Genomic DNA, 144179 nt, shown 5'->3' on the forward strand with positions numbered 1-144179 from the left:
TACACTAGAAGAGCAGCGGAGGAAGGCACAAAATGTTGGGACCCTGCACTCATGCATGTGACCTGGAGTAAGCTCCTGGCTCCTGGCTTCAAATCAGTTCATCTCTAGCCATTGTAGCCAATTGGGTAGTAAACCAGAGGATGGAAAATCTTTCTCTTTATCTCTCCTCCTTTCTGTAAAATATGTCTTCCTAATAAAAATAAATAAGTCTTAAAAATGATGTATGCACTTATTTCATAGAAAAACTAGCTGAGAGTAACAGAGAAATTATTTCTTTACTCCTCAAATGGACACAGTATCCTCATCAAGGTCAACCAGAACCAAAAGCCAGGAACTCCTTCTGGTTTGCCACATGGTTTCAGGGGCTCAGATGATTGGGCCATCTTGTATTTCCTGCCCAAGCACTTGGCAAGAAGCTGGACTGCCAACACAATAGCCTCACTGGAAGTTATAACAGAAAAGCAGTATCATGTAGAAATAGCTTCCACCATTATTAATTCATAAGGAGAGTTTAGAATTACCATGAGACTCATAATTAATCATAAGACTCTAACTTGCAAAATATACTAATGTGAGCAACCTGACTTCTGTGCTGTTGTATGGCAATTCTAAGTTGACATTTTTTTCCAGATAATCCTAGATTGAAATCGTTTTAGAATTGATTATGACATGACATTTTCCCAAAATTTTATTTTTGAATAATATCATTATAAAGCCCTAAGGTAAAAAAAAAAAAAAACTCAAATCCACCCAAATCTAACTTTGCCAAAAGTATCCAGAAGATTAGAGTCATATAAATAGCATTCTGAAATAAATTTGAGATTTTAAGAAAGCATGTTTTGCCTGGAAAAGTTTACAAAGAGCAACTGTTCATATTGTGATATCATCCCTCTCTCACTGCACTGTTGCAAGGCATAACGCCTTGGACAAGGCAAAGCATCCATATAATGTGCAGAGAGCCACATGCAGTGTGCACTTGGTGGGAATCTCAGGGCAGGTGGTCCTGTGACTAGAAGGCATGTTATACTCATCATATGTGGAAAACATCCTAGATAATTAAAGCATTTCAACACTATTTGTCATTACAGTAAAACAGCAATATGTTTAATGCTGATCTGAACAATTTTGTGTGTGGTAGAGTGGTTTCAAATGCAGTCAGATGAACAGACTTGAAAACGTCCAGTTTGTGGGCAGTGAGAATCAGAAGGACATGAGGAGTGGAAGGGTTTCTGGGTTGAGAAGCAAAAGAAGCAGGGGTTTGTGATCCTGTAGAGAGTGTTAGAGGCTTCTTGCTGTATCAGCGGCACTGCAGTGCTACGATCTGCATGAAGTCACGGTGAGGTTAACAGAACTGAATCAGTGAATGAGATTCCGTTAGCTGGAAATGATAGAAGTTATCTGTGTAGTCACATTAACCAGTTTTTCTCTATCCTGTTGGTTACTGGAAGAACCTCTCTGAACTGTCTTCCTCCACATTAGAAAAATATTGGCTTTCCTCACCCCCATATTACTTTTCAAGCTTCCTCTCTCCAGTGTTGAAAGACATCGTTTTTAAATCCTGTGACACAGTCACAATTTCTTCTACATTAAAAAAAAAGTTAAAAATAAAAAAAAAAAAATAAATAAATAAATCTTTAAAAAAAAAAAGATTAAAAAAAAAAAAAGTTGTGAAAGAAGATAATTATTCCCACCCAGGATGATTGATTTTTCAAAAGAAATAAGGCAAAATAAATCAGAATAGATGGAAATTTCTAGTGCTGCAGACTGCGGAGATGGAAACCTGCCACCCTAGGGTTTTGTCCACAAAGAAATTACACTTTGAAAATGTTGCCAAACAAATAAGGATTTCATTGAAAAATATGAACGTAATATCAACTGGCATCAGAAAGAACCCAGTTAGGAACGTGAGCCTGTGAGAGGCAGAGCTCATGCTGCAGACGGTGGGTCGAAGAGCAAAGATAACTAAATCCTAACATCATGTAACAGTAGGAATGATGCCTGGGGTGCCGAGAAACAATCGTTAAAACAAAATTATGGAAACCTTAGCCAAATCATGAACTACAACCTGACATAACGGTGGGAGAAGAGACTCACTGAAGGATCCAAGACCCCTTGCTTTCTAGAACGTAGAAAGACTAGCATATAAGCTACAATAAATCTTTCAGTGTTAGCACAGAAGTTACATCTCAAGTTACAGCAAGAGCCATCCACATGCAGTTGGGCCTTAAGTGACAAGAGGGCGAAGAGTGCCAATCCCCATCCACATCAAATCTTTTCTTCAAAATATTTTTAATTTTTCCATGTTACCTTTTCGTAGGTATAGGAATTCCCTCTTTCCCTCCTCATTCTCCCTTTCCATTTTCCCAAGTCACTGCTTTCCCTCATGTTATTTACACAGTATAGTCTTTCAGCAAAAGTACCGAGTCCAACACTTTGCCACTCAAGTGTACCACGCCAGTCTAGGTATGGACACTGGCAGAAAGTCCAGTATCAGATGTTCAAGGTTTACTTAGCCATTTCATCGCGATTCCTCCTTTTGTTGGGTGATTACTACAATGTATAGGTGATTACTACAATGCATCTTCACTTTTCAGCATGTTAATTTCTACTATATAGTTCACTTATAAGAATATATGTATATATTCACTTACACATCTGCTTACATTTTACATGAACATTATCTTATTTCAGAGGGAAAATATGATATTTATCCCTTTTTGTTTGGCTTATTTCAATGAGCTTAGTGGCAAATTTCATTCTTTTTATGAGCTGAGTAGCATTCCTTGGAGTAGATGGACACGGTTCCTTTATTCGTTCTTTCCATTGGCATCTGGGTTGTTTCCATGTCTTCACCATTGTGCAGTGTATTTCTTGCAGTTCACTTCCTGTTATGCAGACTTCATTTCCCTTGGCTGTATTTCTAGGCGTGCGTTAGCTGGTTCTTACAGTGGATCCATTTTTAGTTCTCTTAATGTTCTTCATATTGACTTCCATAGAGGTTGCATTAACCTACCTTTTTTCCAAAATACATGACAGCAAGCATTGTCAGTTGCATTCAGAATGTAGGCCATTATCACTGGAGTTAGGTGGATCCTTGATGTGAATTTTATCAGTTGATTCATTTTAAAGATTTGTTTATTTTGATTGGGAAGGCAGATTTTACAGAGAGAAGGTGAGACAGAGAAAATGATGTTCCATCCACTGTTTCGCTTCCCAGGTTGCCACAATGACCATAGCTGAGTGAAATCAGAAGCTAGGAGCCAGGAGATTTTTCCAGATCTCCCATATTGCTGCATAGTTCCAAGGCTTTGGCTTTTCTAGGTCACAAGCAGTGAGCTGCATTGGAAGTGGAACAGCTGGGACATGAATCAGCACGCATATGGGATCTCAGTGCATAGAAGAAAAAAGTTTAGCCACTGAACCATCACGCTGGGTACTATGAGATTCTTATTTGTATTTCCCTGACAACTAGGGAAACTGGACTTTTTTTTTCATATATTTTTTAGCCAGTTCCATTTGTTCCTTTGAAACTTGCCTGTTCATTTCCTCACCCAATTCTTCACAGGGTTGTTTGTTTTGCTTGCGTTTCTGAAGAGCTTTGTAAATCCTACATATTAGTCCCCTACCAGCTGTGTGCAGTACAGGACTGAATCATCTCCCAGTTGTGGATTTGTGTGTGTGTGTGCAGAAGCTTCTTAATTTGATGTAGCCTCATTTGTTTGTTTTAGCTTTGATAGCCCGTGCTTTAATGACATTTTAAACAAGACTTTGTCAATGCCTGTATCTTGAGGCGTGTTCTGTGTGTTTTCTTCCAATAGGTTAATGTTTTATGGCACAGATTTAGAACCCAGATCCATTTAGAGCTGATTTTTTATAAGGTGACGGGTGGGGGGGGTTCTTGCATCTTACCATGCAGCCTACTGTCTACTTGTTATAACAGAATTTGTTGAAAGGCCTAGACTATTTTTCTGGATTATTTTCAGTTTTCTTGTAGCTAAGCTGGCTGTACATGTGTGGGCTCCCCCTGGGGTTTTGATGAATACTCTCCTTTAGAATGCCTTGAGGCTGGGATTGTGACTCCTCCAGCTTGTTTTTTATTCTTCAAGATTGCTTTGGGTATCTGTGATATCTTGTGTTTCCAGATGACTTTTCATATAATCAATTTTTTAAATTGAGAAGAACGTGATTTTGCTAGGATCAAATTGATGACGTTGATTCTGCTGCCCTAGGAACATGGTAAATTTCTCCATCTTTTAATATTTTCTTAATGTTTTGTAATTTTCATTGTAAAAGTCTTCTATGTCTTGGTTGGGTCTGTATCAAGGATTTAAGGTTTTCTTGTTGTGTCCTTACATGTTCTTTCTATGCTGTGGATTTGTTCATATACAAACATGCAATTGATGAATATTGTTGATTTTGTATCCTTCTTTCAATGCCAAAATCTCTTACGAGTTCCAATAGTCCCGATTTGGTGTTTTGCTTCTCCTTTTTATAGAATCATGTTGTCTGTGGACAGGGATCATTTAATTCCTCGGGTATCTTCTTGTCTAACAGTTATAGTGAGGATTTCCAATGCTATGTTGAATAGCAGCGGTCAAAGTGAATACCTTTTCTAGTTCCAGGTCTTAGTGGACACATTTCCAGTCTTTCCCCATTCAATGGCAAGTGTTGTCACATAGTGCATTAATTATGCTGGAGAACGTTCCTTCTATTCCTATTTTGCTTATTAATTTCAGCATTTAGTGGAGTTGGATTTTATCAAAAGTCTTCTCTGCATCTACAAAAATGACTGTATGTTTTTTTTCTCTTTATTTTGGGGTTGTGGTGCATCACATTTATTGGTTTGAGTTTGTTAAACCATCCCTGCATGCTAGCAATAAATCCCACCTGGTCCAGCTGGATGATCCGTATGACGCACTGTTCGATCTGGTGGCTAGTATTCTGTCGGGGATTTCTTTCATCTATGTTCATCAGAAATTTCAGTCTGTGGTTTATTTTTCTCTGCTGTGTCCGTCTGCCTTTGGCATTAGGGCACTGATGGCTTCATAGAAAGAGTCTGGAAGTTTAGCCACACTTTCTATTGTTTTGATTGCCTTGTGGAGGATTGGGGTAAGTTCTTCTTGAAATGATTGGTAGGATTCAGCAGTGTCTATATGGTTCTGATGGCTTCCTTTGGCAGGATTTAATTATTGATTTGATCTCCATACTGGTAATAGGTCTATTTTAATTTTCCATTACCTCTATTTCTAGGGATTTGGGACTTCCAAAACATGTGGGAGTGCTCAAATCTTTTCAAGGCATTTCAACATTGGGAAGTTTGGATTCCTTGGGGCAAAGTAGTGGAAGGAAATGCAGAGTCTGGCAGGGGATAGGTTAAATAGGTTTTTTGAAATTCATCATCAGAGTCTGTTATCATCTTGAGGGGTTAAGATACAGAGTTATGTTTTTTGTTCCATTCAATATATGTTATATATAATGCTAATAAATCATATTAGTCATCAAAATCTACCTTTGTAATAAACATGTAATATTATCTATCAAGTAATGTAATGAAGAAACCAAAAAACGCTAACATGTTTGAAACAAATTTGCTTCATGAAATAACACAAATATGTCAAATAGAATATATATAAACACATATATACACACACACATATATATATAAACACACATACATATATGGAAGAATAATGTCAGCTACACACATTTAGGAAGTCACATTAAATGGAAGCAAAGTGCAGTGGGTGTTTGGCACAGCAGTGTAGACGCTACTTTGGACTACCATCCTAAACGCCCCAGTATAAATGATTAGATTCAACTCCTGGCTCTTCTTTGTATTCCTGGTAGTTCACATCCTGGGAGCAAGTAGGTGATGGCTCACAAGTTAGTACCGACAGGGAAGACCCAATTGAACCGGACACTTTGTAGTACATCAAACTGGAGAATTCATAAGGTGAGTGATTTTAAACAGAACCACATCCTGGTCCTATCCTCTACGATGTCTTAGAGCAAGCACCGTGTCATCTTGGTGAAACAATTCACATCAAAACGAAATCCCTTTCTGAGAAATACCCTGTTTACAGCAGAACATGTTTATAATGACAATAAAGTTGGTGATAGACAACTGTCATTCTGAACTTTCCTTTGTAATAAGCATCTTGGGGCACACACAAAACATCCCAGAACCGTTGAGGGAATTAACAGCTCGGCAATAGAGAAAGGACCTATCTCCCGAGTACTGTAGGAGTTTCAGTAGTTAGCTCCAGCTGCCCTGACCAAACACTACCAACTGAATCGTTCACACAGGTCAGGGTTGTGTCTACGCCTCTCCGGGGTAGAAGTCAGGATCACGTTGGCTTGGTAGCGGGAGCCGCTTTCCAGCGTGCAGCTGCCTCCCCAAGTTTCCTCACCAGCCCTCGCGCTGCAAGGGCCTAATTCCCTCCCTATTTCAAACCTGCCTGAGGAAGCAACCACCCAGCCCCACACCGGATACTTCCAAGCTACAGCTGTGTACATGTGCATCTAGCGAGCAGTTAGAGTCTGCAGCCAGTGGAGTAGAACGTTTCAGACCTCCTGGTGCCATGCAGATGGACACGCAGACAAAACCAGCCATGCAGTGAATTTGTCTGGCGTGTTTATCTTGAAGTGCTTCCTCAGCTAAATCCCACAGGTAGGCTATTCTACAAACTGAATTGCCTGCCCTACTAAAGGATGTCAATGTCATTAAAAGCAGGAAAGGGACTGAAGGAATTAAAAAAAAAATGGCACCTTATGGGGTTGTAAACCTTCATGCAAGGTGTGTTGGAGGTTGGGGTCAGAGGAGGCTGGCTGGGAGGTGATTAGACTGTAAGAGAATCTTGAGGAGGAACCTCTCTCCATTCAGAGCAATCCCAGAAAGGCGCGCTGAAAAGTTCCCTCCACGTGAAGGGACCTGTAACCTTCAAAGCAGTGTCTGAGCAATGTACCAAATACTCCATGACAACACATGACGTTTGATTGCATCACGCATTGCAGTTTTGAACACACTCCAGTAAAAATCTTGAAGTGCTTCAGAAAAAGTGCCAAGTGGGCTCTGTGTAATTATGAATATCTTCTCCAACCACGTGAGTCAGGTAAGCAAATGGTGTGTGCTGTAAGGCCAAGCAAGCTGACTGACTGTTACCGGCTTGGGGAATCTCCAGTTGCACACCATTTCCTTTCACGGGGCACAGGGCCCCTTCTGGCATTTTCTCTTTCATTGCCTCCTCAACCTCCTATGCAATTGATTTGAGTTTGTGATTGAAAGCATGTTTTTAAAAATGTCAACTTGCCTGGAATCAATATATATAGTACATGTAATAGAGTTTATGAATGCAACATCAAGCCAAGGCATGGCCTTTATTTTAGAAGTGTATTGGCTGGGAGAATAGCTATTACAGTAAAGAAAACTGAGTCTAGTCAAGATATATCACCAGACAAATGCTTCTGGAGGTCTTAACACACACACCGACACATCGCAGAACAAAGCTTTCTGTACTGCTCAACATTCCAGGATTGTCATGGTTGTCCAATAATAGTATATTGGCAATTTCCAAGACACCGGCTTGTAGGTGTCTAAAATAGAAATACCTAATCTAGTCAAATTACTTTTTTGAACAATGTTATACAATTTTGTAACAAATCACTTTTTATTGCATATGACTAGCTCTGATTTTCCTGCAGAATATGAGCTTGGATTGTTCATTGCAAGAATATTCTCAGGGAATACTTATTGTGTAAGGACAGAACAGTACGAAAATGCTCGGGGGGATCGTAAGCTGCGTTTGTTTTTTAATGATGTGCTGTTGTTCTGGGGCAAAATACGTTGCTGATTGATTAGTCCCTTAGAAGAAATGTTTGGAAAAGAATCCAAAAACACATTTCATGACAGTGATGAAATATAAATGACAGAAAAATGCTCCCCCACAAATCCTGTACATTTTTCATGGGAAACAGGTAGACCAAAGATAATTTCACAATACGCTATTCATAAGAGAAAAAAAATACAAAAGAAATTTAAAAATGCTTTTAGTTATTAGAAAGAGTTACCCAGAAAGAGAGAAAGATCAGTCCATGAGTTCATGTTTCAGATGATCTCAACAGCCATGGTGAGTGAGTGTTAACCCAGGAGCCAGCAGCAGGGGCCCAGGAACTGGGAAATCTGTTACTGCTTGTTCCCAGTCCATTAGCAGGTTGCTGGATCAGAAGTAGTATAGCTGGGACTCAAACCCAATACCACACTGGAAGCCCTAGGCAGCTTTCCCCACTCTGCAACAAAATTGGTACCTCCACAAAAACACTTTCCAATATTATTTACATATTTATGTGAAGTTAGGTGCCAGAGTTGTGTCCTTGTGGGTAAAGCTGCCTCCAGAGGCAGTGGCATCCCATAGAGGCAAGGGTTTATGTCATTACTGCCCTATCTCTGATCCAGCTTCCTTCTGATGGCCTGGAAAAGCAGGAGAGGATGGTGCAAGTGCTTGGGCTCATTTACCCACTTGAAAGTCCTGGAGTTAGATCCTGGCATTGGGGCAGACAAGGCTCCTTGAGCAAGTCCTTCCTGGAAGATCAAGTGGAGAATCAGGTGTTAGAAAAGCTGGGTGAGTGCTGCTCACTCGGCGTGGACACGCCGATGTACTCCTGGTTGGAGGTCAAGGCCGCACCATGCAGTCCGGGTCTTCCTCCAGCTGTGTGAAGGTGGGCCGCTGAGCTTACACTACAGGCTAGCAGTCCACATCATCAGGTACCTGCAGCAGGACCCAAAACCTTCAATCAGTGTGAGGACTCATTCCTTTCAGGAAGATACTGTGGTCTTCACATCTGTGGGTTTTCATTTTAGTAAATAATTTACCCACATAAACATGTAGGCACTATCATAAATTTTTTTTTTCTTGTTTTGTTTTAAGTCAATGTTGTTTCAGTTTTGTTTCTTGCAGCTGGAATCAATCCAGAAGACAACACCATATCGTCAATAACTAATGTGCAATAGTCATAATAGATTTCACTCTTTTAAAAAGATGTATTTATTTTTATTGGAAAGGCAGATATACAGAGAGGAGCAGAGACAGAAAAGAAGATTTTCTGACCCATGGTTCATTCCCCAAGCAGCTGCAACGGCTGGAGCTGAGCCTATCCAAAGCCAGGTGCCAGGAGCTCTTCCAGGTCTCCCACACGGGTGCAGAGTCCCAAGGCTTTGAGCTGTCCTCGACTGCTTTCCCAGGCCACAGGCAGGGAGCTGGATGGTAAGCGGGGCTGCCGGGATTAGAACCTGCGCCCACATGGGATCCTGACACGTGCAAGGTGAGGATTTTAAACACTATGTTATCATGCTGGGCCCAAGAGCTTTCACTTTTTAGCATTTTCCCCAAACTCAAAATACTTTTAGCATGTCTCAGATTTTGTTTCTTTTCAATTTTTAAATCTTTAGAATTTGAATTTAATTAGTGTTTAACACATTGGATGCAATTCTAAGATCACAGTAACATTCTCCCCCCGCCCCCACTTTCTCTCACTTTCTTTTTCAAACATTTGAGATAACATATCAGACATGGCAGACTTACTCTTTTTTTTTTTTTTTTTTTTACCAAATGAGAGGTTTAACAAATAAAAAAGAGGATTTAGTTTTGTGGGAATACAGGCAATTGATATTCATCCATACACAGTAAATTATAATCACAGTTCATTCAAAGTACTGCAGTGTATCATTCTTAATCACTGTTTTCACACTGACAAAGCAAAACTTGACCAAAGTGGATTTGCTGTGACATCAGTGCACAATGATGTTTCTTCTTACTTTTTCTCTGTGTGTTATAATTTTAGCTGTCAGGACACACTTGAAAGAGAGACTGATGGACACATGATGCTTATGAAGCACGGTATGCTTGTGATGATGCGGGGAGAATCAGTCGGGGGCCCTTGCAATTGTACCATAAAATAAAATAATAATAATAAAAAGAATATGAGATATTTGTCCTTCTGAGTCTAGCACATTTTACTCAATATGAGGTCTTCCAGTTTGATGCAAATGGGAGATTTTCATTCTCCTTTTAATAGTTGAATGATATTCTATTGTGTATATACATTGCATATTCTTTACCCCACTATCTGGTGATAAACACCTTGGTTCATTCCCAATTTGGGCTCCTGTGAACAGTGCCATTACAAACATGGTGGCGTGCATGCTTCCTTTCACTCACTGTGTTCACACCAGTAGTGGGACTGATGGATCATTTTGCAAGTCTACTCTTAGCTTGCAGAAAACTCCATCCTGTTTTCCAACATGGCTTCACTAATCCACAGCACCACTCTTCCTCCACATCCTTGACCTGGCTGTTATGGTCTGTGTTTTGAATTTTAGCCATTCCGATATGGGGAGATGTTATCTCAGTTCCATTTTGATTTTCATTTTTTTTCCATGTATTTATTGGCCAATTGCATTTCTCATCTTGAGAGCTGTCTGATAGGTCACCTTCCATTTTCTTAACTGGTTTTTTGTTGCTGAGGTTTCCAGTTACAGATGTAGTTGGCATATTATTCCTTTCTCAGATAGGTAGCTCACAAATATTTTTCACTTTCCATTGGATGACTCTTCATTCAACATGTTAATGATTTCCTTTGCTGTGTCTAAGCTCCTGAGTTTGGGATAATTTCATTTATTTACTTTGCATTTGCTCCCTATGCTTCAGAGGTACTGCCCATGAAGTCACACACCAGCCTGCTGCAGTGTTTCTGTCACATGTTCTTCCAGTGACCTCATAGTCTGAGATCTTAAATTCAGGTCTTTGATTCAGCTTGAGTTGATTTTTTATATGCAACGAGAAGTATGGATCTAATTTCATTATTCTGCGTCTATATATACAGTTTTGCCAACATAATTTATTGAAGAGATTAGTTACTGTACTGGATGGTTGAAGCACCTTTGTCTAAAGTGAGTTGTTAGTATACATGTGGATTAATTTCTAGGCTCCCCATTCTGTTCTTCTGATCAGTGTGTGTGTGTGTGTGTGTGTGTGTGCCAGCACCATGCTGTTTTAAGTGCTGTAACTTTGTAGTATAACTTTGACATTTCTAAATAAAGATCAAAATATTTTTATAAAAAAATGAATCAAAATTCTTCTCAGAAATAGGAACAGACAATTCTATGAAATCAGAAGGCATATTAAAATGTTTTAGCATCAAAATGATTCATGATCTTACACAATATTTTTTTGTTTTTTCCTTATTGTGGAATCCATACTTTTTGTCTATTTCTTTTTATTTCCTTTGTCATGGTACTTTTTTCTGCATTCATTTCTTCGTTCAGAGGACTTCAGTGGCCATGAGGGTCGTGATAACTGGAGAAGTAACCAAGCAGTCTAAGAGCGGGACAGGTTAACTGCTCTACACGAGCATGGCAAACCCGCTGTACAGACATAACACGCATAGGTGAGCAACGCTTACTGCCTTGGCGGGACTTGGGCTCCTTCAGAAGTTATCCAATAGCCATAGCGATAGCAGGAGCACTGGTGACACCACGAACAGTATTTCATTCCCTAGCGAAGAAAGGAAACTGTACAACAGGGTCTAAAATGAAGATTGGCAACTTAAAGTTGATAATTCTCCAAGAACTTTGAAAAAGCAAAACATTTCTGTAATTAGGAGAGGGAGTTTCCATTAGGAAAATGTATAAGAAGACAAAAGGCATAAAATGGAACTTTGACTAGATCTTGTAACAGTAGCAAAGAGGAATGTCCTTTAGATGTTTCTGAGGGAACATAAGACAAAACAAGTCTCTAAAATAATGTGATTCAACAATTGCTTCATGTGTCACATCTTCATTATAAAGCCTTGTTGTAAATTAAAACTATTCATATATGGGAAATCAATATCGATTCAGCTCACGACCAGCCAGATACTGCCCTCTTGCTTTATCGATGGCCACATGAGTATCTCATGCCATGCTTGGCCAACAGGCTGCCCTGCCATACACTGCTCTAGAATCTAAGAAAATATGAGATCCAGATGCAGAAAAAGACCCACTGTAATTAAGTTAATAACATGCAGAAATTCAGACAGATCAAAGACTCAGAAAATCCTCTCTGTATATCCTGGAACACTTTGTGTATGTTTCTAACACTTAAAGTAAAATACTCCTTTGATATAAAAACTGTACTTAAAAGTTCTATTTAACGCAAAGCTTATCTTTTCCTTTGGACAAGTTATGAAAGACAAAATCACTGCTTTTACCATCTACAAAGATGGGTGACCCTAGATATTCACATGATTGATTTTTAGTAATGCTGAGACCCAAAGTTTTCATTTTTTCAGCTTCCTTGTATTGAAATCTTGTTTTGTTTTCTGAATGGTCATTTGAATGTACAATGTGCTATCACTGAGCTGAGGACATGTATAATTTAAATTAAGACTATTGATTCAACTTGACTACAAAGCAATTAACCTCTATGCATTAATTATACTCTGCCATCCCATTTTACTCCAAACTTACAAAGATAACATTAAGTTCAATTGAGCAGATTACATTTTTAGCAGTTAAGCTTTTCTTGCTTATCATTGATACGATGAAAACAAAGAAGGAAGACTCATAGAAAGGTAAAAAAACAAGCAAAAGAGAGAGGGAGAGACAGACAAGGAAGCCTCCCCATTCCCCTAACAAAGTTACCCTGCGTGATGTTCTAGCACAAGATGCTATTGAGTAATATACCATCGCCTAGAGATAATTATACAGAGAATATTATGAGAAAAATATTGAGCAGATTATTATTTCTTTTTCAAATATTCTGGATCAATGCCCACTCTTGGTCAGTTTTTGTTAGTGAAGTATGCTACCTGTGGCTGAGTGATATAAACAAGAGGTTGACCAATTGGTAGTTTGGGAGGCTGTAAAATATGGCAGCCTGACTTGGCACCCACGAAGCTTCTGCTGGGGGCTTTGTGTTGCTCCGTGCAGCAAAACTTGGTGGGCGAGAGGGTATGCAAACCGCAGGATACAAGAAGGGCACCCCTGCTTCGGAGCAAGCTCCTCTTCCTAACCTGGTCGCTCTTAAAGGTCCCCGCCTCACAACACCACTGCATTAGTTTCATAGTGAAAACATATTCAAACCAAAACACACACATAGATAAATACATGTTTACATAGACGTTAGCTTCAAAATATAAAGCAAATCAAAACAGCAAAATGCCAGTGCTTTTATTTCTTTTCTTTTTTAAGATTTATTTATTTATATTGGAGAATCAGAGTTACAGAGAAGAGGAGAGACGGAGAGGAACATCTTCCATTCAATTGTTCACTCCCCTAGAGACCACAATGCCTGAAGCTGAGCCGATCTGAAGACAGGAGCCAGGAGTTTCTTCCAGGTCTCCCACACGGGTGCAGGGTCCCAAAGCTTTTGGCTGTCCTCGACTGCTTTCCCAGGGCGCAGGCAGGGAGCTGGATGGGAAGTGGGTTTGTTGGAACATGAACAGGTACCCACATGGGATCCCGGTGCGTGCAAGGCAAGGACTTTAGCCACTAGGTTACCACACCAAGCCCAATGTTTTTATTTCTATGTAAGGAAATCTAGTAGAAGAATTTTTTTCTTTGTGTCATTTGACTTATTTTCATCTATCCATTTTTCATATCATTTATTATCTCGCAAAACTGAGACTGTGCATCATGTATATAAAATCATTTTAAAATGAACATTCAGATACTTATAATATGGAATATAAAAGATACTGAGGTCTTGTGCCCCACTCTCAAAAAAAAATCAAAGATATTTTTAAGGCTCTACAAAGTGCATAATAATGTGGATGCCTTGCCCGTGTAGGGCTTTCATCTGCTTTGAAGGTCATGTAGTTTGGTGTGCTCTGAATTAGACCCATGCTGTATGATACATAATGAAATGTAAATGTTTCTCCAAAGAATGTGAAAGCTAAAGTTTCTCATTGGCTTTATCTCATAAAAATCATAATTTCCTTTGATAAAAGAATATATTGAAGTCAAGGATAGATTTCCTAACTTTGAACTGAGTACCGAAGAGCAATTGTCAATATTACATATGCTAGTCTAACATACATATATTGTGCATTTGAAAATGTATATTTATGATATTCAGTATAATTGCTCCTTACTCTAATAAACAGGCAAAAAAAGATGAGGTCTACAGAAAGCATACACTCTGAAAATATACACTGGCATTTTGCATTGTGATAATAATATTCAGAAAATAGTATGTCCATCACGATTCCAGTTTCTGAAGACATCCACCACTTTCCATTTCAGTTCACCCAATAGCAAGTTGAGCAGCACAAACATTCTAGTATATGAGTACCAATAAAAAATGTGCTCAAAGGCAGATGGGTGGGGCTTTTTGCTTATTTCTCCTAAAACCTGTAATGCATATGTTGATCATTTTAATGAAAATAGCATCAAATATTCCTTCTAAATCAGAGCTCAACTAAAATGCATCTGAGAACAGAATAGTTTCTATTTTTTTTTACCAAAAATACTGAATTTATAGTTGTGTTTTTCTTATATGGTAACTGACATTTTTTACAGAATTTTTAAAAATCATGCAACATATGGAATCACATTAGTCTCAGAACAACCAAACTTTTCTAGAAAGAAAGAAAGAGAGAGAGAAAGAAAGAAACAAAGAAACAAAGAAAGAAACAAAGAAACAAAGAATTGAACATGGAGACATCACAATAGCTACTTCCACGCTGCAGTGACTAGAACAGCAGAGTCCTGCATGGAAGCCGACACACAGATGAACAAAGCAGAAGAGAGAACCCAGGAAATAGTGCACATACAGTCAATTGATTTTTGACAAAACTGCTTGGACAATATGTTATTATTGGCAAATGATAAATATGTTTAGGAGAATACAAATAAGATTTCTTCCTGCCCCCACACACAAATCAAGTCAAGCTGAATCATGAATTTAAATTTAAGGTCTGAGACCATGAAATTGCTGAATAAAATGTAGAGAAGACAATTCAAAACCCTGATGTAAATGATGACTTCTTGGATAAGATTCTTAAGCACAGATGGCAAAAGGAAATCAAGATAAATGGGACTACATCAAAGGTCAGATATCCAGAAATAGGCAACACAGTGAAGAGACATCCAGAAAAAGTATTAATGCTAATACTATATCAACAACTCAGAAACCCAACAAAAGCAAAAAGCAATCAGTTCATTAAAGTGTGCAAAGGATCTCAACGGATAGTTTGAAAATAAAAATGAATATATGGGGGCCAGTGCAGAAGCCTAGCAGCTAATGTCCTTGTTGCAAGTGTTTCAATCTCAGTGGGGTCAGATTATATCCTGGCAGCCCTGCTTCCCATCCAATTCCCTGCTGGTTTCCTGGGGAAGCAGATGAGGACAGCCCAAAGCCTTGAGGACCACACCTGCATTGGAGACCCAGAAGAATCTCCTGGCTCCAGGCATCAGATAGGCTAAACTCCAACTACTGCAGCCACTAGGGGAGTGAACCAGCAAATGGAAGATCTCTGCCTCTCCTCCTCTCTGTATATCTGGCTTCCCAGTACAAAAAATCTTTTTTTTTTTTAAATGAAGATATAAAGACGTCTTCCTCATTACCAGCTGTCAGGGAAATGGAACCCACCAAACTGCTCTCAGAATAAATATTACCAAGAAACACGGGAGTCCCACATGCTGGCAAGGACGTTCAGCAAAGAGAAATTCTTACACACTGTGGGTGACAATGTAAATGTGTACAGCCACTGAAAATGATATGGATGTCTCTTTACAAGCAACAAATGCATTTTCCATATGAACCAGCAATCGCACTGCTCGGCATCTACTCAAAAAGCAGAGATGTGTTGTATCAAAGCGGTGCCCACACTACCAAGCCTGTCGCAGCACTGTCTGGGTCAGTTGGGCTGTCATCGGGTAGGCAGATGAAAACACGTGTAACACATGCACAACAGAATATTACTTAGTCAAAAAATGTAATGAAATGCTATGTTTGCCTCAAAATGGTTACATCTGGAGGACACATTTTTTTTATAAAATAATCCAGACTCAGAAAGACAGATATGATATGATCTACCTTATATTTCAAACTGTAAATATTTTGTCAAATTTTTTTTCAAAACTCTTCAAACTTAGAAAGCATACAATTCTATCTTCAATGTTCCTTGACTCTTGAAATTTGCTCTGTACGAGTTAAATTGACATTCACAGTCTCCACTACCTATATTCTTGCTGAAATATGGTCTTTTTCTTTAATTTAGTGGAACTTTTTATTTAATGGAGCATTGTTATGATGCAATGTAAACGTTTAACATGTTTTTTCAAAACTGATAAAATATTAAGTAAAAAAAGGCTTAATTTTTGTGTAGAGTCAATTGTACATAATGTTCCTGTAAAAGCTTTACTACAGAAAGCTTTTCAGCTGGATGTAGCAGGAGTTACTTTGCTGTAAAATCACATTTCACAGAATGATTCTTTTTTTTTTTTTTGCCTTCAGTAAATCCTCAGATTGCATCAGCTTCTAAATATTGATGAAGAGTTTGTTAAAGTTTGAAGAATAAACGAATAAGCTGCGTGCTGTGGCTCGCCCATAGGGCAGAGCTAGCCACCTGGTGTGTATCTCACTGTCTCCATGTTAAATGACATCGCCTGGAGGGGGATAATAGACGCAGGTCAACGCAAGGATATAAAGCTTTATTCCCACAAAAAAAGAAAAAGCGTTCATTCTTTAAAAAAAAATCTTTATTTTTAGATAATTCTTGGAAATTATTTTATTTCTTCCCATGACACATTTTTGTAGGTGCAGGGATTCCCACCTGCCCTCCCCTTTCTTCCACTCCATTTGCCTCTGTGCCCCATTTCTCCCACATAATTCCAGTAATATAGTCCTTTAGTAACAAGTTAAAATTCTGCTATGTAAGTGTCTCATGGAATTGAAGGTACAAGGATGAAAATCTGGTATCGCACTATGAAGGCATATTAAACTGTTTCTCTGGGAGTCTTCCTTTAATCTTGACATACAGATGCCTATTGCAATATACCTTCCCTTCCTGGTGCAATAGTCTATGCAGCAAGAATGAGGCATGAATGTAAATGTTAGATCTCACAAGATATTTGATAGCTTTCCCTGAGTGGCCAGACTTTCAGAGAAATTGAGATGTAAGTTCATGTGCGGCTTTATATCCGTGACTGCTGCAGCTGATTTCCCTGCTAGAGTACAATGTCACGAAGCTACAGAATTGCCTGTGATAATCTATTCATTCCGCACACTCTTATTAAATGTGGATTAGAGAAGGCTTACTATTTGTTTGCCGGATGAGTTGTTGAGACCTTTCCAATGAAGTCTGCCAGGAATGAATGTGATGTGTGACCGCTATTAACACACACCTGTTTGCTTGCATATCCATCCGTTTCACTCTCTCCTAATAGAAGCGCTGTCCTGCTCTGGGCTGGGAGGCCAGCAGGAACACAGAATACAAGTCTCTACGACCAAGAATTCGATAGACATCCAATGAGCTTCCAAGCAGAGGCTGACACCACCACGGGTCTTGGCTTTCCTGATGAAAGTGTGGCAAGTGCAGCAAGAAGTGGATGAGGACAGTTTAAATTGGACAAATGAAACATTCACAGGGGATGAAGGCCTAAATAAAACCAAGGAAATGGGCGTAGAAATGAAACAGATTGACGAGAACATGGGAAAGAAAGGAAACAGGACTTAGACTGGGGGGGTGGTGGTGTTCCATGGAATAAAAATTGAGGTTATTATTTACTTCTGAATTTCTGACTAGAAAATCTCAGTAAACAATGATGTCATGGTTGAACTAAAGATCATAGCAGACTATGATGTGTGTAATTACACATTCAGAGAAGCCCTCTAGCAAAAAAAAAAGGCAATAATTCTTGGGCAGGCAACTGGAAATACAAAAGAATTCTAAACAAAAGTGTTTTAACTGTGTAGAGTTTAAAGTAATCCAAATAACTTCTACAAGAAAGGCCGGAGCGAGAGACTTGGGTAACCCTGAAATTTACATATCAGCACAGTAAGAGTTCAGTGACTAAGGGCTCCATGTAAGATTTAGGTGATGGTCAAAGTTTAACACAGATGTGATAGTAACAGTAATTAGTATATAGGCTTTAATAAATGACAAGTGAAGTTATGGTTTGGGTTTTTAAAGTTAGGTATTGATTTTTTTGTCTTGTGTGTCTGGTGAAAGTCCTCATTAAAACAATCATGAGAAGAGTTTTGAATAATGAAAGTCTGGGTGTGTGCAAAGGGTTCATTAGGTTAGATATTTATTCTATTTATTTTTATTTGTATGTGTATATTTATAATATGCATTTGTTATATGGATTTTCAAGCTTATTTTCATGTGAAATATCTGATATCGCAGATACCATTGCGGGCATTGAGAACACACCATAATGTGGAAGCTTCCCTCTGTGTCAAGGTCATATTTAAGAAGTGGCTCGAGGGCCCGGCGTGGTGGCGCAAGTGGTTAAAGGTCCTCGTATTGCATGCCTGGGATCCCATATGGGCGCCGGTTCTAATCCCGGCAGCCCCGCTTCCCTTCCAGCTCCCTGCCTGTGGCCTGGGAAAGCAGTCGAGGACGGCCCAAAGCCTTGGGACCCTGCACTCGCGTGGGAGACCCGGAAGAGGCTCCTGGCTTCGGATCGGCATAGTATCGGCCCGTTGCCCTCACTTGGGGAGTGAATCAATGGACGGAAGATCTTCCTCTCTGTCTCTCCTCTCTGTATATCCGCCTTTCTAATAAAAAAATAATAAAAATAAATCTTAAAAAAAATAAAAAAAAAAGAAGTGGCTTGAAATAATCCAGTAATTCTACAATACGGTAAAGTATTTACATTACATACTTTGTGGCATATTTCTTATATAGATGAAATGAAGATCTTTGGGGTCTTTAAAATGCTCATAGAAAATTTATTCTTTGTAGTACTATGAATGAATTTTAAAATACTTGTGCCAAAATAAACATATCTTTTAATTTTATTTTCCATGAACTTTTTGAAATATCCTCCTATTATGCTAGGTAACAATCAAACTACTTGTGAAAAATTAGGTAATATAAAATAAAGAAATATAAGTTAGGTACACAAACCTTTTTTAAAAAATATTGTATTCGTTCATTTTTAAGTGATTTTTTATTGTTTTCCATGATAGAGTTTTGCAAGTACAGGGGTTCCTCCCCTTTCCCCTTCCTCCCTTCCAACTATTTCCCCTCCCACCATTGTCTCCCATCTTATTATACTAGTAAAATCCTTTACCAATATTTGCAAGTTTAGCATTCTGCTATTTATGCACATCCTGGCATTACAGGTACAGCCAAATAGAAAATCTAGTATTGTATTATCAAGATATATTTGGCTGTTTTCCTGTGAGCCCTCTTTTCATTCTGGAACAGAAATGCCACAAGGAATGTTCACTTCCTGGTACACTTTTGTTCATCTATATCTGATTTGTATTTTTTATGAAAGTTGTTTCATATCAGAGAGAACATGTGATATGTGTCTTTTTGTGAATTGGCTCATTTCCGTGAGCATAATGGTTTGCATGTGGGACCAGCTTTTTGTAAATGATAGAATCTCATTCTTTTTAATGGCTGAGTAGCATTCCACACAGTAGATCCACCACAGCTCCTTTACCCATTCCTCTTTGGATGGGCATCCCGTTGCTGCTATGCCTTCCCTAAAGCGGAATTAATGAGGCAAATTTTACAATCCACATCAGCTGTGCTGGTGTCTGTTTCAAGCTGATTTCTTTTCTTTTCTTTTGTTCCGTGCTATTCTTATCAGGCCAGAGAGAAAGGGGACCATGTGAGAAATGACTCACGGAATTGACAAAGTAAATGACCAAGGAGCTGTATCATTTTTAAGTATAGGTTAAAACAGCACTCATTTTTAAGTACCTGCTACCATCTGCTGCTCCTGCTTCTTGCTCCCGCTGCACAGGCACCTGCGGTTCCTTGTTCCCCTTCTTTCTCTAGTTCTGATCTAGTAAAGTTTGTGTTGATGTCCCTGGAGATCACTAGCTCTAAGAACTCATGGATTCATTAGTGTGCACCAGATGATATTCTGAGTGCACGTTGCATATAAAATCGTCATCCTGACTGAAGTCTCCACCATGATTGTTGCATACACAGCTCCTCTCTGATTGCCAGTGTGTTTTCATCTTCTGAGATGAAGTTGAGTGCTTTCAGAGCAGACTCAGGACTTCTGCTCAAGGCTAGACTCTTGGGCAGTGTGTCAGCACTCCACACCCCATACCAAAAGAAGGAACTCTCATGAAACAGTGTTACTTTGTTTTCTGGAAATTGTGGAACTGAGCCAATTAAGTGCACATCTATTCAATCTTATTACATATTGAATATTAGGATGAGGATAGTGAAAAATATTGAGAAAAACAGCTTTCAAGATTTTCCCAATTACTGATTTGAAACACACGTAATTTATTTAATTAGTTTGAGATATATTCTCATACAGCAAAATGTATCCATTTTAATGTGCATTTTGGTAAGTTTTGACAAATTTGTATTAGCAAGTGATCATTATTATATATATATTATTTTTAAAACATTTAGTTATTCTTATGTGAAAGGCAGATTTTATGGAGAGAGAAGAAAGAGAATATAAATGGAATATTCTATCTGCTGGTTCACTCCCCAAATGGCCACAATGGCTAAAAGTGTGCTGGTCCGAAGCCAGGAGCCAGCCGCATTTTCCAGGTCTTCCGTGTAGATTCAAAGGGTCAAGAATTTGAATCACCCTTCACAAGCTGTAGGCAGGGAGCCGGATGGGAAGTGGAGCAGCTGGGGTGTAAACCAGCCTCCATTTGGGATCCTGGGGCATGCAAGGTAAGGACTTCAGCCATCAGGCTGCCATACAAGGCCCCTTTGTATTTGTTGCAAATAAGATATGTTATGTATGTGCGTATTTATATATGTATATATGCGTGTGCGTTTATATATGCATTTATATACATATATACACACATACATCTGTATTTGTCATATGAATGCAGACTTAGGAAACAATTACTACATAAAATTATCATTTAAAGCATTCCCCAAATTTTTATCTCTACTTCTACTTCCACACATAGACAACTCTGGTTTTACTACTCTCATCACAGATTAGCCTTCCCTTTGCAGATTTTTATGTGATGGTAACCGTGCAGAAGTTTCGTTTATTTGACTTGCTTATTATTCTAATAGTCATTTTTCTAGCCTTGGTGCACTTGTGGGCAGCTGTGTGTGTGACATAATGATAAACGTACAGAATGGCTTCCAGAAATTCTCTGTGTGTGATGTTAATATAGGAACCCTACATTCCTGGTGATTGCAACGGCATGAGATAGGCATTTCTGTCTCAACACTTAATTTCTTTATTTGTTTTACCTTAAGTGAAGGTATTTTTCTTTTGCTAAGTTGAATTTACTCCTTAATCTCATCTTGGTACTGTTCAATTCATGCATTCTGCTTTGACGTTGGTGGACTCCCATCCCGCAGGCGTCTGCTTTCTTTCCATGTGTCCATTTTGAACTGTGTGTCACATCGTTTTCCTTTTCCAGGATGCAGTGTTTTTATTAGTGGTCTGCTTGCTGCTGCCACATGCTTATAGAGTGTGTGGATACTGCCCATTCTTTGCTGCTGTGTTCTGAGTGACAGGCTTTCATTACTTCTGTGTAGGATAAGGATCACAGCATAGCCTATTGCTATTTTTACTTAACTAACAACTGACCTTTAAAGAAATGGAAAAAATAGTTTGCTCTTACCATATGATGAAGTCTTCACTTTTTTTTAAAGATTTATTTATTTGTATTGGAAAGGCAGTTATACAGAGAGGAGGAGAGACTGAGAGGAAGATCTTCCATCTGATGATTCACTCCGCAAGTGACCGCAATGGCCAGCACTGTGCCCATATGAAGCCAGGAGCCTCCTCTAGGTCTGCCACAAAAGTTCAGGGTCCCAAGGCTTTGGGCCATACTCAGCTGTTTTCCCAGACCACAATCAGGTAGCTGAATAGGAAATGGAACTGCCAGGATTGGAACCGGCACCCATGTGGGATCCCGGTGCATTCAAAGCGAGGACTTTGGCTGCTTGGACACCGCACAAGGCCCAAAGTCTTCACTTTCAAATTTTGTTGTGGGCTATGGAGTTGATTAGCACTCATTGACCTGGGCAGGAACAGGAATTGTGCTTGTGGCTAAAAACACCTAGACTAATTGGACTCATCTTTATCCAATATCCTGCTAAATGAGGATGTGGGAGCAAGAATATATAAGGAGAGGTGAAGGAGCAATAAGGGAGACTTCGCCGAGACTTATACCATCACTGGTCTCCTGTCAGTGCTTCATCCGCAGACCCTCTCCCTGTCCACGTGACTGACTGTTGGTCGGAGCAAAATTTTATTATTTACATCATTTTATTTCTAGAAAGAGAAAAAAAATTTCATTGATTCCATTTTGCAGACATAGTGAAAGGTCCCACCCTAAACTCTCTCCTTCTTCCTCCCTTTTTAATTATAGTCTCCTTTAGTTTGTATAATAATATAAATCGTTTGTTTTATAATCAGATGATTACATTTGCACCTTGTAAAAAAAGTAAGAAAAAAACCACTGTTTTCAAGAGTAAAAACAATGACTGTTATTAAATATCAAAATGTCAATTTCATTCATACATACTGCACAAGATTTGCCTGTTTTGTCCTGATTTATCGCACTAGGTGTAGCAGCTGGCAGTCAGCACAGTGTGGTGCAGAAGCAGGATTGCACCCTTTACAGCTGAGTAGGCGAGTGCTCCACCGCCTCTGTCTGCCGCAGGTTCTGGCTGCGGCTCTGTTGATGCACAGCTTGGTTGATTCCGTATCTCAGAGACCATAAATTGGGTTTCTCTAAATAGGAGGGATCCAGAAAACTCTCTCAAATGCTGGTTTCACTTCTTTTGGGCAAATTCTCATGAATAGGCTGTCCGAGTCATATGGGTGATTTATTTTCAGATGTCTGAATAAAACCCACAGCGTCTTACACTCTCAATGCAGCAGTCTAAGTTTCTTATTAGTGAGTTTTTTGAGCTTTTTGTTGATTTTGGATACTAATCATTTGCCAGTTGCCTAGTTTGCATATGTATTTCTGCATGCTGTTGGTTCCCTCTCCACTTTGATGAGGGCTTCTTCACCGTGCAGTAGCTTCTGAATTTGATGTAATCCCATTTGTCTATATTTGCTTTTATTGCCATTGCTTCTGAGATATTTTCCAGGAAGGATTAGTCCATGACAGTATCTTGCAGAGTCTCTCCGATGTATTGCTCTATTAAATAAAATAAACAGATAAATCAATGACGTTTTATACACATACAATGCCAGGGTGAGAGTGAACTTATGAGATCAGTAACATTCACACTAGCTAAAAGAAATTAACACAAGTAAATACCTTGGAATAACTTAACCACGAAGATGAAAGATCCCTACAATGGAAATCACAAAACATTAAGAAAAAAATAAGACACAGGCAATTCCATGTTTGTGGACTGGAAGAAGTAATATCAAAATGTGTATACTATTCAAGCAGTCTCAATCAAAACACTGATAATATTTGTCAGAAGTCTAGAAGATAAGTTGTGAAAATTCATATGGAATCACAGGACTGAATTGCTAAAGCAATCTGAAGAAACAAAACCAAATCTGGAGATATCACATTCCAATCTCAGGATTTAGCCCAGGGCAGTGAGTCCTGTAATCACCAGTTCAGCCTGGTGCTGCAGATCCATAGGACACAGCAGAAGCTGCAGACACCAATCCATGCGTTAGAGCCACATTGGAGCTGCAGTGTCCAATCCGCGCGTTAGAGCCAATTAATCTTTAACAAAAAAGCTAAATCCTGTCCCACGTGAGAGTTCTGTTTCTTCAATGAATTGTGGGAATATCTGATCTGCTTGTGCAGAGGTATGAAATAGGGTCCTCCCCATGCCCCGTACAAAAAATCAACTTAAAATGGATGAAATACATTTATCTATGTATGTCTTGAGTCCTTTTTTTTAAACAAAGATCAAATGTCCCTGCTTTATGTTTTTATTTTCCCTGAAATAGTTTCTGTACAATTTTTAGTAAAAGTTTATAGTCAACAAATTAATGTAACTTTTATACAGGTTAAATACTTTTATTTCAATTTACTTTCTCTTTTTGAAGAATATCTTAAAGGCTATAAGATTCAAATATGATGATTGTGTGTGTGTGCCTTTGTGTGTGTGTCTGTGTCTCTGTGTGTGCCTGTGGACATGTGTGTCTGTCTGTGTGTCTCTGGGTCTGTCTGTGTGTCTTTGTGTCTCTGTGTGTGCCTGTGGACATGTGTGTCTGTCTGTGTGTCTCTGTGTCTGTGTGTCTTTGTGTCTCTGTGTGTGCCTGTGGACATGTGTGTCTGTCTGTGTGTCTCTGTGTCTGTGTGTCTTTGTGTCTCTGTGTGTGCCTGTGGACATGTGTGTCTGTCTGTGTGTCTGTGTCTTTGTGTGTACCTGTGGACATGTGTGTCTGTCTGTGTGTCTTTGTGTCTCTGTGTGTGCCTGTGGACATGCCTGTCTGTCTGTGTGTCTGTGTTTGCGTGTCTCTGAGCATGTTATCCCTACATGAATGTTATCTCACTGCTATTGGCTTGAGAGATGCTGACAGGACGTCTACAACAAGTCTAGTATGCATCAGCTTATACTGCTGAGTCTGGCTCTTTGCCTGCATTGACGATTTTTCTTTATCCTATGAAATGAAGGTATGATTCTTGAGTTATGTGTACATGAATGTGTGTTTAACTTGCTTTTAGTACTTAAATCTCTGGATTGACTTTCTTAATCAAATTTGGATAATTCAATCATTTTATTCACTCAATTTTCTGCTTCTCCTTTCTGTGATTCTGTTTCGGCATATACTAAAACTCTTGAAAATTTCCCATAAGTGTCTAAAATTCTCTATTTTTTCTTTTCCTTCTATCTTTGGGCTTCTTTCATCCTTCTATCCATGCCTTTTTCAATTATTCCTTTCTTTGACAAGCACAGAAGTAAAGGAAGAGATAAAAATGGAGAGAGCTTGGCTGAATTAAACCTGGGATCCAGGAAAGCAAACAAGGACTCTCATGTAAGTGCCAATGACCAACACGGCTGCTTCCCAGGGCGAAGGGACGTGAACTCTTAACCCGGGTTCTGCATGTGGCACACAGGCGTCTCAACCACTAGAGTAAATATCCCACACACTTGGTTTTCTTGACGTGATGAACTTTAGAAAATTCTGTTTTGGGCACAGAGTGGTAGCCTAGTGGCTAACGTCCTTGCCTGGCATGCTGGAGTTCCCCTATGTGTTCCAGTTTGTATCCCACCTGCTCCATTTCCATTCAGCACCCTGTCTGTAGCCGGGGAAAGCAGTAGAGGATGTCCCAAAGCCTTGGGATCCTGCACTCACATGGGAGAGCTGAATGAGACTCCTGGGCCCTGGCTTTAGATCCACTTAGACCTGGCCATTGTGGCCTCTTGGGGAGTGAACCAGCAGTTGGAATTTCTTTCACTGTCTCTCCTTCACTCTGTAAATCTGACTTTCCATTAAAAATAAGTAAATATTTAAAGAAAATTCTATTTTAACATTTCTAGTCACTGATTTTAGTTTATTCATTTATTTCAGTTAGTGCTTCTCCCATGCAAATGTTCCCCATTCATAGTTTTTGACGGCAGGTATTCCTCTAGGCACTTTGCAATATCTCCCCATGGTTTGTTTTTATATTCCTATTTTACCTCCAGGATTTTAGCTTGCAAAGCCCCGGAGCAGCGTTTGCCGGGCCTTGGAGCACTGGGTCTATCGTCACTTTCGTTTCTGGTCCCATCAGTGTCTGGCTTACATGATACGTGCCATTAGGGAGTGACCCTGAATGGACCTGGTCCTGGTTCTTGTCTGGACAAGGAAAGAATTCAAGGATGAGATGTAGAGAAGGAAGAGCATAAGAGCATGAGCTGAATTTTGTTTAAATCAAAAGTAAGTGTTTGAGGAATACATACAAGGCAGAGTGGCAGAGAATAATGGACAGCCAAGAAGGTTTGGCCAGTTCCACCCTACTAACCAGAAGCATGATGCTTGGTGCCTTGCTATTGCGGTTTAGCTGAATATTCAAAGATGATGAAGTTTGGAGTAGGGCTTCACTGCCAGTGACTTATACGTCCTTTTTTCAAAATCTTGCAAATGAGTCCTGTGCAGTAGCCTAAAGTCCTACCCTTGCATGCACCAGGATTCCATATGGGCACCAGTTCATATCCCAGCTGCTCCACTTCCCATACAGCAACTTGCTTGTGGCCTGGGAAAGCGGTCGAGGACAGTGTAAAGCTTTGGGACCCTGAACTAATGTGGGAAACTCGGAGGGGGTCCTTGTCTCCTGGGTTCAGATCTCCAGCCATTGTAGCCTCTTGGGAAGTGAACCAGCAGATGGGAGGTAGTTCTCTTTGTCTCTCCCTCTCTCTGTAAGTCTGCATTCCCAATAAAAATAGAATAAATCTTAAAAAATGAAAATCTTATGAGTGTGCTCTGATGGTGTCAGGTGCACAATGAAATGGTAGTGTGGGCCATTGTCATTTGATTACACTGCCTAAAAGGTCACTTGCGGGTGCAATATTGAATATTTTGATCTGATGCTAGTTCTAGATTTGCAATAGTTCAGAACTCACCATTTACAATACAAAGAAGGGGTTAGGGGTTAATGGTGGTTAGAATCGTTGAACAAGCACGGGGGGGCAGTGCACAAGAGGGATTTTTGCACAATACGTACAAAGGGAGTTTGGATGGTACAGACTAAACTGCATTTTTTATTAGCTGCTAACCATTTTAAAAAATATATTTGCATGCTGGATTTTGTCCAAAATAGACAGGTGTCCATCCTTATTTTAATAGCAGTTTTAAAATGTCTGAAATGGATCTCACTCCTAACCTTGTTTAACCGGTTCTTTTGGTTTGTTCCTATAGGAGTCCTGTATTCAAAATTTCTTACGTGTAAAATGGCTCATTAGAGTAGTAAGCCAGGCCTTCTGTGAGCTCTGGAAAATTTTTCTTGCATAGCTTCTTCTTTAATTATACTTTTCCACTGTTTCTTTAGCTGAGGTACAAAGAATAGTAGTCCAAAATTTCAAAAAATTCATAGCTAAGCAAAGAAGCCACCGAAGGAGATTTCTGGAACGCTTTTTCTGAAAGGTGTTCTTCCTGACTCACGGGCAGCAAGCCACTCAGTGGAGTCTCTAGTCCTTGTGTAGTTTATCTTCCACAGTACCATGCTCCAGCTCCTGCTGCCCAGCGCTCTCTGATGTGAGGATGTTACACAGGGGTCACTGCCTTCTCTTCATCTCCTGATATCAGAGAACAGTTGTACTCAGCAGTTTATACAACACAAAAAGAGTCCTTTGCAGACCCAGTCTATTATATCCACACAGAGCAGAATTTGTGATACAGTTTCAAGATAAATTGAAGTAATCCTAAGTACTACTTTTTCTTAAGGTGAGGCAGAGAGTGGAAGATCTTGCACTCGCTGATCCATCTCTCAAGTGGCCACAATGATGGGAGCTGAGCCAATCCAACGCTGTGAGCGGGAGTCTCCACGAGGCTTCAGGGTCCCAAGGGTTTGGGTTTGACCATTCTCTGCTGCCATAAGCGGTGACCTGGATGGGAAGTGGAACAGCTGGAATACAAACCATCCAGCTCTACATTAGATCCTGGCCCTTGCAGGTGGAAGATTTGCCTATTGAGTCATCGTGCATGCCACACTAAGTATCACTTCTTAAATTATGTTTCATGGAATAAACCATTTAAAAAAACTGACTTAAAACTAACAAGGTTCTAATAATGAATGGTGAGTTAAGGTTACATGGTAGCATTCAAGAGCTGTTATACAAGTTCCACTCATGTTAACTAAGAAAAACTGCACACAAATGGTGAGATGACTTTTAACATTTATGTACTTATTTGACATGCAGAGTTTGTGAGAGAAGGAGAGATGGATAAACCAACTTGAGTTGGGTCAGAAGTGAGAGCTGGGGTTTGGGTGAGTGGCGCCATGCAATGCTGGAATTGCAGACCCCCATGTGTTTTGATATTTGTGTTTTTATTTTCATTTCTTCCAATTAATTTCTTTTCTCTTATTAAATCCTTCATTGTATCATGGATCATACAGTAGCCCTTTTTTATCCAGTAAGGTGTTTTTAATTATTATTTCTTCATCAACATTTTGGTTATTCAGTGGCATGTTATTTAACTCCATGTTATTGCAAATTTTTTAACTTTATTTCTGTTGTTGATTTTGTTTTGTGGCTTTTCATGTAAGGGAATATATAGTAACTGTATAATAGAGTCTTTCATATCCAGATGTGATGATATGTACAGTATCATCTTTCCTTCCAGATCAAAGAAGAACTCCCAATGAGACCATTTGTTATATCTGGACAATAGAATGCTAGACTGTCTGTATCAGCAATGTCCGGACACATTGCAATAATGGAGTGATGGACTTAAAACAGTTTATGACAGACTATACTATTGTGATAATATTGGAGATATCAGTTGGAAGTAAGGAATTTTGGGAGGGGTCAAGGGAAATCCCAGAGCTTATGGAATGGTGTTAGAAAAGGAAAAATAAAATAGAAAAGGAAAAAAGAAAAAAAAAAGCATTATCAAATGAATTTAGCTAAATGAACTAGTTCTATTCTCTATTGAACATCACTGAAATATTACCACATTTTCTCAAGTAATAAACAATGTATGCAAAAAATGATATTTTCTCTTGTCAGTTAATAGTTCTCATTTTCAGTAGTGATTATTTGATACACAATTTGCTCGTGTTTCAGTATTTTGGAAATAAAACAAAAAAGTATTTTAAGAAGAAAATGCTCTGTTCCAATTTAATAACTTTCGAAAGTCTATAGAAACTTGAAAAAAAAAAAACCTGAAGAATCTTGCACCTTTTTCTGGTATTTCCAATTTCACTTCTGTAAATTCTGGGTTTCCTTTTTTTTTTAAGATTATTTTATTTTTATTATAAAGGACAGATTTACACATGATAGACAGAGATCTTCCCTCTGCTGGTTCACTCTCCAAACAACTGTAACAGCCATAGCTAAGCTCATCCCATCCAAGCCAGGAGCCAGGAGTCCCCTCTGGGAATCCCATGTGGGTTCAGGGGCCCACGGACCTGGTCCATCCTCTTGTTTCCAGTCCATAAAAAGAGAACTGGATCAGAAATGCAGCAGCTGGAACACAAACGGCGTATATGAGATGCATGTGTTTGTAGCTGGAGGATTAGCTGGCTGAGCCACTAGGCTAACACCAACTTAATTCTTCCTTCTGTTTTCTTCCCTATAATCTATATTTTAAAATATGTTTTACAATACGTTTCCATCAGCCCTGGGATTTCTCTTCCCTGCTTCTCCAAATCTCCTCCCCATAGGAAATCCCCCCCATGTTATTACACTAATATAGTCCTTCATAACAGTCATACATCCATCGTTCTTCTACTTAGCTGTATTCTGATAGTGTAAATACTGATAAGAGTTTAAATCACAGCATTCTAGTGTCAGGGAGTCCGTGCTTGATTTGGAAGCAGAGCTGTGTATTGCTTTGTATCTTCACATTTTGATATGATGGGCTCTGTTATAGTTTCTCTAGGTGACTATATGTACACGCAGGCTTACCTTTGTATCTACCCATCTAGTTTCTTAAAAATAAAAGGTAAAGAGTAATTGTACTTGACTTTTGGATTCTAGGGGTAAAAGCAATCAATCTCCATTTAATATTTATTTATGTGGTAATTATTAATGAGAAATTTAATGTTGTCTGGACTCGCAGTCACCAGGGCGTGAATTAATTGAATATTTTTAATTAAAGCAACTGAACTTCATCCATCCAACTTCAGATCTAGCCCCAAAGGCAGTAATTGTTTAAACAGTTAACTGAAATTAACATTTGAAATGATACAAAAACTCAGTAGGTTGATAAAGAAACTCAGCTGTGAGGTTAATGATGACTTGAGTGTAATACCCTTTTTTTTGTCAAGGTTATTATTCAAATTAATTGAGTACAGTAGCCAAGTATTGGAAAATTAGTGACCTAATTATAGTTAAAAACATTTTCACATTATGCGTGTCAATATTTCTAGGGACAAAAAAATTCTTCAGACATATACATGGAACTCTGTAATTTTAAAGTGTGTTTAGTGGCTTCAAAAGATGATCAGATATATTCTGTACACCATTTAGAGTAGGTTTTATATTCTCTGGAATCTTCTAAATTCAAATCTGTTTCAACTCAGCATCTATGTTTGCGAAACTGAAATGTAATTAAGAAATAAAACATGGCAGCCCATGTAATCCTTGCTGATGGATGAAGTCACTCTTTCAATGTCCAGCACCCGAGTTCCTCTGCAATTGTAAATCAATATATTCACATTGCCTAGAGTGCCTGAGGGTAACAATAAATTAAACGTTAACACATCCCCACATTAATAGAGCAGAATTTTTGTACGTTTTCACTAGACCAAAAGTAGATGGAATGTGTAAAGACAGTTTTGGATTATAACAAATTGTATAGTAACGTTCCTTGACAACTAGTTGGGTCATAATTCCATGCACCAGGGCCAGCATGGTATTTTGTTGTAGCATGCTAGTCCTCAGCTTATGGAACAATCATTTCCAATGGGTCCCAGTTCAAATCCCAGCTGTTCCACTTCCTATTCGTCTCCCAGCTTGTTGTCTGGGAAAGCATGGGAGGATATTTCTGATCTTTGGGATCTTCACCCAGTTGGGGTACTTGGAGGAGAGGGTCCTGACCTTAGATGAACTCAGCTCGGCTGTTTTCATTTTAGGAGTGGACCAGAGGACGGAAACCTCTTTCACTCTGTTTCATCATCTCTGTAAGTCTTCTTTCGGAATAAAAAAATGATTGAATCTTGAAAAAGGAATCGACATGCAGTAAAAATGGCTTCTTGAGTGAAGAGTGCTGAAGGGTGATGCAGGGTGAGTTGTGAGTCGTGTCTCCTAGCATGTACCTAAATATGCCTCGTTCTTTCGGGGACTTGGGGGCTACATGAAGCAGTGATGGGGCGCTTTCTTGTCTATGGGCAAGATGAGCAAATTCCTGTGCAGGTCAATCGAATTTCTGATTTGAAGCTTTCGTGGACTCCCTACGACACAATTACCTTGCTAGTTTTGGTATTCCAACATTTGTGTTTCATTTAGTTCAAGATTTAGTTTTTTCTTATTTTTTCTCAGATTCTTGAGCTCATACAGCGGGTGCTGAACACATGCTCCTTGTAGCGCAGCACTCCGAGATGCTTGTGTGCACTTCAGGGTCCAGAATTTACACCGAGGTCTCTTGTTGGCATGGCCAGAGTGGAGCTGGTGCACATGGCATTGAATTCAAGCTCCTGTCTCCTCTCCACTGTACCAGTCTACTTTTGACACTATGAAAGACATTTCTGATATTTTAAGCAAAAACCAATTGATACAGGTTAATGTTAGCCATATAAGACATTAATAAGACTGCTGAAAGTACTGGAATTTTTAGAAAATAAGTCACAAAAGAGACAAGTTTGCAGTGAATAACTCTTCATGGTCTTAATCAGTCTCAGATTTCTGCAGGACCCTCGCTTCCATCCCTGGGGCACATGGTGGACTTCCTTCCAAGCTCCTCTTTGTTGTAGTCCCTGCTGATTCTGCATTAAAGATGGGGCAAAAAGAAAAAAACACCAACATTTTAAAGCTATTTGTATAAATTTTGTCATATATGAGCTTCATTATATAAAACTCAGCTCTATTAAAGATAATAAAATATATTTGTTAGGATTTATAATTGAGTAAACAACATTTTAAATATATTCAGTAACCTTAGAAAGAATAATAAAGTCTCACGTGCAATATAAAACTTAAGTTTTGTATTTATATAAGCTTATTTTCATAAAAAGAATAATGACAACCAGAACAGAAAGAACAAAGAATATATCAATATCCTAATGGATCTGCAAAGGAAGCCTTAACAATAGTGGTCTGATGCTTTTCATGGACTAAAGCATATATATTTAATCTCCCAAATCGTGATATTGAGATAAGCAGGAATTCTAGAGGATTCCAAAAGCTCAAACAGCCCAACAATACAACCCAAAGTTATTTTTTACAGATAAATGTCTTCAAGTATATATTGCAAATAAGAAACAAAGTATGTGATATTACTCAATGCTCACTTTTATCATATACTTATATGCATATTACAATATTATATGTGTGTACAGAGTTATCATAGGATAGTAAAAGCGATCCTTTCTCTCTGACTACACTTGGCTCCCACTACCTAAGCTACCACTCCCTTTTGCATTCCATCCAATTTCTGGTAAGCACTGTTCTATTTTCTGCTTCTTGGAAATCTGCACTGTTTGTTTTCTGAGCAAGAACATGTGGCATTTGTGCTGAGGCAACTGGCTCACTGCATTCAGTGTCTTCTAGTTGTATGTTGCTGCAAGTATTGTGGTATTATTCGTTCTATGGCTGAACAATGTTTCCCCATGCATTATGATTAGAGAATTCATCAATTCTCAGATGAACAGTGGGAGCTCACCAGGCATCCCAAATTAAAAAACAAGTAAGAAACATTTTTGCTTTTTTAAAAGAAAGAGAGGATTGGGGTGGGTAAAGGGATATTCAGCAGCGAGAGAGATACTGGTTCACTGTCCGAGGCTACGACCTGGCTAATAGGAGCTCAATTTCTTGATCTGTCATCTGCAACCTCCTTGGATACACATTATTAGGAAGTGGATCGGAAGTGCAGTAGCTGAGACTTGAACAGGACGTGGGTAGCTCCAGCGTTAGCTCCACTCACTGTAACACGTTACCTACCTGAGACTTTTTCTTCTTGCTCACTGATGTCTGTTTGTGTTCTGTTACCTGCCTTAGTTGAAGGTAAGCAAATACAATGAAGTTTTAAATAATACTTCCTCAAAGTAAAAACAATAATCAAGATAAAGAGTAGATGGACTCAGATGCAAAATAAAACATACTTCAACCTAACTACTGCTGAAATACGGATATAAGAGAAACTTTATAGACTGTGGGGGTCCAAGAAACTTCAAGTGAAATAAGGTCGATGGGTACATGAAGGAGAGAAGTTACCCATTGTGCACCCGGTGATTAACTATGGAAACGAACTGAGAATAGCTGGTTTATTTGCTTCTTATTTTCTTTTTTAAAGATTTATTTTTATTATTTTTTTTTTGGAAAGGCGGATATACAGACAGGAGAGACAGAGAGGAAGATCTTCCGTCCGATGATTCACTCCCCAAGTGAGCGCAACGGCCAATGCTATGCCGATCCGAAGCCGGGAGCCTCTTCCAGGTCTCCCACGCGGGTGCAGGGTCCCAAAGCCTTGGGCCGTCCTAGACTGCTTTCCCAGGCCACAGGCAGGGAACTGGAAGGGAAGCGGGGCTGCCAGGATTAGAACTGGCGCCCATATGGGATTCCAGGCGTGCAAGGCGAGGACCTTAACCACTGCGCCACCGCGCCGGGCCCTGCTTCTTATTTTCAAACACTGGTTACTATAGGTCAGCCATTCGGCATTTTGGGGCCATTTATGTCAGGTTAAAGCAGTGTGTGGATACTGGCAAAATCAAAAGATAGGGAGGAGCTCCAATTAGCAGCTAAGTACCAGAAGGAACATTGTCATCAAATCAGCACACACCTTCTGCAGAAGCACATCTCCAACACACACACACACACACACACGCATGTTAAGCCACAGTGGACGCAATAAGCATTTGGAATTATGCAAAGCCACAGAATACTTCAATAGATCTCTCCACCCAAATAACATAGAATGAAATATTTATGTCCTTAAAGACTTACAAAACATTATGCACAGTTGCTCCATTCATAACAGAAAACGCTGATGTCCACAAGGTGAACATGCAAAAATAAACTCACACATTCATATGAAGAAAGCAAAGCCATCAAATGCCTGATGTGTGCGACTCTACGGGTAGATTAGCAAAGCTCATTTTGATAAGAAAAAAAGATTGCTGCACATGGGGCTACTTTGTGTGATTTTGTGAATCTCTATGTATGATTTCCTGAAGAGAAGAGCTAATGTGGCAGAACAACACTCAGAAAGTATGCAGGCGAGGCAGAGGAAGAGTTGTCGTTTACCAGAGACCCATGAGGGACCCTCTGCAATGGCAGAGAGTTCAACTCTACACCTTGATAGAGGTTCGGCTTATGTACATGCGTGTCCACGTTTATGAAAATCCAGCCAATGCACATTCAAGACACGAATGTCCATTTTATGTGCAAAGTTGAAACTTCAGTTTATAAAATGCATGCTTAAAAATTGATTACAATATGTTCTATGCAATTTTGTCAAAATTGTTGCAAACTCAGGCTACACAGGTTGTAAAATAGCTGCAACAAACTGCAAGCAATGGGTGTAATATTCACACCAGTTACAGAAGGGAAAATTCTGGCTCAGAAATCAGAAGAAAAGATGAAAAGATGGTGGTGTTGAAACAGCATGATTTCAGTATCACCACTGAACAACTGAACAACTGAACAACTGCACTTTGCTTTAAATGATGGGTTGAAGTCGGCCATGAGCATGGATGCAAAGTTTCTAAACAATGTGTTAAAAATAATCTCAAGCATAGATACATTTTTTAAAGAATATCAAAAATTAATTGCACAGATGGCAAATTACATGAATAACTTAATAGGTTGGAGCTTTGGTTAAAATATAGGCATAATCTAAATTATTTCAAAATTTTGGCTTATCTGTAAGTGGTGCCCATTGAGAGTGACTGGGTACTGTTTATCAACATATACTTTAGGATGCAGACAGAAGGGTTATTGCTCAGTCTGTTGGTGAAGATGCTGTCTGGGACACTTGCAGTGTTCTGGAAGGTGAGGTCTCTTCCTGATTCCAGCTTCCCACTAATGCCAACCCGTAGAGGCTGCGGGTGACGGCTCGCACCTGTGCCGTGGCTCAGCCCGGACTCACAGTTGTTCACACTATTGCTCGTGCTCAGTCTTACTCTTTACCTCTTTCTGTCTCAAGTACATGAATCAAATGAGTGAAGAGAGCACTTTTTAAATGTGTGCATGTCCAGGTTCTATAAATTAGTGTGGGAGTCATACCATGATTGTCAAGGAAATTTCATGGCCTAATTTAAGCTCACAATAGGAGGTATTATTTGATATTGAGAAACAGTGCCTTTTTGAGCAGTGAGATGGTTTTCTTGCACTAACAGAAAAAACTCTGAGCTTGAAGAATCCATTTTTTTTTAATTTAAAAAGCCTTTCAAGATAATGACCACAAAACCTGTCTATTAAACATTAATACCTTAATTGCTAATGTTCGAGAGATATAATTTAAAAACACAAACTCTATACATTCCAGAAAAAATTTTATTGTTGTGCAATCATTAAGCCAGAGTATGATGCATTTCACAAGTGAAGGAAGAAAAGTATCAGCATTTTATCCAGCTGAGAAAATATCCCAGCACATTCCAGAAGTGTTCTCATCAGAAAAGATGACAAAGTTTTAAAGTTAGGGGGTTAGCCAGCACTGTTTGCCAAACAGAGTTCATCCCAGATTCACCTGCTGGTTAAAGAAATGAACTGTCTGAGATAGCTAACTGGTTTCATCCAAAGTGAAAACACCTTTCTTCCCTCTTCATAGCAGAAAGTAACACTGCAGGCAGGAGCAGGCAGTTGTGGAAGCTGAGTCTTGTGAGAGGCTATTCTTCAAGACAGACACCCAGATGTTACAAAGGACACAGAGAGAACAACTGGGAAGAAGTGTTACAATGATGTGCACAGAGAGGCAAAGAACTCACAGCTACAGGTTGTCTAAGGAAGAGACTCTAAAATGAGGCAGTGGGGTAAGGGATCTCTTCTCTTTTTCATTCAAAGAAAATCCAGTGTTTAAAATTTGCATTCACCTTCACACTAGCAAGTTATCACTCTTAAGTAGGGCCTAAAAATAAATGTTCATATTAGCAACCATTCCAAATTAATTTCCTTCTGCTTGTCATCTCTTTACATGAACATAAAGCTCACATCACCCGCATCAAACGGGACTGAAGGGTAAAATGAACAAATTCAGCACACATTTCCGTACGGTTAATCCTGTGAGGGTGATAACTGGCTTCTATAAAGTATTTTCAACTTAAAACATCTGTTTGTTGATCCTTTTAGCTACATGCATTTCTCAGAAAAGCAAGGACTAACTTTAGCGAGGACCAACTCCAAATACTGAGCATTATGTGTGCAGCAGAGAAATTGTAACTGAGCAGGACGACAGGGAAAAAAGCCGGCAATCAAGTTAAGTTGACAGTAATGATGTCGCGTGAGAAGGATACGTGCAGACATTCTAAAGGACAAGATCAGACGTTAACCATCGCCCTGAGGAATGCTTCCACCCTGCAGCACACTGTGGCTCAGCTAAAACAGCAGGATTCCCAACTCTTAAAATGTTTCCAGTCCTGCTCTGTGCATTTACCTAACAAACAAATCCCTAATTTTGCTCTAGGTCAAGAAATGGAAACCAACCTGATAAAATGTACCCAGCAATGCATATACTCAATATAACAAGTAATTTGTAATGAGGTTTTCTAGATAAAAGTTTTCTAGATGTTCAGTCTTATATTTAAGGCTCACAGTAAGCTAGGATAGCATTTAAAAATTATAATCATCTTAAATATTGTTTACATAGTTGGGAGGGATGCACATCCGTTTGGGCCTCTGCTTAGGGTGGGGAGGGTCAGTATGGAGGAGTGTGAGGAGGAAGGTGGGTGGGACCAATGTTATATTTTCATTTTTTTCCCCATGTCCACAGCAGAGGAGGAGTGGGGTTCCCCATGCTGTCAAGCTATGTCAGCACCCAGGGATAGCTGATGGTGCTTTGATGCCTTAGAGGCCTTGATGTGGGTGTGTTCTGACGATGTGACTTGAATGGTTTTGATGGATCTGAAGTTATTGGTTTCATTACTGCAGGGTTGAGAAAATCTTCGCAAAGTCTATTGGTTGACAAAGGCCATCTTAGAGCATCCACAGACCCAGGATTGGCAAGGAAAATTGACCAACCTATTTTACCTTCTATCCTCTGACAAGACAGTAAATGTCCCCTGCTGGCCTAGATGAGCTGGCAGTCATGTCACCAGTGTGCATCTGAGCATGCTGTCTACTGCACTGACATCAGCAACTGAGGAGGCCCAGTCCTTACATATGCACTCTTAGATCAAATCACATATCCTGTCATTTCCCTTGTGACCAGAGTCCAGGGCAAATGACCAGTACTCGAGACTCACCCAAGAAACCTGACCTGGGGAGACCTTGGACTTGACTCGTGTGTGCCACCCCGTGCAAGGTTAGGTTCAGTCTGTCCCCTGCACCAGCCAGCGCATACAAAGGCGGATGCAGCTGCCTGCTCAGTTCCCACCCAGCCCTAATCTCACGCAGACCAACGGGTGCTGTGGCCAAGCCCAACCAGCCAGCCACAGAGCCTGCATACTATCTCATGCATACTAGCAGGTACTGTGGCCTGGTCAGGGCGACCCCAGTAACCTGAGTCCACCAGACCCACCAAAAACCCTGGTGTTTGCACTTGTCAGCCCCTGCTGATGCAGCTTAGCTTGCCTCTTACCCAGCTCCGGGGCACACCCATGAGTGCTGTGACTTATTTTAGTACCACCCACCCCCAGACCCAGCCCACACACATGATATGGACACTTGTCCCTGCGTTGTCCAGGTTGGTTGGCCCCAGATCTGACTGCCATACTCACCAGTGAGAGGTATAGCCTAGCAGTGAAGTACCTACAGTTAGTTCTTTTGCCAGGCATGCTCTGGCCCAGCTCCTGCTTCCGCCAGGGAGTACTGTAGTACAGCCTGATGTGACTCATATTCAGTCCTCACATCTGCCAGCTGGTACAGCAGCCTAGTCCAGCCTGGCCTGACCTCAGTTTTATCTCTCACATTTACCAGTGGAAACAGCAGCCCAACAAGGGTCCTCGAAATTGATTTACCGGGCCCACTGCGAACCCCAGATCTTGCACCTGCCAGCAGGAGCTGTGCATATTTTGAGCTACCCCAGTCTCAGAAATCTCTGGCAGATGCTACAACCTGGCTCAGCTCAGCATGTTCCCACTCCCAGATCTAACTGGTGGGTACAACAGTCTATCCCAACCTGGCTCAGCCCCAACCCTCAAGTGAACTGGTGGGTTTGAGGTCCAACATGGACTTGCCTGGCCTGAACCCTGTCCTGACTTTGCTTGTGCCAATGTGTGGTGTGGACTGGCCCAGCCTGGCCCACCCCAAAACACACCTCTCATGTATGACAGTGGTGCTGTAACCCAGGCTTACCTGGCCTGTCTCCAGCCCCTGCTCTTGCATTCAACAACAATGCAGACTAGCAGGCGAGTTCCACAATTTCCCCAACCAAGCCTGCTCCAAGCTCCAGATCTCAAGAGTGCTGGCAGGTGCTGCATCCCAGCCTGGCATGATCAACCCATAGTCCTGGCAGTAGCTGGCAGTACTATGGTATAGCTGACTAAGCCACACCCATTCTGGTTACATCCTAGCTTAGACTAGCCCACCAAGTGACCAGTCTTTCATGTGGCCCAATGGGTGCCATGACCAGGTCCAGCCGTTTCTACTCTCATTCAGACTCTCCAGAGTGCCAGCAAGTGCTGGAGCCTATCCCAGTCTGGCCCACCACAGACCCAGCCCACATGGATGCCCTTTGGTGCTGCAGCCTCACCCAGCCTGGTCTATCCATAGTCCTGGTTCTCACACTCAACAGTGAAAGCTGAAGTCCAACAGGATTCCCTAAAGTTTGCTGAAAGTGTGCCTGTCCCCAGCCCTGGGCCTTATGTGTGCCAGTGGGTGCTTTGACCCAAGTTGGCATGGCACACTTAAAGTAGCTCTTGCTAACAAATGTTGCAACCTAATCCAGCTGGGTGTGGCCCACATCCTGTATTGCCTCTTATACATGTCAGCAGGTTTTGTGGCCTGGGCCAACCCAAGCTGTGCTGAGACCCAGCCCAGGCAAATGCTGAAGAGTGCTGTAGCCTGGCCTGGCCTGGCCCACTCCAGCCATGGCTGTTGTGCTCCCCAGTGAGAGCTACAGCCTACTAGGGCAGTTCACCAATTTCCCATGCAAGACCTCACCCAGCCCTGTGTCTCAATCCTGCCCGTGGGTGCGTATCTCTGCTTGGCATTGTCTGCCTTCTGTCTAGTGCTGCTGCCGCCTGGCCCAGCTCGGCCTTCTACCAGTCCCAGCAAATATCAGGTAGGTCCTGTCAAGTGAGCTGTGTGAGGTACCACCTGGCTCAGCCATCTATCATGACTCTTAGTTCTTGCACAAACCAGTGGATGTTGCACTAACACAGAGCTAGTCCACAAGTTCTCTACAGAATTTGCTTCCCCAGGTCTGTTTATTTCATATTCTGCTGGGTATTGTGGCTCAGTCTGATGTGACCCACCACCTTCACAGACACTTGCAGGCAGGTACTACAGCTTAGTCCAGCCAGGAATGTCCCCCATCCCCAACTTTTACAAATGCCTGTGGGCGGTGGATTACTATCTACCTCAGTCAGGAGGCCAGTCCATGTTGTGGGTGGCATGGCCTGATCCAGACATGCCACCAGTTCCCGCCTTTTGACTACTCTGTCTCAGCTCTCTCACCTTCCTGTGAACACAGTGGCCCATAGAAGCTCCTAGAAGCCATCCCTCCCCTATCAAACATGCCCCCAGCTGCTCCCACTCCACTATGTAACCAGCCTGTCTTTCCTGGGCAAGCTGCGGGCCCCTGGGTGGTATGTCCCAGGCAAGTATTCCTTGCCTTCCCCCACATATTAAAAAAAGAGAGAGAGAGAGAGAGAGAGAGAGAGGGAATGAGAATAAGTAATCATGCTGGCTTACTAATGTCCACTAACTAATGTCTGTATTTCTCCTAGCACAGTTAACACTTGCTTAGGTATAAGGAAACCTAGGCAGTTGTCTACAGCTGAGTGAGGCTGGCATTTTGATCTCTGTCTTATGGACTAGCAAAGGGAAATGCTGCTGAGGGCATTGAACAAGGTAAGATTATACACCAGTCATTGCAAATGTATATAAGAAAAGCCAAGTGGAGGTAGATATGCTCTTATATACTCTTTATAATAAAAATATTGAAAGCCAAATTTACTTCCACACAAGACAAGAATCCTGAGGAGTGCTATGTGCTAGCAGAAGGAATGAGGACCATTTGTGCATAGTAGAATGGACTTCGACACTGATCACCAAGTAATGAGTTTCAGGTGACTATTAGCTCAAGCATACATATATGTAGATATATCTATACTCAGAGTGGCACATTAAGTACATATGTAAATTTGTACACACATATATAAAGTTGTACATTCATAAAATGATTATTTTTTTATTATTTTGATGGTGTTTACGTAGTTGATTAGGGTAGAAAGATGGAGGCTTAGGGTAAAGTGGGTGAGACCACTGTTGCAAGAATTTCTTTTTCTTCCTCCTGTATCTGGGGAAAGAGGGGACACGGGGGGGAGGGTGGAAAAGCCACACCCAGCCTCCCATCTGCCCCAGGAACTGAGAATGGGGAATGGCCTCCAGCATCAACCCTGGGTCCCTGATGTGGAATGTGCTCCAAGGGATCTGCACAGAGCTTCAAACATGCGGAGAATTGCAGGATCTGTGGACTAACCACAGAGTGCATGTGTCAGAACTGGGCATCCTTAGCGGAAAAGACAGAGCAGTGGACACTATGGAGCAGTGCACAGCATGCCCAGAGGCACACGGAGGGCATGACAGACCATTCGAGTCTGGGGCCAAAGCAGAGGAAGGAGGGCAGAACAACCACACCAGCCAAGTGATAACAAACATCAGCATGATTGGAAACTCTGGGGTGGACCATGTCAGTCGATGGCCCTTGGAAGGATTTCCTCATAGTTGAATCAGTGAGACTGAAAGCATTTCAGAACAATTCAAACCTTGTAAAATTCTTAAATACATCAAAACATAATAAATGATAGTCACTTATAGGGAAATAATTATATGGGGGTGTGGGCAGTGAGGAGACTTCATTTTAGACATTATGAAACCTGTAAATTGTTTATAAATTTTCTTTTTAATATTAATATTAGGGTCCAGCGTGATAGCGTGGTGGTTAAGGTCCTCACCTTGCATGCGTAGGCATCCCATATGATCGCTGGTTCTAATCCCGACAGCCCCACTTACCATCCAGCTCCCTGCTTGTGGCCTGGGAAAGCAGTTGAGGATGGCCCAATGCTTTGGGACTCTACATCCTTGTGAGAGACCTGGAGGAAGGTCCTGGCTCCTGGCTTCGAATTGGCTCAACTCCAGCCTTTGCAGTCACTTGGGGAGTGAATCATTGGATGGAAGATCTTCCTCTCTCTCTCTCCTCCTCTCTGAATGTCTGACTTTCCAACAACAACAACAAAAAATAACTTTTAAAAAATATATTAATTTTAAATTTACAAGCAAAATTTTAACAGAGTAACTACAAGTTCCCTTATACTCCACACTCCATTTTTAATATTAATTCAACAAAGTAAGTGCAAACAAATTTGAAAATTAAAAACTCAGATTTACATTTTTTTCTCTCATCCCCTTTGCTTACTACGTATGTCCAGCTTTTTAACATTTGAGAAAAAAAATCCAGAAGGCATTGGAAATAATGAGATATTCTGAATCAATTTGTTCTTCCAAGGTTACAAGCTTTGTTATCAATTTCAATTACTGCAAACATTCTCAAGAATTTAGCTTCCAGAAATATTTAGAATGGCCTGTAGTGACTGCTACAAAAGGCAATTGACCTCTTGGATGTCTTGTTAACTAGGAAAAGCATAATTAGCATGAACTCTGTAGCTGCCATCTCCTGACAGCTCATTCTCTTTGTCAGCAAACAAGCACATGCTCTGTGTGTCTGTCCCCGAGTCCCGCTTTAGCCCCACTGTATCACCCCGCGGCAATTCAGAACCATGGTCAGCACTAAGCCACATCCAAACACTCCTTCTCAAAATAGATGCACATGTTCATTGGTTATCTTCATATCTAAAAAACACTAAATTGCAATGACATTTCTTAGCTGAAAGGAATTTGTAAATGGCACTTGCTTCTCTTGGAAATCAATTCATGTGATCGCCAAGTTGACTGTCAGCATGCGTCTTGAATCAGAGATACAGCTGGCATTCGATATAGACGTGGAGATGCCAGTATGTCACAGATTTGGTAGAAGCAGCCAACGACCATGCACAGAACCAGGTGACTTCCATATATCCCGTGGAACCTGCAGGCTGGGGAGTTTTCCAGCTGTGATCTAAAGGTGGGGACTCTTAATAATAAGCGGTGTGTAAAGACAAAATAGAAAAACTGGAGGTTCTGTTTGCATCACCTTGATCCAACATGTAGTGATGCCATTTTGTATTTTTCTATCTAAACCAAAGAAGAGAAAAATAAGATTTCTCGTTAGCTGGAGAACAGTGCTTTTAAATATACAACTTAAATGGGGCTATGCAATTCTGTGTGCATGTTTGTGTAAGTGCTTGAGAAAGAACAAATTTGTGATTATGTGTGCTGTTTGTTTTTAAAGATCACCACTTGTAACAGCAAATACCATATGTGGTGTAAAAGAAAACACCCTAAATTATGTGTGGAGGGTTTTTTTAATGATTTTTGCCATTCACTGCTTAATTACCACTTTGAAAAGCTAAAATGTCATGATATTCTAAAACTATTTGGCTAAATGTTCTGTTGTTCGTTTGTTTTTAATCGGAGTGATGACAGCTCCCTGCTTGGACTACGGATCTGGTAACATTGCAAGTGTCACCCTGGCATCACTCAGGAGGTGGCTGACGCCAGGGAAGGTCAGCCTCAGGTGATTTCCTGGACTCCACGTGTCTTCCTTTACATCTCACGCAAAAATGACAGAGACTAGAGAGGAGTTGTGACACAAGCAATGATCATGAAGACAAGGGGAAGATCGGTGGCTTCCAGAGCAGGGATGGAGTACCACAGCCCTCCCAGAGCCGGCAGGGGAGCCATCGGACAGCAATCTATTGAGGGACAATTCAATCTGAGTGTCCTAGCACGCACAGTGTGGGCCTTAACGGCAATGCAGCTATGCCAACACCCCATTGCAATGCAGAGACTCAGAGGCCCTAACTTCACCCACCAATTCTAGGGCGTCTGTGAGTTCATCTGCACACCTCTCTAACTCCAGCCCCTAACCGATACATGGCATGCTCAGTGAAATGGAGCATGCTGAGTGAGTGAGCACTCATCCAAAGACACTAAGGAGTACTGCCAGGGAGGACCTCCACAGTGTCTCAAAGGTCCCAACGTGCGGTGGCCTTAGTATCAGCAAGGAAGCTGCATTTACACTGATACATTTGAATTCTAAATGCACACCATGTTGCCCATGTCACTAAACCAGAGTCTGTACTTGCTGCAGAGTCAGAATGCGTAGTATTTGCTCTGATTTCCTGATGTGAAGGGGTGGAGATGAGGATGAAACACCATCATTGAAGGAAGACATTTTGCAAATTAGAGGGAGTTCTGCCAAAGTGAGCCTCGTGATCCAGAGACAGCATACAAAGTCGCAAGTCAGGAGGTAACATGTGTTCATCCCTTCTCTGTTACAGTCATGAAACACCTGAAGCTGGGTTCATTGAAAAGGAAAGGGGTTTATTTGAGCCACAATTTTAATGATTTAGAGTGCAAGTGCAAGACGCTACAGTTTTACCACAATAGTATCTCCCCCAAACCCCCAGACTCCCACAGCTGACAAGTGGAAGGGACTGCAATCAGGTCCAGTAGGAGCCAAGCACTGGGTGGCCTCGTTTACAACTGCCTCCTGACTTAGAATTGCCTCTCTGAGCTCAGGAATCATCTTCCCCAAGGCAGCAATGACCTACCCCCTGCTACCAGATTTCATTTCTTAGTAAAATCCCACCATTTGCAACATCACCTTGTAAGTAAACCTTCAATGCATGAACCCTTGGGCATAAACCACATCCAAGCCAGAGAAAACGTGGGTTCACACACCTTTAAATATTAGTCCCAGCTTACCTCTATCTCCTGTTTGCGTATATTATAGAACTAAGCATCCCACCTTCAGAACTGGGGAAGCAATTATATCACCCAGGCTGAGCTAATCCGTTTGGGCAGCACACAAGGACTGAGAAAGCTTTCCTGTAACACAAGTCTTGCCCAGAGCTTGGGAAGGTCCAAGATTTGACCTTTCTCTTGTCCATCTTATCGCCTGCTACATACCAAAGAGTGTGCAGACCTCTTCAACACAATGCAGAATTCTCACGTTGGAAACATCTTAACTCAATGCAACTAATCGGACTTTAAATTTTCTGTTTTAACGAAAATTAACTATGCCCTGTGCAATTTTAATGATATTTAAATATCACATTGGCTAAAGTCTAGGCAATGGAGCAACTGCATCAAATCTAAATATGATCTATACAATGTAGCATGGAATTTTATGTTCCTGACTCCCAACTGTGATTCCAAGAGTCAGAATAGAAGCAAGAAGATGAGATTTCAACCAGCCCTGCTTTAGTGAATGTTGTGTAGAAAGGGAGGAGACATGGACTGCACCTGTTGCAAGATGAGGGCCTGTATGTCAGAAATATCCAAAACGGATGCCAGTCCTGTGGAAGAAAAGGCCAGGAAAGAGGCAGGATTGCAGAATGCCCATCTTGGTGCTTCATCGGAGGAGAGAAGAAGCCATTTTCTCTGACAGCATGGGCGTTCACTGAAATGGCTAAGAGCCTGCTTGTGTTTCCCGGCTCGCCTCCTGACTCTAACTTCCTGACAATGCACATCGCAGGATGCTGTGTGAGGTGGCTGGTGATGCCAGGTCACTGACACACGAGTGGAAAACCCAGACTGAGTTCTGGGCTCTGCTTCAGCTGGGCCCAGCTCTGATAGTGAAGATAACTAGGGAGTAGAACAGTGGATAGACAGAATCTCTCTGCACACGTCTGCCCATAAAGTAAGTTGATTTTAAAAATCATGTCTTTTGAATACCTATAGGCAAACCTTGATCTCAGCTGGATTAAGCGAGAGCGCTAAGAAGCAGGGAGGCAGCGGGCGAACAATGGAACCCATCTTCCCTTTGTCAGGAAATGCCCAGACACCCAGCGGAGCACCACTACACTGAGGAAGAGGGCCTTCAGTGCAGCCTTCTACACATGGACATGCAACAATGACAAATTAGATACATGAAAATATAATAAATAATACATACATAAACAAATGTATTTGTTAAAAACAATAATTAAGACATGCCTCCTTAAATATCAGATAGGCTTTAGATTAATATAAGACACCAAATGGTGTTTCACTGGATACTTCATGTTCTTACTTTAGTCATGTACTTTCGTTTAAACTAAATAGTAGGAGATTACAATTAATGAAATTAATTGAGTTAATTCAGCATCACATTGTTTCTGTCCTCTGACACAGCAATATTTCTGAACTGTTTAAACTCTATTGAATAGCTAATACCTGCAAAGCGCATGACTGACCTGCTAAGTGAAGTATGTCCAGACTCTAACTCAACAGGTATGTTTGCACTTATTAACCAAATATACTCATGAAACAGTAGAAATGTTTCTGTGACGGGTAAGGGTATGCCCCTTTCATGAATGCAGTGGTAAGAGTATATGTGCTCAAAGGGAGATGTTGACTTGGACTTGAAGCTAGACCCTTGTCGGCCCACACTCCTCTGAATCTTGGCGTTGGCTCAGTGAACGGCATCAAGCCAGACAGTTTTTCAGCAAAGGCCTGCAGCCTGGTACATCCGGGAATTTGCTCACTACCAAGAGCACATTTTACTTATAGGAGTTATTTTGTAGTGCAACCACTCTGCATTTATAGGCTTGCTTTGAGGAAGCAGCTCTTTATCGGGCAGTTCTTGCATGTATAAATTCCCACCTAAGCTTCAATTCTGACATGAACGTCATCTGCAAGCTGTCCAATACCTGTTAGATGTCGTCAAAACCTAAGCCCATGTCATTGCTCAAGGAAACTGAGTTCAGAACAGACACGTTCCAAATGAGTGAAATTTATATTAGTTCATAATATTTTTTAAAATAGAAGTCCCTGCATAGTTTAGGGACTCATTTCTGGCAATCTTTCTAAGCCCTGAAGGAGCCTTCTGTTCCCTAAAAGCAAATGCATTTTTATTATCTGTGCTTTAGTTAAAACCTGGATAGTTCATTGAACAACTTCATCAGTTAATTTTTTTGAATATGTTGTCACCTCCTCAGAGATGATTGAGTAATTTTAGTGATAGAATATATAACTTGCTTTATTTTCTGTTATTTATTCACCATCATCCTTGAAGATTTGTCAGATTATAAGCATAGTCTTTAGTTCAGGTCACCAGAGTGAAGTTTCATTAAATCTTCCTGGAAATAGATTTGATCTCCTGACACCCATGTTGGGAACCCAGGTTCTCAGGGGGAGCTTCCAGGAGGCTGTCCTGCCTGTCAGTCTGCAGAGAATGTGACCACCATCACTGGCAGGTGCATCCGCTCCAGCTCCGTGAGCCCAGCACATGTGTCAGAATCTCCCAGTATACACCTAGGGCATGTTGTAGCCACAAGTCTTGGTCAAGAAACGTGATTTTACTGAGTTTCACAAACAATCAATGGAGCAATATGCCTGTTAGGGAAGGCAACTCACAGTAATTCAGTGGCCACTGATTTCAAATAAACCTTGGTGTTATTTGAGGGGTCAGGGGAAACCGATTTAGAAGCATCTTATATCCTGGGACAGTGAAGGTCCATCTCCACATAGCACATTTTCATCCCCTGGTCCACCACACACAAAGCCAAAATCTTCTTTGTGTATGTTGCAGTGTGCTAGGTTTGGGTTATTTACCACTCCAATCAGTACCCTATATGTTCATCTGTTATTATGATGATTATTATTATTATCTCATTTTATGACACAGATCCAAAAGCTCTTGGATTCCCCCAACCTCTTCCCAAGTCCTTGCCCCATATTGATTTCCTCTATATTATTATAGCAGTACAGCTCACAAGCAGTCATAGTTCCATCATTGCGGGCATGGACCCTGCAGAGTTCAGAGTGACCAATGTGTTAGAAAATGCAAGTTTTTAACCACATCCTGTAAACACTTCATGGACATCTCAATTTTAGTTTATACACAGCCAATTGCTATAAACCTTAAAATGGTTATACGATACTATTCAGCTTTCTCATGTCTTTTTTTTTTCTTCATATTTATATTTAGCAGCTTATAGTATTCAGGCATGATTTTACTGAACTTTGTGAATTTTAGGATAATCCAAAAAGGCTTATAACTCTAACAAGCCCTATGTTAACTGTTGAGGAGCAGAGCAGTTTTAGGAGGGGTGTGCAGAGAAATCTTCAATACCTTAGTGAGGAGTAATGACCCTTGTGTCCTCTAGTGGGGTCTATGAGAGTTCAAGCTTTTTCTTGTCTGTTCTAAGCTTTCTTTATCAGTCTCTCTCTGTTTATTTGATCTAATTTTGGGGGCTCCAGCATCCCTGATGGTCATTGCAAGAAAGGGTATGGAGCCAAAATTGGAACTAAGTAAGGACCAGAGAAAGCTCCTCTCCTGAGTCGTGAAGAAAGTTTACTGTTCTTCTGTTTCTGAGGACCAGCACCATCATTTACCCTTGCCAAGGAACATGTGGTTCATGCAGGCACTTTAGTGTTAAAACAGGGCATTTATGCAAAAACAAAAACAAACAAATGAGAAAACAAATAGCAATCACTTTTCTAAGCTGAGTGAAGTGCAGGTTAAAGGTGCTTTGTAGGCCAGCACTGTAGTGTATTCTGTAAAGCCAGTGAACACACTCGCATTAGAGCTGCTCCACTTCTGATATGGCTTCTTGCTAAAACACCTGGGAAAGCAGTGAATGATGGCCCAAGTTCTTGGCCTCCTCAACCATGTGGAGACCCACAAGAAACTCCTGGCCTCTGGCTTCTATCTGTGCCAGTCTTGGTCAATGTGAATATTTGGAGAATGAACTGGTGGGTGGAAGATCTCTGTTTGTAACTGCCTTCCAAATAAGTGAAAAATCAATCTTTGTGAAAAATACTAACACAAGAGATCCTCGGCATCAAACTCTCTCTCTCTCTCTCTATCTATATATATATATCAACTTTTTATATTGTTTGCGTACTTGACAAGAACACAGGCCCATGAGGACCACCAATTAGCGTGGGGTAAGATGAACTAATGAGAAGGCAGGTGGGGTAAATGCTTTCAACTTTCCATTTCTTGCCTATTCTCCTATATCTAGGAGAGAGAAAGAAGGGATTTTCCCCTCTGTTAAAATACATCAGTGACCAAGAATGTGGGATGGCCAATTGATGTCCTCTTAGAAACCCTGGTGTACAGAATGTTCCAAAGGTTTTGCTTCAATAGTTTTGATAGTTCTAACATGATGTTGGTTTTGTTGCCCCAAGGTTGAGAAAATACTCCCAAGGTTCATTGGCTGAAAAAGTACCCCCAGTACCTGCACTCACCCAGATTTGCTGCCAAAAGAGTTGCCCAACCCATTCTTTTCTCCGTCTTCTGATATGGTACTCCCCATCATCTGCAGGTCCAAAATGAACTGGGCATTTTGTCCTGCATATGCCTGTTTATACTGTCCAATGCAGGCATCAGCAATCAAGGAGACACATGTATAGACACAGTCTAGACACATGCATTCCAAACTCACACCACAAATCCTATGATCCTTCCTATGGCTGCATTTTTTAACCAGTGATCTAGTTTGTGAGTTACCCAAGAAACTCACGTGGGATGACACCAGAACCTGCTCCCTTTTATGTTCTCCCTTGATGCAGGCACATATTTCATATTGCTTCACTGTGTGGGACATGTTCTCTTGTGACAGGGAGCTGTTAGTGGTTTGATTAGGGAGGGGCTTCACTCTGTCCCTGTGAGTTGGGAACAGAGCCTTCAGATGTTCTAACTGTAACTTAATCAAGCCCAGAGTGTACCCACTGTATCATCTTACAAATGAACTAAGCAGAAAGACCTCATATTCCTACCACTCAAAAGAAAAGGCCAGTTCTGTGTGTTTGCAATAATCATGGTATGGGTTGAAATCATGCTACATCATGTGTCATGGCGGGATGGATCTTCAGTTTGAAACCGCAGAATCCATCAAAATTCAGCAGCTCATCTCAAAGCTACGTATGTAGCAGTTGAAATGCTGAGAGTTTTAGAAGCACCCTTCTCCATTGCTCTCAGCTTCTCATCTTTCCAAATACACAGCTATGCTTCTGTAGATGAATTGCCTTTCTGCTGCAACAGATTATATTGGGGTTGCGGAGGGGCCAAAAGAACAGGAAATATAAGCAAACCATTTGTACCCAGAATTTTCTTGAAACATTTGGCATTCTATTTATTTTTCACATTAGAATGGCTACCACATAAGCTTTGCCTTTTTATAAGAAAGAAAGTCAAAGGCATAGTAGGAAAAAACTTATAGTGAAGATCTTGGGAAACTGACAAAAGAATCATTGGGCATAACTTAATTAGTGTTGTAAATCATTAAGTATATAATCTATATATATAATTACCTTGAACATTCGTAGGTTATTTCCCTTTTACATTTTTTAGATGCTATGGATCCCATCATTGTTGGAAAACTTGAATATTGTGCAAAATCATTTTGTTAGGACAAGTGTAGGTTCCAATGAAAAGCAGATAGAACTTTAAGTATCAAATTCACATTATGTTTGTATGGGAATATTTCCAGTGTGTTCTATGCCTAAGTGTAAATATCTGCTGATTGAAACAAATATGCTGCTACACAAATAACTTTAAAATTACTTGAATTACTTAAGAACAAATGTGATAATGTGGTTTTCATTAAGTTGGAAATAATCTTCTCTAATTTTCATCTGCTACACATTTTTACACTAGTATCACCTCAAGGCAGAGGAAACAAAAAGTGATATGGATGTCATTGTGTCAATCTGGACAAGTGGATTGAAATCAGACACTTGATTATGTATCATTGCAGTAGACTTGTGCCTGGCTAAGGATCAGAGACAATGTGTAAGAGAAATAAAGCCAACTTTTCCCAACAAATCATGAAGTCTGTAAATTGACTATTTTTACAAATTGACTCAGTTCATTGAGGAAAACTCTCCAAAAATATTAGCAAAGACCAGCATTCAAGTGTTCCAACTTTGCTATCAAGAATCTCAAGAACTATGGTGCAGTAATTCCAGAGGTGAAGGCTTTCTTAAGCCTTTCTGTAAATTATGACCTAGATAACCTCCAAGCTCTGTCCTCATTAGTCTCCGTTCATAGCCTGTCTCTGAGGCTTCTTAGTTCCTTGTACTGTTAATAGTCTCCCAAGCTCCCAAGCAGTGGTGGGCAGGGACTTGCTCACCCTGGGAAGATGGCCCCTACCATGCTGTGCACTCCAGCAGGGGTCTTTATCAAAACATAAAGCCTCTTCTTTTGGATGCATTTTCATTACCGCTTGGATAATTTTAATGTGGTTTTTGATGCATGGGACATTTATGTTGTCAGAACAACAGTTTTACATGATTTGTGCAAGAGCATTTTATGGCTTTTATAAATGATTCTAAAACCCAAAAGAGTTTTAGTGTGAGTGATGGGTAAATGGTCCCAGTAGGATAAATTGAATATAGGGAAAAGTATTTTCACTTGTGAATATAATTATTATAACTCTGGTAAGGCCTAATCTGTTAGTTTTTGAACTGAGAAAAGAATAAAATATGGAAGATTATAGCTTATGAATAAATTATGTGTTTTGAATGAAAAAGCAACCTGTGGGCTAATGATACATCACATTGATGGGTAACCTGTGATTTTCAAACTGCTGACATCTGCTCTGTTCAATCTGACTTTTGTGATCACCTTGAAAGTCAGGCAAAAAATAAAGTCATTTTTATTTTTATTTAATAGATGAAGAGATATGTTTGTAATCTTTTCTTGAGATTCATAACACTGTACATGCATGAAAGAAATGTCATCAATTAAATTCACAGTCTGCTATATTTAAAGATGCAGAAACTCATTCCATGTAGTAGAATGACTTATGCAGGAAGATCACTGGAACTTTGCCATTAACCCAACTCAGAAAAAGCTAGGTGGAGACAGAGAGATGACACAAGTTAAAGGGAAGGGCCAAGAGGCACCTTGTGGAGAGCGGAGCTGCGCCTCAAAGATGGCGCTTGTTGACCATTGCTTTGTGGCACAAAGGTGGTAAACAGGTTTTGGGAAGTTACTGAGGATTGGGCCGAGTACGCAGGGAAGCTACGTGACCTAAGTCATGATTGGTGTGCTTATCACATGATGTGAAGAACTGTGTATGGATTGGTTTGTGTAATGTAAAAAGGTCTGGGTGAAAAATAGTTAATGAGGAGATTCCACCAGGCACGCTTCAAGGCTAGAGCTAGAGCTAGAGCTATCGCTATCACTTCAAGGCTATTGCTAGCCAGCACTAGGCTGCTTTTGCTTTACTGTAATAAATCTTACAAGTGCTGTAACTGCTTTCACTTTGCCACAACGCTTGAAGTCTTATCCAATAAACTTTTTTAAGACTCTTTACCGTATTGGGGTCTTGCTCGCGGGACGAGGGACCCCGATAGCACCTGATTCCCTGGTTGTGGTGGGGAAGTTTTATTCCTGCAGAAATAGTATCATGAAGAGGCTCAGGATCTACAAAATAAGGACACGGCATGTGCGGGTCATAAAGAGAATGACAGTGCGAAGACCAAATGAAGATGCAGGTGGGGGACAGCGCTTCTAGGAAAGCCTGGAGGGGTGTGGCAGAGAGTAGACCAACCACACACAAGGCAGAATCTCACAGCAAACCCACAGACAAGCTGAGGAAAACCACAGACTGGCTCACAGTGAAGCTTAAGAAAAGCAGGTCTCCTTTAACAGCCGGTGGCAGACCAAGCTGATGGGCCAAGAGCAGAACCTGGACATGTGGAATCTGCTGCGACTCAAGGGGAGTTGGGGTCAGAGAAGTGAGGTCACCCAGCGTAGGAACAGTAACTGGAGAGAAGGACTGGACTGAGAGTTTCAATCACACGAGGGGGGTGGGGGGAAGGCTGGCCGCAGGGATTTAGGAAAGTGTCTCAAGAAAACACAAAAGGAGAATGTGGTTTGTATTTGACAGTGCTAAATTGCCATTTTTATAGGACAAAATGGAGAAGAACCAGTTCTTAAGGCCCAATCTAAACAGCCTTCTCCCAGGTGTGTTAGTTATATACATAGATAGGAAAGCAGACAAAAATCAATGGAAAGGGCCCTGCACAGCAACTTAATGACTAAATCGTCCCCTTGTATGTGCCGGGATCCACATGGGCACCTGTTCACACCCTGGTACTCCACTTCCCTCCCAGCTCCCTGCTTGTGGCCTGGGAAAGTAGTCAAGGATGGCCCAAAGTTTTAGGACCCTGTACCCATGTAGGAGACCCAGAAGAAGCTCTTGGCTCCTTGCTTCGGATCAGCTCAGCTCAAGCCATTCCAGTCACTTGGGAGTGAACAAGCAGATAGAAGATCTTTCTCTGTATTCCCTTCTCTCTGTAAATTTGACTTTTCAGCAAAAATAAATAAATCTCAAAAAAAAAATCAACGCGAAAATGGATACCTCTGGCACTGTTACAGTGTCATAGAAGCTAGAACCACTGTCTGCAGCCGTGGCATCTCATCTGGATGTTGGTTCCTGCCCCATCGGTCCCACTTCTAATCTGTTATCCAGCTAATGTGCCTGGGAAAGCAGAGAAAGCTGGCCCAAGTCCCTAAGCTCTGGAGGCGAATTCTGTCTTCTGACTTTGGACAAACTTCGGCCTTGGTGGCCGTTTGGTGAGTGAAGCAGCAAAGGGAAGATCTCTCTGCCTCTTCCTCTTTGAAACTCCACATTTTGGATAAAACAGATATCAAAAAAAAAAAAAGAAGAAGAAAAGAAGAGAAAAGGTGGATGATTTCAAAGAGATCCTAATGCTTTCTGCTCAGAACTTGGAAAAATAAACTAATGAGAAATACTTACCAATATAAAAACATAGACTCTTTCCTTCCAACCATCTTTGGGTCAACCAATCCTCAAACCTTCACCAGCATGCGTGTCTCTATTTTGTCCCCTGCCTTTGTGCCTATGTTTCTCATGCCCACTCGACAAGTTCCAGGAAATGGATTGTAGTCCAGACTTCAGGCAGGCTGCCAAGCCACTGGACTGAAGGTAAGCTTGCCAGTGCCCTTAGGTGACCCCAGCACTCCTGAGTGGAGTAGGCCAACCTGTGTCAGTTAAAGCTCCTGGCTGAGGACTGCTTCTTAGGAGGTCCTGGGAGGAGTGAAATCTCTCCATGAAATGTTACAAGTTTTCTGCCACATGAAGGAATACTTAGCTACTTGGGATAGAATCAGGTGGCTGTTAATGGCTGCATTATTTTTTGAAACTAAAAGGCAAATAGAACAACAGCACCTTCAGCTTATTTGATTTCTCCTTTTGGAAGTATGCTTTGTGCACAGGAAACTGATGTGCAAAAACCCAAACTGCGAATTTTCCCCTACCAGTCCTTGATTAAGGTTTGCCTGATTTCTCACAACCAAGTGGGCTCCCGCGTAGTCAGACCCCCTTGGCCGTTCCCAGGTGCCTTCTTAAATAGCTGTAGATTGTTGCTCTCTGAACCAGATAATTTTTCATGTGGAGACTTTTTCTCTATTACTCTGTCATGACCTTCTTCACATAAGAACATTCAGAGCAGACCTGCACAAAACGGAAAAGAAAGACATTTCAGACAAAAATGACAGAAGAAATATGCAATTTATAAGCAAGAAGGATTCTGACTTGAGACTAAGCCCTCGTGCACTGCCTGCATGATGCTGCAGTGTGGATCGGCATCACACACCAGCAGCTCGGATTCAGGCTTGGCCACCAGTGGTGTCTGGGATTCCATCGTCACCTTCCCAGAGAAGAAGACAGAACGAGGGGCGGTCCCTGGAGGCCACAGAGAGTGAGCCCCATGTGCAATTTGAGTTTTTTTGCCACTTTCCTTTCCTTTTGACATGCTTGCTTCCTAAAATAAGAGTGCAGAAGGTAACAGTATTTTCTGGATGGCACATGGCAGACACTGGTGAACAGCGAAGTCACCCCAGGAATCTGTCTGTGGCAGTGGACTCCAGCCTCCTGCGATCCATGGGCTGGAGCATCGTGATCTACAAAGAGCTGACACTCAGGCCTTACATGTCACTCAGTGTGTTTGCTGTTCTTGCAACAGTTGGTTACAGGACATTTGATAAGAATCTGACAAACTCGGTGCCAACCGAGGAAAACAGGGGTAGTTCTATTTCATAAAGTGACTTGAAAGGATACCTGAGCACACATCTGTTTTGTAAAATATCCGTTACCTTTGCAGTCACAGTGTTGTGGCAGTGAGCTTCCTTCTCACAACTGGAGGTAGCGAGTGGGATTGTGGTGCTCTGCCACCAGTCCTCCAAGGGTCATCGCTATGAGCTCGCTCAGACTTTCTGGGTAGATAAGTTACATGTTGTGATTTCTTACATTGTCTTCCTGATACTGTGGCTTCTGATCACGTTTACCTTGTGTATTCCTCCTCCTCTGGCTCAGACATTACTCTTGTCTTTGATTTTTTGCAGTGTGACATTCTTTGGTAGGCTCCATTTTATTTGTATCGAATCCTGTTAGGCAGTCACTCGACTTGGATTTGTGATTTGTTCCCTGTCACTAATTTTCAAAAGTACTCTGCATTTCCTTGTTTTTTTTTTTTTTAATTTCTTTGAAAGGCAATAGAGATGGAAACGTAAATCTTTCACCTGTTGGTTCAGAGTTCAAGTGTCTGCATTGGTTGAGCCTGGGCCACGAGGAAGCCAAAAGCCATAACATGCATTTACACCACCCGCCTAAGGAAGGGGCCCAGAGATGTGAGCCAGCCTCCGCTGCTTTCAGGAGATGAGTGTGAAGCACCACAACACAGTGTCAGCCCCTGAAATGTTGCTGATTTGTTTAGCTTTCTGTCCTTTTATTAGTTTTGATTTTGTGTATGTTACAGCTCTTGGTTATCTCCTCCTCCTCCTCCTTCTTCTTTTTCCTCTTCTGCTTTAGCATTTGTTGAGTAAAATAGCCCCCTCAACCCTGGGTGGTACATTCTAGTATCCCCAGCAAATGCCTGAATTTTTATTTTCTAGTTCATTGATTCTGCCTACATTTTTCTCAAGTCTACTGAAGAGCTGAGGAAAGGCAAAGGTTAATTCTGCCCATGTTGAAGATTTCTAGCATTTCAAGATGCATTTGTGCTTAATACATTTGTGGAATGGATGTGCTGTTTAGTAGGTGTGAGAATTGAGGCAGTTTATAATTAGTCTGAAACTAGTATTATTTATCCTTCTGTGATCATTGAGAAAATTAAGTGTGATGACACATGTGAGGCATTTAAGAGAGGTCGATAAAGCAAAACAGAGCAATCTACAACAGTGAAGACGTGGCGAGAACTCGGACACCTCTCAAACGACAAGTGGATAACGAAGCTGTGGTACGTCGACTATGGAACAATCCTCAACCATTAAAAATGAAATTCTAGTGCTCGCAGCAAAGTGGTCCTAACTAGAGACCATCATGTGCAGCGAAACAAGCCAATTCAAAAAAAAAGAAAATATATATGTTCTCTATACGGCAATCTTCATGAAAAATACAAGGTCTTTAGCTACATAGGTGACCCATCATGTACATACATTCTCATAGATGAACTGTGTAATGCAGAGGAGCATGACAGAAAGTAAGCATATGTTACAGCATGAATCCCCACTTCCAAATGAAAGATGGACTCCCTATGAAACTGTTAAATATATCTGTATACCTACAATGTCAGCAGAATGCTGGGCTTGTGACTGTTGTTGAAGAACTATGTTGTAATACAGAGAAAGAAGTGTGAGGGGGCAGTTAGTTGGGAAAGTAGAAGGAGAAATCCTCGACCCAATATAATTGCATCATAGAAAATAAAAATTAAAAAGATAGATATGTAGGTGATAAATATTAAATACTAATGTTTGTTATTAGATACAGAATTATTTAGTAATAATAAGAGTAAATGAAGATATTTTCTGTGGGTTGGGGTTTGTGCATTAGCAGGCTCAGCTGCTATTTTTATACCCACAACCTTGTTAGCATCTGACTAAACTTTTGGCTACTTCCAATTTTTACTCATCTTCTTACATCCTGGGAGGCTGAACGTGATGGTCAAGTGTTCGATTCCTTATTATGCACCACTGGTAGATGGTCCGAGCTCATGGCTTTGCTTGAGTCAGCCCTGGCCATTATAGCCCTTTGAGAGTGAATCAGCAATTGAAAGGATCTCTGCTTTTTTCTTTCTGTTTCCCCCTCGGTCTTTCAAATAGATGATACTGAAAAATGAAGGATTATTTAAAGGACCCTTTGCCTCAAGCACTAGGGAAGCCCAAGTATAAGTCCTGTTCTTGACTGCCTAATAGAGTTGCTTTCCCCCCCACCAGCCCCTGCTGGTGGGGAAAGTGGATCCAGGTCTTGGATATAGTCCACTGGCATTATGTACCACCATTCATGCTGTGCTCTGCTGTGGAGTAGAAATGGCCTCATCACCATACAGGTAGGTTGAGAATAGGCCTGAGTCTATTTTGGCAACCTCAAATTTCCTGCAGTGTATTATTTGATTATAGTAGTGATGTACCATCCAAGCACAGTAGATGCAAATATTCTTTAGTATTTTAGGTAAATTGCTATTCAGGGCTTCTTTATATTTAACCCGACTTTTTTCCCCAATAGTGTTTTACAGAATATCAGGGTGAGTTTTGCCAGATTTCTTGTAATGATTTGTCTTGAAGTCACATTGATATTAAGGGGGCTGTGTTCTTTACAAAGTAGCCCTTGAAATCCCAGGCAAGGATTAAATTGTCATTCAATGAGTAATAGCAATTTTTCTTCATAAAAACTTACACATTTTTTCTGATGATTAGTGCTATAAATGTTAGAGCATTTTAGATCAATATTACAAATAGAAGCATTTAGTTCCATTGCTGTTGGTATTACTAAGCATTTATTTCCACTGATGTTGGAATTACTAACTTGGTCATTTATAATATGTAGAAAAGTTACCAAACTTATTTTTCTTAATTTTATCTAAATATAAAGCTATGTAAATCCTATTGCAAGGATTTAATTTTCAAGTCAGCATACAGAGAATCCAGTTGAGAAAAAAGTTTCCTAAAATCCATGATTTCTAAGCTTAACTTGCATGTGGATCTGCGTAAATGAGTATACACACATGTGGTTTTTATCTGCGAGTGTATGTGTGTATCTGAATATGTGCGTGTTTGTATGCACTGTGTACACATGTGGATCTGTCTCTCTAGGTATATATGTGTGTGTCACACTCTTATGTTGGCTATTCTCCTTGATATGGACATTATGTTTTCCATACGGTTTTTGTCTTAGGAGAAGAATTGTCCACAAAGGTTTTGTTAGCGATTGGATGTGGGACCAGAACTGTTGAAGTATGGGTTAAGCTTCTGCTTGCAAGGCTGGCATGCCCTGTCCGTGTGCTCATCTAGTTCCTGCTAGCCCCTGTCTTATCCAGCCTTCTGCTATAGACAACGCGAGCCTCGTTCTCTGTTACTGCTAGGCTAAAGTCAATGCCTCAGCAATGGAGTTCCTTCCACCCACTTGAAAGGTCCAGGCGGTGTTCTAGGCTCCATCCTGACCGAAGTCTAGAAGTCGGAGACACTTGGCGAGTAAACCAGCAGGTGGAGGATGTTTCTCGGCCTCCCTCCACATTATCTAACACTTATTCTCTACCGTCTATTTTTTCATCTCCCTCTCTTTGTCATCCTGTCTTTCAAGTAAACAAATCTTTAAAAGATTATATACGGTCATGACTTGGCCTAGAGGTTAAACACTTGGTAGGACACCTGGCTCTGAGGTCTTGCTCCTCCTGCTGATCCACTCGCCTCCAAGGCAGACCAGGGGGACAGTCAGCATGATGCAAGCCACGTGGTTCCTGCCACCACACGGCAGATTTCTGTGGAATTCTTGGCTCCTCACTGCCACTGGCGACGGCCATGACGATATTCAGAAAGTGAACCAGGGGCTGAGAAACCTTTGTGATTTTCTCTCTGCCTCTTGAACAAATCAGGTACACTTGCACAACACACACACACACAAGCATGTTTCCTGTGATCTGTGGTAGATAAACAGACTAGAAACACATCCATATCTAACATATTTTGTCTAATTTATGTCTAAGTTCCTGATGTGTTACCAAGTGTATTGTATTAGAAAAATAATATGTTTTTCATGTACAAAATGGAAGCTTTTGAACCACAATATGCTTTTCATATCTATGTACTACTTATGCAAAATTTCATATTTTAGGAAGTATTTATACTAAATAAGGGTTTTCTAATCTTAAGTTCTAGATTTTAATACTTAATAGTATCCACAACTTATTATAACTTATACAGAAGAGTAAAATACGCATGTTTACTAGATACTAAGTTAAACAATTCTAGGGAGCTTTTTTTAAATTTTATACCAACAGATGTACTATATTCGAAATTTTACTAAACAATTGTTTAAAATGGTTCTTATCTTTTTTCCATTTCTTTGCTCTGTTAGAACTAGCACTTTTGCATCATTTTTTGCATTGCCCCTAGGTGTTCACATTTACCCACTTTATTGCTTTGTTTTTGAATAAGTGAATTTTTGCTGTCATTGGCTTTTCCTGTTAGCTTTTGGTTGCCTGTCTACTCAGTCATCATTTGTGTCTGCTTTCGCACAGCTTATTTGGCTTCAGCTGTCATTTTTGTAACTTCTTACTGAACACTTTTGTCATTAATGTCCACTTTCCCTTTTTCCCTGCCTTGATTTAAATTTGTAATTATTTACATATTCTTTACACCAAACTCCATGGGGTTTTGTATTTAAATTCTCTAATATAATTTAATTTCTTAAAAAAGTAGTACTGTCATTAGCATTTCCTCTTTAATTTTTAAATTACGAAGAAGCTATGTTTTTCAAATTTCAAAATTCTTGGGTGGTTGTGCTATTTTAAGCTGCTTATTTCTAACTGCATTGTATCGTGACAGCAAACAACTTTATAAGTTCTGTTCGAGCCGGCACACTTTTTAGCCGGGCATCCACAGAAATGGCTATCCTTCGTTGATTTCCTGCGCGGAAGCTTCTGCACACACTTAGGCTTAGAAACACATCACTCTGTCCTGAGGAAAGTACAGAGACTTTCATTTTGACGACCTCTGGAGTCTTTGCAGTTGTCTGTCTAGTATTCAGACTACTTTTTAAACTCATCTTATTAGATTCTGACAGGTGGATACACCCACGCAGCCATCACAACAATGAGAAATCAGAACATTTCATAACCCTTCCATCAAAGTCCATCTCATCCTCAGAGCCTCTTCAACAAATATTTTGCTTATTCCTACAATTTTACACAAATGAAATCATAGTCCATAGTTTTGTATTAATTTAACCATGAAGGACCTTCCTGAGGTTCCTGCCTATTTTAATATCCATTGGTAGTTCTTTGCTTTAGATGAATGTGTTGCTTTCTTCACTAAATAACCTGCTGGTGGACCTGGGATATTTACTTTGAATGACGAAAGTGCAGATGTTAGAAAACACATATTTATGGTAATATGTATCTTATTCCATCTTTATTAACACAGAGAATTGTCAGACTCTTTAATTTTGATCAGCCTGTTACTTCTTGATAGAGCTTCCTAGCAACCATTTTCTAAGAATCGTGATTTGTGGATGATGTGTTTACTGTATCACAGATCTGCCTTGAGCTCTTCTCCTGTGGAAGCTACCTACAGCTGACACTTTTGTTCACTGGCAGTATTGTGATGGTGAGTCCACTCACAGATAAGAGCTTGGAGAAATGGTGAAAGATGCGTCCTGTGGAAGCTGCTCCCCTGGAGTTGGGCAGACTCTCACCGCTATTCAAGCCCCAGGGCTGTTGAGTAAGCTTTGTTGTCTTTGTTTTGTCAATGTTGTTTGCAGGAATTTTCTGAAGACTCCTAACTGTGAGCTGACGTTTCCACCCCTCTACATGGATCCTTGGGCATTTTGTGATTGAACACATTTTTGTAAGTAAGTGGAGGACATTGATTTCATAACATTCTTTTAAAAAAGATACTTGAAGGGGTGGAGAAGGCAGATCTACAGAGATAAAGCGAAACAGAGAGAAAGATGTTCCACCCACTGGTTCACTCTCCAAGTGGCCACAACCGATCTGAAAGCAGAAGCCAGGAGCTTCTTTTGGGTCTCTCACTTAGGTACAGGGTCCCAAGGGTTGGGCCATCCTCTGCTTCCTTTCCAGGCCACAAACAGGGAGCTGTATAGGAAGGGGAGCAGCCAGGACACAAACGTGCACCCAAATGGAACTTGCAACGGGAGGATTTAGCCATGAGGTTATCATGCCAGGACCTCATCACATATTTTTTTCTGAAGATTTATTTATTGTTATTGGAAAGTCAGGTACACGGAGAGGAGGAGATACAGAGAAGGGGCTCTTCCATCCAATGCTTCACTCCCTAAGCGGCCGCAATGGCTAGAGCTGAGCCAATCTGAAGCCAGGATCCGAAGCCAGGAGCCAGGAGCTCTTCGAAGTCTCCTGCGCGGGTACAGAGTCCCAAAGCTTTGGGCCGTCCTCGACTGTTTCCTCAGGCCATAAGCAGGGAGCTGGATGAGAAGCAGGGCCACCGGGACACGAACCAGTGCCCCTATGGCATCCCGACCCATTCAAAGCGAGGACTTTAGCTGCTATGCTATTGCGCCAGGCCCCATCACACATTTTTAATCACAAATACTATTATCATTGGTCTGTGAAGCCTCCTCAGTACATGAATGAATATATGAATTAATGTTTCTACTCCCTCGTCCCATCCCTCATTCCTATCTTTCCCACAGGCAACCACTCTGAAGTGTTGCATATGTATGGGATGCAAATTAAATGCATGATCTTGTAAAACAAGAGTTCATGCATTTTTAATTCATGTAAATGGCATGATATTATGATTTCATTCAATTGCCCTTTTTATTCCACTTTATGTTTTAGCATCTAATTATATGGCAGTTTGTATCCATACTCTGTTTATTCTTAAGTACTACCAAAACTTAGAGCCTCCATCCATCACTTTCAATTTGGAAATCCTCTCAGTAATGGCAAGGCACCATGTGAAGGACAAGTGGGGAAGCATCTTGGGATTCCAATGCCTGGAACCCACCTGCGGCTGTATGCACAGCTCCAGCAGGCTGGTGCAGCTGGTGAGGGAGGCAGGACTCTGCCCACATACGCTGGCTAATCAAGGTCAATTCATCCTCTACAGTTTGTCTTATAATTGATTTCAGTGTATTCCATATGCTTATGATTTTTTTCCATCAGTATCCAGCAAATTCTAATTCATTTTATGTCAATGGTTCTCATCTTAGATTCATCTTTGGTAGATAACATTGACCTTTATTCGCCCCGCTCCCTGGATTCTAGTTGTTTTGGCAATCTTTCTATATCATTAAAATCACTGGTCACTTGCATTTTATGGCAGATTTTAATGGTAGACTGAAAGTTTCTATAACTGGACTAGTTTAATTCATTCACGTTCGTTGTTATTATTGGCCATATTTAATACTAAAAGACCATTTAGTTTTTTATTACATAAGCTTTACCTTCTACTCTTCTACATTCTAACTTTTCAAATTTAATTTTTGTGGGATCATCAGATTTTTCAGTGTTATTTTGACCAAAAGTCCCATCTCACATGTTGAATTCTGGGAATTCTTTCTAAGACCAATATTTTTTTTTTAAGATTTATTTATTTTATTACAAAGTCAGGTATACAGAGAGGAGGAGAGACAGAGAGGAAGTGAGCCGCAACAGATGGTACTGTGCCGACCCGGAGCCAGGAGCCAGGAATCTTCTGGGTATCCCACGTGGGTGCAGGGTCTCAAAGCTCTAGGCCGTCCTCAACTGCTTTCCCAGGCCACAAGCAGGGAGCTGGATGCGAAGTGGAGCTGCCAGGATAGGAACCACTGCCCATATGGGATCCCGGGAGTTAAAGGCGAGGACTTTAGCCGCTAGGCCACGCTGCCGGGCCCTAAGACCAATATTTTTAAATGCATAAAACCTCCAACTTGAGGCCAAGATTATGGCGTGGGTAACCCACAAGAGCACTGTTTTATGTCCACACTGCTCTGTTCCTGATCCAGCGCCCTTCCAAAGGCCAGTGAAAGCAGCAGAAGAGAGCCCACATGCTTGGATCTCTGCCACCCATTCAGGAGACCCAAATAAAGCTGCTGGCTGCTGGCTGCTGGCTTCATTTTAGCCCTTGCGTAAGTCATTGGGTGAAGGAGTCTGTGGTTGGAAGATCTCTCTCTTTCCCTCCAAGCTCCCTCACTCTCTCTCTCTTTCAAATCAATAAATCTTTAGGATCAACTTCATTGTGCCCAGTTGTTCGTTTGAGACTCCTGTCCATATTGCCCTGATTTCATGCACATGATGATGGCCACAGGAAGTGATCACGCCTCTGTGTTTGCAAATCCCGGTTTGTGCACACGTCCACTCCGGATTAGGCAGCTGAAGTGGAAGCTGTGTCTGACAGGTGCATGTGGGGAGTCTGTCTCCCACACTGGGGAACCCCAAGGCCCTCGCTGCTTCCTTCCTCCACTCACTGGTCACATCCGCTGTTTTATCCTTTGGCAAACACTTGAGTGGAAGGACAGGAAGTGTGACTGACTTCTTGATCGCATGAAATCTGTTCTCTTTATATTAACAAAGCAATTTTTAAAAGCAGACAGGACAGTAAAGACAAACAACTCAGTTTTTATTGCAACTCTGCAAGTGATTTCTTCAAGTCTTTGCGAATGCCATAAGCTCTACTGGCACAATAGAAGTATAATCAGACTCTTAAAATGCCAATCCGGTTGATTTAGCAGTCTTAAATTTCTGCTTATTATTCATTACAAGCTAACCTGTAGTTGCTGCTTTCTGCTATTTTACTGTGAAAAAACAAAATAAACAGACACATTGAGGATCCAGTGTTACAAAAATAAACAAACAAAATAGAAAACAGCCTTTTAATAAAGCCAAATCATTAGCAAACCTATTAAGGGGAAAAATACCTCTCAGTTCTGGCAGAGTTGTTATTAGCAAGATTATGAAAGTCAAGTATGCAACTGACCTGTATCCCAATACACAAGGCATTCTCATTAAGATGAGTCATGGCTGAATTTATTAATTTCTAAGGGACCTACAGACTGATAGCAATACCAGCTTCTTTACATAAAGCTCTCACATGGCTCAGTGCATTAGTTTTGTCTGCATGCTCACTTGTGCATTAACTTCAGAAAACAACACATTTCTCTACTACAGCTTTTAAAATTTGGGTTAATTAACACACTTCACTCTCAATGTGTTAGATGCAGAATGGGCATTTTCATTAAGTGGCTTAAATAAATTAATGGCATCGGGGAAAGCTGAACACCTGCCATTTAACTGTGAAACATCTAGCCTACGCTGTGCTCTAAGAAGATCAGCTTTGTATGGGAAAGACAAAGAAGCAGATTGCAGACTGAGAACATGCTGCGTGTGAGAAGACGTGAGACGCCAGTAGAAAGCATCAAATGATGTCCCCCGAGGTAACAAGTTCAGGCTTGCAGTATCGCTGATTGGCTCATGCCAGGATGGCTTCAACCACAGACCCCTTCCGGTGGCAGCCACATGGACTCGGCATCGTTCTCTCAGTGTTGACGCTAAGGCTGATCCCGAGCGCGTGGACTCTGCCTGTGCCCAGTGCTTTCCTTATCACCATGCCGCTTTTTTCTTTTTTAAAAAAAATTTATTTAATTTTATTGCAAAGCCAAATATACAGAGAGGATGAGAGACAGAGAGGAAGATATCGCATCCAATGAATCACTCCCCAAGCAATTGCAACGGCCGCTGAGCCAATCCAAAGCCAGAAGCTTCTTCTAGGTCTCCCATGTGGGGTCCCAAGAATTGGGCCATCCTCAACTGCTTTCCCAGGCCACAAGCAGGGAGCTGGATGGAAAGCGGGGCTGCCATGATTAGAACTGGCTCCTATAAGGGATCCCCAGGCATACAAAGATAGAGCTTTAACCACTAGGCTAGCTCACCAGGCCCAGCCATGCTACTTCTGATACCTCACAAGTAGAACTCTTAGCACATGCATTTCTAAGATACCTGAAAGCAGTGTGTATTACACAGATTTTTTTAATGAACATAAAGTTACCGAAAAAATTATATTTGTCATGTCCACTGAGATCTAAGAGCATCTGAGTCGGGCTCTGAGCCAGAACACGAGGAATGTTTGTTCTTTATTTGCTCTAGGAATGGTGGGATCCACCTGCCAGGCTGTCATCGGGATCTCTCCCTCCTCATTTCATTAAAAACAACCTTTTACTTGCTGTTCGTCGCACACTCTCAGTTCAGATGAGAGATTCGGTTTTAACTGTTTCTGGTCCTCAGTCTCCCGGGCTTATTTTGGGCAGGCTTTGCATTCCACAGCTCGACCCTCCTCACACATGAGCAGCTCCCCATGCACCCGCAGCTCCCGAGTCTTCCATGCTGGTGCCAGCCAGTACCAGGGTCTCCTCTGTGGGCTCAAGTGGCTCAGTCTTCAAGTCCATTTGGGGTGTATTCCGGTGTTCTACTGGCGTCTGTCCAGATGCCAGCCTGGATTCCTGCAGGTGCAGGCCTTCTCCACCCAGCAGCTGTGCGGTATCCAAGCACCCAGACGGCTGGAGAGATGAAGTATCAATGTCACGCAGCTCAGTCATGCGCATTCCACCACCTTTGGTGAGCCTGATAGTTCCAGCAAGCATCGGCCTGGTCCCAAGTCAGGGGCAGAAATTTGAGAAACACAAAAGGTTGGGTAATAAAAACACATTCTCTAAGAAGCAAAAATCAGGATACACTTGAATACAATGGCCTTTACCTCTAAAAGAAAATTTAACTAATACAATTAGTAACGAAAATTTTACTTTTAGTTGTCATATTCTAAATATGTATTTAAAAAGTATATTGAATAATGTTAGAATGTATAGTTCTTTAATTTCTATTCACTATTAATTTAAAATTTAATATATACGCATAATAAATTATCTCAGTTCCACTCTGACGCGATATTGGCACTCCACATGCATTCCAGCTCGCAGCTAGCTCCCTGCCAGTTCACCTCGGTGCTAGGATTTCTTTTTAAAGATGTATTCACTTTTATTGCAAAATCAGATATAAAGAGAGGAGGAGAGACAGAGAGGAAGATCATCTGTCTGATTATTCACTCCCCAAGTGACCACAACGGCCAGAACTAAGCCGATCTGAAGCCAGGAGCCAGCCTTCTTCCGAGGCCCCCACGCAGGTGCAGGGTCCCAAGGCTTTGGGCCATTCTTGACTGCTTTTCTGAGCCACAGGCAGGAAGCTGGTTCAGGATTATGGGATCCCAGTGCATGCAAAGGCGAGGACTTCAGCCGTTAGGCTACCACGCCGGGCCCTGATGTTGAGATTTTGAACGTATCCCTCCCTTGGTTCTAGTTTCATGAGGCCCAAAATTATAATAAGTCACAGTCTGGCAGGTGTCTCCCCTTGTTGACGAAGAGCAGATTTCTGAACTCTCTGCCTAACTCCTGGTTATTACTAGGATGCAGGTCCGGGTGGAGGATGTCTCCCGCCAGCAAGGTCCTGCATGGGCAGGCAGAGATGTTTGGAATGCCAGCTTTGGGTCTGGTTGTAATAAAGACCACGGGGCTATGGGATTGTAGGCTTGGGTTAACGGGGGCTCCTTTGTTTAGTGACAGTCTCCCCGGCAGCTAGCAGGACAACAGCTTAGACAACCAGCCAATGAACGTGCTTGCTTACAGTTCCTAGTGATCTCAGACACTCAGAGTCATCATGTTTTAAGTGTGTACATGGAATAAGTGGCCTGAGGGAGTTGCTCTGGGCTGTTGTGCATGGCTAAGAGTAAAGTCTGGTCCCTGGAGTTTCTTCATTTTGTGTCATTCAATCTTACTTCTTCTTGTTTCTAATTCCTTCCTTCCATGCACATCTTTCAGCCTGTTCCTTGCAGGACTGCTGCTTGCTATGAAGAGACCTGGGAAAGCAGCAGTATGGTCCAAGTGATTGGTCGCCCTGACACCTGTAACAGTCGACCTGGAGGAAGTCCCTGGCTCCTGGCCACTCCCAGATGCTGTGCCAGTGAACCAACTTGTGAAAGCTGTATCTCTGCCTTTCAAATGAACACATGCATTAAAGTGAATAACAACAATAATACCAATGAAAGGAAATTCCGCAGAAAACTTTGGATTCAAAGAAAAAGTGTCATTGATTCTCATATGTATGTACATTCACAAACTTATACATGATATTCCGTGGAAAACAGAATTAAATGGTAGAATTTGTCAATACATTACTTTTAATATAAGAGATAAGTTTATTTTGGTGCCAAGTTGATCTGTAGCATTGACCTTCTGAAATGCTCATGCACAAAGATGTTAGAATAGGCTGATCTTCTGTTTCTGTTCTCACAGTTTCACCTTGGGGGTTCTGGTAGAGACAGACAGGCACAGCTTCCATTCCGATGTTCACCCTGTAAAGCATCCACTGTGACTGAACCTCAGAACTGGGGGTTCAACTCAGGTCTCAGAAGTGGGGGACAGAAACCTTGGTATGTGAGCCATCACCGCCCCGTTCAGAGCACGCACCAGACAGAAACTGAAATCAGGAACTGAGCTGGGCCTCAAGTCAGGCACTGCTTGACCGTAGGGAGCATCCGAAGTGGTGACCTAACCACAGGCTTAACCCTGGCCTAACCACAGGCTTAACCCCGGCCTACCCACAGGCTTAACCCCGGCCTAACCACAGGCTTAACCCCAGCCTAACCACAGGCTTAACCCCGGCCTAACCACAGGCTTAACCCCGGCCTAACCACAGGCTTGGGAGGACACTCTAAGGAAAGTTGATAGCGTTTTACAGAAACATTTTGGTTTTGATTATCTTGGTTTTTCAAATTTAACATTTAATGCTATCCTATTTCACTTTTCCTTGTCCACATAAATAATCTTTGTATTTCCAATGTTTGCAAAATTCTCTCTTCAAAATATTCTTGTTTCCATTTTAATTGTTATATCGCCAACTGTATTACACAGTATTGCCTTGCATATATTACCTGTTTTGTAATTATCAAAAGCACACACATATATTATTCTAAAGGCGTAAAAATACTTACAAGCTTGAACATATTTACATTTTTTCAAATTGATTACCCATTTTGAACCCAAAAATATGTTCCATGCATATTTTGTGAATTATTCTGCAAATAATTTATATATGATTTTCTATTATCTTTTAATTTTTACGGCAGACTACAAAAATAAAATAAATAGATTTACGTAGTAATAAGACAGTTGAAGTATATGATCATTGCATGGAGTCAGTTCTTTCTAAACACCCACTGGGGTGTGTGTATCTGTGTGCATTTTCATTTAGAAAACCAATATGTACATATGAGGCAAAGCATCATTAGGAATAAATTTAAATGATAAAAAAAAGTAAAAAAGGAAAAGAAGTGTTTTGGAGAGCACTGCTGCATGCTACCATTGAGACGTACATCTTCCAGTCCATTTCCATGTCACATTGCTGGATGCCCACGTAGAGCAAGCATCTCTCTGTGGTCCTACGGAAACATGCTTCTGCTACCAGGCATTTACTGCTACCTTTCCCACTTTTTCTGAATTAGCATACATAAAGAGGTTTAAAATTTTCCTGAAATAATTTCTACTTTATTGCCTGGTTTCTTGGATGCTTATATTTTAACCTTTAGTTCTTTCCTATAAGAATCTAGGGTAAAGTAATAGCCAAGTCCTATGCTTGGCCAGTTCATCTGGTGTCACTAAAAGATTTGTGCTAAGTGCCATGCATAGCAATTCACACAAAAATACATCTTTTTTTAGGAAAATGGCTAGGGACAAATCTCTTTATCCCCATATACTTTACATCCACAAACTATAGCTCAAAGTACATAATAAAAACCAGAATATGTTTAGGTAAATTTTAGGTAAATAGCAATATCTATTGGATAATAAAATTAGAGTTCACATTATAAAACAAATAAACAAATGTGACCTCAATAAGAACTACTATAAAAATAAATCTTGCACTTTGCAGCGTTAGAGTTTCCAGCAGTAGCTTCTCTCTTATCCATGAGCTCTGGGGTCCGGGGACTCTTGCTGGGAGGTGTCAGAGCAGGCCTGAGATTACACTCCTGTTTAGGTCCTAAGGGTAGGTGAGAAGGGGGCGGGAAGTCCCAGGCTAGTGTGGTATGTCCATGGCTGGGTCTGGAGTCTCATTCACACACTTGTGTCCCAGGTTAGCGGAGAGGTAAAGTCCTAGGTTTGCACACATGCCAGAGAACCAGGTCTGGGAACCCATCTGAGATCTTGGGTCTCTGGTGGACAGGCAGGGCTTCAGGCCAGTTAGCCACCACATTGGAAGACTGGGCTTGCAAAGACCGGGCTGGAAACTCATCTGCTGCCAGGCACAGGGACTGTGGATTGCTCAGGGGTGTGCCAAACTGAGGCTAGACTCCAGCACTGACTCATGCTCATGAAAGCTAGGTACAGCTGGGCTGTACCACTCAACCATCAGAACCTGAATGTGTAGGGTCTAGTTTGGCAAGGACACAGTTCCTGCGAGGACAGGAGGTGGACTCGGTCAGTCTGGACTGGCACTAGTGTAGGGCCTGGCACGATATCATAGTGGTTAAAGTCCTCGTCTTGCACTTGCCCCAGGATCCCATATGGGCGCTGGTTGCAATCCTGGAGGTCCTGCTTCCCATCCAGCTCCCTGCCTGTACCCTGGGAAAGCAGTCGAGGATGGTCCAAAGCCTTGGGACTCTTGCACCCGCACTGGAGACCCAGAAGAAGCTCCTGGCCCCTGGCTTCAAATTGGCTCAGCTCCAGCCGTTGCAGCAGAATTGAGAGTGAAACACTGGATGGAAGATCTTCTTTGCTTCTCTTCCTCTCTCTATTTATCTGACTTTGCAATAAAAAATAAATAAATCTTTTTAGAAAAAGTGTGTAGAATTTTATAAAGGCAATATTTTTTAAAGTCTCAAAAATAATGGCTAAAACATATAATCATAAACCAATGCGAAGAAATTTAATAAGTCCTAAATTTAGAATCTGTTTTCTTAACTTATTGAACAGGATACTTTTCAGCTAAAATATATGGAAAATGACCAGGAAATCATCACCAAAGATGGGATGAGGATTTAAATCATGTTTAAGAAACAAGAAAGGCGGGCCCGGCGCGGTGGCGCAAGTGGTTAAGTCCTCGCCTTGCACGCCCGGGATCCCATATGGGCGCTGGTTCTAATCCCGGCAGCCCCGCTTCCCTTCCAGCTCCCTGCTTGTGGCCTGGGAAAGCAGTCGAGGACGGCCCAAAGCTTTGGGACCCTGCACCCACGTGGGAGACCCGGAAGAGGCTCCTGGCTTCGGATCGGCATAGTATCGACCCGTTGCGCTCACTTGGGGAGTGAATCATCGGATGGAAGATCTTCCTCTCTGTCTCTCCTCTCTGTATATCCGCCTTTCCAATAACAAAATAATAAAAATAAATCTTTAAAAAAAAAAAAAAAGAAACAAGAAAGGCATCAGCAAGAAGAGCAGAAAATTACAGCCGTTGCTTTTGTGTGAGAGATCAGAGCACTGACCCTGAAGGGGGCAGCTCTGGGATCAGCAGAGCGCAGTTACACAGAGAGAGACGGCACGAGACAACATAGTAGAGACAGGCAACAGGGAGGGGAAGCCAGGAGAGCAACAGTCAGGGATGAGACAGAGAGGAAAGGTAAGAGGGAGAGAGAGGTGATGGGAGAGGGTGCCAGGAAGGAATAGTGAGGGAGGAGAGACAGAGGAGAGATGAAAAAGAAGGTGGAGAGGGCGAGACGAAAGAAAGAAAGAGAGAGGATATGACTGCACAGTGAGAGGGTATGCCGGAACTTTCACATTTTTGACCTCTTTGCACTTCCAGGTCAGCACAGCTCAGTGACAAGATTCCCTTGGCCAAAGTCTCCATCCAGGGAACAAAGGAGAATGGGATGAATCGCCACCTTCCCTAATTTTCAGGTCTGTGCTCACAGGACTCTCAAGGTTAAACGGATTGCACAGCTCAGAACAAGAAGTGTGGAGGTGACTGGGAGCATGGATAGAGAGCGTTCCTGTGTCAGTCCCACGGAGGAGGCTGATCCCAGGAGTCTGCTCTTCAGAGAAGGAAGCCTGCCATCTTCACAGCTGCAGAAGCAAAGCTGTCACCCCTGACATGGACCCCAGCAAAGCTGCAGGGCCACATATTCTGGCTAGAACGATGATAAACCTCTAAATAATCAAAAACTGTCACAGGAATCCACGGAGTGAAGCAGCAGATGAGAAAACTTTATCTTTCTAATTTCCAAACAAACAAATGAGTAAATAAGTACAAACTAGTGGAATAGAGTGGAATGTCCAGAAATAAACCCATACATTTAATCAGCTCATCCTAGACAAGGTTTTCCAAAACACAGAAACAATAAACATCACTGAAAAAATTGGTTTCTACATGCAAAAAATAAAGTATATGCTACCTCACACCATGAACAAACACGAGCATGTCACAGGGCATTTGGTGCAGACGACAATAGTAACCTCATTTCTTGTCTCACCCAAGAGAACTTTCATGTGGACAGTTTCAGCGTGTGAAGCAAGATTTACTTAGACCCGAGAACATAGTAAAAGAGTGGTCTTCCGTTCGCCATCTCAGAGAGAAGAAAAATGAGTCCAAAGGAGGAGACTCATTCACAATGGGCAATAACCCTGTCGAATTCCTTGTCAGCAGGGTGGGGCTGGAGGACCTCCTCCTATTATTACAAAAAACAGAAAAGTCAGGGACCATGTCATTACACCTGTCCTGGCCATAACTCAGAGATGGGACTTGATATTCTGACTTTGTCCCTTTCCCTTCCCTTAAGGGGACTGTCTTAGAACATGCACTTAGCAGGGTTATAAAAAAGAAGGAGCAGCAAATTTTAAAATGTAACTTCACTAGGGACCACAGACCTTAAATACTGTTAGCCCTTCTGATTCTTCACAAGCCCAAATGAATAGATAGTTAAACACAATACCGGCATCGTTAATATCCCTAGAGGAAAAAGAGACAAAAAGAAGACCCCTCTTTACTAAGACGTGGCAACGCATTTTTGGAAATCGTATGAAAAGTGGAAGAAAAAACAAAAATAGGTGAAACTACAGCAAACTGCAGGTTATATTTTCTCTGTAAAATATATGTAAAATAAAACTGGAAGGATAGCTTATAGATTGAAAGAAAATATTCACAAAATGTATATCACACAGGAGGCCAATATCCAAACCTCATCGAGAACTAGCAAATCACAAAGCCCAAAATGAAGACTCCGTAAAAAATTGGACAACATATCAACAAATGCCTCTCCAAGGAAGAAATGCAAATAGCCAACAGGCATATGAAATGCCATCCATCATCTCTAAACATCAAGTGTTGTGGGTGCGAGAGAGACCATGCCAGAGACGTCGAGCACGCATGAAGGAGTTTTCGTTGCCAACCAAGCAGGGTGATGGCAGCGCCCATTACTCTAGGAACCACCAGCATGTTCGGAGTCACACCTTTCTGATTACTATTCAAAACCCAGAGAGTGAAACCTGTTCATTAAACTGAGGAAAAATTCCCCAGCCATGTAAATTGTTCTAAGATATGTACAATGAACAGCCTGGACACACCTTTCCCCGGCTTCTCTGCCTACATTCCATCACTGCTAGACCTCACCTCTCCTGGAGCTCTTCAAAGCAAATACATTAGAATACAAAACATCTTACCAGTTGTATCTTTGCTGACTTCCCCAGGTAGTGCTAACTCTGTCCTTGGCATCTGCAGGAAAGCAAGAGGGCAGCAGATACTCAAACACCCTAAAGTCAGAGTGTGAGGGTGAGGGGAAGGTGTGGCTAGGAGATTGGGCCCCTCCCCATCACGGGCCATCATGGGGCCTTGAAAGGAGTGTGATTACACAGCAACCGAATATTCCCCATCCTCAGGCCTCAGGGGATGACAGATGAGCATGATTCCACTCACAGATGGGCAGAAAAGATTACATGGGTGGGGGAGGCATGGCTTCAAAGCTTGCGGCCCTGAATTAGCTGCCTACAATCACAACACAAGGAAATGCACTTCACAGCCAAGGTGAGATGTCACCAAACTCCTGTTAAAAGTGACTCTTATCAAAAAGTCAAAAGATGACAAAATAGCCGATGAAAGCATAGAGAACTAAAATGGTACACTTTCGGCAGCCAAATTAGTGCAGCCAAATCTCACAACTACATGGCAGTGACTCCAAACAATGAGAAATCTGATCCTGCAATACTGTGCGTATGCCCAAGGGAAGGGGAATGGCAAAGAGACGTTTGCATTCGTGGTCACTGCAGCCTTGCAGTAGTGAAGGTACGGAAGGGATCCAGTTATCTGTGGGCCAGTGAATGGCTAGCATATGCAGCACTTGGGTCAGTATGCTGCTGTTTAGTCACATACAGAGTGGGATCCTAATTTTACAGCCACATAGACAGACCTGGTTGACCTTATGCTACATGAAATGAACTAGATACAGAGAGACATAGATCACAGGAAATCTGAAATACTGAAGCAGAAACATTGGCCAGAGTGGAATTACTAGACTAGAGATATTGAGCAAGGGATGTGAAAGTTTGATTATACAAAATGAGAAAGCTCTCCAGAGATAATTCACAGTGTGGTGATGATGATGGTGGCCATAGCTGAATTGAACACTTGAGGTTTGCTGAACCTCACATTAAATCTCACCACACACAGACACACAGTTAACTGCAATGGAGAGGTCAGTTGGTTGAACTATGAAAATCATTTTACAAGAATTGTGGGAGGCCATTGGTTTACATCGAGAGCTTGTTCTGGAAACAATAGACTAGACCACACTGGGATGCAATGATTCATGCTAAGTGCCACACAGTTAAATTGAACATTATATCAAGCTGGTTCACGTTCCGGCTACTCCACTTCCCTTCCAGCTCCCAATTAATGGCTGGGAAGGTAGTGCAGGATGGCCCAGGTCATCCACTTAGAAGACCTGGAGCAGGTTCCTGACTGCTTGCATTGGATCTGCTGAGATCTGGCAGTTCTGGTCATTTGGGGAGTCAACTAACAGATGGAAGATCTTCCCTCTGGCTTGGTGCAACATCCCAGTGGATAAACCCTTGCCTTGCACACACCAGGATGCCCTGTGGGCACCGGTTCATATCTCACCTGTTCGGTCTCCCTGCTTTTGGCCTGGGAGTATAGTGGAAGATGACCTGAGGCCTTGGGTCCCTGCACCAACATAGAAGACCTAGAAGAAGCTCCTGCCTCCTGGCTTCAGATCAGCTTGGCTCAGACAGCTGTAGCTGCTTGAGGAGAGAACAGGCAGACAGATCTCTCTGTAGATCTGCCCTTCCGGTGGAAATAAGTAAATATTAAATAAAACACCTTTCTGTGTCCTCCCTGCTCTCTATACGCTTGCCTTTCAAATAAAAATTAACAAACCTTTTTAAAAAAGGAAAACAAAAGGTTCACAACAACAAATCAGTCATTATATACTAAACCTTATTTCTCATAAGGAAATTCTCTGGTTTTTTTTTTCCCCTAAAGATTTGTTTTATTTGTTTGAAGGGCAGAGTTATGGGGATCTTCCATCTGTTGGTTCACTCCCCAAATGCTTCAATGGCTGCAGTTCCTGTGAGCCAGGGATTCTCACGTGGGCGCAGGGCCCCAAATAGTTGGGCCATCCTCTGCTGCTTTCCCAGGCATATTAAGGGAGCCGTATTTGAAGTGGAGTAGCCTGGACTCAAACCTGTGCCCTCATGGGACACTGTTGCCTCAGGCAGGTGCAGCTTCACCCACTAGCCAGAGCAATGGTCCCAGTCCCCGAGGGTCTAACGCTAGAAAGTTTGCAGTGACCCAAATGCTTTTCATCACTTATTTCTAATTTTTCAGCCCTTTTCCGCATATGAGGCCGATCTCCTTTGCTTTGTTCACTGCAACACTTATATGGAACAGGGCATTGCCTTATCCTAGAATGACAAACAAAAACCAGTATATGTTGGGCCCGGTGTGATAGTCTAGTGGCTAAATCATTACCTTGCATGTGCCAGATCCCATATGGACTCCAGTTTACGCCCCGGCTGTTCCACTTCCATTTCAGTTCCAGTGCTTGTGACCTGGGAAAGCAGTAGAAGGCAACCAAAGCCTAGGTTCCCCACACCTCATGGGAGACCTGGAAAAGCTCCTGGCTCCTGGCTTCACTCAGCTCAGCCCCAGCTATTGTAGCACTTGTGGAGTGAACCAGTGGCCAGAAGATTTTTCTCTGCTTTCTTTTCTCTGTATATCTGCTTCTCCAATTAAAAAAGGGGGGCGGGGGAAAGTTGCTTTTTAACAAAAAAAAAGGTGTGAGTTGTCTTATGCCAATACATACGTAAGCTTGGCTTGTGATAGCTGATACACGCAAAATACACTATCTCTGTAAGAGTCTAAGAATTAACTGTTATGTATAACAAGTGTCTGTTCCCCTACAGTAGCAACTTCATTTTTGTTTAATCTTATTATATGTCATTTTATTTTTCTTCTTTCTTTACTTGCTATATCATGATGCTTTAAACACCAAAAGTTAGCTTTTTTTACTGTGAAGTTAATGGATATGCTATTGTAAGAATTTTGGAAAATGGTAAGAGAAGAGATAGTAAGAGTGGACAGTAAAACACAAATACTTAAATCTCTCTTGCGAAAAAAGTGAAAGCTACTCATTTTGCGTATTTGCGAAATAAGAATATCATAAAAATACCAGCTACATAGTTTAAACATTTGTAAATTTTGATCTATCACTGATATCTCAATAACCTATTTAAGGACGTGAGCAAAGGGAGACACCAGTGAGCCAGATGTGTTTCCAGTTGCACTGCAGAAGCAGCACACCCTCAGGGGTGAGAGACTCTCTGTCCAGGAGGAAACGGGAGCGTGCCCCCCAGACGATGCCAGGAGGAAACGGGAGCGTGCCCCCCAGACGATGCCAGGAGGAAACGGGAGCGTGCCCCCCAGACGATGCCAGGAGGAAACGGGAGCGTGCCCCCCAGACGATGCCAGGAGGAAATGGGAGCGTGCCCCCCAGACGATGCCGGGAGGAAATGGGAGCGTGCCCCCCAGACGATGCCGGGAGGAAACGGGAGCGTGCCCCCCAGACGATGCGGAAAAGGCCCAGGAAATGGTACCTCTATGTTAGCTGTGTGGGACTAAATGACTCAAAATACTTTAATAATAAAAAAGATCTTTGACATTTTATTTTAGAATAGTTTTAAATTTTCAAAAGCAATTATGAGGTGGTATTACAAAGAATTCCCTTGTTCTATTTTCCCATTTCCCAAACATCTTACATTAATTTGTTTCTCACAATTGAAGAACCACGGGCATTTTCCTCAATGTTCATCCCTCCTATTACCCCCTAGCACATAATATTTTGTATTCATATTGAGATATTTTTATTTTTACTTTCAGCTCTCACAGGCATAGTAGCAAAAAATATTTGTTTCCTTTTACTTACCATTCCAGCCATTTTGCTACAATAATTGCATTTAATTTTTCTTACAGCTGATTGATATTCCACTGTGCATTTATAATACATTGTATCTATCAGTTCTTTTTCATAATGGACACCTTGGTTGATTTCGTGTTTTGATTACTGCGACCTGCGTTACTGCAAAAAGTAGTGAAACAGATATACAATACTACACAGAACTGCTCATATAAAAATCAGGTGGAATGACATAATACTATTATTAAAAATAGCATCTGTAAAGTCAAGGGGTTCAGCGATTCAGCAATTACTGCTTAAAATTAAAACAACAGGGCTGCAAAGTGTCAGCAAGCAAACTGCTACAAGGAAATAAACAGCATTCTCTCACAAGAGATCACGCAAAGATGCTGTGGTTCCTCATGTATTTTTCCCTAAAATCAGTTAAGATGTCATCAGCTGCAGCTATGCCCTTCCTGTTTTTGTTAGGAATGCTGTGAAAAATGTGTGAGAGCAAGTGGTCCCTGTTTTATGCAGCTCCCTGCCTTCCGTCATCCCAGGTCTGCACTAACTGCTCTCAGCATAGGGCAGGTCTGCAGTTCTGTGACAGGTGAGCACAGGTAACTGGCAGCTGTCACTCCAGGCAGCAAGAATCAACAGAATTCCGTGCACTCCTTTAAACTTTCTGTACCAGGAACCAAACATTGAAGATTTGTCCATCTGCTGCCAGGGATCTCCAACGTCAAAAATTCTTCATTATAATTAACCACACAAACTGCAAAAATCAAGCCAATACAGCCCATCACACCTGCAACAAGAGCTTCGGTCAGAATGTGGTATCTATTCCTGATAAGAAAATCTCAACAAACTCAAAATTTTCTCAACCTGAAGAAGAATCTTTAAATTGACCAAAAGAGAATATATTCTGATAATAAATATGCATGTGAAATAAGATATGTACTTGTCCTGGTGACATGGTTCTAATCACAGAAACAAGAACACAAGATAAAAACATAGACATCAGCAAGAGAAAAATAATAACCTGTTTTCTTTGCAGTCTGTATGACAGCTTGGCCAGAAATTCCAACAAAGTTTCTGAAAAAAGAACTGTCATTGATATGCAAGCCATGTAAGGACACAGGATACAAGGTCAACATGCACAAATTCAATTGTATTTCTTTATTCTGACAATGAAGAATTGGAAATGAAATTTAAACAAGAGTGTCCCATCAGCATCAAACAGTGGCACATTCAGAGACGAATGTAACAGAATGTGACTACACGCAAGATTTGCCTGCTGAAAATGATGAAAGTTGCGTAATGTAAATTTAAAATTATGAGTAAATTGACAGATACTATATATTGAGGAATCAGATTTAATTATAAAAAGAATTTCTTCTACCCAGATTTATTTCTATATCAGATCAATGCTCTTGTTATATTTAACTGAACAACATAAATTTAATTTTAAAATGCATATTGAAAATATATCTGATTTTTGTAAAGAAGAGCGCAGTAGGAGGAATTACTCCATCTCTTTCCAAGTATTGCCCCATTGCTACTAGACAATCAATGTAACATGAGCTTGAAAGATTATGTGGGCTACTCAGTGGAGCAGAACAGAGACTGAACTAAGATTAGCCTATGTTGCCAAACAACTTTTGATAAAAATGTCAAAGTGTTCAGTGGAAAATGAACAGTCTTCAAAATAAATGATAAGGAAAAAATTAAACAGTAAGATGGTGAGGAAACCATGGCCAAAACTAAAATCGCAGGATTAAAATAATAGCCGGCTGGAAGGATGGGCGATGGACAGTGAGGTCTCCGGGCTGGGAAGTGTCTTCCTCCTCTCTGGGGAGGACCAGCCTGACAATGAGTGCAAGGGAAAGGGCAAGGGCAATGAGTGGAGGAACACTCGTGGTTGGATGCCATAGGTTCACACAGCACAGGCCAAGGAGGGCTGTTTGATTCCTGAAAAGGGGTCTCCAACTCCTGAGTGGGGTCACTGCTGGATTTACCAAGAGCTCAGCATGATCCAACTCGTCTCTTACAAAGATCCAGGAGGCACTGACAGGGCTATAATAGGATCAAGGAGGTTGTCTGAGGGACTGTTGAAATAACCCAAAGGAGAACCAAGATGCCCTCCACAAAATCAGTGAAGGAGCAATAAGAAATTTTAAAACTCCCCATGAAGCAATTCTGAATGAAGGAGAAACAACACGCTGAACTATAGAATGTTAAAAATATATGCCCTGAACATGTTACTCATCAGAATTGATGGGATGAAAGTAAGTTCTCCAGCAACAAAAGTGAAACTTTCCAACACAATTCAATACCATGTTATAAAAATGTAAAAACAAAAGGCAAATCAAACAAGAAGAAAGCAAAAGTGACAACAAAAGTTAATCATGTAACTCAATGAGAAAGGAAGTAGGAAGACAGTGGATCTAATTAGCAAGCATAAATATATACTCTTCTTAAAAATACATATATGTAAACATATATATAAACCACCAACTTAGATAACAAAGAAAGAAAGCAGAAAACAGAAATTAAAAATACGTTTTCAAGTGGCAAGGCAAAAACTACTATTAATGTTTTAAAAATCATGAGAATATCTTTGTGACTTCTCTGCAAGTTAACTTCACATATTTCTATATGAAATGTATGGATTCTTAGGAAATTAGGTAATGAGGAAAAATGGATAAACTCATTCAAACACTTAGGAGAAGCTGCAAGGGATAAACAACAAAAACAAAACAGAAAGAGCACAGGGTCTGACGGGCTGAGTGGAAGCCAGTCTTCACTGAGGGGTCAAAGTCAAGGCATCAGGAAGCTTTTTGGGGGGATAACAACATTCATATTAAATCTTAAAAAATAATAATCAAAAGAATTAAAGCTATACGTGTAAATAGCATACCAGTGCAAAAACGCCAAAGCAAAATCAATGCAAACACAGTTCATTCATCATTCTTGGAAAGAATAGTACTCCCCGACCAACTTCCTTCTAGTAATTCATGCTTCACTGAGTATTAGAAATTCAGCAATATAAAATATTAACAATGATAGTCTAAGACAAATATATGATCATCTCATAACTGATGGAGAGACACTAGGTCAAAATTCAGAATTTATTTATAATAAACCCTCTGAAAAAAAAACAGGTTTTGTGGAACAGCTTCTGATCCTCATGGAGGGGACATGGGAGAGACAGCTAGCACTTAGGATAGAATTAAGTCACAATAAAGCCATAGTAAGTGGAAAATATCCTTAAATGGGATGCAAATGTACCACCATGGCCCTGCCAAACCCTTGCTCTGTAGAGGGTCCTTGCTCTCCTCGGCAGGGAAAAGGCCAGGCCAGTTGCATTGCCTCCTGCTGCCCAGCAGCACCAGAGAAGATCACCCCTGGTATCACCAGCCCGACAAGAAGAGCAAAGTCAGCACTTTGAAGCATATTCCAACTAAATATGTATTGCTTTTGCACCATCGTGAAGTTCAGAAATTGTAACTTGAATCATTGTGGAAGACATTCTAGTTGTGTGTTACATACACACATAACCTTTACTCCTGTGAATACTGTGCTACATCTAAAGAAAAAACATAATGACATTAGGTACAAGATCAGGTTCAAGACAGAAATTCCCACTCTCCACTACAACTTAATTTTGCGCCAGAAACTTGAACCAGTGCAGCTGGATCAGTTTTATCAATTAGAGACAAAGTAATTTAGAAAGATTAAAAACAGCTTTCTGTCTCACAGATAGGATGATTTTACCAGAAAAACCCTGGAGACACAATGACAAAACTAAGGCAACACTAAAGCAACTCCATGAGTTAGCAGATAGTAAAGTTAACATTCAAAACTCGGTGCTATTCAAACAAATAAAATATTTTTCTCTACTACTAGTGAAATAATAGTAGAGAAATGTACATTAAAATGACATGAGAGAAGAGTGTACAGATAGAAATAAATTTTGCAGGAAGTGTGCAAAATTATTTGAAACTTGAGATGAATCCCTGAGAGACAAAAGCATATTGGAATACATGGAAAGGTATCCGCTATTTTAAATCAGGATAACTCAGCATTATAAACATATTGATTATCCCTAAATTAAATTAATTGTAATTTAATCCATTATGATATCGATTTTATACCAAGCTTCCAATGAGAAACTGCCCATTATTGGGGTAAAGTTTTAGTCAATTAAAGTGAAGAAGCACTGGAGATGTGTTGTCCATCACTTTCAATAATAACACACACATGCACTGAAGTAAGAGTGTTAAGTACTCTCACCACAATATAATATAATAATATAATATAATGCTTATTATAAAATAAACGCAGGAAGAAAAAAACACAAATAATCCAAGACTGGCTCTTATTCTGGCAGGAAATATTCTAAAAACGCAGAGCGGGTAATCGAATGACAAATCCAGTAGAAACACTGAAACACAAAATAACAGAGAGATCACAAAAGCAGAAAGAAAAAAAATCGATAGGAGGAAGAACTCAAAACCATCATTTTTAGAGAAATTAAAACAACAGTGAGATGGCGTTTCTCACCCATGAAACAGGAACCAGTGTGTCAACTTCAACCACAGCCTACATTGCTGGGAGACCATCAAGAAAGAAACTCCCTGAAATAGCATGATGAGAATTATTGCATTGCCTCTGGGATTCCTACATAGCCTATGGGGTAATACCTACATAACATGACCTACGTACATACATATGGGGTACCTGCATAAGCCAAATACATCCAAAAACTTAAATGAAATCAAATGAATACAGAATATTCGCTTTTCGATACTCCTTATTTCCATCAACTTCTTGAGGATCCTCCAACCGAACCTTTCCTTCTACAAATACACCCGGGCAAATTCATCATCATTAATACGGAAATTCAAACACCCGTGGTTAAGACTTACAGCAATGTTTCTCATTCCAAAATCTTGGAAACATTCTGCATCCCCCCACTTTTGAGGGTATTTAGGTAAGTAACAATCCATGAATGAGTAATTCATGATACTTCAGTAAAGTAGAGGCTCAGTTCATTGAGCTGCAGCATTATATCATCCAGATACAAAGTAATGAGAAGTTTCTTTCTTTAAGATAGTGTTCATTGTTTAAGAGTCTTTTGTCTCTACGGAACCAACCTATCTATTTATATCCACCAAATAATTCATTGGAATTTTGGTTGGAATTGCATTGAATCTATACGCTCAATAGAGAAGAGCTTACATTGACCTTAGATTCTGATCATTTACAAACATATATAATATCATCAGATAAACCACTGATACACGTTATAGACGAATGTTGATCAAAGTAACAAAAGGGAAATGGATTGATCTGGAAAATGACATGTATAACCCGTGAGAAGGAAAGCAAGGGAGAAGAGGACCAAAACTTGACCTAACACGTAGACGACCACAGCAGTACAGCACACAACGTTCCCAGCATGACAGCAATTCCATGAAACAGAAATAAACCAAATACTTCAAGCAAAATGCAGAAATGTTGAGAACAGGTCAAAATTCAGGCTTCATAACTACCGTCTCCATGAGTGGACACTAGACTTCAAAGAGATCAACTGTTTAAAAATGAAGAAATGAAAAAGAAATTCTTCAATTGTGAACACGTGGGAGCTATTTTCTTGCTCTTGTGTGTTTCATTTGATCTCCTTACCTCTCGAACTGCTTAGAGAATTGTACCTGCTGGCAGGTTGACCAAGCCCACTGCAGACATGCCTCAGTTGGAGGTCTGTACACGTGTTCATCATGTCCAGTCCTGCTCACAGCTGACCAATGGCTTACAGTCTCATCCCTGCAAATACCAGTTCTAAAAAGCTGTGACCAGAAAGGGAGCAGTGAAACTCCCTTGCTCCCAGTTAACCATGAGCCCCCCGCGTCTGGTCTCCCTCTGCTCTGTTAACCATGAGCCCCCCGTGTCTGGTCTCCCTCTGCTCAGCTGTACCTTATCCTCATGAGTTTGCATTTGCTCTTTCCTGACAAAAGTGCCCTTGACGAACATTCATACCCAGCTGCTGGCTCCCTGGCCACCTCCTTGCTTTCATTTACATGTGATTTCCATAGCAGCAGCTTCCCTGTCTATGTTATTTAAGCCTTGGCTGTCTGCAGAGCACTCCCTGTCTTCCTCCCATTCTTTATTTTCCTCCAGAGCGTTTTCTGCCCTCTCTCTTAGAGTGTTTTATTCTTGTGCACTTTATCCGACACAAGGCTGGGTACACAGTAAGCTTTCAATACACTTAGTGAATGCATGCCTTCTGAACATTTAAAGAGTGTTTTCTTCAAACCTGAAACTCTCATGCTACATTGTGTTTCAGATGAACCTTCCTATTTATTTTCTCACGGAGCAGACAGAATCTAGTAAATATGCTCACCTGCATACCAAGTCCTTCTTGGTTACACTGTACTACCTAGCAGCAATTTGTGAGATGCAGGGACGGAGAACCAACTGACTGACAACATGAGTGCATTCCTCGTGACCACACTGTCGGAACGCAGTGACCGCCCAGAGGGCTGTTTGCTGTTAGGCAGGAGAGAGTGCCAATCCTGGCAACGCTGTAATTCCCCCCACACTTTTGATGCATCTTCAGCATCCTGTGCTACTGCGCTGACATATTTCTCTCCTCACCCGATATATACTTTTTATGCATAAAGTTAGCATCTTCTTTCACGTTAAGTTCATTTTATCATTCTGTGAATATTAGAGTTCTCACACTGGCATTTAAAGCACAAATCAGAATAGACCGTAAACAGGAAAGTGTAACTTACAAAATCATCCGAGTTTAACTTTCTTTTCCTAATTCCTCTTCCTCCTCGGGGAGCAGCCACCTCATTTATGTCCAATTTTCCACAAAGTTTATGTACAAAATAATAAGTGTAAGTATTTAAAGATGATGAGGCATCATTGAATATCTATACTACTTTACTTTTATACAGTAAGAAATAATATAGACATGGCTTTAGCAAATAGATAATAATCCACTGCCTTATTCATTAAATACTTTATACACCAAAAAATTCTGCTTTTTCCCAGCAAAAAAAATGAAATAAATTTATAATAGACTAAGTGGAAATAAGATTTAGGGAAGCTTCTAAAATTTGTTGAGATGATTACTTTTCTACTACTTGTTTTCCCTGAGCATATTTTGTGACCTGGGAAAGTTAAATGAACTGTTGCTATGGGATGCGAGAGCGATCATGCCGGACAAGTCTAGAATGTACTAAGGAGTCTTTATTAACCACACTTGGTGATAACAGGACCCCCTAGAAATTAGCAAATGACAAGTCCATTGGCAATCCAGTCTGAGTCAAAACCCTAAGAGGAACAAATGGCCATTACTGGGAAACCCATCCATTAAACTGAAGACCTTTGTCACAGCTTCCTCAGCAGTATGCTATCCTAAGAGACATACAGTGAACAACTTGCATACACTTTCAAAGCTGCAAGCATCCATGTTTTCTTGGCTTCTCTGTCCATATTCCATTACTGCTCAGACTCACCTCTCCTGGAACCCTTAAGAGCACATAAATTAGAAATACAAAGCATCTTAATATTGCCATCATCATGAACTTGCCCAAGCAGTGAATAGAGAGTGAGGCATGCAGGCACATAGAGGCCATGTCCAGGTGCTACTCATCCTTGGAATCTGTCCACAGGAAGCAAGAGAGCAGGTGGGACTCAGGAGTCCTGGAGTTGGAGCATAAGAGTGATGGAAGCACGTGGCCAAGAGAGCAAGCTCCTCCCCATCATGGACCTTTATGGTGAGTGGTTATACAACAAAGCAAAACCACCCCCTCTCAGGTTCCAGGTGATGATACATCAGTGGTACAGGTGGGCAGAAAAGATTATGTGGATGAGGAAAGTGTTGCTTCCAAAATCCCAGCCCTGAACAAGCTGCCTAAGACCCCAGCACTGTGTCTTTGCCAGGGCTGACTTAGATCCTCCTGCTTCCCAGTTGGGACACGGAGCTTCACTTCACATTCTATTTTGGGTTCCGATTGACACCGAGAGCGTGAACTTCTGGGGAGAGGTGTTGAAAGGATGCTTCATTATTTTCTTCCAGGGAACAGGACTCAAAGTCTGGCCTGCTTCACGGGGACAGCTAAAGAATGAGTTCTTGCCAAAGTATTGGAGGTGAAAACCAAGGGCCAGGTGCTCAGTGGAATCTGCCAGAGGTGAGGCAACTGCTGGCAGAAATACCAAGGAAGTCCTTGACATCAACCAAGCCCGTCCCACTCATCATTAGCAAGCCAGTGGGGGAGTCTTGCCTCCAGTTCCAGAAGTGTCACTCATTGTCCCCAGAAATTTTAGCTGCATTAGCAGAGGTGCCATTTCCTCTTTGATGCTGCCTGTTACACTTGGCTTTTCTATCACTTCTGTATCCAGACGTAGAGAAACAAAAAGGAAAGCATGGATTCATTTCCTTCTAAAAAGGTTGTCGTTACGTGAGACCACGAGGCAGTCCTGAAAGGACTTTGCATAAGCAGAAGTACAAGACAAAAGGAGCACAGGTACACGTTGCCTTCTTCCAACAGCTGTGCTTGTGGACGCAACGACTCCCTGACACACACGGAATACGCTTCTCTGCATCTATAACCACGCGTCACACGCTTAGGGAATACTGGGTTTTTCTTTCCTGATCTCACCTGGATTGTATGGCCTACACTGTGAGAACCATGACCTGAATTCACACAACTGCTTCATCCTTGCTCCATGACCCCTTATCAATGCTTGATCTTAGCAAGAAGACTGAGAAGGGGTCACGCTTACCATTATCCATACCACAGTCTATATTTCATGTCTGACCACAATCAAGCAGTTGGTTTGGGAAGGAGCAGCCTGAGAAAGGCATTGTCTCTGGGTTTCTGTTAGCACTTCCACCTTTCCAGAAGTACCCTGCCTGAGTCATTGCAGCACCAGGGCCTGAGAGAAGCACACTCCCATCCTTCCTTTAATCATCCTACCTTGCCAGGGCAAGATCAGAACCGTAAATGAACCAAACTGAGAAACTGCATCTGGGGAGCTGACATCATGGCATGTCAGAGTAGGATTCAGCCTGTTTCACTGGCTCCCATAAGGCCGCTCCACTTGTTTAAAAAATATATATTTGTTTTATTTTTATTGAAAAGTCTGATATACAGAGACAAGGAGATACAGAGAGGAAGATCTTCCACCTGTTGATTCACTTCCCAGGAAGCCACGATGGCTGAAACTACATCAATCCAAAGCCACGAGCCAGGAGCGTCTTTCACGTTTCCCATGTAGGCACTGGGTCCCAAGGCTTTAGGCTGTCCTCAATTGCTTTCCCAGGCCACAAGCAGATAGCTGGAAGGGAAGTAGGGCTACCAGGATTAGAACTGGCACTCGCATGGGATCCTGGCATGTGCAAAGTGAGAACTTTAGCCGTTAGGCTACAGTGCTGGGCCCACTGCTTCACTTCTAATCCAGCTCCCTGGTTAAGGCTTGGAAAAGTAGCAGAGTATGGCTCCAGTTCTTTGGCCCCTGCACCCATGGGAGACCCAGAAGCTCCTGGCTCCCAGCTTTGGGGCAGCTCAGTTCTAGCCATTGAAGCTATTTGAATAATGAACCAGCAAATAGAAGATTTTTTTTTCTCTCTCTCAGTTTCTCTGCAATTCTGCCTTTCAAATAAAACATGGTCAAATTAATGAAAGAATTTGTGTCTGGGTCACAGCTGGATGCCCAGTAGTGTCCACATCTGTCTTTGCCCACCCCTTCCTTCTAACCCATTCTTCCTTCCTCCTCTTTCTGTCTTCCTTCAGCCCTTCCCTCACTGCCCTTCATTTCCTTTGACTTCTTGCCCCGTCTATAGAACTAGAGCAAAACTTGCTTCTCTGGACTTACTTTGCTCTGACACAGCGGGCTTTTCACTTTTTAACCATGCTGCCAGTGAGCCCTCTGCCATGTTCTCTACTCTCTCCACCCAGGGTCCCATTTCCCCTTTGGGACAGAGGCCAGGCATGCAGTTCATCAGTGGTTTCAACAAAGAGAGTTCTGGGAGGATTTATTCCTGCACTTGTCTCACTTTCTTAGTAAACCATTGCTTACACTGCACCTGGCTCCTCAGTCTGTGTCACTTTCTGACCACACACACACACACACTGCATCTCCTGACTCTCACATATTGTCCTTATAGCTGTAAGACTTCCTGTGATGCCATATCAGGTGGTCTTTCCTACCTCAGTGCTTCTTGTTTTAGAGACCAGGGATAACTGTAACACTGGTTAATACACAAACCTTCTGCTCATGCAAAGTCCTTTCAGGACTGCGTCGTGGTCTCGCACAACGACAGCCTTTTTAGAAGGAAATGAATCCTTGTTTGTAAAATTTTTAAAGATAATTTTAATATACAGCTTTTAATCAATAGCCTAGGTAACTCCTACAGAATTGGCTAGTGTTCTGTTTTTCAAATTGCAAACACAAAAGTAACTAATTACCTTTGTAATTGATTTGAGAGCTAACAACTGGGATAATAGTGTGGCTTTAAGACCGTGTACACTTACAGGAAATTGCTTTCGGCATGGATGTTTATAAATCGCAGGGTATGTTACACGTCTCTACAGAATCCCATGATTTCTGATGTTATTCTAAACAAGCTCCCCTTACCCTTCCTGCTTTTCATTTTTATTGTGAAAGTGTATGCTATCTTCTAGTAACAGGATTTCCCCTAATCACCTGATAAGTCGATGCATAACTAATCTAAACCTGTGACTAGAGTTTATGATGGGAAAACTTTGCGGTCTGCATATTAAATAGAATCACATCATTAACACTTGTACATGCATATATCCCTTATGGCAAAACAATTTCTACTTTTGCTACCTTTGAGTTCTTGACTTAGGACACACATGTCCACAGCCTGGAATGTGGGTGTCCAAGCATACCCACACGGATATGAAAGGTACCAAATTATCTCCTGGACAATTAGAAGTGTTTATTGCCTGTTCCCAGAATGAATCCGAATGCAGTTATGTTACATTCTCAGGCTTTAGTGATATTGTAGCTCCGAGCAAGAAGGAAAGTGCAAACACCTCTCTCTGAACAGTGGCTGCACTGAGTACTGTACCGGTATTGAGTTTGTTGTTTGTTTTCTCCCTTTTCTCCTGTTTTGCTTCCTACTTGCTTACTTTTTTTTCTTCCTTTAGCCTTTCTTCCTCGTCACCTGTTTCATCCTCCCATTTGGTTTCTTATAAGTCCTTGGGCGTTGACTCCACGCACAACGTCCAGTGCTCCTGAGGTTTAGTCCTGCGTGCCCATTCAAAGATGGGAAAAAGAGGCACTGAAGTTAAAGAAAGACCACTGAAGCAGATTGTTCCTCTCTCTGAGTCTGACACAAAAAGCTTGCATATGGCTCCCAGCACTCAGATATCCCAGTGCTGGGTGCCACACTGGGTCGTCACTTGCACAGCTCCTCAGCCTGGGGGAATGGCGCAGGTTGGAGACTATCTGCCTGTGGAGGGACTGTTGAATTTCAATTCAGAGGTACATTTTGTACCGTGGAGACTTTAACATTCCCCAAAAGCAGTACAGAACCTGCAAATTACGTGTGGTCCATCTTCTCACAGAAGGGACCCCTCACATGCATTGTGCACGTAGAGCAAACATTGAATTCTTTACAGAACTACCCCTCATGGTAAAAGAAGAATTCCCCTCCTTTTCTTGCTTGAAATCAAATATGTCATCTTTTTTAATGCTTCAAGCACACAACACAACAAAAGAAAACAGGTGTGTCAATGGAGGTAATAGACGTTAACTAATTTGATTGTGATAATGACTTGACAAAATATGTGCACATTAAAACAGAATGCACTGTTAAAAATTGCAGAATAGAAGAACGAGCAAGACCTTCATGATTTTGTATTTTTAAATAAAAATGAAACAAAATAATGACATGTTAATTCCCAAGAACCAGTGCATAGATTTCTATTGCATTGCTGTGTGTACCTTTCTGTTTGAATGGCAGCATAGTAAAAACTGGGAAGATATTTGTTTTGATGATGACATGCAAATAGCAATGATAATTCTGAGTCATTTAGAGAAATGTTATTGCTAATCTCTCCAGTAGCCAACATAATAAATTGATACAAGTTGATATATCAAATTATACATTAAAAGTTGTATTGTACGCTTACAAAATAAGGTAGTGGCTGAGACTGATTTGCTCTTGTAAAAACGATCCAGCAAAACAAGACGTGGCCCCTCAAGTGAAGGTGAGCGCCGTCTGACAGAGGAACCACAGCGTGCGTTTGTGTCAAAACCTCAAATCTCTACTACTTCCCGTTCCTTCTTTCTCCCCTTCCCTCTCTCAAATAAACGATCCTTTTTTTTTTTTTCAAAAAATGACCTTGAGATCTGTGAATCTGTGAACCCCATGAGACCCTGTGAAAGAGGAAATGGTCCTCACCCGACCTAAAAGCTGCCTGCTCTTTGGTTTGGGGCTTCTGCGCATCCAGAACTGCGAAAAGTCAATTTGCTTTATAAGCTTGCTGCCCAGCTCATGTATTGTGTTAGACTACCTGAGTTAGAAACAAGCCCACCTGGTGTGCAGTGTGTCACGTGTCTCAGCACTCAGCACCTGCCGGGGAGAGCCGGGCTCCCAAGATCCCGGACAGAAAAAGCTGCCTCTAACTTCATTATCCCTGCAAATGTTACCATCTCTCCATGACATGTTTAGGGGATTCTGAGATTCTCCTGTGCTCTCTTCATTTATCCTCCATACATGATGCAGATTTAAATCATAATCTGAAGTGGTTTGATACACGCACAGCTCAACGCCAACATATGTCTTGCTTGGTTCTTTCATTTATTCGGTTAACTATTTGTGGCATGGAAAGACATGCAATCTCATGCAACAACTACAATGAAAACATCACAAAATTAATTTTATAACAAGGCAGAGCTTTCTAAGCCAAGGCCATTGGAAAGGTGAATTAAGCAACACCATGCTCAACTGGACACATCTGGTGAGTAATACTGCGCTTTCAGGAATTTGGGAATCATGTCACACTAGGAGCTAAAGAAAAACCAGTCTTCCTTACAGAGTATTTAGGGAAGTATAATAGCAAATTTCAAAGAATATTTGCTAAATTACTATATTAGAGAAAACGAAACATACTTCGTACAATGCCAGAAGACACAAGGGCTATAAAGTATAAAGAGACATATTCTGTTAACATAAGATAAATCTCTCATATTAAAGTTTCCACAATAAGATCTGGACTTTTCACATGTCTAACAAATTTTAAAACATCAAAAACACAGATCCCATGATAGGAAGTAGAGTGTGGCAAAACAATTCAGCTGCATTGCAAAGATAGAAATAATCGTAATGAAAATGTTAGAAAAAGCAGGCTGACCTATACAATTCTAGATAGGAGTCAAGTTTGTAAACCTGAAAGCAGGAGGCATTGTGCAAACGCTGTACTCTGCTAAACAAATTTAATGAGTATGTATTTAATGTTATTTGTATTAGTATGGGATTACAGATGTTTATTTAATCCATTTGGTATACTTCAATCAACTTTACAGTATTGTCCGACCGTTCAGCTTTAGCTTTGGGAAACTCTCAGGTGCTCACAGGGCGCGTGTGTGGGACTGCACTCGTGTGTCCATGCAGACATATGCATGTGTCTTCGCAGTTGTGTGCAAGTCATGAGTACCTGTGTTACTCCCTGTCACCATAGAACTCTTCTGATTCATCCTTGCACATTCTACCCAGGTACTGGAATGAGCCCTTCTCCAAGGAGTACCTCATCTCATGCATGTGCCATTACAAACCAAAATCTGTTTTGTAGGCGTGCTCACTGCACTGGGCACTCTCCCTGGTCACACATCTGCTCATCTTTGTATGTTTCTGCTTATCTGAGTGTGCAAGCATCAGTGTCTCTATTAACCAAACACAGATTCATATGGAATTGATCAATCTAAAAATATCATCAGTAATATAATAATGGTTAGCCAGTACTAAATAATATAAGAGAGGCTGGACATATTTCCTGAAGTTTTCAAAAACTGTGTGTACCCAGGCACTCTGTCTGAAGGATTAGAGCCAAATCTATCAGTCATGCATGTACGGAGCAGGTTGACCTCTGCCCGGGAGAAGGGTCACTCCACAAACTGCCTTGACCAGTGATGTGTCACATGGGGCATGACTCCTGACATGGTTGGACACAAACTGTCATTTTCTTTGGGATCCTCCTGTCTCACCATGGGGAAAATTCTAGGTGAACCAAAATAGAAAGGCATTCCATTTAACACATGATTGTCTATGTCATTCATCCAATACAAACAGATCTGAGGAACTATCCCAGCACAGAGGAATCTCAGCAGTCATGTAGGAACCCGAGACAGAAAAAGCGCAAACGCTAAAACACAAATATGAAAACAGAGTATGGACCCCAGTTATCATTACTATGTCAATACTGGATGCAGTAGTTACAGCAGCTGGACCTCACCGATGTCAGATGTCAACCACAGGCACCACTTGCTTGGCAAGATAAATTATAGTGAGGGCTATGCTGGGGACGGAGGAACCACTGAGGCCAAGGGGTCAGGTTCTGCATTATCAAGAGCACCAGGGACACCCTGGTTCCTAGCAGAGGATGGTGTCGGCTGTTCAAGGTCCAGGGAAACCGCACTTGGGCTCTGAACAGGCTGCTTAACACTGGAGCAGAGTTGGGAATGGAGCTGGCAGTCAGGACCAAATGTTAAGCACAAGCTATGAATTTTGGGATTCACAACACAGAGGTGTTCTCCCTACATTATCTTACGCAAATATAGCACTGTTCTATAATTAAAAGTCATTGCAAAATCTGGTAAATAAAATAACCAATGAGATACCAAACATATCAAGTTCTGCAGTGGAGCGGGTATCTGGATTGACCCAAGATTGGATGAGGTCTCATTTCTGGGGGACTGTGTTCATCTAACCAGCACGTCCCTGCTATGACTCAGCGTCCTTTCTGACCTCATGGGAAGCAGACATTCTTGCTGAAAGGCCCAGACACCAGGTCAGATTTCATTGTCAGTACTGTCAGGCAGTTACCAGCAAGGTACTCTTGTTGTGTTCCTCATTTTCCCACCATCTTAGCTTTCCCAGCTCAAATGGTGTAATAATGGTAGCTAATGAATGATTTCCTTAAACACATAATGGAGTAATATTATCAGGCAGCAAAATAGACATCAGATATAAACATGAAATAAAACAATTCCAAGAAAATTATTTCACCCCTTATCTGTATCGCTTTCCCTTTTCTATTGAGACACACCCCTATTTAAAAATAGGCAACTACACTATTTTTCAAATATTTTTTCTCTAATTCAGCATAATATTAGATATGTGCTTTAATTTCCTGTTCTTCAATCTAGTTTAACCTTCATTAATATTTCAAAGTAATTGCCCAGCTTTTTCCACCTCCATCTATGCTGCTAGCAAAATCATTCTCTTTCTGTAGTCAGTATACAGATGACAAGTTTCAATATGCACAATCTCATTAATAAGGCACTTTTTTTCATTTCCAAAAAAACAAATCAGTCTCTCCAATGAATTAATTTAGGGTTCTACATTGTCAGCTTTTATTGAACTGGCCTCATGTTGCTGTGCTTTGTGGTCATGTGTGCACTTTATTTCAACTGTTACATGATAGACAGTAAAGCCAATCATACCTATTTTGCACCTGTACTTTTTGATCAGCACTGGACACATCCCCGGCTCTGCACTGACAATCAGAATTCAATAAATCCGAGTTAATGAAGGCAGTTATATTTCAAAGTCCTTTGCTTCCATGTGGTCAATGTCACTGAAAAACCATTTGGCTATTTGCAAGTGCTCGAGCTGATACAAAAAATAAAATGCAATCATTGTCCTTTGGCTCAAAGTTTCATTTCTACAATATGAAGACTCACAAGCAACATAAGCCTGCCAATGATTAGCTGTCAGATTCAAGCAAAAATCCCAGCAGAAAGACAGCAAGACAAGCCAATTGGAAAATAGAATTTTGGTTTGGTGGTTTTCTTTGTTTGCTATTTCTTGTTGGGTCATTGTCAATTGGTGCCAGTAATGCGACAGATCTTGTAGGAATCTACCAAGCAGAAAATCTGTATATTTTAATACGTTCTTCCGAGCCCCAAGGCAGCCGTCGTTTATCTGCAACAACATCAGTCACAAAAACCACCGCCACTCTCTCGCTTGCCATTTCTCAGCACTTGTTTGTGTCACATTTTCTTTAGAAATTGGGTTAAAATGGAACATCAGCACCACTGCAAGATTTTGGATTTTTTGTTTTAGTGGAAATGCACTCAAATTGCATGGTGATATTGGTTTCTGAAAAGCACTGCCTCACATTTCTGAAAATAAAATCTTTAAAAGCATTCCCACATTCAACTGGACTCTTGAAAGTCGAGTTTGCCCCCACCTTGGCTGGCTGAGCTTGTGGTTTGGGAACATTATCACAAGGAGAAGCGCTGGACTTCTACCTTCATAAACAGTGCAGATAAACGGTTTTAGTAGACTCACCTTTGCTATCTGCCACTGACAGATGACTTGGACTTATTTGAGGTATGGCACCGAAAAAAAGTCTTACAGGTATCAGAAACTATCACAGCAGAAAGTCCATGAGATTTAACATTTCCTGAATGGCTTAAACTCGTACAGACCTTCTTTGACATGCTATCTAGAAAAAGATTGAGACTTCCTGGCCAACATTTAGCTCACATATGGACAACATTTAAACTAAAATAGAATTATATGTTCCTATAGTACAGATTTATGCAGAAAACAAGCCAAATTATGTAGTTCTAAGTATCAGTCTGCTAGAATCACATTTGTGCTATGAATAATTAATATGCTCCAATATCATTGTAATGAAGAAGAGTCTGAATGGTGATAAATATTCCTATTTTCATAACATGCAGTCTATATGTCATATTAATCTGTGTATTCCTGATTTACGTCCAACCGTGGTGTTTCCCATAAGTATCTTCCTACCCATATTTTATATACACCTCATTTGAGACTTAGATTTTCACAAATGTCAGGGTTTTTGGAATTATTCTATCAGCAATACTCAGTGATGAGGAAATGTGCAGGCGACAGTAAGCTTAACTGTGTAAGTTCAAACAGCACTATTGATTCCTAGAACTACACGGCGATTCCTTTATCACGGATGTGAAAGTAGCAGAAGCAGAGGAGCTCAGCTGGAAAGATGAGTAGTAAGAAAAAGTTCTCACGTGGACTCCATCTGAAGCCCTGCTTCTTGTTGGAGGGAACTGCCTAAAAATCTGCTTTGAATGGAATTTCAGACATTTGGCTTGATTCATTTCAGAGTCTATAGAAGGAATTCTGCCCTAAACAACTCAATCTTTGGAGCACGGGGGAAGCAAAGGCGTGAGAAACAAGAAATAAGGTTTGGCAGCACAGGGAACTAATATAACAGAGTGATAAAAATTTTGATTTAAACACATCATTTTGGATCCATGCAGCATAGAGACAAACCTTCCTGGACACTTCAATGATTCCTAAAAGTGATCTGAGCACGCAGCACAAAAGAATAACTTGCATGTGGGTGGTCACTGGGACAATCCTGTTGCCTCCAGGACTTTCCTGAGCAGGAAATGGGTGTCAGCAGCCTCAGACAGGTCTTAGGTTCAGTCACTGTGAGATTCAGGCAACCTAGCCATTACGCCAAGAATTTCACAACCTTGTGTTTTAACTGTGTTATATTTTTTCTGGGTAATTTGATTGTGTATAGATTTTTATTTCTCCTTCCCTTGACTAAATAAAATTAAATCAATGCCCTCCTCAATGCCTTAATTTAATCATCCACATCATGATCCTTAGGAAGGAGAATGTGTGTTTCAGCTTACAGTTGGCAGCTGACAGGTGGAGTCTGAAGTCCGGTATTTGGTGTCTGACACAGGCTTGTCCACAGCAGGTAGAGGTGAGCCTGGTAGCACAGAGCGCCACTAAGCTGAACCTGATCGGACAGATGCCCTTGGGAGAAACTCGCTCTGAGGCCATGCAAACAGTGACCTGCTCCTCCCACCAGGCTCATCTTCCGTGATGTCACCAAGTGTCCACTCTTCATCCATCAGGCGCTAACACTGCGCTTCAACCTGCATGAGCTTTGAGGAGACAATTCCTGCTTCACCTGCCGATGTGTATTCGTTTTGACAGGCTCTTCTGTTTTCATTGCAATAATATCCCATCTTCACCCAAATTCATAGTGAGATCTGGGTGTGTCTGAAAACTGCCTGGTGATTGTTCATGCTGCAGTGCACTCAGCTGGAGGAGCAGACCCTGTGACGCACAGACAGCAGGAGGCAGTTCCTCATCCATGCCTGTCACACAGCACAAGGCAGCACGCAGCCTCAAGAATGTCTCCTGAGATTCTGGCACTCCGCAAACTTAGGCCGATTTTTCGGACAGGTACAAAGTTCTGACTCAGTCCAATTTAGGCTTTTCACCCCTTAATTAGATCACACAAACATTCCAAGGTAGAGGAGTTTCCAAGAGGACACACATGACCCAGACTGGCTGTGCTCCACCACAACATCAAAAAAAAGCAGTGTTTTGCTGGGGGATCCCAGGAGTGTCTCTCCCCACAGTCCCCTCTGGTGGGTGGCTCATGCCCTGTAGATCCTTTTGGTGATGTCACAGAGGTGTCTGCAGCACAAGGTAAATGCATTTCCATGTATTTCACCAGGCTGTCCCACTGAAAATTCTGCCAGGCACACCCCAGCATCCGTCCTTGTGAGGACACCAGGGATGTTGCTTCAGCAAGACATGGGGCCCACACTCTGAAGGGCCCACACTGTAAATATGATGCTGTGTACTTGAAATCTTGAAATTGGTAATGCACTGTTTGAGTCTTTCTCTAAAATGTGAGGTGAGAATGGAGCTTGCTGGTTGTTCAAGGTCTCAGTTTTTAGGACAGATGCAACCTCACCCCATCTTGCTGGATAAATTTCAGCCAGACTCCATGGAACCTGAATTTCTCCCAATCTCCCTGTCCCCATCCACAGCCATGAGCAGGGACTGGGTATTCCATGAGATGGTCAGGTACAGGTCTGCTGCTCTTTGAACATGTAAAAACCTGCCTTCTCCAGGCCTATACCTCTAGCCCACCACTAACATTCACCTTTCATTTGTTCACAAGCTTTTTCTCTTAGCCACCATTATTCTCTATGTTCCAAAAGTCTAATATTGATTAATTAGTTGATTATAAAAAGACATGGATTAGTATGTAGTGCACTGATTCATGGGTTTATCAATTAATAAATATTGGTTAACACCAGGATTAGTGATGTGTCAGGTTGAACTTGGCACTGGATGGTGGGAGTGGGGAGGAGGATCTGGTGTGTGAATTCCAAAGGGCAAAAGCAATAAAGACAGATGGGCAACAGATCAAATACAGCCATGTGCCAGGGACCTCAGCACTTCTCCACGGTCCCTATCACAGAAGAGTAGAACCCACTTGTGATGTAGAGAAAAGACTGCAAAGAACAATGCCAATAGTTAGAAACACAAAAGTGGCTTCAGAAGCAATCTGTCTGCAGCCAGGGCGACTACTAGCTTCACACGACCTTGATCAATGACATCCTCAATTCCCATGTGCTTCTGCTCCATTCCTGAGCACCGTGCATTGGTGATAGTTATTGTAACCACCTGGCTTCCAGTGGTAGTGATTGCAAAGACTTGCTTGCAAAAACTCTGTTGTGTGTGTGTCTAAACCCTGATCTTCTCACAAAAAGACTCTTTTTCATTTTTATTACTAGATTTATTTATTTTACTACTTTATGATACAGTTCCATGGGCTCTGGAATTTCCCTTTCCCCTCCCCCCACCGATGTTCCCTATATTATTACAATAATAAAGTCTGCATAATCAGTCATAAGTCCATCATTCTGCTACGTAAGTATATCCTGACATTGTGGGTACAGACAATAGCACAGAGTCCAGCACACTGTTGAACAGTTCCTTTGGAGTTCATCTCCGATTTGTCTGCATTCTGCATTGTATCTTCATATGTGGGTGTGATACTCTCTGTTGCACAGTTATTATGCATCCACTTGAATGAAAAGCCATAAAACAAAATCAACAACAGGATGAAAACATAGAAAATAACACAAAGTTAAAGAATCTGATAGTGAATAACCAATGTGTTGCTGAAGAAATGAAAAACGAAAAGATTCTTGTTCTGATTTTCTCCGTATCAGATGAATGTTGCCTATTCTTCCAGTGTCCCTGCATTGAGCCAACCAGTCTTCAGTCTTTGATGTCTTACTTCCTTCAGCCTAGGTATTTCATGCATTATCCATCCATGCTATACCCTACAACAATGTTTTTATCACTTACTTTAATATGTATGCACACACACATATATATATATATATACAATCATTATTTATTTATTCTCCTGTCAATGAATACTCAGATTGTTTCAGGTTTGGGGCCTAAATTGCTCAGCATCATTTTCAAATCTGTCTTTTCATGGACAGATGAATCTCATTTCTCTGAGATGCTGTTAAATAAAAAAAATCAGACAAATTATACTTAGCATGGTTTGCTTGAGCAAGAATGGTTCATGAATCAGGCAGCATTCATAGCCACAAGAGTTTCACAGGACTAAAGTGCAGTGAGAGCACCCAGCTTTGACCAACCTAGTATGAAGCCAAGTGTGAAATCACTTGAGAATCTGGCTGCCCTGTATCTTTACCTTATATGGGCAGTGACCCAGAGATGGGTCACGATTGGCTAACATGGCTGCCTGATGCACTGCAAGTTAGGTTGCAGTTGTGTAGAAGCTAAGCTGGCTTGCATCTTCTAATGCAGACACTCAGAGTGTGGGGACAATGGCAAACCCTTGGATCCTGTTTCCTTAACACCCTACAGCCAGGAGTGATGTTGCCATGCCATCCTGTCTGTTATGGCTTCTCCAGTGTTAGATCTCATGAAGCCTTTACACTTCTACACATATTAAAGTTATGAAAGATGCTTTGTTTTTGTGATGTGAAGGTATTAAAATTTAAAAGCTAAGAATTAAAAAGAAAACTATCCACTATTCAGTTATGTTAACATAATACAACTGTTGCTGTTACATATTATCTTTATGTCATATGGTTAGATTTTATTATGATTTATTATATTAAGATAAGCATGCTGACCCTATTACCATTAGTGGGATCATTAGGTGTTATATGGTATTTTTGTAGAATATCCCTATGTAATGCATAGTTAGATTTATGCCATGTTATATGGCAGCAACATTGTGTTACGTAGGGCAGGGCCAGTGCCAGAATGCAAATGTAAATACTGAGTTATGAAGTAAAAATCAGTCATTTTATGCCATTTATTGTGTCTGTTACACTGTACATCACAAATGGAAAATACAAAAAGAGAAAGGCATGCTAAAAACAATGCTTCCATCTTGAGTTTTCTATACTAATAGGTTCAGTGCACTCCCAAGTAAAACAAATGCTCACAAGAAAGCATTCAAGAAACTCATAAAGGGAAAATTACAACAATCATTCGATGTTCCAAGATCTTGCTTTTTCACATGGATGCAATTCTATTGGGTTGGAAATCAAACGAACAAAAAATGCACAGCTAATGCCAGTGTGGTTTAGCAGTTTTCAGTCAACTTCTTTTTCTGCCCTGTTTGTGTTGAAAAAATAAAAGCCTGTAGTGTGAAAGAGGTGGTTTTCCATTCTGATTTTCTCTTCTGCTGAGCTTGATGCTTGATTTAACCTGATCAGAAAGGTTAAGCTTCTGCTGTATGTCTACAAGATGAAACTATAATAGAAACCCTTGCAGTAACAAGTAATATATCTCAAAGTCTGTCCATGAGCAGATTAGTTCCAATCCTAACACTTGTGGAGTTTAGCAATTGATTTCATCAAGCGATTGACTCTCGTGTTTCCTTAACCTGATATGTTAAAGAGTTTTTGTTTTTCCCATCAGAGCTCAAAGGCTTACATTGTGAGAAATGCATTGATACGGAAGGAAAGAGACTTAAATGCTTTATGAAATTAGGTAGCTTATGTAAGTAGCATTCTGCTTGATCTGTTAGATAACACTTTCGCATTTTTATTTCTATAGGTGCTATATGGGTTTCCTGAGCCTGTTAGTAACAGAAATGTGTTAATTGCAAAAGAAAAGAGTCTCCATTTACAATACAATCATTACATGAGTATTTTCATAAGTTCCTTAAAGATTAGCCTCCCTCTCAAACACAGAGAGAGAGAGAGAGAGGGAGAAAGATGTACAACCCTGAATTGGCAATGTACTGTTGAGGCCAAAGATGTGTTCTGTATGTAAAAGCTTTCTCAAATCAATCTTTTGGAAACTGGATACCAGATAAGTTCATCAAGCTTGCACTCTTGGACAAGATTTCATCCTTATTACATAGGACATACTTCCACACAGTTCACCCACCCACACACTGGGTGTGCAGGAAAATCTCAATGAAGCATCAAGTACCTGGAATCTGACCCCACTCACTGTGTTCCCAACACCAGAGAGGACACGTTGAAGAGCTCCATTGCGTCACTGGACTCTAGGTGAAGGCAGAAGCACTCATTTGCTTTTCTCTTGGGATGCTGTTAGTGAAGCTTGCATCATATCAACAGTTTATTCCAAGAAATCCTATCTACATCATTGTTCTTCCTGATTTCTCAAAAACAGTGACAAGTTGGAGTCAGGAATATCTAGAGAAAGCATCCATGTGTTTGATCTTTTATGCTTGAGTGTGTCAGATCCCATATTTGATAAAGTTTCATTCAGCCAGTATTGAGAACTGGAGACTTCCTTTCAATCTGTTCTGCATAAGGTGCTTGCACACTCTGTTTCAGTCACAACCTGAAGGAAGTCATCAGTGTTCTTCACAGCTCCTGCTCAGGACATGACAGATGCTTTTTGAGTTCTGGTCTGTGACTGGGACATGGAGACAGATAGATTTGGGAAATAGAAGAGCAGATAATCAGAGCCAGTCAACATGCAGCTGTTACTGGACTGCTTTTTAGAGATACCATGGTGGACAGAACAATAAGCTCCAAAAAAATGTCCGTGGCATAGTGGCCCAAATTTAACTCTAAGACTGTTGCCTTTCAAAGAAAATCGGATATTTCAGGTATGATTACTTTGCAGATCCTTCCCAAGTGTGATTGGTTTATGGGTGATGATGTGGGAAGGTTCTCCTGGGCTTTCTTAGAGGACCCAATGAAGTCACAACTGACTTTACAAGAGTCCAAGAAGATGCTGATGCCAGAAGGCAGTTTGGAGGGTTGTGGGCAGTGAGCAGGAATTGAGAGAGATAAGCTGGACTTGAGGGACATCTGAAAGTTGAGGCTGAAGTGTAAAGTCTGCCAGATACAAAGGTTCATGTTGGAGGGCCAAGGTTTGAGACACAGGGAGTCAGGTCTGCACAGGGAGCGCTAACTAAGAAAAGGTATTACACAGGAGAGATCTAACCTTTACAAAATTAATCCTCCAATGGAAACATAAAGAGTCTTCCTCACACTGCCCTTCTCTCTCTCTCTCTCTCTCTCTCTCTCTCTCTCTCTATATATATATATATATATATATATATATATATATCTGGAGAGGACTAATGTCCAACCAAAAATAACTGAGGAGTGAAAAGTGAGAAAAAGTAAAGGGAGGAAAAGTGAGGAAAAGATTCGTTACAATGTGGTTTCAGTGTAGTTTCCTGGTAGCCAGGTCACTGATGAGTAGGATTTTTGAAATGGCTGACAGGACCTGGTGTTTCAGCATCCTAAAGCAACTGGAACACAGATTTCACTTGCCATGTTCTCCAGCCAACGATGGAGGAAGAAGCTTCAAAGAGGATTTCTGAGAGTCCTGTGAATTTGCAGAATGACAACACACCGATTCAGCTTACTATATACATACCCTTACTACTTTATGCAGTAGACTGTGAGAGGTTGTTTATTTCCAACATGAAAACACAGCATTGCACAGGTGCTTTCCTGAAGACCATGTGTTTTTCCTTTCGAAGTACAATGACATTGTTTCACTCACAGGGTAAGTCAGTGTAACTAATGATATGACTGAGTGACAGATGCCACGCCCGTTTAACGGACTCAGTGGTAGTCACAATGGTTCAGGTTCACTCAGGAGGATTAGCCCATGGAAACACAGAGACAGAGGAGAAGAAAGACAAGTCAGGACCTGCCCTGCGCTCTGACTGCACAACCACCACAGAGCCTCTGCTGCCTACCAGGCTGAAAGGTGTCCCGACACTGTCACAAGGGGCCAGAACTGCCTTTGTCTGTTTATTTAATGATGATGCTCTCATGGAAGTCTTCCTTTCTCTTTGATTGCCCTGACCCCAAAATGCTAAAGATGCATTTCCTTCCTAAAGGTGAGTCACAAATCTGATTGCTCTCAGTGTTCAGAAACACCGAATCTCCCTTTAGTGTTAGAACTATTACATGTAAGCACACGAAGGTTCTTTTGCTGAAGAATTCACTTCTGTCTTAAGTACTGTCCAGTGAAATTCATGTACAAAAATTTAAATAAATTCATAAAGTCAGTCTCAGACTATAAAGTAGATGTAATAAATGATATTCAAGTCAACTGAAGGATGAGGTAGGAGGAATCCCTCGTTAACAGGCCTGCACGCTCTTAATTTTCCTCTGAATTGGCATGAAACAAGCCAGGAAACTATATAAGAGGGAGGGCTTTAGCTCCAGGGCTGTCCAACTTCGTGTGAGTCTTTTCTAACACAGTATGTGAACGTCAGGAAGGAGGAATCACTTGTTAAGACAGGGTCACCCTCTTGAAATTTATTCTGCATCTGTGTGGAACGAGCCAAGAGTTTATAACAGAGAAAAAACCTGTGTCGGGGTCCTTGGATTGAGCTTGGGTACTATGCCCATGCAGTATGTGATTGCTCTACATTCATCTCTTGATATTTACCTTCTGTTTTCACGGCAGGTGTGTTGTATCAGATGACCCCCCTTCTAACGCAATGGTACACATCTGATGCCGTGTGGTTACTCAGCGCTGTGACTAATCATACAAGCCCAATCAGCCAAGGTGCTCCTAAATAAAACATTACATTGACAAGCATACCATTCTCAGAATGGCTGCCATGCCAGAAGCAAAGGCATGCCGTTACCCACAACAATCATACAATGTGCATTGAGTCCATGTAAAAGTTTTGCAACACTCAGTGATAAAGCTTGCCCTAAAGAGGCGAGGTGATAAAGAGAGGGAAAGAGGACAATGGGGTTGTAACACAGACCTCTCACCACCTGTTAGAGTTGTGTGTGGTCACAGAGCTGCTTATAAAGACAAGTGGGCCAGATGTGCCTTCCTGCCTGCTATGTTTGATATGAACACCTAGTGATAAAGATCAAAGGGGCTTGTCTGTCCAAAACGATGACACGGTGGAAGGAGAGAAAACAACTGCAGGCTTCTCACTTGGAGTCCGCTGCCGTCGATCAGGAAGATGGCTTTCGACCATCAATGAATGAGATGTGGACAATTTGAAGAGGTCTGTGACTGCGGCAGAACAGGGCAGTGGAAGATCTAAATTACCCTGGATCTTTAACTTGGAGAACTTCTACCGTGAAGATGTGAAACCTGCTTGATCCGTGAGCTGTCTGGGAAGAGGTTAGAGCCGCGCTACTGAGGACACACACAGAAGGCAGTGTGGTGGAGCTGGGGGCCACGTGCACCAAGTGTTACAGGACAAAGTGAAATGAGGCAGGCTTTTCATTGATTCACTGACACAGGGAAAAGCAGGAAGTGACTCTAATTATAATCTAGGGTTCAGCTGTGTATGAGTGAAAATCACATTAAAGATTTAAATATAACAAAAAAAACCCTTTTGTTCATCCATATAAGTAGATTGTAGAAATGGACTTTCTAGGGATTCTGTGAAAATTGCAATGAGATCCGTTTAAGTGCCCTGCACCTCACCAACCATCCACGGCCTGAGGTGCACAGCTCTCATGCTGGAATTCCTGGCCTCACGCTTTTATTCACATTCCAGAAGGAGCAGTGAGGATAGAGTTGAACCTAATGGCTGAAGAACTTTCCAGCTCTAGTCCATTACTTAGAAATCTTGTCCTCGCTAGAAGACCACGTCATCATGTAACTGCACAGAAGAGCTGGAAAATCAGGTCGAATCTGTGCAGGCATGCACCCAAGTAAACCTGTGAGGAGTGGAGAGAATTACCCTGACTGGCTGGAACCGGCAGTGCAACCTCGCAGTGTACCAAATGATCATGATAAGCTCGCGTTCACTCCTCAGTAGGTAATGGAGACAATTTTTTCCTACAAGGAGAAACAGTTAAGGCTGCAATGCACAGCTACGCAGTTGGAAAAAAGCCTGAAAAATCATAGCAATTAAATTCAAAGTAGACATTGTGAGCTCAGAATTCTCCTGAGGTAATACCTATTAGATGTTGATAAATTATAGCACCAGGGAGCTTACATAAGAGTCTAAAAATTCAAATCACACATAGAAAAATAGGTTTTTTAAAATGATTAGAAACAGTAAACATTTTAAAAACTGATGGGCCACTTTTTAAAAGAAAATATTGAGACTAGCATGGTAGTCTAGCGGCTAAAATCCTTGCCTTGCATGCACTGGGATCCCATATGGGCACCAGCTGTAACCAGCGGCCCCACTTCGCATGCAGCTCCCTGCTTGTGGCCTGGGAAAGCAGTCAAGGATGGCTCAAAGCCTTGGGACCCTGCACCCGCATGGGAGATGCAGAAGAGGCTCCTGACTCCTGGCCCCTAGCTTTGGATTAGCTCAGCTCCAGCCATTGCGGCCACTCAGGGAATGAATCAAGGGACAGAAGATCTTCCTCTCTGTCTCTCCTCCTCTCTGTATATCTGACATCCCAATAAAAATTCTTGGATCTTAAAAAGGAAAAGAAAATGATAAAATGTCATGAGAAAGACAGTGCACCAAACGGAGGCCTCCTGGAGCCAAATCATTTATTTACGCTTTCCTCCCCTTTCGCACTAAGCAGCAAATCCTTGCTTACTGAATCCTTGCTTACCTTTTTACAAAACACGTGAGGAAAAAAAATTTACCAACTATAGGGAAAGGATTATAAGTTCATTGACAGCTGTGTGGGACAACATTTAGTGCTGCGTGCATAAAGAACTGCAAAAACCCGTGGAGCACAACTCTGCTGGTGACTGGGGCCACAGCCCTTTCGCTGGTGAGAAAGCAGTGGGATATGCTACAAACAGGGTAATCGGGGATTATCGCCAAGTGAACACAGCAGCGACTGAGGGGTCAAGAGAATAACCCACGTTACCTCTAACACTCAAGACTTCAAACTCTACGTGCTCGAGTGTCATCCCAAAACCTCGGCTGATCCAAGCTTGAAGTCGAGACATCATTCCCACTTTAATGTCTGCTAGATCCACATTTTGTAGCCTGGATCTTCTCACTCACGTAGTACCCAGACACTCCACGTTAGCATCTTGCAGAGGATGTTGGAGAGGCATGGAGGCAGGAATCCCAGGGCCAGGCTCAAGATCTGTCTCAGGAATGACACTGAGCTGGGAAATCTGCCACTTCAGGCACTGTGCAAGCTCTGCTGTGGATCATGCTACAGTTGACTTGCAAATGGAGCACTCCTAGACTTGAAAAGATAGTTCTGCCTTTACGAAGAAGGCTAAGGGAAGGGGCAATAATTCAGTTTCTTGTTTGTAGAAGTGCTGCCATCCTAGGCCAGCCCTGGGCATGCAGGTGCAAGGAATCCCTCCCTCTGCATAGTCAAAATCAACTGTTCAAACAAATCAAGCTGACTCTGGTTAAATTAAGCAGGAGAGAAACCATCCATGAGGATTTGTGAGGAAGACTGGAGGACTCAGCACAGGCAGGTCCTGCAGGGTCAAAGCTTCGCAGTCCCCACTCACTGCCCTGTGTCACTCCTAGAATGGCCTCATTGGCCATCACCTGCTGATCCTGGACAGTAACTGCTGTGTGCCAGGCCATAGCCCTTCATACTTCCACCCACTAACAGGCCAGCAAAGTAATCCCTTGTAGTCTCATAGGTCCAACCAGGGTTATGTTCAGATTTCAGAAGAAAGAGCCTCACGCATCAGGTCCTTGAGGGCAGCTGCTGAATGGACTTACAGGATGCCATTCTATGTCTGTTGTGGGTGCATTTGTTCAGAGAGTATATACCTGTCCGGGTGCTCATGCAACCAGGACAGGATTAAACACCTGAGGACTCATGCTGGCAGAATTTTCTTAAACAAGTGCAAGTCCAGAAGCATTGGTTATTGCAGGGAGAGAAAGCCAGTGTCCAATACTGGAAGCAGCCACAATCACCAAGGCTGTGCCCCTTCAAACGCTCCTCAGCATTGCTGGTCGTCGCATGCTGGTTCTTTCCCTGGGATGCAATGTCCTGTCCGTGACAGCAGCTGGACCAGTGCAGCGTAGTTACCGCGCCCTTGTCCACAGGCCGTTCTGTGTATGTGGCCACAGCGCAGCTCTGGCATGGGCGGTGGATATGGGCTGCCACTGGTCAAACTATCAGGGATACCTCAGTGAGGGCAGCTTTTCAAAGACTACTCCAGTGGCACAAAATGTCCTCACCTTCTGGTAGGTAACCAGCTGCCCGAATGTGTTTGGGAAAAGGGGTTTCTTAAAATGTGGAAGTTCAGTACTAAAATTGGGAAAGTTCCAGAAATAATGGGACAACTTGCTCACCATGATCTCTGGGTTAACTTCAGAGTGCATCTGTATCCATCTGTCCAATCATTATCTTTAATCCTGTCTTTAAGCAAAAGGCCTTAGTGTTCACCGTGGCTGGTAAGTTGGAAATGCAGCCATCTGTCTGCATGATAAAAAAAAAAAAAGAGAGAGAGAGAGAGAGAAACACAGGAGCCTTCAAGGAAAAGCGTTTCCTGTTTTCTCAGTCTTCTAGGGCCCATCTGAGCGGGTAGCTGCAGAACATGTTTCCCCCAGTCAGCTGAGCCCAGACCTATTTTCTTGCCCTCTCTCTGTACTAGACTAATGAAGCTGGGCTTCCCATGGAGGTGTAAGGGCAGGCTAGAGCACCGTGCGTGAGTTCTCACAGAAACGCTTACATTGGCTTTGTCCCAGCCCCGTGGGCACTGCCCCTCTGCTGCCACTCTGCTCAAATGAGATCGGCAGCATCCTCTGAGTATTCTTACACTTGACCAAAAGTTCAAGTCTGGCTTTTGGCAAACCAGATAGATTTAAGAATTTGTTGCCTCAAATGTTCCAAAGGTGGATTCATTTCTCAGCACTGTTAGGTGTCAAAACATGTTGTTACTGTAGAGACGCTAGTGTTAATAATAGCAAGATGGGGATGCTGGCACTCATTTCCTTTAGTTTTAAAGATTTGTTTTATTTTTTATTGGAAAGTCAGATACACAGAGAGGAGGAGAGACAGAGACTCAAAGCCCAAGTGGCCACAACGGCCAGAACTGTGTTGATCTGAAAACAGGAGCCAGGAGCCTCTTCCTAGTCTCCCACATGGGTGCAAGGTCCCAAGGTTCTGTGTCATCCTCAACTGCTTTCCCAGGCCATAGCATGGAGTTGAAAGGGAAGAGAGGCCACTGGAGTGAGAACTGGCTCCAACATGGGATCCTGGAACATTCAAAGCAAGGACTTCAGCCTCTAGACCACTGCGCCGGACCCTGGCACTCACTTTGAAAAGCCAAGCCTGCTTCTGTGTTTGGCAAACTGCCTACAGACCCACCCTGCTCACTGCCAACAAGCCAGCACACAAATCCACACACAATGGCATCCTCCTCGCCCTAGCAGAGGACACAGCTCCACAAACACGTGCAGAAGCCCACCCTGATGTGTGCTGCTGGAAAGAGGACTTCCTGCTCATAGCACTTTTCTACCTGAGGGAAGACAGTCAAGGCTCAGATGAAGGTCTCATCTGATACGCTCTAAAATGGCTGTCCTGTCTGATTTTTATCAATTGGTACCTGTAGCTCCTATCCATTCTCACGTGCTGGTTAATCTGCACCACTCGCAGGCCATTGCATCATCTGTGAAAAATTGTGCTTGTAACGGAGTCCATGCCTGCTTCTTCCACACTAAAGTGTTAAAGCGGAAGTGTGGGGAAAATGCACTGCCTAAAATGAGACATACAAGAATGCAAGAAGGAAGAACAGAACGGCCAAAGAATGATCCTGCCAAACTGCTGTCCTCATTCCCTTGTTTCATTTCCTAGATCGGCTATATGCCTTTATATAAATGTGATAAAAGAAATCGTGGTCACTCTTGAAAACCGCTTTGTTACTGGAAAATATTAAAATATGTCTACAATTTGCTTCCAGTGTTTTTGCTACAAACCATGTATTAATATTTGGCTCAATGAAAAAAAAAGAAGCAAAAACAAGATTTATTTTTTCATTCAAAATAAATTCTGGCCTTCGTACCCTCCATCAATCCCCCTTATGGGGTTATTCACATCATGTCAGTAGGAGTTTTACTATAGAGCATGCCTTAGGTTGCTTTTCTTCTGTACCAATTTTCTGTGTTTTATATTTTCAAAGTATGCCAAATTATTCAAATGAGATAATCTAAATCTGGATTTGCATCTCTCATACTTAAAAATATTTTCATTCTAATCAGTTAATATGCTTAATACATTAATTAAATGTGTTTCTTTTAAAATGAGATGTCCCTTTGCTAAATATTAAGAAATAACTAGCTTTCATAATAGTTCACACAAAGTTTCAAAATTGTTCTAGAAACAGAGGACTGTGATTCGGGTCAAATTGCGATACATTTTCCCAAACTTAACACAAGACAAAATTAGTCATGGAACTTGAGGCCTGTCATCATTATGAATGATGATTAAGATGTATTACAAATATTCAAACCTAATCCTGGGCCTGTAGGATTCTAACAAGGAAGAGGACGGGTTGAGAACGCCCTCGCTGGGTGGAGTGAGCCGTGCACACAGACGCCTAACGTGTGCTGCACATCTGCTTTAGTCTTCAGTGCACTCTCGTTCAAGCTTACAGCCCCAAGCTGTGTTCACATCATGTGTGCACACCTTCATCATCCTCAAGTGTGTGACCCAGAACACCTGCAGGACACCAGACAATGAGGGAAATGCCCAGTCTGTGCTCCTGCAAGTGTGGTTGCAGGCTCGGGATCTGGGGGCGTGATGGCCTTGAAAGACATTAATGCAATGCAAAGTTCAAGTTGCAATTCACTTTGTATCAGTTAGTTTCCAGTTGAGAATCCAAATGTGGCTAATGAGTTGTATGATTCATGTACGTTTCAGACAAGTGGAAATCTCATCAGCCCTAGCTCTGTCTCACACCCACACTTTGTCATATCACACTGTTTTTACAGAGTATGGCAACACTTTCAAAGCCCAATCATGTGAAATGAGACATTATATTAATTTCTGGACACTATTGAGTGGACAATTCTCTAACAATGACCCTTAAAATTTTTTAATCTTAAATATTGCAAAATGAAACATTTAAAAGGTCATATATACTCATACTTTGTCATTTCAATGTAAAATATTTATAAAATGTAATAAGAAAAATATAATAACTGAAAAGGATATATATTGACAATGTATTATAATATTTTATGTCTTTTTAAACCATATTCAAGGAAAGCATAAATGCAATAGCAGTTTAAAACTCGCCATTCTCCATGTAAGCACAGAGACAAATTGTTTAAGGTCCGAAGTTGGAGCCTGTGACTTTCTCTTCATTGCTTTTGTACTTTCGTTCTGTTTTACTCTAACGTGCTGGATTTCTATGCTTTGAAGCCTTTACTGATTACCATATCACACCCATAAAATCGATTTGGTAGTTCAGATGTCCTCAAGCCTTTACATTTATTTTCACTCTCTGGATCAGATCATAAATGCTTTTTCTGGCAGATTGACTGAGTCTATCAGATCTGAGTGTTTGAGCCTCTCAAACACAGCCTCACTTGGTTTCCCATGTCTCCTGAACACTGTCCTGGCCAATGTAAAGACACTGCTCGGTGTGCAGGCCAACGGGGCCTGAAAGCCCTGGCTTGAGCGGCAGGAGTCGTTGCATTTCTCTGTGGAATTAGGAGAGGGGATTTCCTGTGTACGCAAATCATTCAGAAGAGTATCTTCTTTACACCCAAGTGGCAGCAGAGTGTTGCTGTCCTCCTATGGCTCAGATAGGAGGTTTAGGACTGCATTCCTGAAAACCCTGAGTCAAGGATTGCTACCACGTGACCTAGCACGAAGCGGTGGATCCCTCCATGGGACTTCGGAGAAGCCTGAAGGGCAGTGGCCCATGATGCTGAAGGCAGCTCTTTCAGTGAGGTTGCTAGGAACCTGAGTCCAGCCCACCACCGTTTCCCCATCCTGTTTTCTTGCTACATGATTCTCCTGTGGATGATGCAACATCATCCTTATGGAGACTCACCAAAGCCTGTATCAAGCCATCTTCATTTTCATACTCCTGGGCTGTGGATTAAATAACCCATTTTCTCTTCCTTCACACACACTTTGTTTCAGGCATTTCATTAGACTCATTGGTGGATGATTGGCGATTAGAAGGAGCCCCGGGGCCTCTCACTCTCTGCCACAGGAAGACACTGAGAGAACCGCCCCTCACGGCCCAGACGTTTGTCCCCATACAACCCAACTCCCCTGCTATTCTGCTCTTGGATTTGGGTTCCCAAAGCGGATGGGTTAGTTTCTGTTCCTAACAAGCCCTGTGGTTGATGCAGCACTTCCTTAGACATTCAGATGGCTGAGCATGAGTCCTAAGCCCAAGTTCCTAGCCATTGCTAAAAGTTTGCGATTGTTTCCCAACCATCATCTATTGTATCTGTTTTTGTCAGTTGTCACATCTTCCTGTGGGAACCTCTTTATTAGCTGAGTAAACAAGTAAACACAGGACATGTCACAGATATGTGATGCAGTTGTTTCTTGATTTCTCTGGGGGATTCGTTCAGTACGTTCACAGCTGAGAACTCCATTGGGCTCAGTCATGTCACAGTTCTCCCACTGTTTTCCTGATACCATCTGCAAGGGGTCCTGGTAGTTTACTCAGTGCTAAATCAAAGTAGCTTCAGTTCTTTCCTGGGCCCTAACAATAAAGAAATGGTAAAAGATTTAATAGTTAATATTTTTCATTCCTGTTTTTTGTTAATGATAGTCATCTAAAATCCATTGTTAAATGCAAAATGATACAACAAAACCAACAAGGAAAACCAAAAGGAAAGACAAAATAAATGCAAATTAAACTATACTGGCAACTAACAGATGTGTATATATATTCCTAAAGATTTATTTTCTTTTTATTAGAAAGTCAGATATACAGAGAGGAGGAAAGACAGAGAGGAAGATCTTCTGCTGATTCACTCCCCAACTGATCACAATGGCTAGGGCTGCACTGATCCAAAGCCAGGATCTTCTTCTGCGTTTCCCATGTGGGTGCAGTGTCCCAAGGTTTGGGCCATCCTGACTGCTTTCCCAGGCCAAAAGCATGGAGCTGGATGGGAAGCAAGGCCACCGGGATTAGAACCAGCGCCATATAGGATCTTGCCACATGCAAGGTAAGGACTTTAGCAGCTAGGCTATCATGGCAAGCCTATCAGATCAGTATACTTTTATAAATATAGATCCACAGCAATTCAAAAGTGAAAAAGAAGCAGTGATACTAATGAAATTAACTATTTACTTGAGATTTATATTTTATCAGTGACCCCAGAGATTTCATGTGGTGTTGATATGAAAATATTTATTAAATGATGACAAAAAATGAAATCTTAAGCTGTAAAGCTTTAATTTTGTTGGCATCCTGCTCATTAAAATGTGGTTAAACCCAACACATACACACAAAATGAAAAATAACAGACCAACATAATCACAGCCATTTTTAAATGACCATTGATGTATTTCCAATATCTCTAAGGAGTAACGGGATGATAATGACAGACTCAATGGTGGGATGCAGAGTCCTAGACAAGACCACACAGCAGCAGTCTGGCCTTGCTTCCTGGAGGAGACGTGGCTCATTTGGCTGCACAGCCAACTTAACTGCCTCTCATTCTTTGTTGATTTTTCCATTTCCCACTTCCCACAGCACTTAGCAAGTCGATGACTAATTATTTTCCAATGGTGGAGAGATACGTGACAATTTGTTTTCAAAGGTGCTGGCGTCCTTCATGTGTCTGAAACATGACGCTTTGAGGTTAACAAAGAAAGACAGTGAGCCTTGATGCAGAGGTCCGTCAGTGCCCTCTCTGCTTCTTGTCCTCCACAAACGGATCTTGTACAAAGCACATCCTTCATCCTTCAAAGAAGAAAATACTCCAAGCCAGTGTCGTGTGAATTTCTGGGATGATTGAATTTCCAATTTATTCCGTATTCTGTCCCTTGAAAATTGGCATTTGGAATTCACTTGGTTTCAGTCAACTGCTACTGTTAATGGGAATTTTCTACTCAGAGTATTGATTAAATATTTTTGCAATTGTTGCTACTTTTGTCTTGGCCTGTTTTCACATAAAATTTCTCTTCTCATATGTAAGGGATGCTTCTTCTTAACTAATATAATTTTCGTAAATTGACATGAAGCCAAGGAACAGTTGACCAGAGTTTATTATAAGGACTATCATCTGTTATTAACAAATATCTAATGTATCATTCTGTCAGGTATTTGATATCTCACTTCACCATTGTCAAACATGACCATTTGGTTTCTGCAAATCAAATAGGAGCGAACGCAATGAACATCACTTGTCATCATTTAAAAAAAAAAAAAAACATTGTCAGTGATATTTCATCAACTGCAGATGAAGCAGTGGTCCAACACACCGGAAACACTATGCTGATGAGTTCAAAGGACCCAACACTGACGTAGAAATATCATTAAACGTAAGAATCCTCATGGTCTTGATGTTGCATCTCTCCTGATTCCTTCCCTGGTGTTACTCCCCGCTCCCGGTCTCTCTCCCTTCTCTGCTTTCTCTTCCCCCTTCACTCTCTGTCTCCCCTCTCTCTCCCTCCCTCTCACCCCTTCTCACTTGCTTTTTCCTCTTCTCTCTATCCCCTCTCTCCTGCTCTCCCCCTCTCACCCTCTCCCTCTTTCTCCAACTCTCCCTCTCCCTCTCTCATTTTCCCATTCGCCTCCCTCTTTCCCTTCTTCCTCCCTCCCTCCCCTCTGTTCTTCCTCATTCTCTTCTTCATCCTCCCCTTTTCTCTCCAAGTCCCCCCTTCCCTGCTCTCCTTTTTTCTCCCTCTCTCCCTCTTCATCGTTTCCCCCGTCTCCCCCTCCTTGTTGATACATCTTATAGGTCTTCCCTCTAGTATGTTGCTCTTGCCTCAGCCTCACGTTGGTTGACCATTTTCTCAACCACACAGTGACCTCAATGTTGCTGTAGCCTCCAGAGCTTCTAGAAAAACGTTGAGTAGATGTGCTTTAATAAGCTGCTTTCTTGAGTGTAATGCCAGGAAGCTGGTTCAAGGTTGCAGTGCAACAAGTTAAGCCTTTGCCTGCAATTCTGGCATCCCATGTGGACTCTGAGCTCTAACTGCTGAACTTCCAGTCCAACTCCCTGATAATCGTCCTATGAATGCAGCAAAAGATGGCCCAAGTGCTTGTTTCTGCACCAATGTGGAAGACCTAGGTGAGGCTCTTGGCTCCAAACTTGAACCTGGCTCAGCCCTGGCTGTGGCAACATCTAAGTAGTTAAGTAGCAGACAGAGGATCTTTGTCTCTCTCTGCATCTCTCCTCACTCTGTAACTCTACCTTTCAAATAAGTTTCTAAAAACATATCTTTTGTAAAGAATGCTAGAAAATGAAAAATCAAAGTCATAATGAGATGATGTCTCATTCATGTTAGAACGTTACTAAAAAATTAAAAAGCAGCAGATCTGACAAGGATGTGGAGAAAGAGGAAGTCCAGAATATTGCAAACAAACAAACTAATGCTAGAACAGCTAGCAATCTTACTGTTAGGCATACATTGAACAGATGTGATGTCATCATACCAAACTCAAACGTACTCCATCATGTGCATAGAGGCACTATGGCAACAGCCAAGATATGAAATAGATCAAAGTGTCCATTATCAGATGAACAGATAGGGCAAACCTGGTGTATAGACAAAACCGACTGCTAATGCAGCTGGAAAGTTAGCAGAGCCCTGGCACTCAACATGAGGGAGGCAGATGGAGGTTCAGGCTCTGAACTCAGCCTGAGCAGCCCCAGCTGTTGCATCCATCAGGAGAGCAAGCAAGATGGACGATCTCTCACTGTCTCCCTTTCTCCCCCTGTAACTTTTACTTTCAGATAATAAAACTACTATCCAGCAATATAAAATTGCAAGAAAATTGATAATATTAGAGGAAATTAAGCAAGTGAAATAAGCAACGTGCAGAAAGACAAATGATGCATGTTTTCTTTCTTAATATGAAACTTTAAATAAATAAGAATAATCAAAACTTCCATATGAAAGCAAAATAATGACATGTCATACTGGAAATGGGAGGTGAAGAGAGAGGGAGTTTGGATACTGGGTATGAAGTCAGAGAGAAGGAACACATCCCTAATGTTACAACACAGGGAGGTAACTGGAGTACACAGCAACCTAGTATGTCATTGCCCATATGCAGGGCTTCTCCCTTCCTGGTCTCCAAAGCTCCAATGGCACAGTGTCGTCAAAGAACGGGATGCAGCTTACACATGAGATGCGTGGATTGGAATATCACACTGTATCCCATAAATGTGTACCATTGTCACTGACAGTCACATTGTGTGTAGCATTAGTAATTCACCACTGACCAACACACCGGAAACTGAAGTTATCTTACATCAGTACTTGTGAATAAATGTAGGACTCCCATTATCAAACATGCAACTATGTCCATACAGCGTGACACTGGAGTTTATGCCTCTCCCTATCATGTTATAATGCACTTAAATAGCAGTAAGTTAAACCTGCATCTGCCAATAAGGGACTATACTAACTAAATCTCAGGGAATAGTAGGGGACATCGTGAGGAATGGAGGGGAAGGGAAGAACTCCTGCAAAACTGTAAACAAAAAAATTAAAAACCAGGAATAATAAAAAGAGTCCGCGCTGAAATGCAAGCGTGGAGATCCCGAGCCTCTGCTGTGACTTCTAGTGTTCCTCTGTTGGTTATTGAAAGTAGCCAGGCCTCTGTTCGCTCATCTGTAGCCTTGTAGCATTGGGCACAAGAACCCCACCATCCAGCTCAGAACATGCAGCAGAGTTTCAGCTCATGCCCTGAAAAGGACGACGGTTTTGACCTTGTGTACTTGTCCCTCATTAGCATCTTTTCAGTTTTATTGAGGTATAATTGACAAGGAAATTATAGATATTTAAGGTGGATGGTTTGATGTTTGAGAAATGATTACCACAATCAAGGTAATTAACATATCTACCACCTTGAATAGTTAGCATTTTTCTTTTTTTGTTTGTTTGTTTTTCTCTTTTTATTTTTTGGTGTGTGTGTTGAGAATACTTGAGATTGACACTCCTGCACCATGAAGAAGCAACGTGTTGGCGGTACATCAGTGCCTCTCCTGCCAATCCCCTTTCAATGGAAGTGAGACAGTGCACCATGGGCTCTGCCCCTTTCCTCGGCGTCTGCAGGGCCCAGTTGTCTAAGAATGGCATTCTCTCTTTTGTTGTGTCTCATCTCAAGCTAGTCATCTCTGAGACCATCAGACTGTCTGTAAATGTGTCCATTTCTGTATAAGGCAAATCATTGTTCTCACGGGATCTGGAGTCTGAGCAAGAAGCTTATCACTGCTTACCCACAGTTGACGATGCAGCTAAAAGCAGAGTAACAAAGACCCTGTGAGATAAAACTACACTTAGATTAAAACAAACCATGATTGAATGAATTTAGTGTAAGAAGTCAGACATTGACATCCAAGTGACCTTTAAGAGATCAGCCCTATTAATTAGTAGGAGAAGATAAAGTTTCCTTTGTGGAAGAGAAATACAAGGACAGAAAAACAAAGAGACAAAAGAACAAAAGTCCACACAAAGCAAAATTTTAAATTCATCGTAAAAGTTATAACTTGACAACAACAAGCCAAATTCCTGATTCCCACAAGGAGCATAAAATTGAAGATTAAAAGAAAATCCCAGTTTAAAATGTATGAACACTCAGTAGGAATTCATTTCATCTGCCATTATCAGAAGCTTTGCTAGACACTTTTCAGAGAATAAATAATTACAATGACGCTAGAGAGTGTAATTAAATGATATAAATTTGTATTATCTTGTTTATTTCAGTACTAGCATAAAATGGGAATCAAAAAAGCAGAAATTTACCCAGAGTAGTTGCTCACTCTAGAATATTTGTCTTTGCATAAGTCTTAGAAATTAAAGGCAACAAAGATGTTTATCTGAGAGCGCTGACTTGGGATGTGAGTTACACTATTGAAGTATGATGGGGCACGATAAATGAGTGCAGTACGAAGTGCAACAGTTCTGATAGCATCGTCTTCATCCTGATATTGAAGATTGCTATCACCATCTGAAAGCTCCATTTCTCCCTTTTCTGCCCTTAACTTGGCACAACAGATTAAAGTTCAAAATACCCAGAGTAACAAAAGCAATCCTGAATGAGAAAGTTCAGGCTGGAGGCATGGGCATACTGGTCTCAAAACCATATCACAAAGCTATAGTAATCAATACAGCATAGCAGTTACAAGTTTATCTTGCACATTCCTGGGATCAACAGGAACCCACAGGCCTCTGCTGTCACGGTTATTTTGTTGGATGTATTCTGACAGTGCTCACCGAAAGCATATCACGAAGCTACAGTATTTAATGCAGCAAGGAACCTACACAAGGCTTATAAATCCATAGTAATTAACACAGCACGATACTCACACAGGCTTATAAATGCATTGTAATTAACACAGCATGGTACTCACACAAAGCATATCACAGATCTATAATACTTACACCAGGCTTATAAATTCATTAGTGAAACAGAATGGACAGCCCAGAATCTCGCCAAATATATACACCTAACTGTCTTTTCATGAAACTGCATACAATATCTAGTAAAGAGAATCTCTTCAGAAAATGGTGCTGGCAAAACAGAATTTATATATGTAAAAGAGTGAAATTAGAACCATAGCTTTCATCACGTACAAAAAGCAGATTCCCAACCTCTAGGCAACTGCCTAGATTGCATTTTACCTAGGGAAGTGGTACACACTAGGAGTAAAGCAGCTAAAATCTGGTGAGCATCCCGGACTTGGTTAATTCCAAACTGGTGTGTTAACTGTATCAGTGTGACAGCATGATTGTACACACACACACACACACACGAGGGACGGATTCTGGCATGCCTAGTAATGGGTTCTGAGGACCCATACATAAGCGTGAAAGGGCCCTGATTAGGCAGACAAAGCTCTGAGCCTGCATGACACAGCACTGGAGGACTGGATTTGGGGATCTGCACACTGACGGGCATGGGAGCCTGTGCACTGCTCACAGAAGAGGTCTGGGAATGTGTGGGAGAGGGAGGAATGCTGAGGAAGAATGTGACAGGTGAGAAATTATTTCTATGGGACTTCCACCAACCAGGCTACTACAGTTACAGGTAAATGAGAGGGCTTAGACCCGGTGGTTTGGAGGAGGGGCACTGGAGGACATGTCTACATCAGACCATGCACCTGCCCACAAAGGAGATATGAACTGGTATTGTTGGTATCAACCAAAACACACTGCAGTACACAAAAGCCATATTTTGAGTCTTGCCTGGCAGGTCTTGATCACTGTTCCAACCAGTTATTGTTGGGGCAGGGTGTAGACCATCTTAGACTAGGTTGTGACACTAACCAGCATACTGAAGAACTGGGTCCTGGGCAGATCCTGTGGGGAATTTATGGGTTCACCAATGTGGGACTGCTATACCAGCTGGTTTGTGCAAAGGGCTGGGAATGGTAATATGCTGAGCTAGGCATGACCATGGAACTCAACAACACTCATGGGTACTTGGGTTTGGAACAGGCTGGGCTGATCCAGGCTATCGCACCCACAGGCATACCCAAGAATTGGTCTGACTGAGCAGCAACATCCACCAGCACACACAAAGGCCAATGGTGGGGAGGAGAAGACTGTCAGGAAAGGGCCTAACATCCATTGGAGGTCTCGGTCTGGGGGTAGGTCTGGGGGAGGACCCTGGGGACTTCCACTGGTGGGCTGTAGCTTGCACTGGTGAGCACATGAGTTGGCTGGGTATTGGCCGTGGTGGACAAGACCACTTCATTTGTCTGCAGGTATGTGGGTTGGCGCTAAGGGGTGGGGGGGCCAGGCTGGCCACGCTGAACCAAAGCACACTGGCATTTGCACAAGCCAGAATGGAAAGCAAGACATGCTAGGCTAGCATAGGCTATCAAGCCTGCTGGTTTGTATTAAAGCCTGGAATGGGGATAGATTCAGCAGGGCCAGGCTATAGTAAGTAATTACAAGCAAGAGTTGAGACTGTAGATGAGCCAGGTCAGGCCAGATTGTAGCATCTGACAGCTAAGACCTAGCCAGGTAATGGGCTATGCCACTACCTGAATAACCACTGATATTTTCACTCCTATGTTGTTGAACTTGTAGTAGTTTTTGGTTGAATGCAACACCTGAAATTGTCCACAGCACACTGTCGAGATCCTTGGTTCTTATGTTTTCTTCTGAAATTTTTATTTTTTGTTATGGAATTATTTCTGCTTGGAATAATGCATATTTTCCTTCTTTAATAGGTAATAATTCCTGTTTTTCAAACATTATTTCACCATCGTGAGAGATATGAACATCTATAAAGTGGAAGCTTAAGGGAATGCAAGCTGACTCAGTGAAAAAAATGTGTGAAGTCGTGTTACACTAAAATCATCAATAATTAGGGGCAAGGCGAGGATCACAAATGCAGTAGGAGAAAGCCACCTAGGTATGAACAAAGGAAAACCACTGGGATTAACAACACAAACCAACAGGTCAGAAGGGGGTAGAATGAAGCATTCTAGGTCTGTAAGGGGAAAACGCCTTACAACCAAGTGTCTTACAATGAACAAAGCTATCCAATGGTGATGAAGCAGAAATAAAACATTTTCAATGCAAACAAAACAGAGAGAAATCATTAGTAACAAATCAGCCTTATAAGACATTGTAAATGAAGTACTGTGTTAGGAACAAACATCATAAAACAGACAACACTATTGCATTCATGAAGGAGCAAATGCAACCAGAAGCTAACCAAAAACATGGGTTTTAATCTACCAATATTAACTTTGAATGCAAATGAAGTAAATTTCCTCATTAATAAAATATATAGATGGACTGACCACATTTTTTAAAAAAACCTCATTATAGACATTCTAAAATAAATTTACTTCACAAGTAAGGATAAGCATAGACTGAAAGTTAAGACACAGAAAACCTTACACCATGGCAATAGAAATCAAAACAAGGAGGAATGGCCATGCCATTATACTTAGAGTTTTTAAAACAGATTTTAAATTGGAAAATGTAAAGCAAGACACAGAGGATATTGTGTATTGATAGAAGAAGCAATTCAGCAAGATAATATAATCATATAATAATAATAATGTACAATAATCTTTTATTGCACCTGATAGAAGACCATCTAGTTATGTAAATAAACACTACTAGATCTAAAGTAACAGACTTCAGTTAAATAGTATGTGGGGAAATTCAACACCACATTGGTATCAATCCTCGATTATAATGACAGAAAATTTAATACATAAATATATATCATATTTGAACCATATAATTGAGAAAATGGACTTAATAAACATTTATAGACCATATTTCACCCAACAACCACACAGTGCATACGTATTGGGCCACTCAGCAAGTCTCAGTAAATTCAAGAAGACTTAACCAATACTCTGTATCTTATCAGATTGCAAAAGACTAAAATGAGAAAATGATAGAGCAGTTACAAGCACAAGAGGATTTGAATACATGCTAATGAATGCTTACTGAGTCTTGAAAGAAATGAAAAAGAACACAACACATTTCCTTAAAAAGTGAAAATTAAAACACATTGGAACAAGTATCACAGAAACTACTTTGTGCTACGTGAGAATTACAGGAGAAATAAGTCAAGAAAATACAGAGAATGTAAGTCTTCCTACAACAAGCACATATACTTTATTCCCAGCAAAGACAAATATAGGGCCTACGGATTTTACTTCTCAGTTCTACAAAGCTTTTAGAGAAGAACTAAGTCCAATACTTTTCAAAGTGTTATAAAACACTGAGAACTTGCCAAAAGTCTTTACGAGATGGCATCATGCTAATACAGAAACCAAAGACAAAGCACAGAATGAAAACTACATACCAATATCCTTGATGAGCAAGAAGCATGGGAACCAAGCCAACAGCACCTACGAGATCTTGCATCTCATTCAAATGAGTTTCACCTCAGAGACATGAGAGTTAAGGATTGTCAAATGTATAAGCATCATAAGTTACATCAAAAGGATGAGGGACCATGAAAAACCCATTACTAATACAGATTCAGAGAAAACATTTGATGAAATTCAACATCCCTTCAGGATAAAAAAAAAACTTACAAATTGGATATAGAAACAAGACATCTTAGAATTGTGAACAGCTAATACCATACGTAAGAGGGAGAAAGAGGTTTACTCTGAACAACAAGATCCTATCTAATATAGCATCAACTGTATTAACAGCAGCAAGGAAGCAACACTAAGAATGAGTGGCATCAAATTAGAAGAGCTGAAACGATCCACTTTTATAGGTGATACAAGGTTATACATGTAAATACTAAAATATTCCATAAAAGGACGGTTAGAACTGATCAATCATGTCAGTAAAGATACAGGTTACAAAATCAATGTACAAGATTGGTCTGATTTTTACACAATAATGATGAACTCACTAGAGTGAAGTCAATAAATAAATATTATTAATTATAGCTACAATAATTCAAGCATATAGGTACTAAATGCAGCCACGCATTGCAATATTTCTATAATTAAAATTATAAGGCATTAATGAAAGATGTTATCTAGAACACAAACATGGAAAACACCGCTTGCTTCTGGATCAGAAAAATTAGTGTTGTTACAAAGTCTATCATACCTAAATCAATCTGCACATTTGAAATAATCCTAATCAAAGTAAGGACATATCTCTTAATTGATTTCCAAAAACAGAGCATAAAATTCAAATGTATCACAAAAGATCAAGAATAGAAGAAGCACTTCTGAGCAATAAAAAAAAAATTAATTAATCTGGAGGCATCAAAATGTCTTGTGTTAAAACATACTACAAAGCTATAGTAATTAAAGCAGCATGGTATTTTTTATAAAAACCAAAACATAGATCAAGGAAGAGAGATCTCAGAAATTAAACCATGTACATAGAGCCACTTGATTTTTTTATAAACTACACAGAATGCACATTAGAGAAAAGATAATTGTTTCAGTAAATGATGTGGGTCAATCTGATTGTATAGCTGTAAAAGAGAGAACTTATATCCTTACTTCTAACCATATAAAAAAATCAACTCGAGATTGAGCACAGTTGTATATTTCAGCTTTGAGACACTGAAGTTGTTTCAAGAAAATGGAGGATCTGCAAAATATTCGCTGAGATGATGATTTCTTTGACAATATCCAGAGTGCAGGAACAAGAGCAGCACTGAATCTGTGGGGTGATTTCAAAGTAAGCTTCTTCACAACCAAGCAACTGACAAACAGACAAAAAAGCATGGAGAAATACCTGGGAATTGCAGATGAAAACCACTGTCAGATACACCCACTGCAGGCAAAATGGAACATCATAAGGCGAGGAGAGGTAGAGAGTGTAACAATTATACACTTTCGTTGAAAATGAGATTATATAGCCTTGGGCCTGGTGCAGTAGCCTAGTGGCTAAAATCTTCAACTTGAATGTGCTGGGATCCCATATGGGCGCTGGTTCTAACACTGGCAGTCCCACTTCCAATCGGTGTCCTTCCTGTGACCTGGGAAACCAGTTAAGGACAACCCCAAGCCTTGGAAGCCTGGACCTACATGGGAGACCCGGAAGAGGCTCCTGGCTCCTGGCTTTGGATCAGCTCAGCTCCAGCTGTTGCAGCCACCAAGTGGGTGAATCAGTGGATGGAAGATCTTCCTCTCTGACTCTCCTCTGTGTACCTGACTTTCCAATAAAAATAAAGAAATCTTAGAAAAGCAAAGGAATAGAACTCATACAGCCACTGTGGAACACTTATGATGTGTGAAAAGGCTGTGAGCAGACTAGCTCTATGCTCCAACAGCCCCAGGCAAGGTGTGAACACAATTGCAGGAACATAATTCATCGAAGAGATCCGTGCAGATCATGTTTATACAAGTGTTATTCACAGCAACTAAAACATGGAATCAACAAGGCCACTCAGCAGGAGATTTGGGGATTAAAGAAAACATGACACAAAGTAGAATATTATTCAGCCATGGAAAGAATAGAAGACGCCCGTCTGCATTAAAATGGTTGAGTGACATCAGGTCGTGTGAAATAAGCAAACACAGAAAGACAAATACCAGATTTTCCCACTTTCGTGTGGACGCCAAAAAAGACAGAAAAAGAAAACTCAATAAAGAGAAATACCTGTATCAATTTTGTCAAGATTTATATTTTTGTTCAATCGTTATTATCATTTTTTGCTTGATAAATTGATTGGTAGCACATACTACTAGCATTATTTTGTAACTATTTTAAATCTCATTTTGTACACATGAAGTTGAACAGCTTTTCGTTTGGTTTTTATTTATATTTCCTGCCTATTCTGCTGCTTGTTATCGTTCTAATTATTTATTTGCTGAACTGTTTATTTAAGAAGTCACTAAGCCTCTCATTATGATGTACATTAAAATACATTATTTCAAAAATCTAAGTAAAAGGAAAACAATTAAAGTGTGCATATACTTGTGTGTATTTATCTGTGAAATCTGTTAACTTACACACTAGTCTTGGGCCCATGCCTTTGAATGCTTTAATTTTCTCACAGAGTGGGAAGTAATTATCCAAGTGCAAATTCAGATTCAAATAGCAAGCATGTCTATTGCTAATGCCTTCATTTACGAGCTGTTAAAATTTGTCCAATTACTTAGATAAAACTCTCCTCGCACTCACTTTTTTCTCTTCTACAAAAAATGATTATAGTAATTACCATGCACAAATTTCAGAGGAATTCGTGAGCTTTAACTTATGCAATATGTACACTACTACCTAATGCCAAAATATGCATTCAGAAATATTGACTTAAAAATAAAAAATGCCTATATTTGAGATATTTTACAGTCACACATGCTTTGTACTCTGATGGGTGACGCCAGATCAATATATACCACGGCAATTTTGACCACTTCCCTACAATAATAACATCGTGCTCTGCTTTGACAAATGTGCACACTTCACAAGTTCCTGGGAAAGACGAGGTTGTTTCCGTGCAAACTGCAGGGTGGTGAGTTAAGGGCACTGAGGACACCCACCTCGTACTGGAGCACCCGGGTTCTCCTTCCTCTTGCTAACGCACTCTGTAGGGCAGCCAGTGATGGCCACGTGCGTGGCTCCCTACCATCACACGGGTCAGCCAGCGAGGACTTCTTCAGTTCCGGCTGTGGGCTGCGGTGGATCAAGCAGGACTCTCTCACCTTATCTCTCTCCCTCTCCCATTCACCAAATCAAAATGCATAAATTAATTATTGAAACTTGGAAAGTCATACTTTTTTATTTTCATTATACATGTTGCTCTAGAACTCTTTGAAGACCATCCCTTTGTGCAGGTTAAAAAATAAGACTGTAACAGTAAATCTCTTTCAAATCCACGCTTGTAATTTTCTTTTTACTTTGCAATACCGTATGATCTTATTTTCTTTGGCTAAGGCCATCTCTTCAGGGAGTTTGCTAATGAAATCACATTTTGAGTATTCAATTTTATCATTTTCCAGATGCTACATCTCCAAGCATTTGTAAGTTATAAAAGTTGCATATTGCACAGGTGTTTGATGCACCAGTTAGGATGCCTGCACTTTGCATCAGAGTGATCGGGCTGGCTCTCTGGCTCCACTGCAAGGGCCACGGCTTCAGGCTGGTGTGCACCTGGGAACCCAGCAGGTTAGAAGTCAAGCAGCTGCGCTCCTGCCCTCTACATGACCTGCCCAGAATGAGTTCCTGGGCCCTAGTTTGGGTCTTACCCAGCGCTGCCTTTTACGGGCATTTGGGAAGGAAACCTTCGGATAGACAGCAATCTCCCTCTCTCTTTCCTGCCAACCCCTTCTCTCCCATTCTTTGAGTACATCACAGCAAATTCTACATGTCTTAGTTTCATAAATCTGAGCTGTTTGTGACTCCGCTCATGCTACATTGCACACCATGCTTGGTGTTAACTTGTGCACAATCTGCCCTCATTTCCTGGTTGCTACGGCACAGCTCGTCTCAGCCAGTTCGAACAAAGTCCAGAGGTGGCCTTTCTGTAATGCTGACTCAGTAGGCACGCCACTGTGCCTCCTTGCTGTGGCCGGCATTTTTGTTTCAATTGGCTCATTCCGTTCTTGAAACATTCACAATTCAGCTTCACTGGCTAGAAGGTTTTTATGGAGGATTTAAAATGTCTAATTTAATCAGGGCAAAGTATAATTTAGAAAACCCTACAATATAAATTGGGCAAAAAGCTCTACAACAAAGTTATCAAAACCAACCAAATTCATAGGTGGCACTTAGTACCTTGGCTTTGCTGCATAAGCACAAATGCTAAATGCTGACACACATCAGTCAGTCTGTGAGGAAGTGGAAATTGTAGTTTCACAGGACTAATGTTAGCACTTGCTGCTTCCTATTTTGATTAATAGTAAACTGCCTCTTTAAATTTATTTTCATTAAATCCTTAGCAGTACCTGTAACAAAACTTCTGTTCTCAAAGTGTACTATTGCACCAACACCTCGAATCTGACGTCACTTATTCCCCACAGGATTCTTTTAGCATTTAAAATAACCATGAGCAATATTTTTAGAAAATATTTCTGATATTTTGTCTCAGCTTTTCTTAACAGAACTTAACCTCTTAAAAGGGAAATAGTTTTCCTTCAAACTTGGATGGCTCGCCTTTTAATGTCACGCCCACAAGTGAAACACTACACCAAAAGCTAACATTCTTGCCATACAGAGTCTCCCTGCACACTACTGGGACAGAGGGAAAATCAGCAAAAACAAGGAAGAGACATTGACGGTTAGCATCAAAATACGGTAATTTAAAAAAAAGGAGCTCTAAAATTATTTTATATTTTAGCATTTAATGCAACGATTTTTATGTCTACCCTCAAAAGACGATTATCCTGAAAAAAATGCAAATCAAAGGTTGTTGTTAGAGGCTAATTTTGATTTTCCTACCTCTAAGTTTCATAGTATACCAAACGCAAGGTAACAACAAAGAACAAAACCTGTTCTCACAGAACTGTCGAAGGCGAGGGCTTGGCAGAGCAAGGCTGTGCCCAGAGTCTGAATGGATTTTAAGCGGTTCTTAATTTACAACTGGGAGGGAATAATAGCCACTCCCATTTAATATTTAAACAGCATTACTACAAACTTCTGGAGCGCATTCATTCAGAACAGATCTCCCTGAGACACGCAGTTTTCATTATGTCTATGTAGATACGTAAGAACATAAAGATGGAACATGGAACTGGTTTCTCAGTTTACAGTCCCATGTCAATCAGGCTTACGAGGACACACGCACACAGCAAGGCACGCTTCCTGCCACAGAGAGGGGAGAGCTGAGTTGCCGCCACCCAGGCCTGTCTCGGCTGCTCATCGCATCGGAGGTTCTAATGTACACTGACATGAGAACAAGCAAGAAAAAAAGTGCAAGAATTGTTCACATAATAATACGTATGTAGACTTAGGAAAGATCAGCAAAAGAAATCCAAGAATACGATATACTTCAATAACTACCATTGTTAAAGAAAAATGCCTCAAAGCAAAACATCAAAAGGAAACCAAGAATTCAGTTGAAAGTATCTTTTGAAAATACTTAAAACCAATAAGAAACACAAAAGAAGATGAAAAACGATATTCAAGTAGAAATGAATGAATGTGAAGAAAGGAAACTCGGGCAGTTTGAGAACAAATTAAAATTACTTGACAGAAATATTAGTATGCGAACTAGAAATAAAACTGAAAAAGGTGGTCAAAGGGAAGCTGCACCAATCGAATAGTCAAATAACCTCGTTACCTGCACAAACAGTTCAAGCATTATGATAGATACACAGTTAGATGTCAGATTTCAAAATTCTTCCAACAATTTATCCGAGCATGATGCATTCATAGCTCTGTCTGTTATTACACTGAAGTTAACTGTATATTGGTGATTTTGATTTTTTTTAAGGTTTAGTTATTTTTATTGCAAAGTCAGATACACAGAGAGAAGAGATGGAGAGGAAGAACTTCTGCCTGATGATTCACTCCACAAGTGACCACAATGGCTGGAGTTAAACCGATCTGAAACCAATGCAAAGCCAGGAGCCTCTTCCGGGTCTCCCTTGCAGGTGCAGGGTCCCAAAGCATTGGGCCGTCCTTGACTGCTTTCCCAGGCCACAAGCAGGTAGCTGGATGGGAAGCATGGCTGCCAGGATTAGAACTAGTACCCATATGGTATCCTGGCACATTCAAGGCGAGGACTATAGCTGTTAGGTTACTGCGAAGAGCCCAAATTTGTTATATTTTATTAGATTGCTTTCTATTGCCCTTTCCTATGTTCCTGCTAACTGATTTTTGTAATCTATTAATTTTAGTTGAAAGGGTTAAATAAAGAATGGTAAACACAGAGAGATATGTAATCATCCCTTTACAAAAAATACTTTATTATTTGAAAGACAGATTGTTAGAAAGGGAGGCAGTGACTGGATTTTTACATCTGCTGATTCACCCCCCATCCCAGATGGTCTCAGCAGCCATAGTTGTACCAGTCCGAAACTGGGAGCTAGGAGCTTTTTCCTGGACTCACACAAGGATACAAGGCTCCAAGGCTTGGGCCAAACTCACTGCTGAGCAAGACCATTTGCATGGAGCTGGATCTGAAGTACAGCAACCGGGACCAGAACTGGAACCTGTATGGGATGCCACTGCCATAGGCGGAGCCTCAACTGGCCACTGCCATAGGCGGAGCCTCAGCTGGCCATGCCGCTGTGCTGGCACATGTAATGCTCTTTTGCTGTTTATTTGTTGAACTCTACTTGATGGAGCATCGAGCCTTTGTTTGCAATATCAATTGAAGACATATCACCTCCAAAAATTTTAAAAATGAGATTTCACAGCAATTAATAATTTAGAAAACATGGCATCTAGCTAGGTCAGTTTTTTAAATGTTCACATGACTGTAGGTAAGTGGCACCGTGTGAGGCAAATGCCATGTTTGCAGAGACTTGGTCCACCAAGGCATAGACGTTAGTTTAACAGGTATAAGATGTGGGGTCCAGTGAGAGGCAGGGGCCATTGGTCCTGTGCCCTGAAAGAAATGAAGGCAGTCCTCCAGGGCCACTTGTCACGGAAGGCTACACCCGGTCCGTGCTGACCCTGGCTTCCTCGGCTCTCTGGACCACACTTCCATCACAGACCTCCTGTCACGACCAGGTGCACCCAGAGTGCACATTGGCTCTGCTCCCATCTCAGACTCTCCGCCTCTTGTGCTGAAGTGCCAGCCTCACACGTTTTGTTTATATCCACAAAAAACAGACTGCAGCATATGCACGTGCGTGTGAAGGCATGGCTGAGGATCAGACTTCCCTGCCGATCTGAACTCAGGTGCTGTTGAAGTGCCTGGCCTTGACTCCGTCCTTGGTAATGATCTCTCTTAATTGTCCTTTTGCAAGTTATGGTAGGAATATTTGCTGTGATATCTGTCCTTTTAACACTCTCAAGTGTGCAGCAAAGTGCGACTGGCTGCTGCCAGGCACACTGTTGAACAGTGCCTACTGCAGAGCCCAACTTCATGCACTTTGCTGACACCATTCACAAATGCAGCCCTGAACCCAGAGGTCTATTTTCCTGAATCCTTTCAGCATCTCACCATCACAGACAACTCCTCTGAAATGAAGATGGTTTGATCATAAATTCTTTATCACTGCATCGAGAGCACTCAGCACAAGAAAAACGCAACTCATGTTTTATCTCAGAAGACGATCCTAAACTTACTTAAGAGAAAGAACAGATTCCCTTAGCAGGAATGACCACTTTTCTGAACAACATATGTGCTTCCTACAACTGCCTTCCCTGTGCTATTGCAATAGAGGACTAATTACTCCTTCGGAATTAATCAACAGCTGCACTTCGTGCTCCAACTCTACGATTTCTTTTGCTGTAACTGTGTGATGACTCATTTCTCAAATAGGCTAAGGGATGTCCACATATCAGGAAAAACATTTCTTTTTCCCAATTTTTCTGCGGTGATGTTTCTTGAAGAGTTTAGCTTTGGGGCTGCAGCGCTAAGCATGACCTAGCCACAACTGTGGATGACAGCGTACCATTCACAGAGGACCCAGAAGGAGCAAAACCCTAGAGGCAGGACACACCCACCTCTTCCAAAGCTGAGATGTGTGTGTTGTCACCCTGTGCTGGACAGTGCATCGCGTTCAGGCTGGACTCACAGGACTTCTTGGCTGTCTCACTCACTGCCCTCGGCCAATAAACCACCACTACAAGCAGACAGCCGAGAATCACTGTGCAGACCCAGCTCATGTCACTTCTTTTTAGTAGGAAAACTCATTAACTTTGTCTGCTTCCCAAGTTGCATATGATAATCACAGGCACTTTAAAACTTCCAGATAAACAAAACGGTCAAAGTAAAAACACCCAATATCAGAGATTGTCTTTTTTACCTAAGATTTTGTTTTGAACTTATTTTCCTGTTACCAAATATTGTGGCAGAGTGTCATTTCTGTGCCAGTGTGGAATAGGCATGGTGCAACTTAAGAAAAGTATCACATCATTGAAAACTGTTTATTCTCTCTGTGCTTACAGCCGCAGTGTGGAGCATTCCGCACACAATCCTGCTGCCCCAGGTCATTGTCCATCTGACCACAACACGCGCCCCAGAGCCACTCTGATCAGCATTCATGCGCTGCCCCGGTTTCACTCACTGCCTTTTGACTGTGTAGGTCTGAACTCCTCCACCTGTTAGGAAGCCAATGTCATTTCTCCCTTTGCTGTCTTTTGATGCCCTATTCATTTTTAACCTTTTGCATTTATTTGTTAGGTCTGATATATGAAATCTCTGTGATTTTTTCCTTTATTTATTACCAAAAGTAAGCAGTGTCTGTATTTCTAGAGTCCAAGCTGATGTTGTGCTTTGCTGCAAGCACACATTGCAGGATGGTTGCACTGAATGTCACCTGACATACTGCCAGCTTTGTAGTGAGAACATATTTCTTTTATTCTTTCAGCAATCTTGACACCGCACGCTGCCATTATTCATCATCATCATGTGCATTCCTCCTACCCAACAAAAATGTTGTGTTCATTGATTGACAACTTCCAGCTTATCTAACCTCACCCATCATTGATGACCACCATTCTACTTCTGCTCTGTTAAGTATGAAGTTAAAATCTGTGTAAAGCGAAGTGACGTGGTCTCTGTCCTCTGTGCTGGAGTTGATTCACCCAACCAGTTCTTTCTCTCGGACATATTTCCTGCCAGGTCCTAATCAGCAACACCATGTGGCTGAAGAGACAGTGAATTTCCCTAATGTCCCTGAGAATTAGGGAAAGCAGATAAGCCCTGTGGACTGCAGCTGCTCAGGCCAGAGCCACATATTAATGGTAGCCAACCTTAGTTAGCTAATTACTCTTGAGGACAAGATATTTAAGATTGCTAGTTTTAATTACTCATTAAATCACAAGAATAAACTATTCAGAAAATATGGCCTAAAAGAAAGGAAATTGCTCAAGCAAGGGTTTAGACATTTAACAGGCTTCTCTGTGAACCTAGGTATAAAGACCATGTTTGCACACACTACACAACCTGCATTTCCAAAACAATTCCTTGCTAACAAATGGTTATAACATATGCAAAGTATTTTGAATCCTAATTTCAAGAATGCATCCAGGTTACCAGTGCAATGGCTCAACTGGCTAATCCTCCCCTCACAAGTGCCAGTATCCTATATGGGTGCCAGTTCATATACCGGTTGCTCCATTTCCCATTCAGCTCCCTGGTAATGGCCTGGGTAAACAGTGGAGGATGGCCCAAAACCTAGGGACACAGCTTCCATTTGAGATACACAGAAGCTCCTGGCTTTTGGCTTTAGATCAGCTCATCTCCGGCCATTGTGGCCACTTGAGGTGTGAATTAGCAGATAAAAAATCTTTCTGTGTCTCCTGCTTTCTGTGAAGATGCATTGCCAATAAAAATAAACAAATTTTTAAAAATAATACCTAAGGCCCAGTGAGGTAGCCTAGTGGCTAAAGCCTTTGCTATGCATTCCCAGGGATTCCATATGGGTGTTGGTTCATATCCTGGCTGCTCTACTTCCCATCTAACTCCCTGCTTATGACCTGGGAAAGCAGTCGAGGATGGCCCAAAGCCTTGGGACCCTGTAGCTGCATGTAAGGCCAAGAAGAAGCTCCCGGTTCCTGGCTTTGGATTGGCTCAGCTCTGGCCCTTGAGGCCACTTGGGTAGTAAACCAGCAAATGGACGGGCTTTCCATCTGTAGCTTCTTCTCTCTGTAGATCTGATTTTTCCATCAAACATAAATAAGTCTGAAGTCTGTAAAGCCATTTCACAAATCATCCCTGACTGTTAGAAACCATGTAACACACTAGATTCTTGCATAAAGATACTTCTCTATAACCTGGAATAGAATATTTGAGGTTAAATTCAAAGTAAAAATCCCACTTAAGTCAAGTATGAAATAATTGTGGCATCATCCATTATATTTTAAAGTGTTCTGATTTCTCACTAAGGAGATATGTTTATATGTAAAAAGGAAACATTTTGAGATAAATTTGCATTTGTTAATAGAAGAAACTAAAGTAAATTGATGAAAACTTAACACTTATGAATGGATCCAGCTTCACCCCAGCCCATCCTCGTGGAGGGTTCACAGCAAGTGCACCTTGTACTGTGCTCTCTGCCTCCCAGACAAGTAAGTACATTTTAAAAATAATATGTGGGCCCAGCATGGTAGCCTAGCGGCTAAAGTCCTCACCTTGCACACACCAGAATCCCATATGGGAGCTGGTTATAATCCTAGTGGCTCTTCTCCCTTCTAGTTCCCTGCTGTGGCCTGGGAAAGCAGTCAAAGGATGGCCCAAAGTCTTGGGACCCTGCACCCAGATGGGAGACACGAAAGAGGCTCCTGGCCCCTGGCTTCAGATCGGCGCAGCTCTGGCTGTTGCAGCCACCTGGTGAGTGAATCAGTGGACGGAAGATCTTCCTCTCTGTCTCTCCTCCTGTCTGCATATCTGAATTTCCAATAAATAAGAAAATTAATATTAAAAGTATAATATAAAGTACAGACGAGTTCCCATTAGCAGTATACTTCTCAGTTTTTCCTGGAAAGGAAGTAGGTGACAAGTTTGCCAAGGCGTACGGCTGGAAACTCACCTTTCCTTATGTTCAAACATGGGAGGATTGCAAACTTTAGTGAAAGTAGGAATGAGTGAGAGAAAACGCAGCAGGACACGAGCAATGATTTCAGGAGGACAAAGTAGCATGACATGTGTTTATATAGGTCGTATTGAACATGTTATTTGTTTATAATACATAGATGTAGACATTTAAACATCATCCTATCAGTGGAAAGTAATGTACTCCATATACTGGATGTGAAGTTGGAAACTCAAGCCAGCAACTGCAAGCTACTCACTGCTGCCTGGCTGCTCTCCCAGATACACAGGCATCCCGTGTGCCTCTGTCCCTGACTGGTTCGTCTTTCTCGTTTACTGTGACCTCTCTTGTGGGGCAGCCGTGTCACAGCTTTAGCTCAGATTCATACTGAAGCATCCACAGGGACTCTACTGTGCCGACAGAAGACAGGCTTCTACACTGATTCCTTCTCAGCCCTGGGAAGGTGACCCGGGGCCTCCCCGTACCGCAGCCCTCATACAGTCACATCAGTGGAAGCTGCAGACCACGAAGGAAAAACAGAACATTCACCTGCTGGCATTTTCTGAACACATTTTTTTATCCTATTGAGAGAGAAGGAAATGATTTGAGTCGCCTGGCACAGTTCCTTTTACAACAAAGAAAGCAGCAACAACTGTTTTGACCACATTCTTGGAGGCAGAGTGCTGCGAGATGGTGTAGGTGTTGGGGGCACAGATGCACACTGGAGCCATATAGAGAAGGCAGCTAAGCTCACAGCACCCACGAGACTATCTCTAATGATCCCCCTTGAACCTGGAGAGACATTGTGTAAGGGCACCAGGCAATGCAGGGCACCCCAGCGGCCACCACTCACAACTGGCGCCTGAGGCATTTGCTGCTGAAGGTCTCCAGACCCCACAAGCCGTGCTGCACGTCCGAGGACCTGCCGAGTTAGCATTGCCTTACAGAGGCAGGTCTAACCCTGTTTTCCTCTGTCTTTGCTCTTGCTGCAGATGCCACCTTGAGATTTCTCTTCCCAGAGTCCTCTGGAGCCACGGGGCAGCTTCCTGGAGCAGTCAACTAACCTTCCCCTGCAAAGCGCTTTCACCCATCCCTGGGAAGCAGCTAAGTCGTTGTTCTCCCTGAGATGCCAAGCCTGCTGTGGACACTGGGTCAACTCTTCCAGCTAGACACAAGCAATAACCTGGGGAAGCTTAAGTGAGGAAGTGGTCCCATTTTGAAGAAAAGGCACAAATGCTCATGGGGTCAAGTGACAAGAAATGGTCATACAGGAGAGGAATGTTGGAACTGCAAACTGTCCTCCACATCAGCCCTTTCAACAGAACCTACGCACACTTACAGGGTTTTTACAACTCAAGCAACTCTGGAATGTAGAAAGGCAAAAAAAAACCTGCGAAACACTTTCCATAAAGATTTGGATCCTGACAAGTGCATTTCAAGTTCCATATGGGTGTCAGAAAATCAGACTGCCCATATTCATATGTACAAATATGTGAGATAATGGACATGCAGACATTATATATATTATGTGATGCTTCAATACACTTGTGTGCTGTTCCAATCAAACAGATCTTATCTATTAACACATTTGTCATTTTATTGTGCATCTTGAATACTTAGTAAATTTTTAATAAGATAAACTAAATGAATTAATACGAAAAACACATAGGTATGCAAAATGAATGGAATTTCCACATAGTTTTGTCCACATTTATATATATATATATATATATAGCTCTATCTGAATCATGTATATATTTATACATGCATCTATATTATCTGTGTGTATGAAAGAGAATGAACCCTTTAAAGCCAGTAGAATTCTACTACGTTTCTAAGTTACTGCCTTTTATGACTTCATACTATTTGTGCAGGAACTGCAACAATTACTTTTGGAAATGCTTTGATTAAGCATGATATGAAGGAAATCCAGTGAACTGTTTCACTGAAGAGTGTCAGGAAAGGGTGGTCCCCACAGTTATGACTTTGCTCGAGAGCTCACGGCCATCTTCTGCTCTGGGATGCTTCTCCTTCACATTTCTGTCCCAGAGAAAATGGCATTCCATTCCGGGAGGACTCTGGGAGCTGTGACAGGTGCACCTGTAGTAGCGGGAATTCTCATTGACATGCAGAGCCTGAGTCAGCAGGCCTGAGGTGGAATCTCCGAGTCTGCATCTAAAATGTTCCCAGGCAAGACTGACAGATAAAATACAAGACACTCTGCTACATTGGAATTTCAAATGCTTAATGAAAGACACACAGTTTTCTTTTATGTACTCCATGTGTGAAATCCAAATTTAGCAAGATGCTTAGTGTTTTTATTTTCTAAACTTGCTAACTCCAAACCCAGGTAATAAAATGTAGTTGCTGCTGGACCAGGACCATGCAACCAGCAGAAGTCCTTCAGGGTGCACACACCCTCAGAGAGTGTGCGGGCGATATGAAATGACAGAGACATCCAACCGAGGATATGGAGAAAGCGTTAAAGCCATCATTAGAAGCACAAATACCTAGTAGTGCCTCAACAAAATACGAGACATTGAAACTGTCCAAATCACAATGGAAAAACATTTATTCAACAATGTCAGGTTCATGTTTATGCATTCCTCTATTCACAATCAGTCAGGAAAATTAGGCCTAAAACCAGGAAAATCAGACAATCTGGAAAGCTAATGACACCTAGATTATGACATCTCAGTGTGACTCTGAACTCAGCCAGCTCTCCGATCTCCTGTGGGCACCAGCGTACATGTGGTAACATTCTCAGCACGTCTTCGGAAAGTGAAGCGAGCAAGCACTCCGAGTTCAGCTGGGACCTTAGAGGTAGTAGCTGTCATCATTGTTACGCAAGCTCACATATAAGTCCACAGGATTTAGTGGAGTTAACTTATTAAGAAAGAACCAAAGCAGTTCACAAAAAGGGTCAGAAATTAGTCTGAATTTATAATTAGTTAGTAAATGTATACATAAATACAGATGGAGATAGTCATAAACAAACATACAAATTTGCTTCACACATTGATAGAATTCATCATTAAAACCTATGCATGAATTCAGAAGTTTTGCAACAGCATAAACCTATCTTTTAATTTTACCTTCTGCAAATCTCACCAATGCCTTTGTGCATTTTCTTGCCTGTGAGACAGACATTACCTTGGCTAGATCATCAAGATCAACAGTCATTATATCTCACATTGGTCATGCACAGGTATGGTATTACAAGGTGAAAACAGCCCTTCAACTCTGTGACTTTTCAGATGTTCTAACCCAAGCTTTGCCAAGAAGAAAACATCAGACAAACTTCAACTGAAACAACACTGCTGGCAACGAGTAAGCACAGAGTGCTTCAAATTTTCCTTCTGTTTCTGAACATCATGTTGCACTGAGTGAAGCAGATCTATATACTGTGTGTCTGTCTCTCTGTAACCCATTCCTCCGCCCTCTCTCTTGCACACTCATACATGTCACACACTGTGGTATTCTTTCACACCATTCGCATCAGACTTGGTCAAAAGATCTTTTATCGTTAGGACCCAAGTGCACACAGCCACCATCATTGGTCCATCTGCCCTCCCGGCATTTCTTTAGGATGAATTCCATGAGACCCTGTAAGGATCCTAGAAGCCCAGCTGAATAAACTCTCAAACCGTCATTCTACGTAATGGCATCAAATGGCTTTGAAGATTCAAACATTCTAATTGCCACCAGCAGATTAAATGTCTCTGCTATGATATTCCAGAATAAGACAAAACTTTCAAGAGGCATAGGATCAGCAGTTCTCTCACTTTTGTGGGAGAAAATCCAGAAGAATCAGAGGCTGGGCATTTGACGTCATTGCTTCCAAAACAACACCAGGTAGGCCCAGCGCAGTAGCTTAGCAGCTAAAGTCCTTGCCTTTCACATGCCAGGAACCCATATGGGCACCAGTTCTAATCACAGCAGCTCCATTTCCTTTCCAGCTCCTTTCTTGTTGCTTGGGAAAGCAGTTGAGAACCACCCAAAACCTTTGGGCCCTGAATCCACGTGGGAAATCAGGAAGCAGCTCTGGACTCCTGGTTTCTGATCAATTCAGCTCTGGCCATTGTGGCCATTTGGGGAGTGAATCAGCAGACAGAAGATCTGCCTTTCTGTCTCTTCTCCTCTCTGTATATTTGACTTTCCAATAAAAAAGAAAATAAATCGAAATAAATAAATAAATAAATCAAGCCCTTCAGCAACAAAAGTACAAGAACTCCTGACCCCTGACACAAGAAACTAGCTGGAACCGTTTGCAGTAAGTGAGCTGCGGGGGCTGGGGAAGACGCACAGACGCACGTGTGTGACGCCACGGGGACAGGTGTGCTCTGCAGCTCCTTCAAGCCGCGTGTCCACAGCCACACAGTGTTCACCCCACTGTGCATTGACCCACTGGGCCTTTTCTTGGCTTGTTGGACTTGTGAAGCCTCAGCTCACACAGGACCCCTCCACACTGGGAAGAACAGCTTACCCAGCCTTTACAAGCCTTTACAGCCTTTACCCAGCACTTCTCCTTAGGTCTTTATCCTAAAACCCAATAGCTAATATATTGATATTAATCTCTACTAGAGGGGAATTCACCAAGATCAAGCAATTATGAAGTTATTCTTGCAACTTTCGCATCTGAAATGTGTCACACATTAAAGGCAAGAAAATGTATTAGGCAAATTAATAAGAAAAGAAAGTAAAAAATGGTTATATCTTCTATGTGATTTTCCCCATTTTTGTGTGTATTCATTTTTTTCTTTTATGCTTTAATTGTAAAACTATTTTTATTCATTTGAAAGGCAGAGACACTGGCAGGGATCTTTCTCTGATGGTTCTCTTTCCGAAATTCCACCACATGGGCAGGAATAAGTGGAAAGCCAAAGCTGAGAGTTCAGTGTGGGTCAGCAGTGTGGGTGGCAGGATCCTGAGCCGTTGCCTGCTGCCTCCCAGGCTGGCCATACCAGGAGGCAGCAATTGAGCAGAGTCTGAACTCAAGGCCAGGTACTCCTACATGGAATGTGTGCTCCACACCATCTCCTGACTGGGCCTAACACCCACCCCACCTCCTTGAGAAGAGGGAATGCAGACCCGTGCCCACTCCACTTAGTACCCAGAAGCCAAGAGCTCCCATATTGGTTAGGACAAAGCCCTGGACGCCCAGGCCCTTAGTGCTGGCATGCTTCAAGGATTCCCCAAACCCGTGCCTCCTGGAGGAACCTGGGTTTGCTGGAGAGGGACCTGGGGCCTCACCACTTCAAACATTCCTGATAAAAGTTGTGCGCATATTGCTCTTAACTGGATTTATTTTAATAAGCCATAATTAGAAACCAGTGATTTGGGATGACCTACAGAATCCATGCAATATATTGTATTACGCATTTTAAGTCTTATATATACCACGTTTCAGCAATAGTCCTAAACTGAGTAAAATAAACACATTTCTGTAAACATCATCTTTATTTTAAATAATACTTCATAGAACACATTTTAACAGTGAAATAGTTTAGACATTGGAATTTTCTTATGAGTTGATCAAACACCCTATTAAGTTTTTAAAATCAATATTTTATAAAATATGTGTCACATTCTACCAGAGTTTTAAAATATTTATAATTAATTGTGGTTAAAACCATTGAAAGTTTCAACTTTATCTTACATATGCAAATCATTAAAAAGCCATCATTGTATCCTGAAAATATTATTTTTTCAACACATTTTAAAATTAAAGCATATATCAGTGCTAATTGAAACACAAATAAAAATGAGAACTAATACTTCTTTTTACACACATTTTAATGAAATTTTAGATATTATTAAGCTGTATTGTTACCAGTTTCTGGAATGATTAACTCTGAGTGATACAAACTTTTGGTTCTGCTGAAAAATCAAAATAATTTAATGATTCATGACAGGTACTTTTAAGTAATCATAACTTAATTCATAATTCATCAGCTATGACAAAACATGAGTTAAAGCAATATATTATTGATAATTATTTTAGACTTTGTGATATGTACTAGAATGTATGATGCTTAAATATTAATAATTCTATCCAAATGTTTTTTCATATCTCCAGAAATTATTTGCAAGAGGAAAAGGCAGTTTACTGGAGGACAGTTCTAGAAAGCAGGGTCTGATGAAGTTGGTATGGGGCCATAGCACGTCTTCTGAAAGAATATCCCACGTCAGTTGAGAAGGGATGTTAGCTGGACATCACCAGGGACGGATCTTGAATCCATTCCGTGCACTAATGGAAGCTTCTGGATTAACCCTGCTGTCCATCACTGGACTGAAAATTGCAATGAGACACTTGTTTCCCCAATAAACACATTCATGGTGCTGAATGTAAGGGTGAACACAACCATCAATTAGTAACATTTTCTAACTGCATCTAGTATAGTTTACAAAATGCAAGGAATGAACCCAAATTCAGAGTCCCAAATAAGATGCTTTGTCAAATATTTTCCTCAACCTTTTCCAGGAGTTTTGATCTCCTCCCCTGCCTGCCCTGGTCCATACCCATCTTGTGGTAGACTTGTGGTAGTCTTGTAATAAACAACTCCGGGATGCGGATGGGTTCCATAAGCTTTGGTGGGCTACACAGTGCCACCTGGCACAGTACGTCACAGTTGCACTGATTGACTAGGCTTGTAATATGTAATAGATGCTTATATCCAACAGAAACACTGTAACTACCCTGACACCCAGTTCCTCCCATCCCACCTTATATATGCTTCTGCATGGTTGCTAATAAATGGACAAGTTCACCATAAATCTCTCTGGTACTGCTCTGTTGAGAACATCACCACCATGCCACGTTATCTACAGCCAAGATCCTGTGGAATGGAGAGCCATTTTTACCTCTTGTTTTTTGTTTATTCGTTTGTTTTGTTCTATACTTTCATGGTTGACAAAAGGGACAAAGTGGGAGTAACAAGAACCAAGGTTCAGCATTTTCCTGGATGCCCTTCAGAAATGCATGATTTGACACATTTTAAGGAGAGATTCTGAGCATCAATTATCACCTTTGTCATAAAAATATTAAAACTATATTTATCTAGTGTGAAAATGGATACTAAGTCATAAAGAAAAGCAACTTCTGGGTTTGGTTGTGAGGAAGGGATGGCCTGTACTGCTCGCAGGCTACAGGCCCATTGCTGTGCTGTTTTTCCCATACAGAAGCTACTCTCCCAGCAAAACTATGATTCTCACAGACTTTGAAAGTAAAAGCCATTCAAATGTCGGCTGCCTCCTGTCTACATCCATCTTAATTGACATCTGATTTCTGTCATGAGCAAAATGTATTGAATTAGTTATAACACAATAAGCAATCATGAGGATATTTAAAGATGAAAATCTTTGTGTTTATTCTTACACTTGACCTTGGCCTTCACCATTGGGAGGTACATGTTTGCTCCTCCCCCTCTTTTTTCTTGGTCATTGCCTGTCAACTCAGTGAGCAATCTCTTTGCCTCTTCACACAGTGTCCTCACATGAATGATGAGCAACATAACACTTTGCAATAGTGCAGGGGTCCTGGCCACTTGTTGAATCTAAAGGCAAGTTGGAACAATGGTAGAAGGTACAGCTCCTCCTAGTTAGGGGAATGCAATAGTGACAGCACATCAGAGGTGTCGGGATGGGAATTCTCCGCCAAGCTGATCTGCATCAACAAATGCTGCTTTGTCTCGGTTTTCTTTTTCAGTAAATGAATAAGTTCAGCTAAAAAAGATTAGAGGAGCTTACACATTTAATATGCACTGATTCTAGAAACCCTGTCGAGGTGAATTTAGCCTGAGAAAATCTGGGACAACATTGGAATTAGATTAAACTTTTTCAGAGTCAACTTTTGGGTGCATTCCAGAAACATAACTAACTTGTGTTTTGCGCTCTCCAAATGTTGCTTCCAAGAGGGACACTCGCTCTCTTGGGAGGCTGCCTAATTAGATCAAGTTCCTTTGCAGGTGCCCGTGCTCTGAGCTATGTGCTGCACGTCAGTCAGCCCAGTGATGGATGTGAAACGACAACTGACTACATCTTCCACATCTCAGGGTTTGGATTCCACATGAAATTCTCATTAGATAATTTAACAAAACTTTTAACTCTCCCAAACTTCTCCTGGTAAGGGTTTTTCTTTCCGTTTCTTTTCTTTTTCTTCCAAGTCTCAAAAGCTCAAGTCAATACAATGCAACATTTTTGAAATTTATCTTCCATAAAGTCCCAACTCAGAACAGATGTGCCGCTTGATAATTGAGTCCACATTTATCAATCTAAGGTGTGTTAGATATCTAAGGGAATTATGCCAGGAGCCCATGAACACTTTTTGAAATGTGGTAGAAATATTTTTCTCTTGAAAAGTTTTGATAAGTTTCCTGAAAATTTTAATGACTTAATATAAGCCTCCATAAAGTGTATTGGGAATTATATACACAGTATTAAAATAATCCAAAAATTATTTAAAGCATTTCATGTAAGAGGCAGAAGTTTTACAAAATAGTTTTGGTGCACAAAGCATGGGTAAATTTTGTATGTATACATATATTTTATTATCTTCTTTCTTATTTTATTGATTTATTATTTATTTTGTATATTTTATGTATTAATATAACTTACATTTTATTTTATATTTCAATATATAAATAAACAATAAACTTTATTTTATTGTTAGTATTGTATAGTATTTAATATCTATTAGAAAAATATGTAACGCATTTTATTTTAATATACATTTTCTTTATTATTAGTTTTATATTGTATATTTTAATAATTTTTTATTTAATTAATTACATATTGTATTATGTGACACAGTTTTATAGGCACTGGGAGTCTGTTCCCCCACCATCCCCAAACCCTCCCCCCATGGTGGATTCCTAAACCTTGTTGCATAACCACAGTACAAGTTCAGTTGAGATTCCTTCATTGCAAGCATATACCAAGTATAGAGTCCAGCATCTTATTGTCCAGATAAGTTCAACGGCTTCTTAGGGAGACCTTCTCTGGTCTGAAGGTAGAGCCAGCAGAGTATCATCCCAATCAATTAAAAGCCCCAACATTACATCAGCAACAATTTATAATGTTATGGAATTAATTGACATAGTATTGAGTTACCAATATGTTAAAAATAAATGCAAGCTCTTAACCACATCCTGCGACTACTTCATTGGCATTTCAATATTAGCTTATATACAACAGGTTTTATGCATCTTAAAATAGCTATAGATTATTGTTCAGCTGTCTTGTGTCTATTTTCATTATAATATTTAACCCTTTATAGCATTGAAGCATAATTTGCTGAACCTGGCTATTTTTTTGGGTAGTCTAGACTGGCTTATAACTCCAATAAGACATATGTCAACAGTTTAGTTGCAGAACAGTTTTAGGAGGGGTGTGCAGAGAAATGCTCAATGCCCTAGTGAGGAGTAACTAATATTTCACGTCTACCTCACACCTTCTAGGGTGATGAAAGGTTTCTCTGCTCTCCCACCCCATTACGGAATAACATAGGAAATTAAAAGTATATTAGGTTTTACAATTCTTTGATGTAGATAATAAGCAGTCTGACTCTCAGTGATGTGGGTTCATTGGTTACTTCACAATATTTGATTGCATGTGAGATAGGCTTTTTGAGGTTGAGACAATATTACAATTTACAGGTATTATTTTTCATATTGACATTATTTCATCTTAAATTAAGGCAAATATTTGGTATCTAACATTTTGGAATTGGCTCATTTCCCTTAGCAAAATGTATTCCAGTTGGGCCCATTTGGCAACAAAAAATTGCATTTCATTTTTTTTTTTTAATAGCTGAGTAGTATTCCATGGAGTAGATGAACCAAAGCTTTCTTTTCCTGTCTTCTACTGGTGGGCATTTCGGTTGCTTCCATGTTTTTGCAATTATTGATTGTGCTGCTATGAACATAGGGGTGCATGTTGGTTTGTCGTGAAACAGGTGTTTTGGATATATTCCTAGGAGTGCTATTGCTGGATCATGTGGTATGCTGATCTTCAATTGTTTGAGTGTTCACCAGACTGATTTCCATAAAGGCTGTACCAACCTGCAGTCCCACCAGCAGTGGAGTAGGGTTCCCTTTTCCCCACATCCTTGCCAACAAGTGTTGTTGGTGTTCTTTTTTATGTGGGCCAATCTTACTGGTGTTAGGTGGTACCTCATCGATGTCTGAATTTCCCTTATTGCCAGTGAGCTTGAGCAATTTTTTCATGTGTTTGTTTGCCATTTGGACTTGTTCCTTTGTGAAATGTCTGCCCATTTCTTGAGTGGCTTGTTTGTTTTGGTTTTTTGGTTGTTTTGGAGTTCTTTGTATATTCTGGAGATTAGCCCTCTATCTCCTACATAGTGCGCGAAGATCTTCTCCCATTCTGTTGGTTGCTTTTTTACTTTGTTGATTGTTTCCCTTGCTGTGCAGAAGCTTCTTAGTTTGATGAGGTCCCATTTGTTTATTTTAGTCTTGACTGCTATTGCTTTTGGTGTCCTTTTTAGGAAGTCAGGACCTACCTCTAGATCTTGCAGGGTATTTCCAACATTTTCTTCCAAAAGTTTGAAGGTTTCTGGATGTAGGTTTAGGTCTTTTATCCATGTAGATTGGATCTTAGTGTATGGTGATAGATGCAGGTCTATCTTTTGTTTCTGCAGGCTATCAACCAGTTGTCCCAACAGCATTTATTGAAGAGACCTTCCCATTTGCCTGGATTGTCATTTGTCTTTTTGTCAAAGATTATTTGGCTGTATCTGTGTGGGTTCCCTTTTGGTGTTTCTATTCTGCTCCATTGATCTTCCTCTCTATTTTTGTACCAGTACCATGCTGTTTTGATAACCACTGCTCTATAGTATGTCCAGAGGTGCAGAACTGTGATTCGCCCTGCTAACTTTCTATTCTTCAAGATGGTTCTAGCTATTCCTGGTTTTTTGTGTTTCCTTTGTATCATTGTTTCCAATCCATGTAGACAGTTTTGGGCAATTTGATTGGGATTGCGTTGAATGTATATATTGCTTTAGGTAGCATAGACATTTTAATGATATTGATTTTACCTATCTAGCAACATGGGATGTTATCCCATCTTTTGAGGTCTTGTTCAATTTCTTTTTTAAGTAGTTTGTAGTTTTGTTCAAAAAGGACTCCTACATTTTTGGTTAGATTTATTCCCAGATACTTCATATTTTTCTCTATTGCTTTGAATGATGTCTTGCTGATTAGATCTTCTTCCATCTTGGGGCTGTTTGCATACACTATGGCTGTTGATTTTTGTTCATTAATTTTGTACTCTGCCACTCTGCCAAACTCTACTATAAGTTCTAGCAATTTCTGTATTGAGTCTCTTGGTTTTTCTATGTAAAGTGTCATGTCATCTGCATATAGTGAAAGCTTGACTTCTTCGTTTCCCATTTGTATGCCTTTGATTTCTTTTTCTTGTCTTATGGCCTCTGCAAGTACCTCTAGGACTATGTTGAATAACAGTGGAGATAGCAGACATCCTTGTCTTGTTCCAGATCTCATTGGGAAGGGTTCCCGTTTTTCTCCATTCAGTATGATGCTGGCGTTGGGTTTTTCGTATATTGCTTTGATTATGTTGTGGATTTTTCCTTCTATGCCTAACCTGGTTAGGGTTTTTAGCATGAAGTGGTGTTCAACTTTATTGAAGGCTTTTCCTGCGTCTATTGATACTATTATGTGATTCTTGTTTTTAAGTTTTTGGATGTGGTGCATCACATTTATGGATTTTCGAATGTTGAACCATCCCTGCATTCCACTTGATCTGGGTGAATGATCTGTCTGATTTTTGATCTGGGTGAATGATCTGTCTGATTTTTTTTTTAATTTTATTGGCTAGAATTTTCTTGAGAATCTTAGCATCAATGTTCATCAGAGAGATAGATCTGTAGTTTTCCTTCTCTGTGAGTTCCCGATCCAGTTTTTGGATTAAGGTAACATTGGCTTCATAGAATGAGTTTGGAAACATTGCTTCCTTTTCTATTGTTTTGAAGTTTGTAGAGGATTGGGGTTAGTTCTCTTTGGAATGTATTATAGAATTCTGTAGTGAAACCGTCTGGGCCTGGGCTTTTCTTCGTTGGGAGATCTTTAATTAGTGATTCAATCTCTGCTTAAGTTATGGGTTTTTTCAGGTCTTCAGTTGCCTCTGGGTTAATTTTGGTAGGTGATGGGAGTCTAAGAACTTTTCCATTTCTTGGTGGTCTTCTGATTTATTGGAGTACAGCTCTTTGTAGTAATTTCTAATTATATTCTTAATGGTTGCAGTGTCTGTTGTTATGTTGCTTTTTTCATCCTTGATGCTGTTAATTCTCACTTTCTCTTGTTTTTTCTTTGTCAATCGAGCCAGTGGGGTATCTATTTTGTTTATCTTCTCAAAGAACCAACTTTTTGATTTGTTGATTTTGTATATAGTTTTTAAATTTGTATTTGGTTTATCTCTACCTTTGTTTTGATGATTTCTTGTTTCCTATTTTGTGAGGTCTCTTCTGCTGCTGTTTTCCCAATTCCTAGAGGTGTCTGCTTAATTCCTGTATTTGGCGCCTTTCTTGAGCCTTGACATGAGCTCCAATTGCGATGAGTTTACCCCTTAGCACTGCTTTAATGGTGTCCCACAAGTTTTGGAATGTTGTATAGGAGTTTTCATTGGTTTCCATGAATTTTTTTATTTCATCTCTAATTTCTTCTCTGACCAATTATTCATTTAATAGCATATTGTTCAACCTCCAAGAGTTTACATATTTCCTGGGGAATTTTGAATTGTTGATTCCAGTTTCGTTCCATTGTGGTCTGAGAGGGTACATGGTATGATTCCTCTCTTTTGAAGTTATTTAGATTTGCTGTGTGTCCTATCATGTGGTCGATCCGGAAGAAGGGGCCATGTACTTCTAAAAAAAATGTGTAGTCTGTGGCCTTAGTATAAAAAGTTCTGTAAGTTTCTACTAAGACCATTTGTTCTATTGTTCCTGTGAGCTCTGTTGTTTCTTTGTTGACGTTTTGTTTCATTGATCTGTCTATCGGTGTTAAAGGTGTGTTGAGATCACTCACAATTATTGTGTGTGTATCTATGTCTCCCCTTAAGTCTGTAAGTAATTGCTTCACGTAGCTAGGCATGTGGAAATCGGCACATAAACATTAATGATGGTGATTGCTTCTTGATGGATCATTCCTTTCACCAATATAAAATGGCCTTCCCTGTCCCTTTTGATGTTAGTCACAGTGATGTCTATATCATCTGAAATTAGGACAGCTACCCCAGCCTTTTTTTTCTCCTCCATTGGCATGAAATATCTTTTTCCATCCCTTCATTTTCAGTTTCTTTGCATCTTCTCTGGTTAGATGTGTTTCTTGTAGGCAACAGATAATTTGATGATCCATTCCGTTAATCTCTGTCTTTTGATTGGTGAGTTTAGACCATTTGTGTTAAGAGTTAATATTGAGGGCCCGGCATGATGGTGCGGTGGTTAAGGTCCTCGCCTTGCATGCCCAGGATCCCATATGGGCTTCGGTTCTGATCCCAGCGGCCCTGCTTCCCATCCAGCTCCCTGCCTGTGGCCTGGGAAAGCAGTCGAGGACGGCCCAAAGCCTTGGGACCCTGCACCTGCATGGGAGACCAGGAAGAGGCTCCTGGCTTCGGATTGGCATAGTATCGGCCGTTGCACTCACTTGGGAAGTGAAATATCAGACAGAAGATCTTCCTCTCTGTCTCTCCTCTCTGTATATCTGCCTTTCCAAAATAAAAATAAAAATAAATCTTTACAAAAAAAAGAGTTAATATTGAGATAATAATAATTTTAATAATAATTTTACCCTGCCATGCTAGTGTGTGTTTGTGGGTGTTGGTATTTGGTAATTACCCCTCTTTGTGTGGATTTTAGTGGGGAGACATTCCTGTTTGCCACCTTTGTTTATGGTTTGCCTTCTTTTTTTCTGGAATTAGTGCATTTCTAAGGAGATTTTGTAGAGCTGGTTTTGTGTAAACATATTCTTCTAGTTTTTCTTTGCTATGGAAGTATCTGATTTCATTCTCAAATAGAAATGAAATCTTTGCTGGGTACATTATTCTTGGTTGACAGTTGTTCTGATTCAGTATTTGGAGGATCTTTTTCCATGGTCTTCTTGCCTTAGGTTCTCTTCGGAGAGGTCCGCAGTGATTCTGATCGGTTTTCCCGTGTGTGATCTTTTCTCTGCTTCGTACTTGTCTCAGGATTCTTTCTTTGTCTTCATTGGAGTAGAGTTTGAGCACCACGTGTCTGGGCGAAGATCTCTTTGGATCGCATCTGCTGGGAGTCCTCTGACCGTCCTGGATTTGGGCTGGATTCATATTCCAAGTGTTTTGGAAGTTTTCCTGTATGATTTCATCGAGCACCATTTGCATTCCTGACTCTTTTCCACTCCTTTGGGGAGGCCAATAATCCTGATATTCGATTTTCTGAGGTGGTCTTTTATTTCTTGTATTGGTCTTGTTGGCTTTGTTCTGACTTGTCTCCAGCTGTTTAATGAGCTGGGTATCTTCATTTTGTGTGTCTTCTGTTTCAGAGATCCACTCTTCTGCTGTATTTATTCTGTTGGTTAGACTCTCAACTTTGTGCTCTAAGTCAAGGATTTTGCTTTCCATTTGTTGTATTTCTGTGACTATGTGGTGCTTGAATTCCTTGAGGTCTTCCCAGTTCCTCTCATTGTCTCTGATGAATTTTATCATTATTT

Source organism: Ochotona curzoniae, unplaced genomic scaffold (assembly GCF_017591425.1).
Source record: "Ochotona curzoniae isolate NIBS_2020 unplaced genomic scaffold, NIBS_Ocur_1.0 scaffold_4506, whole genome shotgun sequence".
NCBI classification, from domain to species: Eukaryota; Metazoa; Chordata; class Mammalia; order Lagomorpha; family Ochotonidae; genus Ochotona; species Ochotona curzoniae.